Source organism: Acomys minous (assembly GCF_964271855.1).
Source record: "Acomys minous genome assembly, chromosome: 5".
In the NCBI taxonomy this organism is placed as follows: domain Eukaryota; kingdom Metazoa; phylum Chordata; class Mammalia; order Rodentia; family Muridae; genus Acomys; species Acomys minous.
This window is the reverse complement of record NC_140494.1, coordinates 63,872,068-64,016,246: the sequence shown is the minus strand read 5'-3', so window position 1 is coordinate 64,016,246 and position 144,179 is coordinate 63,872,068. Positions and strand designations below refer to the sequence as shown.

The 144,179-nt window shown below is 39.4% G+C and overlaps 1 protein-coding gene across 4 annotated transcripts; it reads left to right on the top strand.

Annotated features, from left to right (window-relative positions):
- Nucleotides 1–26,033: 26,033 nt before the first annotated feature.
- On the top strand, nt 26,034–103,898 carry C6 (complement C6). Of its 4 annotated transcripts, XM_084783547.1 has the most exons (19): nt 26,034–26,202; nt 28,023–28,119; nt 35,472–35,634; nt 36,846–37,002; nt 38,041–38,185; nt 42,945–43,086; nt 52,256–52,394; nt 56,760–56,960; nt 65,005–65,245; nt 70,209–70,331; nt 78,351–78,517; nt 79,825–80,050; nt 81,673–81,844; nt 82,118–82,229; nt 85,991–86,123; nt 87,247–87,435; nt 94,364–94,454; nt 97,155–97,396; nt 103,269–103,898. In XM_084783547.1, the coding sequence occupies exons 3-19, from the start codon at nt 35,492–35,494 to the stop codon at nt 103,448–103,450; spliced, it is 2,805 nt and encodes a 934-aa protein (XP_084639673.1). In that variant the 5' UTR covers nt 26,034–26,202; nt 28,023–28,119; nt 35,472–35,491; the 3' UTR covers nt 103,451–103,898. The 4 variants fall into 4 exon arrangements, with proteins under 4 accessions (XP_084639673.1, XP_084639672.1, XP_084639674.1 ...); XM_084783546.1 differs by lacking the exon at nt 28,023–28,119; XM_084783548.1 differs by lacking the exons at nt 28,023–28,119; nt 36,846–37,002 and having other exon boundaries at nt 35,472–35,638.
- The last annotated feature ends 40,281 nt before the right edge of the window (nt 103,899–144,179 follow it).

Genomic DNA, 144,179 nt, shown 5'->3' with positions numbered 1-144,179 from the left:
AAGAAGAAGTAGAGGAGGAGGAAGAGCAGAAGGAGAAAGAGGAGAATGGGGAGGAGGAGGAGAAAGGAGGAGAAGGAAGAGGAGGAGGAAGAGAAGAAGAAGAGGAGGAGGAGGAAGAGCAGAAGGAGAAAGAGGAGAATGGGGAGGAGGAGGAGAAAAGAGGAGAAGGAAGAGGAGGAGGAAGAGGAGAAGAAGAAGAAGAAGAACAAGAAGAACAAGAAGAAGAAGAACAAGAACAAGAACAAGAAGAACAAGAAGAACAAGAAGAAGAAGAAGAAGAAGAAGAAGAAGAAGAAGAAGAAGAAGAAGAAGAAGAAAGAGTTCAGCAACCAAGAAACACAAAGATGGAAAAATCTGTTGCAGTAAGACAAAATATCTGTCATTTTCCTTTTTAAAAGCATTCTGTGCCCTTTAGCCTGTGTTAGCATGGAGACCTCACATCACAGGAAACAACAGGCCCAGGCTTATGCAATGGCACGAAGACCAGAATAAAGAAGAGCCTCTGAGGACTGGAAGAAGACACAGAAAAGGAATAGCAGTGTGCCCAAACTCCACACCACTCTTTCTTTTTAGAGGTTTCCTCCAAGGTTTTAATGTTATGTGTTAAAGAAATTAAACAATGAAGGGTCTTTGGGATTTTTATAGTTCTGCTTATAGAAAATAACACATGACAAGGGCAATCATGAGGCTCATATCCTTGCAATGAAAATTAACTTTAAAACTATTCTTGGTGCGTGTTTGTATAAAATAACGGTTTAGGGACAAAGGTCATGGTAGAGCACTCATGCATACATGGAGTCCTGCATTCAGTTCCCAATACAAAAATGAATAAAGAAGACAAGACATATTTTAGCAAAATACCAGAATCTATGAACAAATTCAAAACAGGAAAATAACAGTGGCAATAGATTAGTTGATATATACATACTGATTATATAAAATAACATTTTCTATCTCAGCTCTTTTTTTTTTTTAACTAAATATCATTTGGAAATTTAGACCCAACAAGACAGGAAAATCACCTACTTCAAACAAGACAAATGCAGATGGCCAAGGCACTATGAATGTAACAAGTATAGAATTCATTATTCTCATGATTGTCACATGGTTCTCCCTGCTGAATGTAGTTTGTCTTATACATGTGTAATAAAAATAAAAGGTTTTAATTTAATGATAAAAAAAAACATTTTCACAATGTCTTAGATTCTTTTCCCACTGCTATCATAAGATTGGTTGACAAAAATTAACCTAAGAGAGAAAGCATAGTATCCCAGAGAGATATAGCTCTGCCTAGTGGGCAGGGCTCCCCTCCTTGATTAATATATTTGGGAGGCATGCCCAAAGCCCTCCTCCCAGGTGATCCTAGACTCTGACAGGTTAACAGTTAACACAATCACAAGGTGCAAAACAAAAATAAGGAGATTTTGTACCACTGAAATTGGGCTGTAAACCGTTTAAAAGCACCTGATACAACTGTAATGACTGGAGCCAACTCAGTATTGGGAGTGAAAAAAAATCTCAAAATGCACTGAATTAATTAAAGAATCAAACCAATCAAACAAAATTCAAGGTGCTCTAAACCTCAAGAAGAAAACACCAATAGACAGAATAAACTATTAAAAGGCACTTTGCCTCCAAAGAAAGAGCAACAACAACAAAAGCAGCATTTTCAACTGAGGCTATAGAAGCTAGAAATAATGACCTGATAATTTAGATGCCAAAGGGGATGTACTGCTAAGCAAGGATTTTATAAAGAGCTAAAATAGACTTAAAAATATTTTTGAAGAAATAGAAATGGAATTCCAGGCTATGGATTATCATTAATTAAGTCACTAAAATATTTATTTAGACACAAGGAAAGTGATTCTGTATAGACGCTCAAAAAGACAAGATTGGATTGAAATGGTCCATGTGGGCTATATTTGAGTAGATACTGACTGGTTAAATCAGTAATAATAATAGTGTATTCTCAAACTCAAAATATATATAAAAGTAAAATAAAATACAACTCTGTACACATGCTAATTTCTGTTAGATTAGGAAAAGCAAGAGGGTGGTGTATGGTGACCATTAAAAGAATAACAAAAAAATAATTACAAACCTAATAGAACAGTAAACTTATTTGATTTGTTCAAACTGTTTTTCTAAAAGAAGATTTATGGAAGCTGAAATTACTGTGTTAGATGTTAGTTATATGCAAATGTCCACGTGAATAAAAGTAAACAACTTTATGCTACTTTCAAGAAATGTATTATAAAAATCTCAATAAATAAGATATGAAGAAAATAGGTGGGAGAAGACACAAGTTATTAAAGAATGAGCAAAGGATTCCTGGACACTATCACTTCATTGTGATATGACTATAAGTTTCTCCATAACAGACTTGAAATGTGCAAACACTGCAGGAGCCCAAACAACAGAAGTGAAAGGATGAAGGAGCCAGGTGTAAACACTATGGAAGGTTGTGAAGCACTTCACACAGACCTGATCCAGCAAGCAGCTGACTTCATACAGATGCCAACACTGTGCACAAATTTGAGGGAAATTTAAATCAGTATGAAACTATAGCCTGAGTTCCCCATGTATGCTGGGAGTGGATGTTGTGTCATTATTTCACTCCACAGTGCATGCATATACACATGTTCTGAAATGTCAGGGAGATTTCCCATATGTATTTGTCTCCAAATGTGTGAAAACTTAACTTCAAAATATTGATGAATCTATGAAAGGTTAGAAATGAAAATTAGAACATAATTGAATAACAAACCAACACTTCAGATCTTAGAATAGAGGTAAACTGGTGCTTAGAGGAAGTTTAAAACCTAATGTTTATGCTAGTGAAAAAGAAAACTAAGAACAAATAACATGAGTATATAATTTTTTTAAAAATTAATTTTAACATAAATTAAAAGGAAATAAAAGTCAGAGGGGAAATTTAAAAAGCAGAATAATGCTGAAATGAAAAAATTCAACAAAATTGAAGGGTGGAGATTTAAAAAATATCAATGACATTGAGAATAAGAGAACAGTTAGTAAGAATCTAAAATCAAAAAATTATATTAGTATATTTTAACAGTTTTGCACAAAATAGAATGAAAAGATAAATTCTTTATAATAAAACAAAAATAAATTACTGAAAATGACACAAGAAACAGATTAACTGTGTGGTACTGTTTTTGTTAGGTAGTACCTACATCTGACTAAGTCTTGATACTCTTCTAGAAAGAGAAACTTAAAAACTTTCTTTATAAAATAAGGCCACCATAATCTTATATTAAATGTTGACAAATATAACTCAATAGTAGAACATTATAGAAGAAGGATACAAAGTTCCTAACTATATACTGGGATATTAAAGACAAATAGTGCCAAAATATGCTCATCCCCAAAATGTAATGATTGTTTGAAATTCAGGATCTCTGATACCCCCTATTTGACCACTTCCCCTTGGTAGGAGGCCTGGTAGTACTCAGAGGAAGGGGAAGCTGGCTATCCAAATGAGACCTGATAGGCTATGACCATATGGTGGGGGAGGAGGTCCCCTTCTGTCATAGGTCAAGGGAAGGGTAATAGGATGGAAGAGGGTGGGAGAGAGGAATGGGAAGATACAAATGAGAGGATAACAATAACGATGTAGTCTGAATAAATTATTTAAATAAAAAAAAGAAATTCAAAATTCAGTTGATGTGATACTCTCAGACAAAGCCAAAGGGAAGGGCTAATCTGAAAATATTTGACCTTTATTCTTTGAAAATGTCAGAGATTTGAATGAAAGCAAAAATTTAGCATACCTCTACACATGCTGAAAATCATAGAGCAACTTTTTAAGGAAACAAGACATGAGACCTTGAGCTAACCCTGCACAGGACAGGGAAAAGGTCACATTAGTAAATAATAACAAAAGATGTTATTCTAATCATTGGTTCTAATAAAATATGAATTATATACTAAGTGAATGTTTGTTTATAAGTTTGTTCACTGTAGTTACAGGGCTAAAAGCATTCTTGTAAATTGTGGTGTTCCTAGAGTAGAACTTAGCTTTGCTGGCTTTGATAAATCTATTAATGGAAAGTTTGCAAATTTAATTGTGGGTCTAATGGGCTTTTCTTAGCTTCTGGAATGGAAACAGCCTCAATGTTTAGAGCTAAGTGAGTTCTGCATAGGTGACAGCAGAACAAGGAGAAGGTACGAGGAGAAAGAAGTGAAAACCTTGATGCTCACTCACTCCAGGTTACTTTTCCATAAGGGCTCAAGCCAAAAATGACTTCCTTGTCCCCTGAATTGGGGAAAACAAATTCTGTTTTCAAGAAAAGGGACAGTAGTGAATGACTTGTTTTTTTTAATCTACCTGCTTCCTTAATACTTCAGTTTGATTATTTGACATTTAACAAGAACGAGTTACTTTTGTGTGTTGTCTGTTGAGGCGTTGGACAGCTCATTCCAAAACAAGAGCCACTGAGAGTGTTTGCATATGACTTGCAATACTAAGAGAACCCAATGACTACATTAAACTATTCAGAGCTACCTTCAACTTGCCAATCGGAAAACTGAGAGCCAATCCAATCACATGCAAGTCCACGTTAAACATATCTTATGCTGCCAAGAAAATGAGTGTCCAGACCTTCCTTACTATGTGACAGGATTATGAGCATACTATGTCCAAACCATTTTGTGAATTTTGCAGCATGAAATGGCTCAGGAACTTTTCCACCCACCCAGTCTATTGTTTAGTGGTTTTTTCCCAGTTGCTTTTCTCTTTAAATACTCCCAAGATGAAAAAGGCATTTTTTTGTTCAGGGACATTTTCATTCAACCATCTAGTCCTTGTAGAATAATGAAATCACAGTTCTGTGACTCTGATTCTCTTGTGCTTCCTTCGCTTTCCTGCCTCCTTTGACATATACATCCCCAGTGCCCAATGTGGCAACAGAACCTGCTAATCGCTAAATGTCAGCTAGAGAAGAAACCATAGAAACCAAAGCATTTGTTTATTACAGTAGTGCCTGAGGCAAGTTCAGCTTCCCTCACAGTAGCATAAATTGTATTTTTATATCATTGATCAAAACAGATTAGAAGGCTTATTTTACACTAGAGTGTGAAAATAATCTGGGCACATGAAAGTGGCAAAGGATCAAAGAGGTAAATAGGGGTTGTATCTGCTTAAGTGGACATAGTTAAGAGATTAAATTCATTCCCATGTAAAGGCTTTATGAATTTCTGCTTGATGTGGTAGCTAAACAAATGGGCTCATGTCCATCAACATCCCTTTAACAATAGAACAGCAAAAAGTGCTACCACAAACCCAAAGTACGATAGGATAGAAGAAATCTCAGTTTACATATTCTTAAACTTTCAGAGTGAAAAAAAAACTCTCAGAGTGTAGAAAGCAAGAGAATGATGCTATCTGTTACCTCAGGTATGAGAAGGTTTATGTTAAAAGCTGAGACTAAGAAAGGGTCAGTTTTACCTGCACCAGGCTACCCAGCTCAAACAGGCAATCATCTTTCCATTATCCTCCAAAAGCAAATGCCAGACTTGGAAAGTCAGGTCTCAGCTAAGTTGTGAAGAATGCCAGAAACAATTTTAAAATAATCTATAAGAACAAATGGTTGCTCTTGATAATTTTTACCAAATACACTAAATAAATAAAGTCAGCTTTCAACCCTCATTATTTCCTGAGGAGTCTTTGCAAATATCTGTTTTTCCTGTTAACTATCTTTCCATTGGACAGCGACAGGAATGGCTGGAGAAAGAGGCTGACTGTCCACAGAAGAGGCCATCCTATCTACTTGATTATTGCGCTCCTCCTCAGCTGAAGTCACTTTTGATGAGCATTTACATGGAACGCAAGTATCTTCACATGCCTGGCCCATTTAGAAAGATCTAGAAATACACTTTTCCCCCAATTTTCAAATCATGTTCTTTCCAAGTCCCTGACCATCCAGGAAGTCCATTAGCTACAGCCCATGAATTGATGAACAATCACATATCTTGTCATTGCTCCTTCCAAATAAAATATACAGCTGTGTGTACTGCCCGAAGTTTTGACCATTGTGAACATTTCCCTTTCCAGTGTCTTCCAAGGCTGTGCCAAAAAAGAGTGTTATAATGCTGAAACTGTCCACTTCTGGGTCATGCCTGAGTGACATGCAAATCATCAGTAAACCAGGCCCTATTTTTCTCTTCCTCAGTTGACCAGTCATAGGTGATAGGTGCTTGGGAGCAGACAGTATTTTAATGGGAGAAGAAATTAGAGGCATTTGGGAAACTTTCTTACTTGCTTGTGCATTCTGGACTTGTTTTGGCCTGATCACAAATATACCACTTCATTTGATAGTAGATTCCTATTGTACATATCCTACTTTATAACTTAGTGGGGAAGATAGCATCCCACCAAGATGGGCAGCTCAGATCTCAGGATAGTTGGTACCCACTGTCAAGTATTCAGTTTCCACTAAGGCCCAGTAGCAGGCAAAGTGTTGTCTCTTAAAGGGAAATGGGATTTTCTGTAGATATTATAGAGCCTTGCTCCAATATCCCAAAAGTGCATTCTGTGATTCACCCATAGGGTCCTCCTAAAGTCTCCAAAAAGCCTCCCCATCTGCCACAGGCATCTTAAGTACCATCAGGTCTGATCGATCATATGGTCCAAGTAGTAGAGCAACCTTCACAGTAGCCTGGACCTGTTGAAGAGTCTTCTCCTATTTCAGGCTTCACTCAAATCTAGCACATTTCAGAGTTACTTGGTATAAGTGACAAATATCCTGTCTCCAAAATCTAAATCTAAATCTAAAAAGGCCCAGTAAATATTGTGCTTCTTTCATGGTGGTGTAACAGGAAATGCTAAATAACATAGTCTTCATCTTAGAAGGAATATCTCTGCATACCTCATACCACTGGACTCCTAAGAATTTCACTGAGGTAGAAGGTCCTTGAATTTTGGTTGGATTTCCATCCTCTGATGTGTATATGTTTTACCAACAAGTTCAGAGTGGTGGCTGCCTCCAGCTCACTTGATCCAATCACTGTAATACCATCAATAAATGATCTGAGCCTGCAAACAGGGGCAGTTAGAAGCCAGCTTGGACTGCTCCCACAGGCCCAGCAGGATCTCCCACACTATCGGGAGATGTGGGTCGTGCCTGCAGTGTCTAATTGCTGACCTAGAGGGATCTCTGAGTGTCCCGGCTCACAGGGTCACGGAAAGTACAGGCACCTTGGATCCCACCAGTGGCTCGAAACTATATTGTGTCAGGCCCACTGCACACTGATGCTCCACTCTCCAACAGACAGAACCTAGCTGGTTCAGCTCCCACAGGCCCAGAAGGATCTTCCATGTTCCTGGGAGAGGCTGGACACTTCTGCAGGGTATAGAGGCAGAGCTAAAAGACAGCTACAGCCCAGAAGATCTGATCCAGCTGGGATCTTGGCTACAAAGTGACAGGAAGGACAGGCAGCTGGGACCAACCTACCCAACCAGAGTACTTGTGTGCTGACCTTGTTCTAGGTCCCAAAACTGCTGATCTGAATTACAGCAGTAAGGTGAAAGGGTCCAAACAGAAACCTACTTTGCCTGACTCAGTCTGGAGCCTAAGGTGTAGGAAAAAATCTCCAAGGGTGGAAACCAGATCACCTGCCTGTTCCAGGGAAATACTCCCTGTTCCCCACAGGCAAGGGTACCTGACCTATAATCAGTCATCAAGTATCCACTCTCAACCAGTGAAGGTCATTAGAAGCTACCTCCCAACATCTGAGACACCAAAATGACAAGAGGTTAGTGAAAGAATGCTATCAAAAAACAAAACAGTGGGAGACCTTGTGGCACTCAGAGGAAGGACAGCAGGTTACCAAGAAGAGAATTGACACCCTATGAGCATATACAGGGGGAGGTAATCCCCCTCAGGAACAGTCATAGGGGAGGGGAATAAGGGGAAAATGGGAGGGAGGGAAGAATGGGACGATACAAAGGATGAGATAACCATTGAGATGTAACAAGAATAAACTAATTTAAAAAAAACAGTTTGGCATCTCCAGATACCAGTAATCCCAATGAAAACAATCCGGAGAATGCAAAAACAATCGAAATACAAGAAAATGACCTCAAGTCCTTAGTAAGGAAGATGATAATGGAAGAAACAAATAAAATCTGTAAACAAATGCAGGAGTAAGCAAGAAGAGGGCTGAAGATTTAAAAGAGTCATACAAAGAGGCACTAGAAGAATTTCAGAAAAATACAAATAACCAGATGAAGGAAATCATTGAAACAGTTCAAGACCTGAAGATAAAAATGGAAGCTATGATAAAGGAAAACACAAAAGAAAAACGTGATCGGAAGGCATCAGAGAAGAAAGCAAACATCTCAGAGGTGACCTTATCTAACAGAATGCAAGAAATGGAGGAACGAATATTAGGACTTGAAGATACATTCATAGAACTTGAAACAACCATCAAAGAAAATGCTAAATCTGAAAAGTTCCTGACACAGAACATCCAAGAAATCAAGGACACCATGAAAAGACGAAACTTGAGAATAACAGGTATTGAGGAGAGGACACCCGACTCCACAGCCCAGAAAATATCTTTAACAGAATAATAGAAGAAAATTCCCCAATTTGAAGAAGGAGCTGCATATGAGCATACAAGAGGCCTACAGAACACCAAATAGAATAAACCAGAAGAGAAAATCTTCCTGCCACATAATAATAAAAACACAAAATATGCAGAACAAGGAAAAAATTATTAAAAGTGGCAAGAGAAAAAGGCTGAGTAACATGCAATGGCAAACCTATCAGAATTATTCCTGACTTCTCAGCAGAAACCATGAAAGCTAGAAGGTCCTGGACAGAAGTCTTGTAAACCCTAAGAGAACACAGATGCCAGGCAAGATTACTACTATATCCAGCGAAACTATCAATAACCATTAATGGAGAAAATAAGATATTCCATGACAAAAACAAATTCAAACAGCATCTGGCCACAAATCTGGCTTTACAGAAGTTACTAGAAGGAAAATTCCACCCCAAAGGGTCAAATTACAACCAAAACTACATATGAAATAGATAACTACACCATGCCAAAATCACAAACTCTCACAATCTCAACTGTAACAAACAGCAAAAATGAAGGGACTTAGCAGTCACTGGTCATTAATATCTCTCAACATCAATGGTCTCAACTCTCCAATAAAAAGACACAGACTAGAGGAGATCCAATATGGCATCCAGCAGTGTGGACCATGTTTGAAAGCTCCAGTGAACAATTCAGGGAATTGCACAGATTTCTGAGCCAAGAACATCAAGGTCCCCACACCACGGCAGCAGAAGTGCTCCACGGTTCGGAGGGACCAGGATGCGGAAGACCTGCTTGTCCTGGCACATGGGAGGAGTGCAGATTTTCTCAGATCAGAGCAGCAGCGGCAGAGACAGCAGTGCCACCAGCGGCTCCAGCGGCACCAGCGGCACCAGCGGCAGTGGCTGAGGTTTGCAGCTCAGAGCCTTCTAGTGGAGGCAATTGGTGTGGTGGACGGTGGGAGTTGCTGCGGGAGAGGGGACTCTAGACAGGATTTGGGTCGTGTGGTGCCTTGAGACCCAAACTGGACTCAGCAGACAGTTCAGCCCCAGAGTCCTGGGTTTGCTCAGAGAGCTGTGCCGTGGAGGAGCTGGCTCAGCTCAGCAAGCAATTCTGCCTGAGGCACAGCTCCCCTGCTGTGACACAGGCTGGGCCGAGTGCTCACTTCCAGCCTAGGCTCCAGCTCAGCGCAGCCGCAGTTTTCCTGCTGTGACGCAAGCTGGGCAGAGCGCTCACTTCCACCCTAGGTGCTTGCTCAGCGCAGTCATAGTTTCCCTGCTGTGATGCAAGCTGGGCGGAGCGCTCACTTCCACCCTAGGTGCTTGGTCAGCGCAGTCGCAGTTTCCCGGCTGTGACGCAAGCTGGGCGAAGTGCTCACTTCCACCCTAGGTGCTTGCTCAGCACAGTCACAGTTTCCCGGCTGTGATGCAGGCTGGGTGGAGCGCTCACTTCCACCCTAGGTGCTTGCTCAGTGCAGTCACAGTTCTCCTGCTGTGGCAGACGGTTCAGGCCCTGAGAAACTAGCTGAGCTCGACGCGTGGCTCGGGCCCAGTATCCCTGGCTGCACTTGGCAGGGGACCCAAAAGGTTGTGGATACCTTGCCCTGATCCAATGCTCATTCAGAGACCCAGAACGATTGCAGGACCCACAGCAAAGGGGAGCTGAGGATCACTGGCTGTGAAAGCCCAAAACTACAGGGCTAACCTCCTGCCATCCACACCAGTGAAGTATCAGGGCTTCCAGCCTACGGAAATCGTGAGAAAACAAGTGAATCTATCATCAGACTCCCTCCACCCAACTCTGAAAGTTACCCAACAAAAACAGAGACAGCAAGATGTCTAAAGGACACCGTAAAAGCATATGCAAAAACCCCCAAAACAACATGGCGTCTCCAGTTCCCAGCTATCCCAAAGAAAACAACCCAGAGAACTCAAATACAACGGAAACACAAGAAAATGACCTCAAATCCTTGGTAATGAGGATGATAACAGAGGAAACAAATAAAATTCGAAATCAGATGCAGGAAGACGCAGAGAAGCAGGTGCGAGACATAAAAGAAGCACATAGAGTGGAAATGGAAAATTTTCAGGAAAATGTAAACAACCAGATGAAAGAAATAAAAAAATCTGTTCAAGATATGAAGATGAAAATGGATTCAATGATAAACACACAGACAGAAGAAAAACGAGAACGTGAGGCCTCAGAGAAGAAGGCGAATGACACAGTCCTGAGCTTTTCTAACAGAATCCAAGAGATGGAAGAACGGATCTCAAGTCTAGAAGATACAATCATAGATCTTGAAGCAACCATTAAAGAAAATGCCAAATCTGGAAAACTCCTGACACAAAACATCCACGAAATTAAGGACACCATGAAAAGAAGAAATCTGTGGATAATAGGCATTGAAGAAAGAGAAGATATCAGACTCCAAGGCCCAGAAACTATTCTCAACAAAATCATAGAAGAAAATTTCCCCAATCTAAAGAAAAAGATGCCTATAAACATACAAGAGGCATACAGGACACCAAATAGAATTGACCAGAAAAGAAAAACTGCCCGTCACATAATAATCAAAACACAAAACATACAGAACAAAGAAAAAATATTAAAAGCTGCAAGGGAAAAGGGCCAAATAACATTTAATGGCAAACCTATCAGAATTACACCCGACTTCTCAGCAGAGATCATGAAAGCCAGAAGGGCCTGGACAGAGATCCTGCAAACCCTAAGAGACCACAGATGCCAGGCCAGACTACTTTACCCAGCAAAACTATCAATAACCATTGATGGAGAAAACAAAATATTCCATGACAAAACCAAATTCAAACAGTACCTATCCACAAATCCAGCTTTACAGAAGGTACTAGAAGGAAAACTCCATCCCAAAGGGTCAAGCTACAACCAAAACTACTCAGGAAATAGATAACTATACCATGGCAAAAACACAACTACACAAACGCTCGACTGGAACCAACATCAAAATTAAGAATCTTAATAGTAACTGGTCATTATTATCTCTCAACATCAATGGTCTCAATTCTCCAATAAAAAGACACAGACTAACTGAATAGGTGCATAAACAGGATCCAACATTCTTCTGCATTCAAGAAACACATCTCACCCATAATGATAGGCATTACCTCAGGATAAAAGGTTGGAAAAAATATTCCAAGCAAATAGACTTTCAACCAAAATTAATCAAAAGGGATGAGGATGGACACTTCATACTCATCAAAGGTAAAGTCAATCAAGATGACATCACAATTCTGAATATCTATGCTCCCAATACAAGGGCACCCACTTTTGTAAAAGATCTGCTAAAAAGGCTTAAACCACACATCAATCCCCACACAATAATACTGGGAGACTTCAACACCCCACTCTCTCTGAAGGACAAGTCATCGAAACAGAAACTAAGCCGAGAAATAACATCATTAACCAATGCCATGGGTCAAATGGATCGAATAGATATCTATAGAACCTTTCACTCAAACAAGAAAGAATATACCTTCTTCTCTGCACCCCACGGAACCTTCTCCAAAATTGATCACATCGTAGTTCACAAAGAAAGCCTCAACAGATACAAGAGGATTGAAATAATACCTTGTATCCTATCAGATCATCATGGGCTTAGGCTGCAATTCAACAACAACAGAAATAACAAAAAGCCTACACATATGTGGAAACTAAACAACTCTCTGCTAAATGACACCTGGGTCAGGGAAGAAATAAAGAAAGATATCAAGGAGTTTCTGAAAATCAATGAAAATGAAGGAACAACATACCCAAATTTGTGGGATACATTGAAAACAGTGCTAAGAGGAAAAGTCATAGCACTAAGTGCCCTTAAAAAGAAATTGGAAGCATCGCACATAAACACCTTAACAACACAACCGGAAGCCCTAGAAAAAAAAGAAGCAGAAACACCCAAAAGGAGTAGACGTCTGGAAATAATCAAACTCAGGGGTGAAATTAACAAATTAGAAACTAAGAAAACGGTCCAAAGAATCAACTGAACCAAGAGCTGGTTCTTTGAGAAAGTCAACAAAATAGACAGACCATTAGCCAAACTAACTAAAAGGCAGAGAGACAGTATTGAAATCAACAAAATCAGAAATGAAAAGGGAGACATAACAACAGACACTGAAGAAATACAAAGAATCATAAGATCCTACTTTGAAGGCATATATGCCACAAAATTTGAAAATCTAAAGGAAATGGACGATTTTCTTGATCAATTTCACTTGCCAAAGTTGAGTGAAGAGCAGATAAACAAGCTAAATAGTCCCATTTCCCCTACAGAAATTGAAGTAATCATTGATAGTCTCCCAACGAAAAAAAAGCCCAGGGCCAGATGGCTTCAGTGCAGAATTCTACCAGACCTTCAAGGGCGAGCTAATACCGATACTCTTCAAGCTATTCCAAAAGATAGAAAGGGATGGAACATTACCAAATTCATTCTATGAGGCCATCGTCTCATTGATACCTAAACCTCACAAAGATTCAACAAAGAAAGAGAATTTCAGACCAATTTCTCTGATGAACATCGATGCAAAAATACTAAATAAAATACTTGCAAAACGAATACAAGAGCACATCAAAGATATCATTCATCATGACCAAGTAGGCTTCATTCCAGGCATGCAGGGATGGTTTAATATACGGAAATCCATCAATGTAATCCACCACATAAATAAACTGAAAATAAAAAACCACATGATCATCTCTTTGGATGCAGAGAAAGCATTTGATAAAATCCAACACCCATTCATGTTTAAAGTTTTAGAGAGATCGGGAATACAAGGCACTTTCCTCAACATAATAAAGGCTATATATAAAAAGCCAATAGCCAAAATCAAAGTAAATGGTGAGATACTTAAGGAAATTCCTCTAAAATCAGGAACAAGGCAAGGCTGCCCACTCTCTCCATATCTCTTCAATATAGTACTCGAAGTTCTAGCCAGAGCAATAAGACAACAAAAGGAGATCAAGGGTATTCAAATGGGGAAGGAGGAAGTCAAATTATCCCTATTTGCAAATGATATGATAGTCTACATAAGTGACCCTCAAAATTCCACCAGAGAACTCCTACAGCTGATAAACACCTTCAGCAAATTGGCTGGATACAAAATTAACTCAAAAAAGTCTGTAGCCTTCCTATACACAAATGACAAGCTTGCAGACGAAGAAATTAGGAAAACTACACCCTTCACATTAGCCACAAGCAATATAAAGTACTTAGGAGTTACTCTAACTAAGCAAGTGAAGGACTTGTTTGAAAAAAATTTCAAAACTCTAAAGAAAGAGATTGAAGATGACATGAGAAGATGGAAGGATCTTCCCTGCTCATGGATCGGGAGAATTAACATAATAAAAATGGCCATCCTACCAAAAGCAATCTACAGATTCAATGCAATCCCTATCAAAATACCTACACAATTTTTTAAAGACATTGAAAGTTCAATTCTGAACTTCATATGGAAAAACAAAAAACCCAGAATAGCTAAAACAATCTTGTAGAATAGAAGGTGTGCTGGAGGAGTCTCCATACCTGATCTCAAAATGTACTATAAAGCAATAGTAATTAAAACAGCATGGTACTGGCACAGCAACAGGCTGGTTGATCAGAGGAATCTAATCGAAGTCCCAGATATGAAGCCACACACATATGGTCACTTGATTTTCGACACAGAAGCCAAATCCATTCAATGGAAAACGACAGCATCTTCAACAAATGGTGCTGGTCTAACTGGATGTCTATGTGTAAAAAAATATGCAACTGGACCCATATTTGTCACCTTGTACAAAACTCAAATCCAAGTTGATTAAAGACCTCAACATAAAACCAGAGACACTAAGTCACTTAGAAAAAAAAATGGGAAAGAGCCTGGAACATATTGGCACAGGGGACAACTTCCTGAACAGAACACCAACAGCCCAGGCATTAATGTCAACAATTAATAAACGGGACCTCATGAGGCTGAGAAGCTTCTGTAAGGCAGAAGACACTGTCAAGAGAAAAAAGCGACAGTCTACAGACTGGGAAAAGATCTTCACCAACCCTACATCTGACAAAGGTCTAATATCCAAAATATATAAAGAACTCAAGAAATTAAACACCACCAAACCAAATAATGCAATTGAGAAATGGGGCATGGAACTAAACAGAGAATTCTCAACAGAGGAATATCAAATGGCTGAGAAACACTTAAAGAAATGCTCAACCTCCTTAATCATCAGGGAAATGCAAATCAAAACAACGCTGAGATTCCATCTTACACCCATCAAAATGGCTAAGATCAAAAATTCAAGCGACACCACATGCTGGCGAGGATGTGGGGAGAGAGGAACACTCCTTCGTTGCTGGTGAGAATGCAAACTAGTACAACCACTTTGGAAATCTATCTGGTGCTATCTCAGAAAAATGGGAATAGGGCTTCCTCAAGACCCAGCTTCTTGGAATATACCCAGAAGATGCTCCAGCACACAACAAGAAAATTTGCTCAACCATGTTCATAGCAGCCTTATTCATAATAGCCAGAACATGGAAACAGCCTAAGTGCCCCTCAGTAGAAGAATGGATAAAGAAACTGTGGTACATATACACTATGGAATACTACTCAGCTATTAAAAACAAGGAATTCCCGAAATTTGTGGATAAATGGATTGAGCTAGAAATGATCATAATGAGTGAGTTAACCCAGAAGCAGAAAGACTCAAATGGTATATACTCACTTATATCTGCATATTAGCCCAAGGGGCATATCCCACGAAAGCCTTCACTTACCAGGAAACTGAGACAGAGGGGAGGACATTCTAGTTGGACTCTAGATGAGAGAAGCATGGGAGAATGGCAAAGTAGAAGGATCCAGAGGGTCCTAGACGCCTACAAGTAGAACATTATGATAGGCAGATTTGGGCACAGGGGTCCCACTCAAACTAAGGCACCAGCCAAGGACAATACAGGCGGTAAACCTTAAACCCCTACCCAGATATAGACAATGGACAGAACACTCTCCACAGTAGAGTGGAGAGTGGGATATTACTTTCTCACATACTCTGGTGCCTCACCTTTGACCATGTCCCCTGGAGGGGGAGACCTGGTGGCACTCAGAGGAAGGACAGCAGGTTACCAAGAAGAGACTTGATACCCTATGAGCATATACAGGGGGAGGAAATCCCCGTCAGGAACAGTCATAGGGGAGGGGAATAAGGGGAAAATGGGTGGGAGGGAAGAATGGGAGGATACAAGGGATGGGATAACCATTGAGATGTAACAAGAATAAATTAATAAAGAAAAAATGCAAAAAAAATAAAAATAAAAAAATTTTTTTTAATTAAAAAAAAAGAAATGCTTCTAAAAGTCATAATTTCCTTTTTGTGTTCATTTTTTTCTCTCCATACTCTAACAGATTGCAATTTCTAGGAAGGCAGGATTTTTCACTGATGTACATTTTTTACTGCTCAAGGGGATAAAACATGTCCAGAGGTGATTTTTTGCAAGATAAGTTAATAAAACCATTGAGAAATTGATAGTGTCGATAAATATAGTTTTCCTAAGGACAAAAGAATAAGTGGCTGCATATACAGATGATACAGTGTATTTTGTGACAAAATATTTTATGACTTTTAAATATTCCTTGTGTCTGTTTATTTTACTATCTAACTATTAGTAGAAAATTACGTTTTTGAGAGAAGCAAGCAAAATTATTCACTTCTGAATATTTAGCCCCAGTGTATACCTGGAACATAATGGACACATATAAATGCATTGAGTGAAATAAGCAAATCAAGATAAAATACAGCAAGTTGAAAGTCATAGGGTACTATATAAATGTTAGATGGAATATTCATGGAAGTGGGCTTCTGGGATATGGCCTTGATAATAGTTGTCAAGAAATTTGAGACACTGGAGGCCAAAACTCAAACCTGAAAGCTCACCCAAGAGTTTACAAAAAACTATCTCCTCAGTCAGTATTTTCTTCCCACAAAGTTCTGAGTTAGTATCTAGTCCATGTTTTTCTAATATCCTAGAGGAAATAAAGCTGCAGAACTTTAACTTGTTTTATGTCAATTTAGATTTCTATCACTGTATTAGTTTCTTTTCCTGGCTGTGATAAAATACTATAATCAAAAGTGACTTAAGAAGAGTTTATTTAGAGTTACAACTCCTGAGGGAGAGTCTGCAGTGGTGAGGAAGACAGGGCAGCAGAGGGAAAGGAGGAAGCTGAAAGAGTATTTCTTCAGCCACATGCAGAAAGCAAAGAGTCGATTGGAAGAAAGAGGATTCTTTAAACTCTCAAAGCCTCCCCCTCCTGTGATGCACTTCCTCCAGCAAGTTTCTATGTCCTAAAAGTCTCATAACCTCTCCAAACAGTAACCTCAACTTCAGACCAACTATTCAAATACTTACCTACAGAAGACATTCTCATTCAAACAACCATGCCATCTATATGAGATCAGTTTTAGATTACAAGCTTGTACCATTTGATGAATAACATTTCCTAAGAGTCTGTGTGTTAGGTGCTTGGTTCTAGGCTGGCATTACTAGGAAAGATGGGGCTTTATAGAAACTATATTTTTCTTTCTCTCTTTCTCTCATGCTATTTCCCTTCTGCTCCCACACTCTTTCATGCTACCTGTCTCTCATGTTATCCTTCTCTCATGCTATCTCTCCTATGCCATCTCTCTCATTCTCCTCTTTCTCATGCTACTTCTCTCTCTCTCTCTCTCTCTCTCTCTCTCTCTCTCTCTCTCTCTCTCTCCTCTCTGTCTCTCTCTGTGTGTCTCTCTTTCTCTCTCTCTTCTCCCTCTCTGTCTCTCTCTCTCTGTCTGTCTCTCTCTGTCTCTTTCTCTCTCTCTCTCCTCCCTCCTTGCCCATGTAACAGCAGTAATTTTATTTCACTGTACATGCTCCTGCTGAGATGTATTTCCTCATATTTCCTCACCAGATGCCTGAGATTAGAGGAATAACTGGTCATGAATACAGTTAAAACAGGCTTCCTCTTATTATTATTATTATCTGATACAGGTATGGAAGGTTACATAACACAGAAAAAGCTATATGATAATATTTTCTTTTTATTCTAAAGAATGGTGAAAGTATCCAAAAATTCCAATATTATATTATTCATTGTTCAAATTTCAACAACCATGTGAATAAAATAATTCTTATATTATTTTTCTATAGGAAAAATTGTTGCATCATATGACAAATTTAGGGAAACAACTTGGTGGAATCTAGATGAGAGCATGTGTTTATACGTATAATGAAAAACTGAGAGGATCCAAGATGGCGGCGAGCAGTGTGGACCGTGTTTGAAAGCTCCAGCAAACAATTCAGGGAATTGCACAGATTTCTGAGCCAGGAACACCAAGGTCCCCATACCACAGCAGCAGAAGTGCTCCATGGTTCGGAGGGACCAGGGTGCGGAGGACCTGCCTGCCCCTGCACACGGGAGGAGCGAGGACTTTCTTGGATCAGAGCGGCGGTGGTGAGGACAGCAGTGCCATCAGCGGCTCCGGCAGCGCCAGCGGCTCCAGCGGCGGTGGCTGAGGTTTGCAGCTCAGAGCCTTCCAGTGGAGGCGATTAGTGTGGTGGACAGTGGGAGTTGCTGCGGGAGAGGGGACTCTGGACAGGATTTGGGTCGCGTGGTGCCTTGAGACCCAGGCTGGACTCAGCGGACGGTTCGGCCCAGAGTCCTGGGTTTGCTCAGTGAGCTGTGCTGTGGAGAGGGTGGCTCGGCTCGGCGGGCTATTCTGCCCGAGACGCAGCTCCCCTGCTGTGACGCAGGCTAGGCGGAGTGCCCGCTTCCACCCTGGACTCTGGCTCAGCGCAGACGCAGTTTTCCTGCTGTGACTCGAGCAGGGCGGAGCGCTCAGTTATACTCCGGGTGCTCGCCCAGCGCAGACGCAGTTTTCCTGCTGTGACTCGAGCAGGGCGGAGCGCTCAGTTATACTCCGGGTGCTCACCCAGAGCAGACGCAGTTTTCCTGCTGTGACTCGAGCGGGGCGGAGCACTCAGTTATACTCTGGGTGCTCGCCCAGCGCAGACGCAGTTTTCCTGCTGTGACTCGAGCAGGGCGGAGCGCTCAGTTATACTCCGGGTGCTCGCCCAGCGCAGACGCAGTTTTCCTGCTGTGACTCGAGCAGGGCGGAGCGCTCAGTTATACTCCAGGTGCTCGCCCAGCGCAGACACAGTTTTCCTGCTGTGACTTCAGCGGGGCGGAGCGCTCAGTTATACTCCGGGTGCTTGCCCAGAGCAGCCTTGGTTTGCCTGCTGCGACGAAAGTTGGGCGGAACGCTCGCTTCTACCCTGGGTGCTTCCTCAGTGCGGTCTCAGTTTCCCTGCTGTGACGCAAGCCTGGCGAAGTGCTCACTTCTACCCTAGGTGCTTGCTCAGCGCTGCCGCAATTTTCCTGCTGTGACGCAAGCTGGGCGGAGCGCTCAGTTATACCTTGGGTGCTTGCTCAGTGCAGCCTTTGTATTCCTGCGGTGACACAAGCTGGGCAGAGCGCTCACTTCCACCAGGTGCTTGCTCAGTGCAGTCGCAGCTCTCCTGCTGTGGCAGACGGTTCAGGCCCTGAGAAACTAGCTGAGCTCGACGCGTGGCTCGGGCCCAGTATCCCTGGCTGGACTTGGCAGGGGACCCAAAAGGTTGTGGATACCTTGGCCTGACCCCACGATCATTGAGAGACCCAGAACGATTGCAGGACCCACAGCAAAGGAGAGCTGAGGATCACTGGTGGTGAGAGCCCAAAACTACAGGGCTAACCTCCTGCCATCCACACCAGTGAAGTATCAGGGCTTCCAGCCTACGGAAATCGTGAGAAAACAAGTGAATCTATCATCAGACTCCCTCCACTCAACTCTGGAAGTTACCCAACAAAAACAGAGATGGCAAGATGCCTAAGGGACAGCATAAAAGCATTCGCAAAAACCCCCAAAACAATATGACGTCTCCAGTTCCCAGCTATCCCAAAGAAAACAACGCGGAGAATTCACATACAACGGAAGCACAAGAAAATGACCTCAGATCCTTGGTAATGAGGATGTTAACGGAGGAAACAAATAAAATTCGAAATCAGATGCAGGAAGACACAGAGAAGCAGGTGCGAGACATAAAAGAAGCACATAGAGTGGAAATGGAAAATTTTCAGGAAAATATAAACAACCAGATGAAAGAAATTAAAAAATCTGTTCAAGATATGAAAATGAAAATGGATTCAATGATGAACACACAGACAGAAGAAAAACGAGAACGTGAGGCCTCAGAGAAGAAGGCGAATGACACAGTGCTGAGCTTTTCTAACAGAATCCAAGAGATGGAAGAACGAATCTCAAGTCTAGAAGATACAATCACAGATCTTGAAGCAACCATTAAAGAAAATGCCAAATCTGGAAAATTCCTGACACAAAACATCCAAGAAATTAAGGACACCATGAAAAGAAGAAATCTGAGGATAATAGGCATTGAAGAAAGAGAAGATATCAGACTCCAAGACCCAGAAACTCTTCTCAGCAAAATCATAGAAGAAAATTTCCCCAATCTAAAGAAAGAGATGCCTATAAACATACAAGAGGCATACAGAACACCAAATAGAATTGACCAGAAAAGAAAAACTGCCCGTCACATTATAATCAAAACACAAAACATACAGAACAAAGAAAAAATATTAAAAGCTGCAAGGGAAAAGGGCCAAATAACATTTAATGGCAAACCTATCAGAATTACACCCGACTTCTCAGCAGAGACCATGAAAGCCAGAAGGGCCTGGACAGAGATCCTGCAAACCCTAAGAGACCACAGATGCCAGGCCAGACTACTTTACCCAGCAAAACTATCAATAACCATTGATGGAGAAAACAAAATATTCCATGACAAAACTAAATTCAAACAGTACCTATCCACAAATCCAGCTTTACAGAAGGTACTAGAAGGAAAACTCCATCCCAAAGGGTCAAGCTACAATCAAAACTACTCAGGAAATAGATAACTATACCATGGCAAAAACACAACTACACAAACGCTCAACTGGAACCAACATCAAAATTAGGACTCTTAATAGTAACTGGTCGTTAATATCTCTCAACATCAATGGTCTCAATTCTCCAATAAAAAGACACAAACTAACTGAATGGGTGCATAAACAGGATCCAACATTCTTCTGCATTCAAGAAACACATCTCACCCATAATGATAGGCATTACCTCAGGATAAAAGGTTGGAAAAAAATATTCCAAGCAAATGGACACAAGAAGCTAGCAGGCGTAGCCATTTTAATATCAAACAAAATAGATTTTCAACCAAGATTAATCAAAAGGGATGAGGATGGACACTTCTTACTCATCAAAGGTAAAGTCAACCAAGATGACATCACAATTCTGAACATCTATGCTCCCAATACAAGGGCACCCACATTTGTAAAAGATCTGCTAAAAAGGCTTAAACCACACATCGATCCCCACACAATAATAGTGGGAGACTTCAACACCCCACTCTCACTGAAGGACAAGTCATCGAAACAGAAACTAAGCCGAGAAATAACATCAGTAAACAATGCCATGGGTCAAATGGATCTAACAGATATCTATAGAACCTTTCACCCAAACAAGAAAGAATATACCTTCTTCTCTGCACCCCATGGAACCTTCTCCAAAATTGATCACATTGTAGTTCACAAAGAAAGCCTCAACAGATACAAGAGGATTGAAATAATACCTTGTATCCTATCAGATCATCATGGGCTTAGGCTGCAATTCAACAACAACAGAAATAACAAAAAGCCTACACGTACGTGGAAACTAAACAACTCTCTACTAAATGACACCTGGGTCAGGGAAGAAATAAAGAAAGAAATCAAGGAGTTTCTGAAATTCAATGAAAATGAAGGAACAACATACCCAAATTTGTGGGATACATTGAAAACAGTGCTAAGAGGAAAAGTCATAGCACTAAGTGCCGTTAAAAAGAAATTGGAAGCAGCGCACATAAACACCTTAACAACACAACTGGAAGCCCTAGAAAAAAAAGAAGCAGAAACACCCAAAAGGAGTAGACGTCTGGAAATAATCAAACTCAGGGGTGAAATTAGCAAATTAGAAACTAAGAAAACAGTCCAAAGAATCAACAAAACCAAGAGCTGGTTCTTTGAGAAAGTCAACAAAATAGACAGACCATTAGCCAAACTAACTAAAAGGCAGAGAGACAGTATTGAAATCAACAAAATCAGAAATGAAAAGGGAGACATAACAACAGACACTGAAGAAATACAAAGAATCATAAGATCCTACTTTGAAGGCATATATGCCACAAAATTTGACAATCTAAGGGAAATGGACGATTTTCTTGATCAATTTCACTTGCCAAAGTTGAGTGAAGAGCAGATAAACAAGCTAAATAGTCCCATTTCCCCTACAGAAATTGAAGTAATCATTGATAGTCTCCCAACCAAAAAAAGCCCAGGGCCAGATGGCTTCAGTGCAGAATTCTACCAGACCTTCAAGGGCGAGCTAATACCGATACTCTTCAAGCTATTCCAAAAGATAGAAAGGGATGAAACATTACCAAACTCATTCTATGAGGCCATAGTCTCATTGATACCTAAACCTCACAAAGACTCAACAAAGAAAGAGAATTTCAGACCAATTTCTCTGATGAACATCGATGCAAAAATACTAAATAAAATACTTGCAAAACGAATACAAGAGCACATCAAAGATATCATTCATCATGACCAAGTACATATACAGAAATCCATCAATGTAATCCACCACATAAACAAACTGAAAATAAAAAACCACATGATCATCTCTTTGGATGCAGAGAAAGCATTTGATAAAATCCAACACCCATTCATGTTTAAAGTTTTAGAGAGATCGGGAATACAAGGCACTTTCCTCAACATAATAAAGGCTATATATAGGAAGCCAATAGCCAAAATCAAAGTAAATGGTGAGATACTTAAGGAAATTCCTCTAAAATCAGGAACAAGGCAGGGCTGCCCACTCTCTCCATATCTCTTCAATATAGTACTCGAAGTTCTAGCCAGAGCAATAAGACAACAAAAGGAGATCAAGGGTATTCAAATGGGGAAGGAGGAAGTCAAATTATCCCTATTTGCAGATGATATGATAGTCTACATAAGCGACCCTCAAAATTCCACCAGAGAACTCCTACAGCTGATAAACACCTTCAGCAAATTGGCTGGATACAAAATTAACTCAAAAAAGTCTGTAGCCTTCCTATACACAAATGATAAGCTTGCAGAGGAAGAAATTAGGAAAACTACACCCTTCACATTAGCCACAAGCAATATAAAGTACTTAGGAGTTACTCTTACTAAGCAAGTGAAGGACCTGTTTGAAAAAAAATTCACAACCCTAAAGAAAGAGATTGAAGATGACATGAGAAGATGGAAGGATCTACCTTACTCATGGATAGGGAGAATTAACATAATAAAAATGGCCATCCTACCAAAAGCAATCTACAGATTCAATGCAATCCCTATCAAAATACCTACACAATTTTTTAAAGACATTGAAAGTTCAATTCTTAACTTCATATGGAAAAAAAAACCCAGAATAGCTAAAACAATCTTGTACAATAAAAGGTGCTCTGGAGGAGTCTCCATACCTTATCTCAAACTGTACTATAAAGCAATAGTAATTAAAACAGCATGGTACTGGCACAGCAACAGGCCGGTTGATCAGTGGAATCGAATCGAAGACCCAGATATGAATCCACACACATATGGGCATTTGATTTTTGACAAAGAAGCCAAATCCATTCGATGGAAAAGGGATAGCATCTTCAACAAATTGTGCTGGTCTAACTGGATGTCTATGTGTAAAAAAATGCAACTGGACCCATATTTGTCACCTGGCACAAAACTCAAATCCAAGTGGATTAAAGACCTCAACATAAAACCAGAGACACTAAATCACTTAGAAGAAAAAGTGGGGAAGAGCCTGGAACATATTGGCACAGGAGACAACTTCCTGAACAGAACACCAACAGCCCAGGCATTAATGTCAACAATTAATAAATGGGACCTCATGAGGCTGAGAAGCTTCTGTAAGGCAGGTGACATGGTAGAGAGAACAAAGCAACAGCCTACAGACTGGGAAAAGATCTTCACCAACCCCACATCTGACAAAGGTCTAATATCCAAAATATATAAAGAACTCAAGAAATTAAATACCACCAAACCAAATAACCCAATCGAGAAATGGGGCATGGAACTAAACAGAGAATTCTCAACAGAGGAATATCAAATGGCTGAGAAACACTTAAAGAAATGCTCAACCTCCTTAATCATCAGGGAAATGCAAATCAAAACAACGCTGAGATTCCATTTTACACCCATCAGAATGGCTATGATCAAAAATTCAAGCGACACCACATGCTGGCAAGGATGTGGGGAGAGAGGAACACTCCTTCATTGCTGGTGGGAATGCAAACTAGTACAACCACTTTGGAAATCTATCTGGTGCTATCTCAGAAAAATGGGAATAGGGCTTCCTCAAGACCCAGCTATTCCACTCCTTGGAATATACCCAGAAGATGCTCCAGCACACAGCAAGAAAATTTGCTCAACCATGTTCATAGCAGCCTTATTCATAATAGCCAGAACATGGAAACAGCCTAAGTGTCCCTCAATAGAAGAATGGATAAAGAAACTGTGGTACATATACACTATGGAATACTATTCAACTATTAAAAACAAGGAATTCCCGAAATTTGTGGATAAATGGATTGAGATAGAAATGATCATAATGAGTGAGTTAACCCAGAAGCAGAAAGACTCAAATGGTATATACTCACTTATATCTGCATATTAGCCCAAGGGGCATGTCCCACGAAAGCCTTCACTTACCAGGAAACTGAGACAGAGGAGAGGACATTCTAGTGGGACTCTAGATGAGAGGATCATGGGAGAAAGGCAAAGTAAAAGGACCCAGAGGGTCCTAGAAGCCTACAAGTAGAACATTATGATAGGCAGATTTGGGCACAGGGGTCCCGCTCAAACTAAGGCACCAGCCAAGGACAATACAGGCGGTAAACCTTAAACCCCTACCCAGATATAGACAATGGACAGAACACTCTCCACAGTAGAGTGGAGAGTGGGATATTACTTTCTCACATACTCTGGTGCCTCACCTTTGACCATGTCCCCTGGAGGGGGAGACCTGGTGGCACTCAGAGGAAGGACAGCAGGTTACCAAGAAGAGACTTGATACCCTATGAACATATACAGGGGGAGGTAATCCCCCTCAGGAACAGTCATAGGAGAGGGGAATAAGGGGAAAATGGGAGGGAGGGAAGAATGGGAGGATACAAGGGATGGGATAACCATTGAGATGTAACAAGAATAAATTAATAAAGGAGAAAAAAAATTATGCCTCCAGAAGCAAAAAAAAAAAAAGGAGAGGGTGCTGCGGCTGGCAATCTAGATAGTGGAGGCTATTGAAAAAATGGCATTCAAGCTAATTGTGTCAATAATCTAGAGCAAAGTGTGTGAGTGAGAGGTTAAGCACAATTAATTTACACTCATTATTTTTAGTAATTTTAAAAGTTACACAGAAAAGGAAAAGACCAAAATAGCCCAAGACATTTCTATTTCTTCTGTGCATAAGATTTTTGATCTGTGATTTCCTAAGGAAAATTGTTCAGTTTGTCACCCCACTTTATCTACTCCCATATTGACCAAGAAAGCACATTCACTGGGCTTGTGCAATAGAGTGATTAGTATTTTCTCTAATGAGAACCAACACTTTGTCTGCAGTAATGATCAGTTGGCATGTGGATACACAACCTGTGAAGGGCCTAGTGGGTAGATTCAGAGTTTACACTGTTGTCTTTTATTTGCAGTTTTCTGTGCATAAAGAATCACTAATACTAATTATACTGCAGATGCTAATCTATTATCATTAGGAGAGAAAAAATAACTGTTTCATTTCAATTCTTAGCCTTCTTCACTACCATTTTCTACATTTACACTTACAAGTTTTCTTACTAATCAATTGCCAACAACTTTACACCATTATAGCTTGTGTGTGATCTGGATTCGCGGGCCCCTGCCAACACATTTGAAGCCAAATAGTTGCTGAAACAGCTCAGCAAGTTAGCTTCCTAGTTTGTTTCTCAGTAACAAACATCCAAACATGCCTTACAGAATAACATATTCATTGTACACCCAAAAGCATATGTAAGCAGAACTCCATACAAGCCCTTGATCCTTATCTCTACAATAATCATTTACCCCACAGGACAAGTAGAACCACCCCTACTTTCCAAAGAATTCTCTGCATCAACAAGAGCTGTTGCAACAACCCTGAATGTGGAAATCACTGAAAAAATCCAAGACCTTGTAAAAAAAAAAAAAGCTGTGCTTGGTTTCAGGGTTTGTGCTTATCAGAGTAATTATTTCCAAAGTCAGCATTTCAACACAACCTTTATTCTGTCAACATTTTAGGTCACTGTTAGGGCTTTAGGACTGTACCACCTTGCGTTATGCAGCAGTATAAAGAAGGCTTTTCTGGATCATCACACAAAGCTCATCTCATTGTGTACTCCTTGTGTTTCCACGGCTATTCACGACTCAGGGTCCTAAATACAAGATCGCTTTAAAGGTAAGTGATCTAGTAATTTCTATTTTTATTTTAATACTTCAAAATTGTAGACCATGTTCCAAGAAACTCCCCATGTCAAGAGTGAAAGAATATCCCTCAGGCTACCAGCGGTTTTTTTGTTTGTTTGTTTGTTTGTTTGTTTTTGTCTTTCTTCTGAACTAAGAAATAACTACTTTGCTTAATTCTAAAAAGAGCCAATGGTTCATAGACTTTGAGGCGCTCTATGAGTTAAACCAAAGAGCAAAGAAACTCTTTGGCCAAGGTCAACTGTGAGTCTGGACTCCTGGCCTACAATTAGCAGTGATAAGTGTTGCTTTCAGAACCTCTGGGGCACACATAGGAAAAAGTGCAAGAAATAAAAGGTTCAAGAAGTCTGCAAGCAGATGAAAAAGGAAGGACAAACAGTTGAAGATAAACTATAGCATTTTCTGGGATCTGTCAGGTCAGATGCACTGAACTGCCCTGCAGATATGTTGCTCATGTGAGTAAAGTGTAGCCAAAGGTGACAGAGGTACTGTGAACTTCCTTCTTAACCAGAACTCTCTAATGATTGCAAAGCCATCTTCAATGGTTCAGCAACACTGTTGACTTTTGGAGAGGTCAAGAGAGAACAACAATTACCAGAAAACTGCAGAAGAACTGCTCTTCTGCCTTGACCCTGAAGTAGAAGACGTTTCCCAATGATTCTCAACAATTCTCTCTCTGTCTCTCTCTCTGTCTCTCTCTGTCTCTCTCTGTCTCTCTCTGTCTCTGTCTCTCTCTCTCTCTCTCTCTCTCTCTCTCTCTCTCTCTCTCTCTCTCTCTCTCTTTCTCTCCTGCTGAATAATAATTGTTAATTGATATTTTCATACAAAATATGTACCACTGAGCCAAATATTTGCATTGACTATTAGCTCCCCTTAAATTATTTAAAGAAACTGAGAAGCAGCGAACAAAGAACTACATGATAATATATGTTGAGCTGTGACAACAGTAAACTAAAGAAATGGTTCTTTGATTAAATGAGAATTGCTCTTTTAGCATAAAATCCTTTTTTTCTAATTCATCTATCTTATTGCTTGAGGAGCACACCCAGGGATTTGTACATAAGTGCCAGGCAAGCAGTCAAATGTCAGGCCACTGATCAACACCTCAAACCCAAGAGTTCTTCATCAAAACAAAAATGTGTTAACTGCCAGACAGTTCTGTTATTATAATCTCATCAAGTAAGTTTCGGTGTCCCCATCTTTTTTGCATTGTTGTCCAAATTTCCCATAGATGAATTATGACAAAATAGCACATCAGAGTATTTTTTATAAGCCTTGTCCTGGAAGTTTTGATAATTGTCAATAAATCAAATTATGTTTTAAAACATCTATAAATCAAAGAAGACAGGATTTCCTAAGACCGAGACCTGGTAATGTCATGCATTTCTTTTTATTGAAATCATTTTCATGCTACTCACACAGATTTAAGAATTTAGGTGTTTTTCTAATATATATATATGGAAATTCTAGGAGGTTTATTTCTCTGCCAAGACTGGTTATTTAAGACTTGTAGCATTTACTCTAATATCCAGCCAGATTCTCCCTGGTCCCTCTCATACCTGCTCTTTTAGGATGCTGAGGGAAAAAGAGCAGGAAATATGAATTACTTACCAGGGAACAAGAGTGAGCAGGCAAACTGAGTGGTCTGTAATGAAGACCCATTTTTACTATTGAAATAAGGTGGGGCTACAGAAGCTTATGAGTGGTCTTTAAAAAGACTGGATAAAAGCATGAACAGGATCTTCAACATCTGCCAGCTCTCTGCAGAGAGTGACAATGGCTTCTATTTCTCAGCAGCATCAGATAACCAAATGCAGGAAGGACCTGTCCAACATGTGCCAGTGGATCTTGTGCTTTTATCGCATCCCTTTCCTCTGATCTGGCAGATAAGGTAAAAGAGGTAATAAGAAAGTCCTCATGCCTAAGTGCACTGGGGAAATAATTTTGGCACCCACTCTTGGCTTAAAATAAGATTGATTAAATAACTAGTCCCATTGTATTGTTGACAGCATATGCTTTTATCACAAATAAGAAATGTAGACTCATTACATACAATATAATCGAAAATAACCCTCTGAAACACTTTAAAAGAACTCTAATTCAATGGGATAATTAGGCAATATTAAAAATTGTATATTTACTAGGAACATTCTTGTTATACCCACAGGTATACATCTAAAGGGTACTCACACCATATGAATAAATTAATAAAAAATTTGATTTTCTTGAAAAAAAGATTACTCACACCTAATTACAGTTCCTCAATTGCCTCTACTGAATTTCCACAATGATGATAATGGTTCAGTGCAAATTGTGCATAAAACTATGCAGCCAACAACAACAAAAAGAAATAGCCAGCATGGTGGCTCAAGCCTATAATTCTAACTATAGGAAGTCTGAGATCAGAGGATTGTAAGTTCAAGTCCAATCTGAGCTACAGGGTTAAGTGGGTTCAAGGCTAGAATGGGTGTGACCATAGTAAGACCCTATCTCTAAATAACAAGTAAGAGGATATCTGGAGACACAGGGCAGTGATGGAATGTTTGCTTAACATTTGTGAAGCCCTTGGTTCAATTTACTGTACCAGAATACAAAACAAAACTTTGGACAAATATCTCCCTATTAATAGGGAAGATCTTCAAAGTGTATTATGTCTTGAAAAGGCTGAGCAGCATCATATGTCTTCGCTGCTGTACATATTTAGAGTGTGTGCTTACATACACATATGTAAGCTGGCATATGGCAGAATTTCCCCAATATAAAAGAAAGGATTGGGGAGAGGGGAGGCATGGTCCTCTGGAGACAGATAGAAAATAACCAAGTTTAACCAATTGCTTTTTTTATTGACACTAAGTTTTTCTACCTGGTTATAAATTTTTTTGGAAATTTCTATGTTTTATCTGTAAGGTCTTTCTGTCCAATCCTGGTGGGCAACAAAGATCAATGGAAATACCCTGCTGCACGCAGATGAGAATCCAGCAGGATATATGTTGATATTTACAGATATGATATCTGTAAATACGGATACTTTGACTTCTTACTTTTATAGTTAAAAGTCATTTATTTATTTCTCTTGTCATATCACAATTGCTAAGAGATCAACCATTATATTGAGTAGGAGAGATAAGAACAGTCACCTTTGCCTTGCTTCTGGTATCAGAAAGCTTTTATTTTCCATCTTTTTGACATAATGATGGCTATAGGCTTGCAACATATAGTCTTAATAAGGTGAGATATGTTCCTCCATCCCTAGTCTCTCCAGCACTTTTATCATAGAACAATATTAAATTTTGTCATGGATTATTCTGTCTATAGAGGTTGTTATATGATTTATGTCTTTGAGCCCATTTATTCAATGAATTACATTTATTGAGATAATGCCAACTTGATTGTGATGGAAGATCATTTTGATGTGCTTTTCAATTTGGTTTATATGTATTTTTTAATAACACATTTTTATTGAAAATTAAAAATAATTCCTATTACATCTCATTTTCTATCCCATCCCATGCATTCTCCCATTCCTCCCTCCCTCCCACTTTCACCCCAATCCCCCTTCCCTATGACTGTGGCTGTGGGGGACCTCCTCCCCCTGAATATGGTGCTAGGTTATCAAGTCTTTTCTTGGTAGTCCGCTATCCTTCCTCCCAGTGCCATTGGGCCTCCCCAACAAAGGGACATGGCCAAATATGGGGCACCCAAGATCCTGTGAAAGTCAGTCTCCAGTCTCCACTTAGCTGTGGAGAATGTTCTGTCCCTTGGCTAGGTCTGGGTAGGGGTTTGATGATGACTGCCCGTTTTGTCCATGATTGGTGCCTTAGATCAAGCAGAACCCCTGCTTGATGATCGAGCCATCATAATGTTCTTCTTGTAGGTTTCTAGGACCCTCTGGGTCCCCCTACTTACCTATCCTCTATATTTTCCTCATCTAGAGTCTCAATAAGATGTCCTCACCTCTATCCCCATTTCCTGGTAGGTGCAGACTTTCATGGGACCTGTCCCTTGGGCTAGTGTCCAGTAATAAGTGAGTATATACCATTTGAGTCTTTCTGCTTCTGGGTTAGCTCACTCATTATGATCATTTCTAGTTCAATCCATTTGTCCACAAATTTTGGAAAATCATTGTTTTTAATAGCTGAGTAGTATTCCATAGTGTATATGTACCACAGTTTCTTTATCCATTCTTCTATTGAGGGACACTTAGGCTGTTTCCATGTTCTGGCTATTATGAATAAGGCTGCTATGAACATGGTTGAGCAAATTTTCTTGTTGTGTGCTGGAGCATCTTCTGGGTATACTCCTAGGAGTGGAATAGCTGGGTCTTGAGGAAGACCTATTCCCACTTTTCTGAGATAGCACCAGAAAGATTTCCAAAGTGGCTGTACTATTTTGCATTCCCACCAGCAATGAAGGAGTGTTCCTCTCTCTCCACATCCTCACCAGCATGTGTTGTCACTTGAATGTTTGATTTTAGCCATTCTGATGGGTATAAAATGGAATCTCAGAGTTGTTTTGATTTGCATTTCTCTGATGACTAGAGATGTTGAGCATTTCTTTAAGTGTGTCTCAGCCATTTGATATTCCTCTGTTGAGAATTCTCTGTTTAATTCTGAGCCCCATTTCTCAATTGGGTTATTTGGTTTGGTGGCATTTAATTTCTTGAGTTCTTTATAAAGTTTGGATATTAGACCTTTGTCAGATGCAGGGTTGGTGAAGATCTTTTCTCAGTTTGTAGGCTGTCGCTTTGTTCTTTTGACAGTGTCTCCTGCCTTACAGAAGCTTCTCAGCCTCATGAGGTCCCATTTATTAATTGTTGACCTTAAGGCCTGGGCTGTTGGTGTTCTGTTCAGGAAGTTGTCTCCTGTGCCGATGTGTTCCAGGCTCTTCCCCACTTTTTCTTCTAACTGATTTAGTGTCTCTGGTTTTATATTGAGGTCTTTAATCCATTTGGACTTGAGTTTTGTGCATGGTGACAAGTATGGGTCCAATTGCATTTTTCTACATGTAGAAATCCAGTTAGACCAGCACCATTTGTTGAAAGAATCAACAAAACCAGGAGCTGGTTTTTTGAAAAAATCAACAAAATAGACAAACTGTTAGCCAAACTAACTAAAAGGCAGAGGGACAGTATCCAAGTCAACAAAATCAGAAATGAAAAGGGAGACATAACAACAGACACTGAAGAATTACAAAGAATCATAAGATCCTACTTTAAAGGCATATATGCCACAAAATTTGAAAATCTAAGGGAAATGGACATTTTTCTTGATAGATTCCACTTGCCAAAATTGAATCAAGAGCAGATAAACAACTTAAATAGGCCTATTTCTCCTATAGAAATAGAAGCAATAATTGATAGTCTCCCAACCAAAAAAAGCCCAGGGCCAGATGGATTCAGTGCAGAATTCTACCAGACCTTCAAAGAGGAGCTAATACCGATACTCTTCAAGCTACTCCAAAAGATAGAATTGGATGGAACATTACCAAATTCTTTCTATGAGGCCACAGTCACGTTGATACCTAAACCTCACAAAGACGCAACAAAAAAGGAGAACTTCAGACCAATTTCTCTAATGAACATAGACGCAAAGATACTCAATAAAATACTCACAAAACGAATACAAGAACATATCAAAGATATCATTCATCATGAACAGGTAGGCTTCATTCCAGGAATGCAGGGATGGTTTAATGTACGGAAATCCATCAATGTAATCCACCAAATAAACAAACTAAAGAAAAAAAACCACATGATCATCTCCTTAGATGCAGAAAAAGCATTTGACAAAATCCAGCACCCATTCATGTTTAAAGTATTGGAGAGATCGGGGATACAAGGTACATTCCTAAACATAATAAAGGCGATATACAGCAAGCCAATAGCCAGAATCAAATTAAATGGAGAGATACTCAAGGAAATTCCTCTAAAATCAGGGACCAGACAAAGCTGCCCACTTTCTCCATATCTCTTCAATATAGTTCTTGAAGTCCTAGCCAGAGCAATAAGACAACACAAGGAGATCAAGGGCGTCCAAATGGGAAAGGAAGAAGTCAAACTATCCCTATTTGCAGATGATATGATAGTGTACATAAGTGACCCCCAAAATTCCACCAGAGAACTCCTTCAGTTGATAAGCACGTTCAGCAAACTAGCTGGGTACAAAATTAACCCAAAAAATCAGTAGCCTTCCTATATACAAATGACAATCATACAGAGGAAGAAATTAGGAAATCTACACCCTTCACATTAGCCACAAGCAAGTTAAAATATCTAGGAGTAACTCTAACCAAACAAGTGAAAGACTTGTTTGAAAAAAAACTTTAAGTCCCTAAAGAAAGAGATTGAAAGTGACTTGAGAAGATGGAGGGATCTCCCCTGTTCGTGGATCGGGAGAATCAACATAGTAAAAATGGCCATTTTACCAAAAGCAATTTATAGATTCAATGCAATCCCTATCAAAATACCTACACAATTTTTTAAAGACATTGAAAGGTCAATTCTCAACTTTATATGGAAAAACAAAAAACCCAGAATAGCTAAAGCAATCTTATACAATAAAAGATCCTCAGGAGGAATCTCCATACCTGATCTCAAGCTGTACTATAGAGCAATAGTACTTAAAACAGCATGGTACTGGCACAGCAATAGGCTGGTTGATCAATGGAATCGAATTGAAGACCCAGATATGAATCCACACACATATAGTCACCTGATTTTTGACAAAGGTTTATATGTATTTTATTGAGATTCTCCATCTATATTAATTTGGCAGACTCATCTGTAATCTTAGGTTTCGGTGGTGGTGGTGGTGGTGGTGGTGGAGGCGGTGGTGGTGGAGGTGGTGGTGGAGGTGGAGGTGGTGGTGGAGGTGGTGGTGGAGGTGGTGGTGGTGGTGGCAGTGGTGGTGGCAGTGGTGGTGGTGGAGGTGGTGGTGGCAGTGGTGGTGGAGGTGGTGGTGGTGGTATTGGTATCTTTGGACCTAGAGTCAGGATAGAAAGAAGCTTGTATGTACTTCTTCATTTTCTATCTTGTGGAATAATTTGAGAAGTATTGGTCTTAGTTCTTCTTTGAAGGTCCACTATAACTCAGTGCTCAATCCATGGACCTGAGCTTTTTATAGTGCGGATTTTAGTTGGATTCAATCTCATTACTTGTTATAGAATTACTTAAATCATTTATCTCATCTTGATTTACAGATTAACAGATCATATGCATCTAAACTTTTATCCATTTCTTTCAGATTTTCCAGTCTGATGAAATATAAAATTTTAGGTTATGTGCTCATGATTTTCTGAATTTCTTTACTATTTATTATGTCTGTCTTTTAATCTCCAATTTTATCAATTTGTATCTTCTTTCTTGTTTGTTTGTCTAATTTGGTTAAGAATTTGTCAACCTTATTTATTCTTTCAGGAACTATTTTAAGTTTGGTTTCTTCTTGTTTTTCCAGTGTCATGAATTGCATCATGTGGTTGTTTATTTGAGATCTTTCTAAATTTTTTTAATGTAGGCACTTAAAACTACAAACTTCCCTCTTAGAAATGCTTATATTACATTAAAAATTGGGGTAAAAGAATAAATAAGTGCCTTAAAATTTTTTTCAAATTTATTTTAAAAATAACGTACATCTTTTCAGCATCTACAGAAACAGACTCTAGTAAAGAAAACTATAGTGCCAGTAAAAGGGTCAGAAGTCACTAAATGAGAATTACAAATTCAAATATGATGAACAGAAATCTTATTTTTTTATAAATAAAGTTCTTCATATCATAATTCTAATGGTTTGCCACAAATAGCTCTATTTAATATCAGAAAATATTTCCAGCCTTTACATTCTATAATTTGGAGAGGCCCTAATTTTGGAAGATATGAGTGACTGGTAGTTACAAAGTCTGCAACAGTCTTCAAGTTATTGATTTGAGAATATTTGTTAGCTGATGACAATATTCTATTCGTGTTCCAAGTACTTTAAATAAGATTTTATTCACATAAAACAACATTTTAATTATTCTTATATTACAGATAAATAAAATTGGGATCCAGAGAAGCTAAGTGAATGTCATTTTTTGTTTTAGACAAAAGTTACTGTATTAATTGCAGCAGCATTATATACATGTCGTGTGTATTATTAGAGCTGTCGCCATCAAATTATGAATCCCAGGGAGTAGTGATGACTTTATAAATAACCCTCAGAAAGAACTCCCAGATATGCAAGGCCCCAGAAGAACATGCTCCTCCCAGTTTTTATCCAAGCATTATTCATGTAAATCCTTCTTGTGCCCAGGGTAGAAGAACCCTGGAAATCTCAGTGCTCCAACATCTGATATTAGTGTTGCTAGAAAGTCAGCAAAAAGATGTACTTCATCCAAGAATCAAAAGTTGTGACTGAGCTATGTCCTACTGACTCAGTTGTACCTCCTTGAACTTCGCTGTCAACAATGCAAAGAAGTATGACATGGGGCTTTCTTTCTCTTTTTAATTTTTTCTTTTATTAAAAAGATTGTTTTCTTGGTTGCCTGTTATCCTTCCTCTGAGTGCCACCAGGTCTCCCCATTCAGGGGGCTTGGTCAAATATGAGGCACCAGAGTATGTGTGAAAGTCAGACCCCACTCTCCACTCAACTGTGGAGAATGTCTACTCAACTAGATATAACCTATTACAGGTATTGAAGGTTTCATTCGGTGGTGAGAGATGACCACTTGGGCCTCTGTCTGCCCTTCTGCTGCTATTTGGAGATTTTATTTAGATCACTTTCACATTGTGTATATTTTAGGAAGCTTCCTAGCTTTCTATGAACTGTCTACAGTTTTATGAACCCTTCAGAACTTCCTGAAAAGTAGCCTAGACTGGCCCCCATCTTCAGAAAGTATTAAAAAATGAATTTACCCAATGTACCACAGCATAAAGTAAGTGGTTATTCTGAGAACTATATTATAAATTTTTCAATATTTTGATGAATTAAATATCTTGCAAATATATACTACATAATTTGTCTTGTGTATTATCACATTATAGTATAGTTACTACACTATAATGGAGGTTATCTCTATTAACCTTCATCCTAAAACTCTTTCAATATCACATTTATATGAATTCATATATGAATTTATGTGTTAATTTGCCCCCATAAGAAGTAGAGGAATGGAAGTGTTTTCTAATCATATGAGTCTATAACTTAACATTACTTCTAATGTCTTATCTCCCTGAAAGCACTGGATGTCTATGATGTCATTGCATTTCAGGGCCTAGGAGTTGTCGAAGTATGGCCAGCCATCTCACCTTGTGTTTCACCTTGCTAATCATACTGATCAACAAGAATGAAGCCTGTTTCTGTGACCACTACCCATGGACTCACTGGTCCAGCTGTTCTAAATCCTGCAACTCTGGAACCCAGAGCAGACAGAGGTTGGTATGTGCTTTGAGTGCTTTGTGTTCTGAGGGATCTCAAGGATGGGGTAAGAAATATCAGATAAATCACACTATGCAACAAAGGATACGCTATATCTCAGCCAAGAATTTGGGACTTAAACAGAATTTGAGTTCCATTCCGCATGAATTTGAAATGATTTTGTTCTTTCTGTAAATGTGAAGGGTTTTAAAGAAACTTGATTAAGAATCTGTGCAGTGTTTTCAGCTTTTTTTTTTCAATCATCATGTAAGTCGGCTTGCCTACAGTTAGTGAGTTGATTATACAGAACTTTAGAGTCATTAAACAGAGCCGAACTGGCTCTCAACTGAACAGCACTGGTAGATATTTGCTTGATTGTTGGCATAGTTGAGATGGCAAGGAAACTGTGCTTACTTGCTAATATTTAATAATTCAGTCTTTCCACCATTCAGACTCCTCGCCTACACATCTTGCTTGCATCTGTTCGATTTTTTTTTTTTTGTACCATGGAATTGCTCACATGACTTAAGGAAGAAAATCATATTTCACATATTTTACTATTATATCTCATTTAGAGAATTATTCTAGAAAAGTGATTTTCTGTATCTCATTAAATTTATCAATTAACTTCCAATAAACCATTCATGAAGTATGTGAAGAGACTCTGCTGTTAACGAGTCCTTCTGTAGTTCTCAGCAGCCTACCCGAAAGAGCATGCTGTAGCCCTTCCCTCTCAGCCGTGTACTGTCAAGCCATCCATGGACACTCAAGCTCTCTTTAGCCTCTAATTCTCACTGTTCCTTCTATAGGTCCTTCTATATGTCCTTCTATATGTCCCTCTCATGAATTTTGTGAATTTACTTCCCTGATGTCCATACCTAATCCAACTCAATCATTGTACTTACGTGTCAGTGTCTTTCACACATAGGGTAATTCAATGAGCAACCTGTATAGCCACATGGGCCAATACATGTAGAAAGGTTTCCTGCAAAGTTTAATGATCTGCCATCACTGTCTCAAAGCTCTCCACTTTGGGCTCCCATTTTCATTATGGACCTGAGCTTTGCTAAGTTGTACAGACTAACTATAAACCAGCCATCCTGGTTTCTCTGTGAAGACATTATTTCCTTTACTATTGGTAGTTAATGCCATGTGGTATTTTTTTTTAATTGATGTGAAGGTACTGTGAAAACACTGACCCTGAGTAGCTTTTCCTCACTGTTAACAGACAAATAACAATGAATGGATACTATTGGGAGAATCACTGTGATCAGCTTTGTACCAAGCAGGAGACCAGAGAGTGCAATGTTCAGACATGTCCCATCAACTGCATCCTAGGAGACTATGGGCCATGGTCAGATTGTGACCCTTGTATTGAAAAACAGGTAGGTATGTGAGCCATATCACACTTATCCACATCTGAATTCCACTGCCTATGCCCCCAGAGATTTCTGAAAGCAAAAGTAAATGATAAAAGCTACTGCTCCTCCATTGCTTAAAACTAAACAGAAATAGGGAAATAAATCAAAATCCTGGCTCTTTGCTTTTCCACTAAACTCTGGCTACCCATGACAAAGTCCCTCAATTTGTTTATTTTTTTCCCAGCTGCAATGTTTACCCAACTCCTAGTCACATCATGTGACCAATATCAAGTTCAGTCAGAGTCCTGTGTTCCCAAAAGCTGCACATTAGAGAGGAAAAAGAAACTCATTTGTGGAGAACAAACACTGAGAACTGTGCTGGGCCCTTATGTAAACCGTAGAACCCATGCCCTAGTGTCTTTCTACATGGTTACAGGAAGATATGTCCCAGGTACTTAGAGGATAAGTATTTTGACAAAGAATATACCACTAATTAATAATGGAGCCATATTTTGAACTCAAGTTTTCCTAAAACTTAAGTCAGCATGGGCTAATCCTGTCATTTTTCTATTCTCACTCTCCATCTCACTCCTCACAAAAATGTTTCTGATGTTGAGACTATGTCAATCCAATCTCTATAGTGACTTTCTTATGCAAAAGAATCTCAAAATCCTTTCCCATTCACCACTTTGCACTGTCTGAGATACAAGAAGGCCATTTTATTGACTTTACACAGAGGACTCTCAGTAAACACTTCTGCATTTGCAGTTGACGTAACTTAGAATAATATGATTTCAGAATGAAGAAAAGCCTTGGAAGCAGTCTTTTTTCACCCAGTTTCCCTTTTTGCAGGTTAAGGAAACTGAGGCATGCCAAGTGCTGATTTACTAAATACATGCAATGTAATGAAATGGGGGGAACATGACAGTACAATCTAAGAACTGTCACCAGGAGAAAGATCACAACCCTGACCAGGAAGGCCATCTTCGGATGGATTTTTTTTTTTGCTTTGACCTTTGACCGTACTTTGGAGTGATTCACCTGCCTCTACTTTTCTTTCAGGTTAAAGTCAGATCTATGCTGCGCCCGAGTCAGTTTGGAGGACAAGAATGCACGGAGCCCCTGGTAACTTTTCAACCATGCATCCCATCCAAGCTCTGCAAAATCGAAGAGGCTGACTGCAAAGATAAATTCCTTTGTGACAGTGGTAATATTCGCGGCTAAAATGTTCAATGTCCGCCACAAGTACTGAGTCCCAGCAAAGGCTATACAAGCCCCTTCCCGCTGTAAGCATGGTGGGTGCTGCTGTGTTACACCAAAGCGCTCGGGTATGAGCTTAGAGTTTTCGAGGCATGATCATCTTGACCAGTTACCTGGTTTATTTGCTCAAGTAACTGTTCAAATCCCACTTTGTTATAGGAGTGGGAAGGGAAAGAGGAGGACAAAAGAAAAAACACAGCAGACTATTTCTAACAAATGAATCTGAATAAACACAAACCTATAATGTAGATAGCTGAAAAGAAGTGAAGGGCTGGGAACCAGAAAGACGGCGCAGTGTATAAAAGTATGGCATGTGGATGTGCAAGCACACACACACACACACACACACACACACACACACACACACACTGAATTAATAAATAAATGTAGCCAGGAACAATGGCTCGCACCTGTAATTCCACCACTCAGGGCTGCAGAAGCAGGCGAATTTTTGTAATTTCGAGGCCATCCTGGTCTAAAAATCGAGTCAAGAACAGCCAAGGCTACACAGAAAAACCAAGTCTCAGACAACAACAACAACAACAACAACAACAATAATAATAATAACAACAACAACAACAACAATAATAATAATAATAACAACAACAAATGTAGAAACCACTTAAATAAGAAGTGACAGACTAAGATATATTTTTAATTGTTAGGACAAGACTGCTGTGATATCATTATGTCAGGTGAATTCCAAATAAGATAAAATTTCGTGATTGGTCCCAAAGGCTGTCCCAAACAGATAATAATAAGATATTATATGGTTTAAGTGTTAGCAACATTCAAGGATAATGAATGTTGAAATTTGTAAGAGCTGATATTTAAGTTATATTAAAATTTAGTCAAATCTGGGATACTTTAATCACAGGTACTAGTCTGTTAATTACTATCCCATTATCTCCCACTTTTTGAACAGTTAAGATGCAATTTTTACAAATGTTTCAGGAAACATCCAAATGGCCAATATATGCTTTATGGTCCATGTGGTCCATCTTGATATCACTCAGTTTACTTGTATCACCAACCTTCGTATATCAACATATGAACAAGGATTTGTTCCAGTAAAATTGAATTTAAGAAAATGAGTGCAGGTCATTTTTAGCACATGAACCATAGTTCAGTGAACTCTCACATAAATATCTAATCTATAGTTATAAACATGAAAGAAATTTCAGGTGTATAAATCCTACACCACTTCTGTGTATTTCGGGCGTACAGAAAAATAACTAGCAAATTTTAACTTTCAGAGATGATTGGCTTAAGACCTTAGAACTAAAATCTTCCTTTCCTACACACTGCTTTTGACCATCATCTTTTCCAACTTCTTCTAAATAAAGATGATAATGCTAATGTCACAGTTTTCCTGACCTAGAAAATGAGGGTAGGTGTTGAGTAGGAACCTCTGTGATGAGGTCACGAATTACATCATGAATTGACATAAGAGGGAAGGTAATAAAAATCTTGATGGAGTGGGTGAAATAATCCAGACATTACATCCAAAATTCTAAAATCAAAAATTACAGTTGAAGTGCAACTATTATAGGCTTACGTGCAGTTACTACAGTGAACAACTGAGAAAGTATTCAGCATACGATAAACTTACCAATTTAATTATAGAAGAGATGAGTGTAGATAGAACATTCATGAGGCTGCAAACACCTTAGATTCACACACTGATTGTTAAGACACTATGGTTAATGTCAGGCCAGTCTGCAGCTGCAGCTGCTGGTTTCTAGTCCAACAGAGTTACGGCCATAGCCACTGTTTGAAAACTGGAATGGCAAGATGGTTCAGAATCCTGACGACCAGAGTTCAACCCCTGAGAACCACATGGTAGAAAGAGCTAACCAAATCCTCCAAATTGTCTTCTGGCTTCATGGGCCCACTGCGGCTCGTGTGCCGTCTGATCTCCAATAAAAACTAATTAAATATAAAATGCAATAAAATTAATAATTAAAGCATCCAAATTATTACAGTGTCTGTAACTGTGGTAAGCTGCTGTGACACTGAGCTCTGTGCTGTTCAAACCACTTCACCCTGAGCCCTCAATAGCATCCTAATAAAGCTACCAACTGATAAACCCCTGGCAACTATACGATTGGCATCTTTTTCGACTAGGTGATTTGATGCCCTTTTTGGTTATTGAATGCTCCACTGCAAATGATATGCTACTGTACACCTCAAAACCCACCTACTGTGAATGGAAATGTGAGAGGCTGAATGGAGATTGTTTGCCTGATTTGAGATGACGCATAGCCTGTTCCTTAACAAAGCCATCATCCTGTCCCAAGCAGACTCATTCTTTTATTCCCTCTTTCATAATTCCCATTCAGTCCTTGAAGAATCCCCAAGGCTGCATATCACACTAACGCCTGTATGGAATGATCAGCCTTATCATGAGATTAGTTGCAGTGCACTCTGCCAACATAATTCCCAGGGCTCCAATTTTAAGCGCTGAATAAAAAATTAACTAGCAACCTGGTGAAGTGGCACACTCCTGCAACCCTAGCGCTCTGGGAGGCAGATGCAGATGGTTTTCTATGAGTTTGGGGCCTGCCTCTTCTACCAAGAGACTAGGACAGACAAGGCTACACAGAGAAGCCCTGTCTTAGAAAAATTAACTATCCTTTCTGGAGTTTATAAAAATAATATGCAATCACAGTAACACTGTTAGTCCAAGTAGAAAAAGAAAAAGTAACCAGTGTCTAAATGACTGCATGGCTCCGGTTAAAATCCCTCTTTATACACAGTTTCACTTTGGGGACTGCAGTCACTCATGGCCAACTATATGATATATTACATGAAATTTTCCAGAAGAAAACAATTTTAACTTTTAAATTCCATGTCAGAGTAGAATAGGAAAACCATGTGTCATCCCCACCCTGTCCCTCCCAGGATATTGATCACCTCTTTCTACAGCATACTCACAACATATACTTCCTGCCCATTGTCCCAGTTATCAGATCAGTGCAGCAGTCAGCTGTGGCAGTACACCTGTTTACTTACAAATAGCCCCAAAGTGCAAGGGTGCAGTGATGGCAACTCACGTGAGCCAAAGAGAAGCAGGAAGTGCCAAGGTTAAAGTTGGTGACATAAGCAACTTAGGACAATAATATGCTGAGGGTGCTAAGACCTAGGGTAAGAAGGAAACTATTATGCATGAACTTGTAAAGAAGGGAAAATAAACTAGCACCACAGTAGATGTCATTTCTGAAACTGCAGGAGTGTGGGACAAAGTGTGTAACAGGTGCTTCAGATCGATGAGATGTGAATTACAGGGCTTGGTGCTCCCTGGAGTCTTAGGCGTGAGAGGGTCTCACACTTGTTCCACACAGATAAAGGGGAGTGCTGCATATGCATGCGCTGAGAACAATAAATTCTACAGCATTCACACTGCTCTTCAGCTTGCCAACCGTGACCTGGTATAGGCTATACCAGCGGCTTATGTGACATCATTTCTTCTTTTTGTTCCGTTGAGTTTGTGCTGCCCACAGTCATTCTTAGCCACGTCCCACCTCGCCTACATAATCCCTGATCCTGATTACTGAACACTACTCAAAAGGTATCTCTCTTCTCTCATCTCAGCACTTGCTGGCAGGTCTCTTCAAATAAGTAGAAGTGTCAAAGCCTGGCCAATAAGAACTGTGTGCTCCATGAGTATCCATAGCTAAGAAAATAGAATGTCCCTCTAAAATGAAACCTTACCCAAAACTCAATTTTTTCTTCAGTGTGTTAGTACGGAGAATGGAATTTTTAAAATGCAGCAGAGTCAAAATGACACCCTTCTCTGTTTCAAATTAAATAACCTATCCCGTAATCCCCTTTATCAAAAACAAGATTGAAAGTACACAAAAACGAAACCCCTGGAGATACAGTTTTCTAAAAGCAGCTTCTTCCAGCATATATCTTAAAATCAACAGAAATCCAATCCCGTCTTTTAGTTTTGTTTGATTATGGTGCTCATAGGCGTGATTATAGTAGCTGTCTGAACATAAGACAAGATTGTAAATAATGTAAAGAAGATAATTATTTTGTATATACCCGCCCTTCTAAATAGAAGTTATTAACCAAAAGATGTGAAACTAAGTGTTTTCAGGAGTCTGTTTTAGTAATAAAAAAATTTAGTTCAGTAGCTACTCAAGTCCCCCAGCAAGCATTTATTTAGTCTGTTTAGTGATACAGACTGTAAGAGCCTGATCACAGCTTGTCAGGCTGCTCATCTTGAGTAAAAAGTATATGAGCTTCTTCCACCCAACATAAACTTTTAGAAATTTGGAGATGTATCATTTGCACAAGGAAATTGCTGGTGTGCACATAATTATAGGGTTTATGTAAAACAAAAATAATCTAGACTCTGCCATAGAAATCAAAACAAAATTCTAAACCTACAACTAGCTTTCTTCAGACCAGTATCTCTACAGAAATCTCACTATAATGTAATCTTAAAATTATTCTTCTTTTAAATGGAAGAAAAGGAAAAATCTCTTCTTGAACATAGCCCAAAAGCAACTAAATAATCCTATGTGACTTTTAGACTCTCAGGCCCTAAAAGGTGACATCAGTTTATCACTTCATTTTGTATGTTTCTGTACCTTACCCTCAACTTTCTCTTGACACTTAGAACATTTTTGTTTCTCCTTAACAAATGCTTTCCTGGCTGATAACCTAGCAATGCTGTGGTGTGCTTTCTTGATCAGGGCGCTGCATTCCCAGCAAGTTAGAATGCAATGGAGAAAATGACTGTGGAGACAATTCAGATGAAAGAGACTGTGGGATAACAAAGCCAGTATGCTCGCGGACATACATTCCCATCCCTGGTGCGCAGCTGATGGGCACTGGGTATGTAACATCTTTTTATAATTTGGGAAAGATGAGGTAACTTTTAAATAATAAGAGGCATATCAACAACAAAAACTAGAGAAAGCACATAAACTAATGGAAGGTAAACAACACACTGTTGAATGATGTTTGGGTCACTGAAGAAACTGATCAGGAAAAAGAGAACGTTGTTTATGATTGTATTATAAGTCAACCCCAGCAGGAAAATCCTGTGGGAGAGTAGGACAGGGTAAAAAAAATGTAGATGCAGAGATGCAGGAGGAAGGGAGGGAAGGAGGGAGAGAGACAGAAAGGGAGGGACAGAAGGAGGGAGGGAAGGAGATGGGGAGAGAGAGAGAAAGAGAGAGAGAGAGAGAGAGAGAGAGAGAGAGAGAGAGAGAGGGAGAGGAATCAGCACCGGTCTTCTCCACTGTCACCTCTTCCTCATCAGCACCCAGGCCTAGCTGGATCATATGGCAAAGAGCCTGAGTTCCTACTGGGAAGCCTGTGCCCCCTGATTCTCAGCAGCTTTGAGGCTCTCTCTCTCTCTCTCTCTCTCTCTCTCTCTCTCTCTCTCTCTCTCTCTCTCTCTCTCTCTCTCTCTCCCTCCCTCCCTTCCTGTCCCTCTCCTGTTCTCTACTCACTAATGTCTTATGATTTTTTTCCTTCTCTACTTTTCCTGTCTAAGGCAAAAAAACAAAAAACAAAACAAAATCCTTCTCTCATGGGGGAGGTGAGGAGGGATAGGGCTATGATCAGGATATAAAGTGAATTTTTAAAAAAGATTTGGGAAGCTATCAAAACAAAACAAACAAAACAAGTAAACGAACAAGCAAAAAGAACAGAGTGGTTATAGCAGAGTGAAAAAGTAGAGAAAAATGTGTGTTGGTGTGGCTAAGGATCATTCCCGAAAGACAGTGTGATTTCTGGGTAGGTCAGTGGTTTTCAGGCAAAAGGATAGCCTTGTGGTATTATCTGGCCTCACCTTAATAATGAGAAATGGAACCTCAGAAGGTCTAATTAAGTCTTTGAAGCCATGAATGGCATCACCAGAAATCAAGGACAGATTTCAAAACCAAATTTGTTTCTGTAACTCCACAGCAGCATCCCTTAGAGAAAATACTGAAAGAAACCAAAACCTTGCAGCCCTTGTTGACTTGGACTCAAAAATCCTGATGTTGCTATTTGTGGAGGTCACTGGCAATTTATCAGGAGGATCTAAATGCATTATGCTGTGCCTTTGCTTTCAAATAGTTTAAAGACTATAAAAGGAGTCAAGAATAGGCACTGAGGCTGGGCACGGTTGCACATGCCTTTTTAATCCCAGCACTCAGAAGGGAGAGGCAGGCAGATCTCTGTGAGTTGGAAGCCAGACTGGTCTCCAAAGTGAGTCCAGGACAGCCAGGGCTGTTACACAGAGAAAACCTGTCTTGAAAAACAAAAAAAAACAAAAAACAAAAAACAAAAAAAAAAAAAAAAAAGAAAGAAAGAAAAGAAAAGGAATATAGGAACTGAACCTCAGTTTGAAACATCAGAGAAAACTGATGAAGATAACCTCTTGTGTCCTCTATTCCACAATGAACCCTTCCTTTAATTTAGGGTCGGAGAGAAGCCAATTGGCTGTCCAGTTCTATTGCTTCATACTGGAATTTTAAAACATTCAACTCTTAGGCTAGAGAGATGCCTGAGGAGTAGGTAAAAGCAATTGCTGCCCAAGCCTGGCCACCTGCATTTGCATCCCCAAAACACACATAAGAAGCCTGGTGTGGGAGTGGGTATCTGTAATCCAGACCCTCTCCTGGTATAAATGGTGGAGGCAGGAAGCTTGGCTGGATGCTTACAGACCAAATATTTTGGGGTTTGCAATGCAGAATAAGCAACAAGAAAGATCCTGTCTCAAAAAAAAAAGTGGAAGGACTGAATGAACTCTTAAAAAGTTTCATCTGACTTCCACGCATGTGCCTTAGCATGCATCTGTGCATAAGTGCAAAATGCTATTTTGAATGTTTTAATTTTAATTTAAAAAACAAGTTCTTCACTGTTGTTTTCATCATTACTTTATTGCCACAACTGGCATAATACGGAGTCTTGAAGTCTGAAAAACAAACAACTCAAATATAGTCTCATTTAATTTATAATAAAAGCAAGTAGCCATTGGAACAAACTCAAGAACACTTGTAAGACAGAGAAAACTTTAGCCTGAAGTAAGAGGAATTGAGGTCCACACATTTCTGCTTTACATATCACAACCAAGTTATTTAATATCGTGGGCCACAGTTTCCCCACATGTACCCTGCCCTAAGACTTCCTAATTTCTTCTCATTCCCATGAAAATGCTTTGGCATCTTATTTTTCATCAACATGTAAAATGTCTTTCCTGTGTTCCTTTTCCTGCAAAAAAAATCACAGCCTCCGATCGCCCACTGATGATCACAATGTTGCTAATGTTCCCAATGTTCTGATTTTCAAGGGTTTGTTATGTTCCAATGGATGAAGGGGAACATTATAACTCATCTCTTACTCTGTGGATCTCAGCACCAGAGCTACAGATAAGGAAGACCACATGCTATGTGTTCTTGGCAGGCAAACTGTGTGGCCTTGTGACAACCAGAGATGTTGTCCCAAGACTTCTTAGAAATGAGCAAGAGCTTCTGACTCAAGGACAGACAGTTCTGTTTTGTCCTGAGGGAGACTGTCTTGAGATCTACTCGAATTTTTTTTCTAGTCAGCTGGCGTCAGCATCTCAGAGTCCTCTCTCTGCCTTCCAATATTTTTTCTGCCCAGAAAAGATATCTTCTAGGCACCTGGATGTTTTTTTTAATTAAATCTTTCCAAGAAAAAAATTAACAGTACTTATATTCCCAACATCAATCACTAAGTCCCATACCTAAAGCAAGAATCAGACAATATGAACACGTCATTTGTTTCCTTATCAGGCGCAGCCAAGGTATGTGTGAATACACTTGGCCACATGTCTGTATGCAGATACACACATATGCATCTCTATTCATTTGCATGCTTTAACTAATACCAGTTCCTCCAGCACAGAAAGAAAAACGATGAAATATAAAGCATATTTGACCATGTCCCCTGGAGGGGGAGACCTGGTGGCACTCAGAGGAAGGAAAGCGGGCTACCAAGAAGAGACTTGATACCCTATGAGCATACACAGGGGGAGGAAGTCCCCCTCTGGCACAAGTCATAGGGGAGGGGAGTAAGGGGAAAATGGGATGGAGGGAAGAATGGGAGGATACAAGGGATGGGATAACCATTGAGATGTAACAAGAATAAATTAATAAAAAAATGAAAAAAAGCAAATGCAATGAAAACAATTTAAAAAGGTAAATTATTTAATGTCAGTATGTATTTGAAACCTAAAAATAGGGGGTCAATATAAACATCTCAGAGGAGACTCAAAGTACAAGAGCTAGAACCTTCTGCATAAATGGTTTAGCCCTGACCAAAAAGCAACTTTAAGAAGAAAGGGTTTAACTTAGTTTGTTGGTTGTAGTCCATAACTGAGGGAATTCAGGACAGGAGCTAAAGGCAAAAACCTGGAGGCAGGAACTGAAGCAGAAATCACAGAGCCGTGCTACTTACTGCCTTGTACCCTCCAGCTCACTCAGCTACAGCCCAGGCTCCCTGCCTAGGCATGGCACTGCCCACAGCGACTGGCCCTCTTCTATCAGTTACTAATTAAGAAGATGCCTCACAGACAGGGACACAAGCTAGTTTGATCTTGGAAATTCTTTAGTTGAAATTTCCTCTTTCCAGGGGACGCTAGGTCTGTGTCAAGCCAACAGCTGAAGCTGATCTTGACAAGCTCCAAAAGAGTCCTCACATCTGCTCTGATGGAGTGGCCTTCATAAAAATCCTGTCTTTAGATTCTGCAGGCAGCTTCATGGCTTCCTTGTCACCAGAGAGGTGGTTTTCTTTCCTGAAGCCCCTTTTCCATTGTTACAAACATAGGCACATCGTGTGAGGCAGTTCTATGAGAGCCACTGTTTCCTCTTCACTCATCCCTCTTAACTTAGAATAGGCAAATACATGAGTTGCCAACACTGGTGCTTGTCCTGTGGAGTGCTTTATAAAGCTCTTCCCAGATCACCTTTCCCTCCTTCTTTATTCAGATTCCCACTGATAGAAATTCAAATGTGAATGAATGCAAATCTCAGGTTGTACTTGGAGCTGTTTGAGTGTGCAGTGCATCTTAGAGAACCCTTTGAAACCATTTCTTCCCAAAACAACCTCAGTGAACTACAATTCCCAGCCACCAGACAATTCAGCGACTCGAAGCAAGCATACTGGAGGATGAGCAAAGGATCAAGGTTTGCAGGTCAGACTGTGCTACACAACGTGCACGGTTCTATTTAAAACAGGGTGTAGAGCTATAGTTTCTTAGTATATTCACATATTTATATAACCACCACCCGAACATAATTTTAAAGCATTTATACAAACTTTGAGCAGCAGCTGCAACATTCTGTGTTTTCAATGTTATATTTGATTGAAAAGTCAGCTTGCCCACAGATTTTTTGATGGAGCAAACTTTTAATTACTGCTGAGTGCTAGAAACATGTTACTGATAAAAAATTCATATTTTAAATACAATTCTCATTTATTTGAAATTATTAGTGCTACTTTCTGGCTTCTAACATTTGTGTGTGTGTGTGTGTGTGTGTGTGTGTGTGTGTGTGTGTGTGTGTGTGTGTAATAGACAGACAGACAGACAGACAGACACAGAAACAGAGACAGAGACTGACTCCCAGGTATCTGGTCCTCAAGCTTTGGACTAGTTCCTCCATCTCCACCTCCTATTTAACTTAAGAGCAATGGAATTACAAGATGTGCACCACCTCATGTGGCTTCTTCACATGAGTTGCAGGGATCAAACTCCGGTCACCAGGTCATGAGGCTTGCTCAGCAAATACTTTTAACTACTGACCATCTCCCTGTTTTCCAACAGTTGTTTCAGATATCCCTGTCATTAAACCTATCTATCCAAGTGAGTGTAAAATGAAAGCTGGTTGTAGTTTTGATTTTAATTTCCTGAATGGGCCAGAATGTTGAACAATTCTTTGTGTGTTTATTAGTTGCTTCCATCTGTTCTTTAAAGAAATATCTATTCAGATACTTTGATCACTTGAACACTATGGGCTAATATAAAGATATTATTGGTTTATAAGTATTCATTGTATATTCTTCAGCAGACAGGTAGTTTATTTGTAAATATTTTCTTTCATTGGGTTTCTTTCAATATTTTGATTGGGCACCTTAAGGTGTAAATATTTTTAAAGACTTTTGGGGGGGTTGTTTTTTTGTCCTTTTGGTGTGTGTGTGTGTGTGTGTGTGTGTGTGTGTGTGTGTGTGTGTGTGTTATGTGCACTATATGCATATAGGAGCCCACAGAGACCCAAGATAGTATCACATCTCATAGGATAGGAGTTCACAGGTGGTTGCAGTGTGCCATGTGGGTGCTGGGAATCAAATCTGTGTTCTCTAAAAGATTAGTAAGTGCTCTTAAAGAGTAAACTCTGTGTCCTACTGAGTATAAACTCTTAATTCTGATAAACTCTAACATATATCCTTCTTCTCTTGTGTATGCTTTCAGCATCTCATCTAAGAAGATGGTGTACATAAGATCTCAAAGATTTAAAGCTATAGTACTACACTGTCCTCATCACTCAGGCTTTCTCCGTCCTTTACAACAGAAACTGTGACTCCTCTGGTTTTGTTCTTGTGTCTCAGGATTCTTTCAGCTATTTCCAGATGACTCTGGGGATCAGCTTGCCAATTTTTTTAAGGAAAGAGTCAGCTTAGATTCTCTGTTACACTTTTCATTGTTGTAACAAAATATCTGACAGAAACAAGTAAAGGAAGGTTTATTTTCAGAGATTTCCCAAAGTTTCAGAAAGTTCTGTCTATAGTCATTGGCTGCTTATCTCAAGCCAATGATGAGACATAACACCAGTGTTCTGAGCATGTGACAGAGGCTATTTACCTCACAGCTGGAAGGCAAAGATATTGATGGACATGGGACAAGATGCAGCTACAAGGACAAGTTCAAATAGCATTCCTTCTGCCAGTCTCTTTCTCCTAATTTTTCTAGAATCTTCTAAGGTTGCATTACGTATGGGTACCAACCCTTCAACCCATGAACCTTCTGGAGGGACACTTCACATCCAAACCATTTTGATTGAGTTGTTCCACACCCACATGTCAGTTTGGGAAGTTCTTCTATCTTAATACAAAAAAATACCTTCGAGTCCATGAATGTGGGATGTCTTTCCATTTATTGGCACTTTATATACTCTTCCAACAATTTTTATACTTTTCTGGATACAGGTCTTAGCCTCCTTGTGTGTGTGTGTGTGTGTCTGTGTGTGTGTTTCTGAGACATTTCTTTTTAAATGCCATTATAAATGGAATTGTTTTCTTTTTTATTAATTTATTCTTAATGTTGTTTGGAGTATGAAACATTTTATTTGCAATGTCCAACATTTGAAATATATGTTAACCAGTAAGCAGTAGGCATAAAACTATGAATTACAGTGTAACATTTGAATACATATGTACAATGTGTAATTATCAAATCAGAGAAATTGACATATCTGTCATCCACACACTTCATTTCTTTGTGTTGGGAATGCTCAGAAATATTTTCTACTATATTTTTTGAAATATTCAATTAATTCAGTTAAATGTAGCCATGTTTACTAACCCTGGTGTGCTATAAACATAGAAGTTGTTCCTTCTTTGTGACTTTACCTGTGTACCTATTAATCATTCTTTTTCCATCCAGACAGTGATCGCCGTAATTTTATATGTCTCTGAAATCAATTTATGTTTCACATCTAAGTGAGAACAAGCGGCATTTGTCTTTCTGTGTCTGCTTATTTCACTTACTATCATATCATCCACTGTGTGTAGGTAATCTATTTTCTATGAGTACTCATCTGTAACTGTAAATATTGGAAAATTCCAAAACTTTATTATTATGAATAAATCTAAAGTAAAGTGAGTAGAGATGTTTCTTTGGCAGACACTGTGCCTACTCCTTTGAATACATATCCAATAGTAGGGATGCTATATTGTGGACAGTCCTCGTGTGTTTCAGCATTTTTCTCTGTGCTGCTTTCCATAGTGACTGTGCTGACTAGCATTCCCATTTTCCTCTTTCTTTCTTTCTTGTCTCTTTTTTATTTCTTTTTGTTTCTCTCCCCCACTTTCTTATGTCTTTTGAGTAATTGCTGTTCTAACTGGAGTAAGATTATTTTTATTGTGTTTTTGGTTTACATTACATGCATAGTTGGCTTTTGTTCAATGGTCTTGAATACTATAAGCAATAACCCTTGAATTCAATGTGCAACTCATTTAATGAAATTAAAATACATTTTCTCCACTAGAAAACTAGGAAAATTAAAAAGTACTACTTCATTGTGTAGGGCAGGCTAATAAGCTAATCTTGTGCTAACCATTATTAACTCCCCAAACTAGCCAAGGGCAGTAATTGTTACCTCCATTCTTTAAAGGGAGAAAACAATTGCAAATAGTTTCAAATTGTTTGTTCTACATTCATGTTGATAGAAAAATAACAACTATTTTATATTAACAAGTATGTTTTAATGTTCTAACTTTATTTTATAATGTATTAATTTTTCTTGTTCCTTTCGTACTTTTCTTAGTCATTTTTATTATGACATTTCCATGTTCATGCAGCTGTATTATTATACTGTGTTTATGTTTACTTCCTCAGACTCCATCCTACTCCATTTTCCCTCTCTTTTTCCTCCTCCTATTCAGCACCTTCCTCTAAGGACACTGTGCCAACTAGTTACGGTTAAATGCCTGATATTAATTCTGTAATCAAAAACCAAATGTCTAATAGCAGAGTACTCAAATTCACATATTTAACTTCTTGACACCTCTTCAGAGAAATGAATCTATTAATTTTTCTTGCATTAGCCAAAGGTTAATAATGCAGACAACACAAAATGTAAAGCCATTTAGACACGAGTTGTGTTTTCACTTAACACTATACAGGTGTAATGGAAGCACATGTAAGTGACACATGATCTTCTTAAGGATGCTCCTGTCCACTTGAGCACCCACCACCATCAGAACTGATAAGTGTACTTGTGGGACAGGGTGGGAGAGCACTTCCTTCTACTACATAGAATTTCTGAATGATGTCCTCAAGAACTGAATTATCTGTGTTATGGAAGACAGGGTTACCTAATCAAGCATATATAGAAACTGACTGTATTTTTAAAGAGTCTATCATGATCTTTTAAAGACAATTTTTATCATCTACATAAATGCAGCATTACCAAACTTTTATCAAAACATCTACTTTTCTCAGATAATTTGTAGCACAGTCTCTAGGAAACCAGAAGACTGTGAGCTGAGTGAAAATTTGCCTCAAGCTGCTAATAATTTATTCAACACGTTAATTTAACCAAGCTAATCTCCATGTGCCTCAATTTCTTCATTTGTAAAGTAGATGTAAACAGTTCTATGTATAAAATATAGCTATTGCTCAGGCAGAGTGGCACATGCCTTTAATCCCAGCACTTGGGAGGCAGAGGCAGGTGGATTGCTGTGAGTTTGAGGCCAGCGTGGTCTACAAAGTAAGTCCAGGATAGCCAAGACTAACACAGAGAAACTCTGTCTTGAAAACCCAAAAATATATATGTATATATAGCTATTAAATGTTAAATCACTTAATATTTGTAAATTACTTACTATTGCTTGATGTATAGGAGGTTAACAAATGATATAAAATCACTTGATAAATAAAATACATTTAAATGTAATTATATGACCATATAGCACTATCATTATTACAACACTTCTAAAATGTTCCTACTGTTGTTTGGTAATTTGCATTTTACCATATAGTATTATTCTTCCAATGTCTGTATCAACTTTAAATGATAAAAATTATAAGCTCAAATTTTATTTCATGTTGAAATTCCAGACCTTCTTGAGTCAATGGGGCTGAGTTTAAGAGATCCAGTCCTTTATGAATGCCTCATCATAAAGAAGAAGAAAAAAAATAAGTTTTCCCTTGGAGTCATTTGTCAAAAGTCAAGAATGTCTAGCAAAAGGAATTTATTTCACATAAGTAAGGTAAATTTTAAGGATTGCTCTATATCTATTGAATTCTTGAAAATTGCTTTGTTTCCAGGTTTCATTTTCTGGCAGGGGAGCGCAGAGGGGAAGTCCTTGATAACTCTTTCACTGGAGGAATATGTAAAACTGTCAGAAGCAGCCGAGCAAATAATCCATACCGTGTTCCAGCCAACCTGGACAACGTCAACTTCGAGGTATGACAGTGCCGCGTGGTGGCCACTCCAACACCGGTGGTGATTGTAAGCCAAGTTTCTATCGGAGATTTTGACACATAATGGGACAGAATAGAAGGATAATGAACAGTAAACATGTACTATATGTTTCTATTTAATCCTTCCAAAACCCAGTGAGGTGAGGATTGTTTTTATTGATTTACTGGAGGAGTGGGGGTAACTAATTTGCCCAACATTAAACAAGCTAGCAAGTAGTAGTAAATTAGAGACTTAAGACATTTTTCTAACTGTTTTTCATTTTTCTCCATGAACATGTAACTTTAAAGCATACCTATACCCCCCAAAGTTTATTCAATATGTTCTCTTACCATAGCTTTTTCATTCACATAATCATGAGACAGATGTAAAATAATCTTAATTTCCTTAAAAAAATTGATGAGTCTGAATATAAAATAGCTTGGCTTACCTCCCTTAAAAAAATAAATTTTTAGTGCTTTTCTTGTTCCTTTATAGTAATGAGCAGCACAGTACAGTGCTGGATAACAATCTAGTATCTGAAAAATGAATTTTCCATTCTTATTACGCTAAAGTCAGTGTTGTCTGAATAAGAATGGCTCCCATAAGCTCATACACACAACAGTTTAGTCACCAGAAGTGGAGCTGTTTGGAAGCACTCGAGGGATTGAAGGTGTGGCCTGACTGGAGGAAATGGACCAACGGAAGTCAGCTTTAAGGTGTCCAAAGCCAAGGCAAGATCTAGTGTCCTGCAGATCAGGATGTAGCTCTCAGCTACTTCTTCATCGCCTCACTGGCATGGTGACAGTGGTTTAAGCCTTTGAAACTGTAAGAAAGTCCCCAGTTAATTCCTTTCTTTTCTAAGAATTGCCTTGGTCATGGTATCTCTTTGTAGCAATAGAACAGTGACTAAAGCAGTAAGCAGTCCCCTTCCTTTAATTTTTTTAATGGAAATGCATGGTCTTAGTAGTTACATTCTTGCACAAAGATTTGACTGCTATAGAGAATTTCAGAACTTAGAGTTTGTGAGTTTCTCTTTATGCTAGTAGATGCTCAGCAAGAAACCATTCAACACTTCTTTACAGTGCCCAAGGATAAATGTGCTTGTTGTCAAGTCCACTCCACAAAATTTACACTGTGGAAAAGGAAAACAGACTCCTGTAAGCAGTCCTCTGACATCTTTCTAAATGTGCACTGTGTCATGACTCTGTCCACAAATATAAACATAGAATAAATGAATGAATATGTGTGTGTAAATGTAATGTTTCAAAATTAAAATGGCATCTCTATACATGTAAATACAGGCATTTGCAATCTAATGAACACCATTATATACATATATACATAAATAATATACACTTCAGTGTCTTGAAAGTGACTTGTGGATTCATTGCAACATTGTAAAATCTCTAGAAGACAAATGTTAATAATATTCTTAGGATATAAAATATTGAATGGACTTTGAAGGAGGAAATGCGTGTGATATTCTACTGGAGGGTGTTTTCTAGCTTCCAAACAAGCAGTCTACAGGCTTATGTTCAAAAATAACCATTTTCAACAACAGTGACAGGCCCAGCACTCTCAGCAGGAGTCTACTTTGCACAATTTACTGAGTAGCATTCCCATGATCATCCATTCCTTCCCACCTTCTTGGGTTCTCCACATTTATTTTTATAGTGAGGGTTGATTTACCTCCTAAATGTCCTTACAACACAAGCTTCACAAGACACAAATGTGATTAACATTAAACTTTTATTCATACACCTGATGCTTATTAATAATGTATTTATAAATAAAATATTGCCTTATGAATGAATAACTTAGGCAAAATATGTTACCACACACCTGATTCCCACTTCCCAGTCTAATATAACTTTTTGCCTCTGCTCACTTATGAAACTGTCTCCTTCCTCACTAATAATATATTTGGCAAAAATATCTTCCCTGAGCTTCTGTCCAAGATACAAAAACCCTCCTTGTTTGCTAGCATCTGACTCTGTCTTTAGAGTATTTGTGTGTGTGTGTGTGTGTGTGTGTGTTTGTTTTTGTCTTTTTGAGACAAGGTTTCTTGGTGTAGCCTTTACTGTCCTGGCTTTGTAAGCCAGACTGGCCTCAAACTAGAATATTTTTATTACCTACTTTTAATTCACGTGTGTGTGTGTGTGTGTGTGTGTGTGTGTGTGTGTGTGTGTGTCACAGAAAAAGAAAGAAAGAAAGAAAGAAAGAAAGAAAGAAAGAAAGAAAGAAAGAAAGAAAGTATGTACATGCTACAGGTGGTGATCAGAGGACTGCTTTCATGGTTCCACCTTGTGGGTCTTTGGAATAAACCCTGTCTTAGTCAGTGACCTGTTGCTGGGAAGAGACACCATGACTAGGGCAGCTCTTAAAAAGGGAAACATTTCATTTGGGCTGGCTCATAATTCAGAAGTTTAGTTTATTGTCATCATGGTGGCATGCAGGCAGACATAGTGCCAGAGAGGTAGCTGAGAGTTCTACATCTGGATCGGCAGTCAGTAGGAAGAAAGAAACACTGGGCCTGGCTTGAGCATTTGAAACCTAAAGCCCACTCCAGTGACAGTAGCCTACTCCCTGTCAAGTAACTCTACTTCCTAATGACCAAGCATTCAAATATATGAGCCTATGGGGGCCATGCTTATTCAAACAACCAAACTCTATTGAGCCATATTTCTGTCCACTAATATCTTATGTCTAAGCTCATACAAAGAGCATAGCTGGGGTTTTTTAAAAAGCTGTGAATAAATCTACACAACTATGCTTATATGCATATATTCTTTAACAGCATGACCTTATATCATCTTGTTGTTGACTGGGAGGTTCATTTTGTGAGCATTTTTGATGCTAACTAGTGCTTACTGCAGCATATGTAAGCAACACCAAGATATTGATTATATTACTAGCATTGAACAGTAATCTTTCCCAGCAGGGTTGGGCTTCCCTCTTTTCTTGGATAATTTTGCAATTAGTTTAATGCAACATCGCTCTTGGTGAATTTTAGTAATAAGTGCTTAAAATAAGTCTTCACTTACCTGGAGATTGGGATAGATGCCAGGACTTCCTATTGGGACTCTAGATGAGGGAACTATGAGAGAATGGAGAAATAGAAGGATTCAGAGGGTCTTAGAAACCCACAAGAAGATCATCATGATGAGCAGATCTGGACCTGGGGGGTCTTCTCAACCTACCGCACCAACCAAAGACAATATATGCAGTAAACATTGAATCCACATTCAGTTCTAGCTAATGGTCAGGACATTCTCCACAGTTGAGTGGAGAGTGGGGACTGACTCAGACATTAACTCTGGTACTCCATATTTGACCACCTACCCTGGGTGGGGAGGCCTGGCCTGGTGGCACTCAGAGAAAGGATAAGCAGGCTACCAGGATGAGACTTGATAGGTTGTGATCATATCATGGGGGAGGAGAAAACCTTCTGTCACAGACTTATGGGAGGGGAATAGGGTGAAAGAGGAAGGGAGGGGAGGGGAGGGAGGGAGGGAGGGAGGGAAAGGAGGATACAAGTGAGGGGAAAACAATTGAGATATAAACTAAATAAATTAATTTAAAAAAGAAAGATTTTCTATTTCTGGTCAAACAAGGTAGTTCTCATCCATTTTGAGTGATTTTAATAATCTGTTGTCCTTACTGTCATAATATAGCAGAGACATAACTCTGAGACATAACCCTGTTTTACCCTTAGCTCAAATGGGTTTCAGAACTGCCCTCCATCTCAGCAGTGTGGCCAACAGATAAGACAAAGAGCGGAGCGAGGGCCATACAGAATCTCTCCCACTCTTTTGTCTCAGTAATTGATCTCTGAAATACAATTTAAATGAAATCCCACAACATACTAAAGTCGCAATCAGTCTTAAAACTCAACCTCATCATTGGCAATATCATAAATAAATGCTTTACTTTGTATAATTAAAGGTGAAAGAAGAGGTCCCCTTGGGGCATGGCTAGTTTCTGCAGGTACCAGGCACACAAGCTCAGACACAAAATGTTATGAAGGTAGCTCTCACTGTTTATCATCATTCAAGTCTCTGGCTCTGTGTTCTCTCCTTAATCAAGCTACTCAAAACATGGTCTCTCCAGACCTGTGTTTATTTGTGGCATCCCATTAGCATTGCACTTACCACACTGTGTTCTCTCCTTAAGTAAACTATTAACTCCCTGGGTGTAAGGATTAACCGATTGCCTTGTTCTCCAGGAATATGGGATGGGTATGGACTATTTGTTCAGTGTTGAGTGAATTGATGAATAAATGAGTGATCATTGTGGGAGGTGATGGCAAGTCACTCTGTTGTGTATTCCCCAAGTTACGTTTTCCTTCATGTACACTTTGTTGGCCAGGTACAAACTGTAGAAGATGACTTGAAAACAGACTTCTACAAAGATTTAATCACTCTTGGAAATAATAAAAATCAAGCCACTTTGTCATCGGGTGAACAGAAACAGTCTTTTCATGTGCCGATTTTTTATTCCTCAAAGAAAACAGAGAGATTCCAACATTACTCGGCCTTCAAAAAAGCCGTTCAAGCCTCCCACAAAAAGGTAAGGAAAATAGCTTCCCACAGTTAATTCTTTCTTCAAAATTAACACCTATCAAAGCAATCAAACAACAAGAAGCCTAACATTTCTGTATCTGTAGGAATTCTAAGAGATGCTTAAATAGACTTTTTTGTAACTCTCACTTTAGAACTTAAAGAACTTCATTTGTTTTATTTTCGGTTTTCTGTCCTACGTTGTGGTCAATATGGATTATTTTCAATACATTTTAAGGCTCGTTTTTATTTTTATTTTTATTTACATGAATGTATGGGTGAGTAAGCGTATGCCACATATGTGTGGGCACCCACAAAGACCAGAAAAGAGGGTAGAATCCCTTCAAACTGGAATTGCAGACAACTTGGAGCTGCAGGATGTGGGTGCAGGGACCAAACTCAGGTCCTCTGAGAGAAAAGCCAGGTCTCTTAACTGCTGAGTCATCTCTCTAGGACCCAAGAGAGCTATTTTAAGCATTTGTAAATTATACAGATGGAAAAGGTTTCACTATGATATTGCCAATGATGAGGCTAGTTTTTAGACTGTGACGCTAATGTAACCCAGCACTTGGGAGGCAGAGGCAGGTGTATCTGTGTGAATTCGATGTCAGCATGGTCTACAAAGCAAGTCCAGGGCAGTCAAGGCAACACAGAGAAACATTGTCTCAGAAAAAAAATCTTTTGAGACTTTCATATATAAACGTATTTATGACATTTCCTTCACCTGCTCTAGCTCCTCTCTAGTCCCTCACTCCCTCTCAAATCCAAGATCTTTTCTTCCTTATTATTCTCTTTCTCATCATGCATTTAGTGTTGTTCACATGTTCACGTGTTTATAGCTAACACCTTGAAATATTATAACCTATTGGGTGATTCGGCCCTGAAGAAAACTAATTCTTCTCCCTTTCACAGTACCCATTGATTGATTGCCTGTATGGATTTATCAAAGGGGTTGGGCCTTGTGAAATTTACTCGATTCACTGGCACATTGATTGGTGTCATCATTATGCAAGTCTTGTTTAGGAAACTATATGTTTTGATACTCCATGGGTTTCAATTTCTTTGACATGCTTAAAAAACATTTTTAAAAATATGCATTCACTTACTGTGTGTGTATGTGCATGGGTGGGTGCTCATGTGTGTAGAGATCAGAGCATAACTCTTTAAAGTCTATCCTCTCTTTCTATCACATGATTTTCCAGGATCAGACACAGATCATCAGGGCTGCCTTATCTAAATTAACATGTTTCCTATAAATCATGTGTCATAGCTTTGGTTTTTTTTCTTTTTTTATTAATTTATTCTTGTTACATCTCAATGGTTATCCCATCCCTTGTATCCTCCCATTCTTCCCTCCCTCCTATTTTTCCCTTATTCACCTCCCCTATGACTGTTCCTGAAGGAGATTACCTCTCCCTGTGTATGCTCATAGGGTATCAAGTCTCTTCTTGGTAACCTGCTGTCCTTCCTCTGAGTGCCACCAGGTCTCCCCCTCCAGGGGACATGGGCTTTTTTTGGTTTGGAGACTATCAATGATTGCTTCTATTTCTGTAGGGGAAATGAGGCTATTTAGCCTGTTTATCTGTTCTTCACTCAACTTTGGCAAGTGAAATTGATCAAGAAAATCGTCCATTTCCCTTAGATTTTCAAATTTTGTGGCATATATGCCTTCAAAGTAGGATCTTATGATTCTTTGTATTTCTTCAGTGTCTGCTGTTATGTCTCCCTTTTCATTTCTGATTTTGTTGATTTCAATACTGTCTCTCTGCCTTTTAGTTAGTTTGGCTAATGGTCTGTCTATCTTGTTGACTTTCTCAAAGAACCAGCTCTTGGTTTTGTTGATTCTTTGGACTGTTTTCTTAGTTTCTAATTTGTTAATTTCACCCCTGAGTTTGATTATTTTCTGACGTCTACTCCTTTTGGGTGTTTCTGCTTCTTTTTTTTCTAGGGCTTCCAGTTGTGTCGTTAAGGTGCTTATGTGCAATGTTTTCAATTTCTTTTTAAAGGCACTTAATGCTATGATTTTTCCTCTTAGCACTGCTTTCAATGTATCCCACAAATTTGGGTATGTTGTTCCTTCATTTTCATTGAATTTCAGAAAGTCCTTGATTTCTTCCCTGACTGAGGGGTCATTTAGCAGAGAGTTGTTTAGTTTCCACGTACGTGTAGGCTTTTTGTTAGTTCTGTTTTTGTTTAATAACAACTTTAGAGCATGGTGATCTGATAGGGTACAAGGTATTATTTCAATCCTCTTGTATCTGTTGAGGCTTTCTTTGTGAACTACGATGTGATCAATTTTGGAGAAGGTTCCATGGGGTGCATAGAAGAAGGTCTATTCTTTCTTGTTTGGGTGAAAGGTTCGATAGATATCTGTTAGATCCTTTGACCCATGGCATTGGTTAATGATGTTATTTTTCAGCTTATTTTCTGTTTCAATGACTTATCCTTCAGTGAGAGTGGGGTATTGAAGTCTCCCACTATTATGTGGGGGGATCGATGTGTTGTTTAAGCTTTTTTAGCAGATCTCTTACAAATGTGGGTGCCCTTGTATTTGGAGCATAGATGTTCAGAATTGTGATGTCATCTTGGTTGACTTTACCTTTGATGAGTATGAAGTGTCCTTCCTCATCACTTTTCATTAATTTTGGCTGAAAGTCTATTTTGTTTGATATTAAAATGGCTACGCCTGCTTGCTTCTTGTGACCATTTGCTTGGAATATTTTTCCAACCTTTTATCCTGAGGTAATGCCTATCGTTATGGGTGAGACATGTTTCTTGAATGCAGAAGAATGTTGGATCTTGTTTATACACTCATTCAGTTAGTCTGTGTCTTTTTATTGGAGAATTGAGACCATTGATGTTGAGAGATATTAACGACCAGTGACTGTTAAGAGTCTTAATTTTGATGTCGTTTCCAGTCGAGCGTTGTGTAGTTGTGTTTTTGCCATGGTATAGTTATATATTTCCTGAGTAGTTTTGGTTGTAGCTTGACCCTTTGGGATGGAGTTTTCCTTCTAGTACCTTCTGTAAAGCTGGATTTGTGGATAGGTACTGTTTGAATTTGGTTTTGTCATGGAATATTTTGTTTTCTCCATCAATGGTTATTGATAGTTTTGCTGGGTAAAGTAGTCTGGCCTGACATCTGTGGTCTCTTAGGGTTTGCAGGATCTCTGTCCAGGCCTTTCTGGCTTTCATGGTCTCTGCTGAGAAGTCGGGTGTAATTCTGTTAGGGTTGCCATTAAATGTTATGTGGCCCTTTTCCCTTGCAGCTTTTAATATTTTTTCTTTGTTCTGTATGTTTTGTGTTTTGATTATTATGTGACGGGCAGTTTTTCTTTTCTGGTCAATTCTATTTGGTGTCATGTATGCCTCTTGTATGTTTATAGGCATCTCTTTCTTTAGATTGGGGAATTTTTCTTCTATGATTTTGTTGAGAATAGTTTCTGGGCTTTGGAGTCTGATATCTTCTCTTTCTTCAGTGCCTATTATCCTCAGACTTCCTCTTTTCATGGTGTCCTTAATTTCGTGGATGTTTTGTGTCAGGAGTTTTCCAGATTTGGCATTTTCTTTAATGGTTGCTTCAAGATCTGTGATTGTATCATCTAGACCTGAGATTCGTTCTTCCATCTCTTGGATTCTGTTAGAAAAGCTAACCTCTGTGTTGCTCGCCTTCTTCTCTGAGGTCTCATGTTCTCGTTTTTCTTCTGTCTGTGTGTTTATCATTGAATCCATTTTCATCTTCATATCTTGAACAGATTTTTTGATTTCTTTCATCTGATTGTTTGTATATTCCTGGGTTTCTTCCATTGCCTCTTTATAGGTCTTCATAGCTTGAACCGTTTTATTGATTTCTTTCATCTGGTTGTTTGCATTTTCCTGAAAGTTTTCCAGTTCCACTCTATGTTCTTCTTTTATGTCTCTCACCTGCTTGGCTGCGTCTTCCCGCATTTGATTACGACTTTTATTTGTTTCCTCCATTATCATCCTCATTACTAAGGATTTGATGTCACTTTCTTGTATTTCTGTTGTTGAGTTCTCTGGGTTGTTTTTTGGGGGGATAGCTGGAAACTGGAGATGCCATGTTGTTTTGGGTTGTTTTTTTGTTTTTGTTTTTGTTTTTGTTTTTTGCGTATGCTTTTACGCTGTCCTTTAGACATCTTGCCATCTTTGTTTTTGTTGGGTAACTTCCAGAGTTGGATGGAGGGAGTCTGATGATAGATTCACTTGTTTTCTGATGATTTCCATAGGCTGGAAGCTCTGATGCTTCACTGGTGTGGATGGCAGGAGTTTAGCCTTGTCGTTTCGGACTCTTACAACCAGTGATCCTCAGCTCCCCTGTGCTGTGGGTCCTGCAATCGTTCTGGGTCTCTGAATGAGCGTTGGGTCAGGCCAAGTTATCCACAGCCTTCTGGGTCCCCTGCCAAGTCCAGTCAGGGACACTGGGCCCGAACCACGCGCCAAGCTCAGCTAGATTCTCAGAGCCTGAACCATCTGCCGAGCTCAGCTAGCAATTCTGGGCTCAAAATGCACACAGGGTCCAGCCAGAATTTTTGGGCTGGGACTGCACACCAAGCTCAGCTAGGGGCTTTTGGCCCAAAGTGCGTGCTGTGGTCAGTTATAGACTTAGGGCCCGAACCATCTGCCTAGCTCAGCCAGGAATTCTGGATTCAAACTGTACACTGTGTCCAACCAGAGTCTTAGAGCCGGGGTTGTGCCAAAAGCTCAGCTAGAGTCTCTGGACCCAATCTGTCTGCCAAGCACAGTTAGGGACTCTGGCCCCAAACCGCACACCGAGCTCCACCTGAGTCTCCGGGGCGGAATTGTGCACAGAGGTCAGCCAGGAACTCTGGACTCACACTGTGCACTGAGTTCAGCCCGGGACTCTGGGCCTAAACTGCGTGAATAGTCCAGCCAGAGTCTTAGGGCCGCTGAGCCTGTGTGCACAGCTCAGCTAGAGTCTCTGGGCCCAAACTTCCCAGCAAGTCCTGCTAGGGCCTCTGGGCTGAATCTGCATGCTGACCTCAGGCTGCGTCAGTGCCCCAGAACTGCCCGCTGAGCTGAGCTAGTGCCTCCAGTGGAACTGAGCTCTCCACCCAGCCTACATCACAGCAGGGGAACTGTGGCTGCACTGAGCTAGTGCTTCAGGTGGAACTGAGTGCTCTGCCATGCCTGCATCACAGCAGGAAAACTGCGGCTGTGCTGAGCTAGCACCTTCGGTGGAACTGATCGCTCTGCCCTGCTTGCGTCACAGCAAGGGAGCTGCCGCTGAGCTGAGCTGGTGCCTAGGGTGGAACTGAGTGCTCTGCCCAGCCTGCATCACAGCAGGAGAACTGGGGCTGTGCTGAGCTAGTGCCTAGGGTGGAACTGAGCACTCTGCCCAGCCTGCATCATAGCAGGGGAACTGCCACTGAGCTGAGCTGTGCCTAGGGTGAAACTGAGTGCTCTGCCCAGCCTCTGTCACAGCAGGAGAACTGGGGCTGCACTGAGCTAGTGCCTCAGGCAGAATTGCTTGCTGAGCTGAGCCAGCGTTTCCATGGCACTGTGCACTGAACTGAACCTGGGACTCTGGGGCTGAAATGTCCGCCGAGTCCAGTTTGGGTCTCAAGGCACCACACAACCCAAATCCTGTCCAGAGTCCCCTCTCCCACAGCAACTCCACTGGAAGGCTCTGAGCTGCAAACCTCAGCCACCACTGCTGCTGATGCTGGTGCCACTGGTGCCGCTGGTGCTGCTGCTGCTGCCGCCTCTGCTGCTACTGCTCCGATCCGAGAAAATCCGTGCTCCTCCCATGTGCAGGGGCATGCAGGTCCTCCGCACCCTGGTCCCTCCAAACCGTGGAGCACTCCTGCTGCCGTGGTGTGGGGACCTTGGTGTTCCTGGCTCAGAAATCTCTGCAATTCCCTGAATTGTTTACTGGAGCTTCCAAACACGGTCCACATTGCTCGCCACCATCTTGGATCTGCCAGCTTTGTCTTTTTATGCAATCCATTTCAGGCTTTCTGTAGACACACACACTCCCATCTTTCGATCTAATTCAGGTGTCCTAGGGATCTGGTCTTTGGTCGAATCCCCTGCTCACCCTGACAGAGAATCTGTGGCTCTACATAATTGCCTGAAAGTATAGCGTAGAGTGGGAAGGAGATGGAGATACTGAAGAAATGTAGGTGACCTGCAGATTTCACAGAGTTAGATATAACCGCTTTAAACATACTAGACAGCACACATAAAAACCTTTTTCTCTGTGTAAAGAGCTAGTTTTTATCTTAATAGTCTTTCCCAATGTCAAAACATTTGGGGCTATTTTCTGGTTAAAGTATATGAAATTGCTACTTTTCAGCCATTCTGCCTTTAAATTGTCATACTTATATGGCTCAAGACAATATCATGATGGACGTAGAAGACGTAGTCCATCTGAATACAGGATATTCTTATTCTAGTCCATCTAGGGAGAAAATGCTAGTGTGACCTTTCTTAGTCTGCAAATACTGAGACACACCAGAGATTTGTGAACGATCTAGGCACTTCAATTTAGCCCAATATGTGTTGTACTGTTTTGTCAATCCCAGATCCAAATAAGCATTCATTTGGCAGAGAATCTCTTCAAGAATGAATAATAATCAATTCTGTAAGGCTTGGTGATTACCTCATTTACTTTACAAAACTGAACCCATGAAAATACAATTCAATAACAACACAATCTCACGAATTGGTGAAATGTGTTAATATTGCTTAATGCCCTGGTATAATGTAACTTCTTGCTCTAAAATTGCCAGTTCCAGCCCTTATACCATGGCCTGTGCATCTGCTATGTCGAGCTATCAAACTTGAGTGTATATTCCCCCTGATTTATTCTTTAAAAAAATATAAATATTGAACCTCCAAAAACTTGCCTTAAAGATACCTGTTTCTTAATAAAAGCACAGAGATTCCCCAAGATTGGGGGCTGTTTAACAAAATTCAAGTATTAAAGTTCAAAAATAGAGTTAATGGATGCACACTAAAACATAAACTCTACAAATGAACAATCTTTGTCTGCCTTGTTCACATCTATAACAAGCGCATCTGACAAAACTGAACAGAAAATTAAATTGAAGACAAAAATGTAGGAAGGGATGAGAGTAGAGAGAAGAAAGAGAATAAACAGTAGCTCCTTTTTATCTTTCCAATGTATTTGGCTTTTACATTAGCAGGGTTCTTTTTTTTAACTTTGTAATTATAGCATATAGGAAAATGATTCTTTTATAGTTAACAACTACAAAAAATCCTTTTCTACAACATGATAGTTATAACACAATTTGTTAGAATCAAGAGATACAGAAAAATACATAATTTGTAAACACAGTAAACCTGAATGTGCTTATAAATTCCAGTGGTTATGTGGGGGAATGTAAAGAAACAAAAACATAACACAGTACCAATTGTTTAGCCTCAAGTTAACCTACATAATAAGAGATGAAAGAACAAGCAAATGAGTTTGCAAAAAACAAGGGTAAAAAACGTTCACACTTCTGCATATGCATGTCAGAGATAGAATATGAAAAATGTGTTTAATTTCATTACTCAGTGATGGAAAATGTGGTGTTCTTTGGCACTAAGAGTGTGAAATGTCATCTGGTACATGTTTCCTTAATCCAGCAACAGACAGCTAAAGACTTTCTGGTTAGTATCACCTTAAAACTTTGAGTTGAAACTTTATGTAAAAACTCGTTGGTGGTGCAACTATGCACGGACAATCAGAAACACTAATGTTTCTGATCACTCATCTCCTCCTTGCTAAAATAGGCACACCCAAGCCACGCAACGTACGTGTTGAGATAGTCTCATCTGTTTAGTACTTTGAACACTGAAGTAAAGGACACTGGAATGCAGCATGAAGATCGCAGTTGGTGTGTGAAAACGTGAAGTGGAATTGAGTTGTTTCCATCCTGTGGTAGGAATTGGGGCTAGTGAGAAGCCGAAGACATTTAAAGAGTAGATGTCTCACGTTTTCGTTACCTCTGTCTACATTTGCTTTTAAATGTTTTTCTTATGCCTCCCCCCCCCCCTTTATGCAGGATTCTAGCTTTGTTAGGATCCATAAAGTGATAAAAGTCCTAAACTTCACAATGAAAACGACAGACCTGCAGCTTTCAGATGTTTTTCTGAAAGCCCTTAACCATCTGCCTTTAGAATACAACTATGCTTTGTACAGCCGAATATTTGATGACTTCGGGACCCACTACTTCACCTCTGGCTCTCTGGGGGGCAAGTATGACCTTCTCTACCAGTTCAGCCGCCAAGAGCTACAGAACTCAGGTGTGTGGACTTTGGCTTGTTTGGCCTGACGATGGCATAGAACACACCTTTCTCTTACCCATCATTCTCCTATCTAATGACTACTATAATGACTCTAATTTGAATTCATTAGATCTTTTCTTGTTGCTGTTGCCACATTTGAGATGAAGAAGAACCAAATGCAAACACTTAAATAAAATAAAATAAAAATAGTAAATAAGGAGGGCCAAAAGAGAAGAAAATATGTTTAACCTCTGTGGCCCAATGTCAGTCATTGTCATTTAAGAAGCGAGATACTTGCCAGTACCAAAACAAGAACGAAAAAGGTTCCTCAAAATTTTATATAATATACTTATAACATTTTATAGCAAATAACTTATACCATAACAATGTACAGAAAATTGAATATCAATTATTGTTTTTTAATGGTTTTTATGTAGAGACAAGTGGTATAAGATGAAAGAATAATTAGAGATTTGACAAGAGACTAAGTTAATGTGGCCCAAATATTCATTACTCTTGAAACTTGCAAACAAGTGCAAAGTATCTTACTTTCAGAAAGTTTTCAATGTAATTCCCTAAGAAACCCAACAAATGTTTTATATATACCAAGCACCTTGTTTTCTTGAGTCTTACCTAAAATTTCAATACTAATTATCACTATTATTATATGTATGCAATCTTTGGATTACTTTATTTTCAGATACCCATGTGAAGTAAAACAGTGCCCTCATGATGGTCTGTCATGTGTTCCTTGAGATAAAAATTGAGAATTAATAGTAACCAGCCAACAATTTATAAATTTGACTAAATAGGTATAAAAATTAATCATCACTAAGTCTAAGTCCTAGTCCTCTGTCCTTATGTCTCCTTATAGAAGATGTTGATGTGTGAATTGGCCTTTGCTGAGTCCTTCTGAACCAGGAGATCCCTCTTAGTGTGCTTCCTAATAAAGGGAATGAAACAAACACCATTCCAGGTTTTCAGTAAAAGAACTTTTTAAAAAATGATCTTGTACATTTACCAAAATCTGAAAGGATTACACCATTATGTGCTATTCATAGTACTTGTCTGTTGTGTTGTATCTCATTCTTTCTATTGAAACAAGGCTTGTATGATGTATTGGGTATAGCATGCCACTTCAAATGTCACCAACACCATCACGGTGCACAAATGGTTAGAAAAAACCCTTAGCCCTTGACTTTACCTCATCTGACCTGCAGATGAAGTCACTGTGGTCACTGCTGCTGGACCCTAGACATGGTGTCCCATTTGATGAGTGTTCTTATTGTGCATTCAGTACAAAGCCCCTCGGTGCTTAGAGACTAGGTCAAACAACTGTGAGAATCTTTAACCAGTCACCCAATGTTTCAGTAATTGAAGGCCTTTAACCAAAATAGAGGAGTGACAGGCTCGGTATTTCCTGCTAAAACCTTCTCACTTTCATTCTCTTTCTCTTATAAACAGAGGTAGAGAGTGACAATGAAACATGGGCTGAAACCAAGAAAACTTGAAATGTGGCAGGAAACTAAAATTAACCTCCATACATATTCATATACATATACACACTGTATATACACACAGACATCATATATACTAGATTAAATACAGAGATATTATATAAATATATATCTGCTATGTGTATATTTACAGTATATGCATGCATGTGGATATATCTCACGTATCCAGTAATGTGGTGTTCAATGTTTTTATAAGTTGAATATTTTTGTCCAGATAATTTTGAGCTACATTAATATTTGTTCATAATCATAATTATGACGAAGCTGAAGCACACTGGTACAGAACAAAGTTTAATAGACTGGAATTCTCCAAAGTGTGGGTTTTCCTGCTTTTATACCCTCTCTAAATGAACTTTCTCTTTTTCTCAGTTTTTTTTTTTCTTCCTTTATCTAGAAACAAGGTTAGAACTAGACTGTAGATTTAAGGTATTGCTTGGCTTTACTTAATAGCAATTATACCTCTTCTGTTCAATAGTAGTTTCTCTCCCCCAAGAAGAGTACAATTAAACCAAACTCTTTTCCTTGCATCCCTTCACTGCTTCATCCCCCTGCTGTTCAGTGCCCCATCAGCAAGGTGAGATCTTGAATAAGAGTTGATGATACTTCAGTATACAAGGTGAAAGAATTTCAGAGATACATAGTAAACTGTAAACAGTGGCGATATTCTAAACAAGAAGGTAATTTTAAAAGTCCTTTTGTAAAGACTCTGAATTTGAGGAAAAAAAATAATCACACCACTCTTTCTCAACTCCACATTTTTCCCCTAAGCCTTTATTGTATATTAATAAAACATAGTCGAGCATAGTGGTGACTAGTGCTGCTTATTCCTCATTTAGAACAGGCTAAAATGCTACAGAAACACTCATCCCTCTGTCACATGTGACAGCTCAGGTACACAGCACCAGGGAGACCCTCGCCCCAGTTAAAATGTACAGAAGCCACTCAATGTACTCTGTATGGGGGATAAAAAGGACTGCACAGAGAGTCACTGGTGAGACCTTGATTCTTTAATCACTGCCATGAACCAGAATCATCTTTCATTTCTCTAAAGAATCATACATGGTCCTCAAATATATGAAGTTAACTTTACCCTTAGGTAAAGCATTGTATTATAATTAGTTAGCCACATAAAATTTAATTATAATTTATAAACTTTAAAATTCCAATGAAAGAATAAGAAAGAGAATTTCACCCTTTGATTGCAATAATGAACTACGGTTGCTTCTCATTTTGACAGTGGTACCAGATCTACATACTTACTCTGCAAGACTGAATAAAATAACCATCCTTGCCGGGTGGTGGTAGCACATGCCTTTAATCCCAGCACTTGGGAGGCAGAGGCAGACAGATGGCTGTGAGTTCAATGCTAGCCTGATCTACAAAGTGAGTCCAGGACAGTCAAGGATACACAGAGAAACCATGTCGTGAAAAAACAAAAACAAACAAACAAAGAAACAAAAAACATCCTTGTTGCTATTGTTGTTTTTAAAGTTAAAAAGGCACATACAAGAGCTTCAAAACTGTTTTTTTACTCCTAATGAATATTATGTACCTTCAAATTCATCGGACTCAAACCATAAAAAGTAAAAGAAAGAAAGAAAGAAAGAAAGAAAGAAAGAAAGAAAGAAAGAAAAAGAAACACAAGCTGACTGATTCACATCTAGCTATATCTCCTCTGAGAAATCTGTGCCTTCATGCCTAGACTTTGGCATCAGACCTGATCTGATGAATGCCTAAAGCTCTCACATTATTTCTCCCTGTAATCCTAAGTGCTATAATTTGATAAGGTTTTGGTTTTAAGGTGGTTAAGAGCTGGTATTACAGCTCACCTCCCATGCATAGTCACATGTCTTGGAGCACTGTGAAGAAAATAGGAGACATCAATTTCCTTCGCCTTATCTCAGATAAGTAGTACAAACTCTACCCTTAAGTATGCTATCTCACCTCTCTGTGCTGGACCAGATTCATAGACTCTGAGATCAGTGAGCGTAATTACTGGCACTGTGTTAGAGGTGATTCAAGTATTAGGGTGTCAAAGCTTTAACGACTGATGGTAGGAAATCAGTGAATGGTGGGGCTTGGTAGAGGTCTTCTAATGGAATGGTTCTGGCCTCCAAGCATCAGAGATTTTACACGATAGATGAGATAGTAGAGAGCCACCCAGTGAAAGCAGTACTGAGGATCTGAGAAGATGCTGATTACAATTCCCAACCTTAGGAGATGGAAATTAGGTAGTGCTGTGCCCCTCCCCTTGAGACAACAGGGAAATGGTGGCAATATAGATTTGAATTCAGATAAAGAGATGAAACAGCCATCAAAGAGTCCCAAGATCTGGGTAGGGGTTCTATGTTTACTGCACATACTGTTCTTGGCTGGTGCCATAGTTTGAGCAGGACCCCTAGGCCCAGATCTGCCCATCATAATGTTCTTCTTGTAGGTTTCCAGGACCTTCTGGATCCTTCTATCTCCCCATTCTCCCATGCTTCTCTCACCTAGAATCTCAATAGGATATCCTCCCCGAACTCCTACCCAGATCTAGCCAATGATATGAGCATATACAAGGGGAAGAGGTCCCCTTCAGTCACAGTCATATGAAGGGGAGTAAGGGGAAAATGGGAGGGAGGGAAGAATGGGAGGATACAAGGGATGGGATAACGATTTAGATATAATATGAATAAATTAATAAAATATATTTTTAAAAAGGGTCCCAAGAGTTGATCAGCCAAGACTTTAGAATTTCTATTATAATAAAAAGGGTTGGGGAGCTGGAGAGATGGCTCAGTGGTTAAGAGCACCACCTGCTCTTCCAGAGGTCCTGAGTTCGATTCCCAGAAACTACATGGTGGCTCACAACCATCTATAATGTGATCTGATGCCTTCTTTGGCAGATAAATCACTGATATACAATAAATGAAATAAATAAATCTTTTTTAAAAAGGTTTGGGAAATAGGGATGGAATGACTAACCAAGTCATGGAAAGGAAGCCCAAATAAATATGAAAATGAGTGGTGAGTGATGGACAGGTGGCCACAAGTCACACTTGAGATGATGCACAAGTGAAAGTGTCTCTCATCTCACAAAACCAGATTCATGTCATAGTGAGAAAAAGACCAGATGAGCAGGCTACACAGAGGCAGCTCACAGCACAGCAGACAATCCTTGTGGCCCATTGTGTGCTATGGCAACAAGGACAGCTGGAAGAGACAAACGCCCATGGGATGGGGTACAGCAGTCTCACAGGCGTTTCCTGGAACCAGTGTCAAAGTGAAGATGGTGAGATCTCACAGAATCTCCTCCATTTGGGATGTCCCCAGACCTGTGTGGGGGTGAATCTCAGAGCAAAACTGTCTATTAGAGCTGAGCAGGACAGAAGCTACCAATAGCTCCAGCCCCAACAGTAATCAGAGCAACACTTCCCTCCTCCTCTATTTCTCAGGGAGTTTGCTTGTATTTCATTTTCCAGGTTTAACGGAAGAAGAAACCCGACATTGTGTCCAGTATGAAACAAAAAAACGCTACTTCATTTTCACAAAAACATACAAGGAGAACCGATGCACCATGAATAAGCTGTCTGAAAAATATGAAGGTAACAGTGCTATCTTGGTAGTTGGTCCTGGGTGTCCTAAAACTGCCCATCACTTAACCATACTGCACATGACTGATATATCTTCATTTTTATTATTTGTCTGCTTCAAAAAACCGTGTGCTGTGAGGGAGGGAATAAGTAAAATATCATTAGCATTACTTAAAATGTAAAAATGGCCAGGTGAGATGGCATATGCCTCTAATCCCAGCAGTCAGGCAACAGAGGTAGATGGATCTCTATGAATCCAAGGCCAGCTTGTACTACAAAGCAAGTCCAGGACAGCCAGAGCTACACAGAGAGACTCTGGATTGTAAAAAAAAAAAAAAGTAGAATTGGCTAAGGTGTTCTTTTTCTTATTCCTAGGCTGTACAATTCAATGAACAGTATATTGATTTTTCCATAGGTGGAACTCCTTATTAGGCATTGAAAAGTAAACATGACATGAGTATAAACCATATACCACCATTAAGAAACTTAGAAAGCAAAGATATGTAGGTAATCAACCATTAGAAACATAGAGACATCAAAATGCTGGAACTCATGTGACCAGTCACCACAAAGACACATGTACAGAGGCAGGAATTAAACCTTTAAGTTCAACTTTATTCAGGTCTGTGATCTGAGAAGGCAAAGACTGGCATGGTTTTGGAAGCTGTGTTCTGCCTCTGGCCAGCAAAGTTTATAAGAACCAGGGAAATGGATACAGCAGCTACAAAAGCAGTCAATCATGCTATAGCTCAGTCCTGCCCCTCTGGTTGCATGAACCTCCACACTTTGGCGACTAGTGGTGGATGTCGGCTGTTATCATTCCTTGCACTGTTCCCTCATTCTCTGAATGTCTGGACTCTGGCACTTCTTGGGACACTGAGTTTAGTTAGTGTTTGCCTGATTCCAGCATGGATTCCAGCTGGAGCATCTGGACTGTAAGGTAGGATGGGGAGCATAAACTCAGAACACATCAATCATTAACAATATGATATTAAACACAAGTGTGGGCTGATTCTCTTTTATGATATGCCGTCTTACAGAAGCATCTTTGCAAAGCAGCATACGAAAGTGAACCCGAGGTCTTCTCCCTTGCTAACTCCCATTATCTCATATTTATAAGGTTTGTAACATACAATGGATGGCATCCTGACACTACTAAACTGGCTGATTGTCACAATAGCTTCTTATCAGTAAGGCAATTCTCTGGCATAATTGATTGTGCAAGTGAGAGCACACACATGCACTTATAACTTAATGTGAACATTTTTAAACACCTATATGTTAGAAACAAATATCATAAGCAGAATAGAAATAGGAGGCAAAATTAGAAGGCATTTAGTTAGTGTAACCATGTGTGACAAACACTTTTCCAGACCCTCTTGGCTTTAGTTTGTTTTTAAAAGAATGACACAGAAGATTCAGTCTTGGCTTTGGCTTTTAGAAAGGGCCTCACTATGCACCTCAGGCTGTCATGTAACTCATTATCTTCCTGTTTTAACTTCTAACTTTTACTGGTGCTAACATGCATAGTGCAAACATTTTGATTCTGTTAATTTCTACTCTCATCTCTGAATAACTTTCTTTGAAGTCATTATTGATCTGTTGTTTGAGCCTAATTGTCCCTCATTGCCAAGGTGAAATAAGTCCCAGTTTAATCGATTTAATCCTATGTTACAATATCTAAATTACATTCATGACATAATGCAGCAGGTTAAATCACCATATATTGTTCAACTATAAAGTTCTGTTTTGCTTTTATTTAATTTTTCCCTTTTTTAGACTTTCATATATAAGTACTTTATTTGCAATATTTCTACCCTTTCATATTTTCCCTCCAACTCCTCCCATGTCCCTCTTCCACTCTCTCTCTCTCTCAAACTCATGACCCCTCTTCTTCTATAGTTATTACATACTTATACATATATATGTTTATATGTACACATTTATATATGCATATATACATAAAACCTACTGAGTCTATATAGTGTTGCTCATATAGCCATGTCTTTAGTGCTAGCTACTTGGGATTGTATATCATAGGAGGACACTTGTCCTTAAAGAAAACTGATTCTCCCCCTCTCAGGAGCATTTGCCTCTAGTTCTTCATCTACAGACAGAGCTTAGTGAACCCCCTCCCATCCTCCTGGCATATTGACTGCTGTCACCATTATAAGGTCTCGTTTCCTCAACCATACTGAGATTTTATGGGTTCAACTTCCCTGACATGGCTAGGAGACATTACCCAGCAGCAGGCATTATGGTTCTCTGGTTTTCATAACTTTTCCGGACTCTCTCCCTATGCATTCCTTCAGCCCTAGTATAGGATTACATGAGATGTACTAGTTGGGGCTGGGCACTCGACAGCCACTTATTCTCTTTTTGGCCAATTGTGGATCTATGTAACAGCCTCTATCCATTGGAAAAGGAAGCTTGTCTGATGAGGAATGAGAGACAATTTCCTCTGTGGAATAAGGATAACTAATTAGAGGAGCTCTCTTAGTTATACACTATAAAGTTTTTGTTTGTCCTAGGATGTAGGCAGGCTTTATTGCTACTAGGTTTTTAAGGGTTCTTACATATTAGTTTCCTTGCCTCACAAGAGACTGAGTTATGCATAATAACATATTCTGATGAGAGTTGTCCAAGACAACAGAGACTTCAGTGGCTTTGAACAGTAAGCCATCTTGACTGAGGAAAAAGTTAGATGGAGAGAAAATATAGAGAAAGCCACAATTCTTTATATATTAACCTTAATTGGGATCTAGGATACAAGGGCATCTGTTCTCTGTAGAACTGAGGGAGAAAGCAAATGGCTACTTTTTATTTTCCAGAAAAGCATAAGGATAACTAGACCAATTTTTCAGAATGTTATTCCAAGAGGCTGTCACAAAGAATGAAGCCTGTGCTACCCGTTCCACCAGCCACAGCTCCGAAATAAGTCAAACTGAATAGACTGAACAGAAATGAAACATGTCCTTTAGAAGTCACAGAGGGCTTAACCCAAAAAAGAGAACAAAATAAGACTGAAAATTTCTTTAAACCCGAGACAAGAATGTCGTGGTCCCAGATGGACTTGAGGCTAAGACCTTGCCCCCTTTTTCTGCAGAGCTAAACTTTTCCAGTCATCTAAACCACTCATGTTCTCTCTTATGCCTTGAAACTATAACTAACTTCTATTTTATATAAAAGTCTTCTCTTACTTTACCTCTCTCATTGGTTGCTACTCCTTCTGGTCTCAACACAGAGAAGTAAAAATCACAGAAATTCACAAATTTGAAATTTTCATTCTTATGAGAAATATAGACGAAAAACAACTACAAGTACTTTGTCATAATAATTAATAGACAATTTGAAATATAATACTTGCACATATCTGTTGAGAGAGAGAGAGAGAGTGTGTGTGTGTGTGTGTGTGTGTGTGTGTGTGTGTGTTAAGCAAAATGAGAATAATAAACTTGGTGACCACATTTACAGCATAGACCATCTACAAAAAAAAAAAAAAAGAAGGGGAAAAGTACAGAAAACAGACAAGTAATTTCATAATATAACTTTTTAAATGGATAGTGTGCTGAGTATTTTTATGTCAACTTGACACAAGCTAGAGTTGTTTTGTAACAGGAATCTCTAACTGAGAAAATGCCCCCTAAGACTGGCCTGTGGGCAAGCCTGGAAATGATTTCCCTCAATTGGATCTACTGAACAAGTTCCCACACATGCTCAGAAACTGACTCTAATATGAACTTACTGCGCCACACACACATGGAAATAGGATGGCAACACATTGATAAGAACAGTGCCGGTGTCCAGAGAAGGAAATGAAGGAAAGGAATGGGTAATCTGAATAAATTATAATAAGAAAAGAAATAGAGGAATGGGAGATGAATGACTAAAATGAACTATGCAATTGTATAAAGCAGTCAACCATTTTTAATTCAAGAAAAAAAGGAATAATTCACAAATTCATAGATAAGATTTTATGTTTCCTAAACAGAACCCAACATATCTTTCAAATTCCCATACATTCTAATTTGTCGAAAACTATAATATTGCCAATGGACTATAAATCTATCACTCTGGGTTTTTATTATTAATTTTTAGTCAGTTATAGGACCCTCACTGGCCCCTTTTGGTGATTCCCAGGGCTAATTTTAGCATGTACTTGTCTGTGCACGTGAGCACATGCACACTTGTTGAGGGAGCATTAGAGAGCAAATTGAATCTTGGTTGGCAGGCGGCCTCTTCATGTCTTCTCATGCCCCATCTACTTGCTGTCGTCCTCGTTGCCAGGCACAGTCACCCTGTCTCCTGCTGATGATCTCTGACAGGCCTGTTATTACAGACAGCCTGTGTCTAGGTAGCTTCTCAGGCTTCCTCACTTTCCTCTATGATTAGTGAAGTCCTGACTATTTTATATGCACATAACAGATAACTACAAGTGTCTTTTTAAAAGAAATCAACACTAAGTTGCATGCCATGTTATATATATGTATCCACTCATATCCTATGACTAGAGAAAAATCAGATACAAATCAGTTTCTATCAGATTTCTCTTGTGCTTCCAAGCCTTCCAAAACTCAACTCAAAGTAATAGAACTGTGGAATTTATCACGTCTAAATCTCCATTCATCCTACTGCTCAAAATCTTTTTCTCCTCTTGAAAGAGAAAATGGCCCAAGTCATTTTATATTTTTACCATTCTAGAGTTAATATTTTAATTTCCTGTTCTGAGTCATAGAAGGATTGGTTTCCATTTTTAAATTCAAAGGTTAAGAGCTGTACAATTACTCTTTTTTCTCAGGAGACTGGTTCTACATAGTGAAAAGTATAGCCTTCCAATCTATGATTCCCAGCAGAGCTACAAAAGTGTATTTGAGTGTTCAAAAGACAATGTTTGTCTCTGTTTCCTGTCTTCTCTAACCCAGGGCTGTTCATATGTAACGCCCATGAAAAAGGAGAAGAATGGGGAAAATGAAGCTTAGGAACACAAGCCAAATAATATCAAGAGTTTAACACAGCAAGTAAGTATAGAACTCAGGGGTTAAGACAGTGGGCCCAAGGAGGCAGTGAGAACAGAATCATTCAGTATGTAAAAACACTGAACACAGGGAGTGAGGAATATCGCTAAATTGCTTAAATGTTTACTATGCTAACCATGTGATTTCTACTTTTAGATCCAAATTTTGAAATTATAATTTCTAGCAGGCCGACTAGGAAGCTTTTCACAACTACCACCACAATTGTTATAATGTGTCAGGTTCCTTCCTACTGGTTCACACTGCAAATGGTAGTCATGACATCTCATGAATACTGCACTCATCGTACTGCATTGTGTTTACTTCTTATTTTCTTTACTAACTTTTAAGATAATCTAGGACACTGCCCTGGTCTCTAAGTTCTCTACACTTAGGGCATTACACATGTTTAATAGAGCACTTAAGTAAAAACATGACAGGCAGAAAGAAAGAGAGAATGAGGGAGGAAGGGGGGGGAGGAAGAAGGGCGGAGGAAATCAAGCTTATGTTAATCAAGTTCTTACTGTATCCCAGGCACTAGTGTGTGTGTGTGTGTGTGTGTGTGTGTGTGAGAGAGAGAGAGAGAGAGAGAGAGAGAGAGAGAGAGAGAGAGAGAGAGAGAGAGAGAGGCAGAGACAGAGAGAGACAGACAGAGACAGACAGAGACAGAGACAGAGACAGAGAGAGACAGAGAGAGACAGAGAGAGACAGAGAGAGAGAACTGGCTTGTTCTCGTGGTTTAACCCCCATGGCAGCCTTGTGAGATAGGTGTAATTACGGCTGCCAGTCCATTGATCAGGAAATAAAAGCAGACAGATGAAGAATGAAAATACACACACTAATAACAAGAATGTCAACTTGACTTAAACATAAATTGGTCAAATAAAGCTGACTCTGGAAAACAGCTTTGCTGGAAGTTAAACAGTCCTGCTAAAATACTTGGAGCTAATCCTAGCAAAGATTCACATTATCCCACTTACAATCAAGCTGCTAATAGGCAATGAGAGTCTGCATGCTCCGTCTTTAAAGGTGAAAACTGCGACAGGTTTAAAGAATTTCTTTCTGAGTTCATAAAATTGTAAAGAGACTCTGACTTTTCTGGCAAGCTGATGTGCTGTTCAGAGCATCCCTCACTCTAAACAAGCAAAGAAAAACATTACCAAGAAATGCACAGGCTTAGTACTGGCCAGCACATTCTACAGGAAAACAGAATCCAGGGAGGTTAAAAGTAAAACCAGAGAAGCCAAAATTGCAGTTGGGATGAAAAGTTAACTAACTAACTAATAACTAATCAATTAATTATCTAAAAGAAACATGAAAAAGTGATGTTTTTCGTAGTTAGACATACTAAGCACATCACCCTTGCAGGGCCAGCTGCCTCAATTTCAACTTTTTCTCCAATGTTGATTCACTATGTGACCAACATTAAGGATTTAATCTTTCCTTGTCTAGGGCTTCTATACACAAAATGAAAATAATAATAGTATTTACTTTGTGTGTGTATTCTTGGGAATCCTCATTACGTGAGAGGAACAAACCTGCCCTGTATTAAACACTGAGCATCTATCAGCTAGTTTATTGGTAGGTGTTCATGTGACACATAATAAAAGCCTGCTAGAGGTCTCACTTTGTGGTAGAATGCTTGCCTTGCAAGCAGAGGGCCCTGGATATATGGAAGCTGAATTCTATTAAAACCAGTTAATATAGTCTATGAATAATTTTCTCTTCTTAAGACCCCCATGCCTGGCATATATAACTTTTCCTGGGCTCAATCTGTTTTTGAAATATATGATATCCATCCAAATATTAGCTGCACAGCAATCACTGCCATGCCAGTCACTTGAACAGCATCAACATAAGGTCAGATACTAATTTATCATCCTCTACCCTGCTGGTCTACAAAAATAAATACAAAAGCACCTAAAAAGCTTTTTGTACCTTCCCTTTGAAAGGCATGGTGACACACACCTTTAATGCCAGCACTAAGAAGGAAGAGGCAGGTGGATCTCTGTGAGTTCGCGGCCAGCCTGGTCTACAAAGTGAGTGCAGGAGAGCCAGTGTGACACAGAGAAACCCTGTCTCAAAAACAAAAAACAAAAAAAGAAAAGACACAAAAATGATGAGAGTTCTTGTACAGAAACTATAGAGCAGTGATTCTCAGCCTTCTAATGCTGCAGCCCTTTCAAACAGATCATGTTGTGGTGACCGCCCCCAATCATAAAATTATTTTTGTTGCTACTTCATAACTGTTATTTTACTACTGTTATAAATTTTAGTGTAAATATTTCTGCTTTCCAATGATCTTAGGTGACCCTTATGAAAGGGTCATTTGATGCCCCCAGCGGGGTTGCGACCTATGGGTTGAAAATCACTAGTGTGGAGTAAGTACCAAAGTGACGGTAGCCCCAGCCGTACTGCTGGGTGTCGTTTCCTTCGGTCTTATTTTTCTATATTCACTCATACCCATGTTTAAAGTTTTAAGTTTAAAAACCAGGTATCACCTTTTTTTTTTTTTTTTTTTTTTTTTTTTTTTTTTTTTTTTTACTGAAATTGGGAGTTTCTAACATAGCAGTCAGAAAAGAACCTGGGTTTTTTTTTAAAATTCCATGGACCCCAAACTTGGGGGAGCATAGACCCAAAGCAAAGCAGTCACAGAATAGATGCATTTGCATTCCACTGCTGCCTGTTGCTAACTCTGTTTCAAAAACAAGTTGCTCTCAGCTTCAGTATGATCAGTGACAGTGATACCTACTTAGTATTGTCATGAGGATTACATAAGATAATGTGCATGAAGATCGCGGTGCGCACCCTGTGCTGGCTAAATGGCACTGTTACTGTAATTTGTATTACTAATCCTCCTGTTGGGATAAAGAATTTTCCTGCACTTTTTCCTCCGAGCTTACTTATTGGTACTACCTGACTCTGCTGTCTCTATTGCTCTCCTAAGAAAACCGACTTGTCTTTGAAGTACTAATTTTCAGTAAAATTAAACAGATCGTTTTCTTGAATCATCTTGCAGGTTCCTTCTTGCAGGGAGCAGAGACATCCGTCTCGCTGGTCCAGGGCGGGAGGAGTGAGTACGCAGCAGCCTTGGCATGGGAGAAGGGGACCGCAGGTCCAGAGCAGCGAGTCTTTTCTGAGTGGTTAGAGTCCGTGAAGGAGAACCCGGAGGTGATTGACTTTGAGGTGAGACTGGGCAGTACTGAAGGTCACAGGGACATGACGGTTCTCCACCAGCCCAGCCCACACGACACAGCATTCCCTTTCCATTTCTTTTTCAGATGATAAACAAAATGTCTGTTTTTAGTACACACTCATGATGCACTTTAAAAATATATATATTAAGTTGTGCATCAATTGCTTTTACAATTTAAGTGAGTGCTCTAGAATAGAATTTAGAATTGTTACCATGCAGGAAATATTGAGAAGGGGGGGTTAGTGAATAAAATTGCTCACATTTGCCTGAGAACTGTGGGATGGTAACGTCCAGTTTTGTGCTTTTCCTGAAACTCCAGCTTGTCAGTGCTTTAAGAAAGCTTTAGATCCATTTGATTTCCAGCTTCTATCACCGTCAATTCAGTCTTCCAGTTTTGTATTTTTTTGTAATTAGACAAAAAGATGAGTTTTGTTATTCACAGGGTACTTTGTATAATATTATGTAATGTAAAGTTAGGTTTGCCTATGACATAACTACATTTTTAAAGTGACCTCAAAGCTATTGTGTTGTTCATATAGAGATAGAACAGTTGAATAATTTTGAATCTGGAATCATTTACATGCAGCAGAAAACCTCCACACATTACAGTATGAACAAAGCCACTTCCCAGCACACTCTACCCTCGATGATTGCTTCTTTGGGGTTGTAAAAAAGGTTAGCGTGAACACGCTTTTCCTTTGGCTGCTGTTACCTGTGTCACTTGTTCCAGTCCTCCCATTGGTACAAACAGCAGGTTCACCTCTCCGTTTCCTCCCACTGTGCACTTTCTCATCTGACTCCAGCAAAAGCCAATGGGAGTCCTAACACAGAGGGCAAGGAAACCTCTCCTTGTCCTCTCCAGATCTCCCTGCCTGAATCAAACTTAATGAGCTAACAGCAGAGAACTAATGAGCATTAGGAATTCTTGGTGACCTACCTCCACACTTCAGCTGCTTACGTTTGATGCTTAATAAATAACATGCTACAAGTCTAAATAAGCAACGTGTGGCTTCCTTCACCGCAGACCTGCAGGGCAGGTTAACTGTATACAGTTCACTCCTGCCCTCAGGCATGAGGCTTTCCTCTCCCACCTCAGCAGCCAACTGTCTGTACTGGATTCTCTAATGATTCCCTGAAAGTGTGACCTTTTTCTGGTAAATACTGATTCGATGAGAACTAGGTCATGGTGGCAAGTATACTGACTGCCCCAGTGGAAGTGACCAGAGCGCTCTCTCTCTCTCTCTCTCTCTCTCTCTCTCTCTCTCTCTCTCTCTCTCTCTCTGTTGCCTGCTCTCAGCTTGCCCCGATCATGGACTTGGTCAGAAACATCCCGTGTGCAGTAACAAAACGGAATAACCTCAGGAAAGCATTTCAAGAGTATGCAGCCAAGTTTGACCCTTGCCAGTGTGCTCCATGTCCTAACAATGGCCGCCCCAGGCTCGCGGGCATGGAATGTTTGTGTGTGTGCCAGAGTGGTACCTACGGGAAAAACTGTGAGAGGCGGTCTCCGGATTACAAGTCTGGTAAGTGTCAGGGGTTGCTTGTGAAGTTGGTACCTTTTCCACTTAAAATATATAGTATAGGTTGATTAATTTAAACAAAATAAGACTTCCTAGCAAGGTCCACAATGTAAACAAGCCTTCAAATACTAGATTCCAAACACAACAATGCCAGGTTCTGCTGTAACCTATGAGCTTCATACACTGGAAAGATTATCCAACCTCTCTAAGTTACAAAACCCTGATCCAGGGCAATGGTGGCACGTGGCTGTAATCCCAGCACTCGGGAGGCAGAAGTAGGCCGACCTCCGTGGACTGACACCAGCCTCGTCTACAGAGTGAGTTCCAGGAAAGCCAGGGCTAGCTACAGAGTGAAACCCCATCGTTTAAAAAAAATCCTCATCCATAAGACAAGGGTAATTCTATATATATTATAGTGTAATGCCTATAACATAAGACATTATCAATTTAATACACGATACTCTGTCTTAGTTACTCTTTTACTGCTATGATAAAACACCATAAACAAGGCAACTGATAGAAGGAAGGGTTTCTCAGGGGCTTACAGTTCAGGAGGGATGGAATGTTACAGAAGCAGGAAGTGGAGAGAGAACTCTGGAAGCAGCCCACAGCTTTTGAAACTTCCAAGTCCATCGCTAGTAACACACTTCCTCCAGCAAGGCTACGCCTCGTCAGCCTCCTCAAAACAAGGACACCCACTAGTGATCAAATATTCAAATTCCAGAAAGCATGGGACACATTTATCTCTAAACCGCCATGTACTGTCACCAGAGACCTATATTATTATGTGTCAGTATAATGTATAAGCAGGATGGTTTATGATAAGGGATACATTAAGCCACAAGCAAAGTTTTTACACATGTCTAAATACATTAACTCAGATTTTCTTTAGACAAGGGATGATGCCTATGAATGAGGATATGTCCCAGTACCTATAAAAGTGTAATTTGACACACATGTCTGCCTTAGTCCATGTTTTATTGCTGTGAAGATGCACCCAGACCATGACAACTCTTAAAAAGGAAGTACTGAATTGGAGCCGGCTTACAGTTTCAGAAGTTTAATCCATTTTCAACATGGCAGGGGGCATGCATGGCAGACATGATAGATGAGAGTTCTACATCGGATCCAAATGCAGAAGAAAGAGACACTGGGCCTAGCTTGGGCTTCTGAAACCTCAGGGCCCACTCCCAGTGACACACTTCTTCAATAAGGTCACATTCCTAGTCCCTCTTAGGTAGTCCACTCCCTGGTGACCAAGCATTCAAATATAAGACTATGATGGCCATTCTTATACAAACCACCACAATTTTGTTCAAAAGATTTTTATATTTGTACATATATGTTTATATATGCACATACATGTTTTGTGCATGCAGTAATATATTACTGATATAATTACTAATGACTGAAGTGATTCAAAGCTGTTGCCATTTTATTCTCGCCTGTGAGAACGGGAAAGGGAATCAGACCCCTTCCATAAGTAACTTCTTGCAATCCTCCCCGTAAATCTGTAGCAGCCTGCAAAGCATATCACAGAGCAAATGTGAGGAAATCAGGTTGTCCTACTCTCCAAGGCCAAGTTTTCTTGCACCAGGATGGTGATGTGTCTTCCTCTGTTCCAGATGCAGTGGATGGAAACTGGGGCTGCTGGTCCTCCTGGAGCACGTGTAATGCTGCTTATAGGAGATCAAGAACCCGGAAGTGCAATAACCCTGCCCCCCAGCGAGGAGGGCAGCGCTGTGAGGGCAAGCATCAGCAAGAAGAAGATTGTACATTCTCAATAATGGAAAACGAGTAAGGCCGGGTGCACAGAAACAAAGGATTACTGGTTCGCATTTACAACTGTTAATTGAAAAACACTTAGGACCTTAGTCGTGTCTATGCAATATACTGGTAACTCACGGAATCTGCTGCTACCTCAGCTCAGTAAGCAGCAGCTTCTCTCTATTTAACCAGCATCTGTACATTATAAATATGTAAACACATTGGGCATATTACTTTAATATATGCATGCATGAACATATGTATATGTGGGTGCACATGAACATATTAACTTTTCCCTTTTAGTGGACAGCCATGTATCAGTGACAATGAGGAAATAAAAGAAACAGACCTTGCTGAGACAGAAGCAGACTCAGGGTGCCCTCTGCCAGATCTCCCAGAAAATGGATTTATCTGGGTAAGTATTTATTTTAAGTAAAGTACTCAAACTTTTGGTTTGAAGTTCAAGAAGAGGACATGAAACACATGGGTTTTATTTTCATTAGAATTATTATTTTCCTACTTTAGTAATATGCTCACTCAAAAGTACAAAGGAATATCCATAAACGCTGGAGAACCCTTTTATCCTAAGTTCCCCGGGGGTAACTTCATGCCTGCTCGTTAGTAAAGGCAGAGTCAGGAGCCGTTTTCCTTTACCATTCAGGGCATCAGAAGGTGGTACAGTGTGTAAGTACAGGCTGGAGCTTCAGCACAGGGTAGGTCTGCATCTGAGGCCTGGATGCTCCCTCCTGGGTCTAAGGCATGCTCTCCAAAAGATAAAGGAGACTTAGATATGAGCAGTGGAGGTATTGAGCTTGCATTGTCTTTTTAGGTTAGAAATCTGTAGGTACTCTGGTGCCTCATATTTGACCAAGTCCCCTGAATGGGGAGACCTGGTGGCACTCAGAGGAAGGATAGCAGGCTACCAAGAAGAGACTTGATACAGGGGGAGGAGGTCCCCCTCAGTCACAGTCATAGGGGAGGGGAATAAGGGGAAAATGGGAGGGAGGGAGGAATGGGAGGATACAAGGGAGGGGATAACCATTGAGATGTAATATGAATAAATTAATAAAATTAAAAAAAGAAATCTGTAGAACCCTTGAGCAGTTAATACTATTCTAATATTTAACTTCATCTTTTTTATTAAGCTACAACATGTTTCTAGGCTTTTTGTGAGATATAAACACTCACTGTCACATGCATCTGGGATTAGATTGAATCTTTTAGGAGATATGTACTGTTAAAATTGGCATCACAAAAGGCATGCTCTATAGTCATTTTTAAAGTGAGTAAATCTTTTAAATTAATCTTTTTCTGATAGCATATTTATTATCAAAACTCAATAACATACAAATCTCCGAAACTGTCCTCATAGATATCCATAGCTGGTGTGTTCTAATGCACCGTGACCAGTGGTCTTAAAAGGAGGCATTTTGGAAGGAGGCAAATTCAATCAGTCTTCAATTCAGAGCAGAGGTCTCCACTTCATCAGTGCAAAGGAGGGCATATGAAAACACAGAGCAGCACGTCCACTCCCACAGTTTCTGGTTCACCAACTCTCAGTCTCCCAAAAGCCAATATCGGTGAGCTCCCAGACATTGCTAATGCTGCTTGGTTGGGAGTCACAGAGAGGAGACCAGTCCTTTAGATGAGGCATCAGCAAACTACAGCCTACAGGCTCAGCCTAGTTTGTTGCTTTAAAAAAATAAATTTTACCCCAGGGGTCCTGCTCAAACTAGGGCACCAGCCAAAGACAATACGTGCAATAAACTTTGATGCCCTACCCAGATCTAGCCAATGAACAGGACACTCTTCACAGTTGAGTGGAGAGTGAAGACTGACTTTCACACGAACTCTGATACCCCATATTTGACCACGTTCCATGGATGGGGAGGCCTGGTGGCACTCAGAGGAAGGATAGCAGGCTACCAAGAAGAGACTTGATACCCTATGAGCATATACAGGGGGAAGAGGTCCTCCTCAGTCACAGCCATAGGGGAGTAAGGGGAAAATGGGAGGGAGGGAGGAATGTGAGGATACAAGGGATGGGATAACCATTGAGATGTAATATGAATAAATTAATAAAATATATTTTAAAAATAAATAAATTTTACAACACAGCCATATTAATTTATTCCCATATTACCTGTGGCTGCTTCCGTGAAGTACTAAAAAACATGAATAACTCTGGCAGATTCTCTTATGACCAACAGCTGACTACTGCAGCCCTTTTATGAAACAACGTTTTCTAGTTCCTGCTTTAGAACATCCACATCAAAATTATATATTGCCAGGTCCAGCTGTCTAAATAACATTTAACATGTTTGCACCAGCTGCATGCAAGAACTGTTTTTTTTTTAATGTTGTTTAACTTTAAAAGCCCATTGAGGTTTTAAAGAGAAATTCATTATGCTTATGGATTCTTTTGTAAAATTAGATTGTCTCTTACTCCACTCCCTGCTGTTGTAACCAAGCCCCACAGACTAGATGAGTTTATGTACTGGAAAAAGAATTATTTAAACCTGGTATGGTAGAGCACATCTTTCATTCCAATGCATGGGAGGCAGAGGTAAGCGGATCTATGTGGGTTTGAGGCCAGCCTGTGTACATAGTGAGTTACAGGCTACCCAGAGCAAATAAACAAAGCAGTTATTTAGCAGACAGTTGTGGGATTTGGGGAGTAAGAGTGTGTTAGAATGACTCTGCCACCTAAGCACAGTGATTATAACATATTCTGATAAGTTATTGCTTCACTTGAGAAATGGAGATGGGAGTTCAAAGCAGTGAATTATTTCAGGAAAAATGCACAAATAAAAAGTAAGCAGCCACTAGCTTGTGAGATGGCTCAAGCAGACAAGCGGGCTTACTGCACAGCCTAGCCAAGTACAGTCCCTGAAACTAGTGGTAGAAGGATGAAGCCAACTTGCAAATGTGCTCCCTTGACTTTGACACATATATTGTGGCACGCACACACACATGATCATGCACACACACACACATACACACACACACACACACAAAGTAAAATCATTTTTAAGGTATACAATCAATCAAAAAAAATCCAAATCATTAATACTTCGTAACAGTTCACTTCCCTTGGGAACCAAGATGTATAACTTTTTTTTTCCAAGAAAGTAAGACTCTTCTAGGATGTAGTGTGAACAAGTCACTAAAAGGTTAATTGCTGAGTTTACACCTTCCAGCAAATTCTCAAGTTTAGATCTGAGAAGAACTTTCTGGTCAAAACTTAGCACGCTCTTCCCCATCCTGGTAAAGGACTAGAGTGATCTTTGCTAGATCCCCTGGGAAAGACAAAGCTTCATGTGGTTTCCAAGAGACATTAAGGCTTCTGTGTGTGTGTGTGTGTGTGTGTGTGTGTGTGTGTGTGTGTGTGTGTGTGTGTGTGTGTAAGGGTGAAGGCCAGAAATCAAATCTCACTGACCTCCTCTATTGCTTTCCACTGTATTATTTTTGAGATAAGGTCACACTCAATCTTCAGCTTATCAGTGGGTGAGACTGGGTGGCCAGCAAGCTCCAGAGAACCTCCTGTCTCTACCACCACTGATGCTAGAGTTACAGATGTATGCCACCACATCTGGATTTCACATTGGTGCGTAAGATTTAAACTCAGTTCCACATGCTTCACATAGCAAGCACTTTCGTGACTAAGCCCCAAGGAGCATGGGTTTTTTTTCATCTATTTGTTTGTTTTTTTCCACAGTAGCAACAGCACAAGGAGGCTTGCTCACATCTCCACAGACCCGAGAAGCACACAAAGCTCAGGTAGAAAGGGCAACCTGTCTATTACCTACCAGGCCTGCACCCAGCCCCATTTTATATTCCTGGCTGGACTTAAACTCATCTGCCTCCCAAGTTCTGGGATTAAAGGCATGTACCATCATGCTCAAAAGGAGCAAGACTTTTAAGTGCAAAAATTATAATTAGTTTAAGACAAAAAAAATGAATTCAGAGAATGAAAAGCTGAAAAGTTATTAATGAACAAAAGTTATTTTAAGGAGAAATGAAGAGAAAGACCTTTGGCCTGAATTTAGGAGCAGACCATTGAGGAGACTGTTGAGTGAGTGGATTCCAGGGGTCTGCAATGTGCAGAGTACATTAAGGGATTCAGAGATGAGGGTACATCACATTCATACTTTCTGCTTTCTGTTTTCTTTCTAGAATCAAAAGAAACTGTACTCTGTTGGGGAGGATGTTGAAATTTCATGTCTTACTGGATTCAAAGCTGTGGGATACCAGTACTTCAGATGCTTACCAGACAGAACCTGGAGGCGAGGAGATATCGAATGTCAACGTGAGGACCGGGCAAGCATCAGCATACCTCCCCTGCAGAATGAATGTGCCCAATACAAATAGAACAAAATAAGTTCAGTCTATTTTACTATCCTTAGCAACTGTAGTGAAAACGACTTAGTGAAGCAGTAAATAGGGCTCGTTTGGTAAAGTTGTGTTCCATATTACCAGATTGAGCTCTCCTGCCCTTGAATATTAGACTCATACACACGGTGCTATGAATTATGCCTCTAAAACTAAATGTATGGAACCAGGAAACGTACTTAACCATAGGCTGCCCTGGGTGATGTAAATTTTGAAACAAGTGGATAAATCAAATTTTTAAAAGCACTCAGATTTGGGATTCTGTATGAAGATGCCATTATCTCCAAAGCACTATTCATTTGGCGGGTACATTCACATCTTTTGCTGGAAAAGACTGAATAAAATGAATGCTTCCTGTGACTACCTGTGCTATAGGAAGACAAAAGCTGAGAATCAGGCAAGACTCAAAAGGAACCTCAAAGACCTTCTGGGACCACTTATGTGGAGTTGAGAGCAGTGCCAATTAAAATGTCCTACATCTGTCACGGTGTTATAACTTGCTTTAAGAAAAATAGAAAAAGAAGATGGAGGAATAATTCAGTACTTAAGTGCACTTGTTACTCATTCCATATTTGATTCCAAGAAGTCCCATGGCCACTCAGGACCATATATATATATATACAGTTCCAGGAAACGGGCACCCTCTTCTGACTCTTTAGGCATTGCACCAGGCACACATATATAGATAAAATAAAAATAAATAAATTCTTAGAAAGAAAGAAACCACTCAAGAGGTAGGGAATAATAAATTATTTCTTAAAAGGAAAACTATCCAAAGATGTGATAAAAGTTGGATGTGCCTGGGACTAATTCTCAGCAAGCAAACCTCAGCTATCAGGAGTATAGGATTTTTTTTTAGTGGAGTTTCTGAGGAGAAGGTCGGAGACTTTAATTACAAACGCCACAGTTTAAAAGGAGGTGCCACTGCTGAACAGACACAGTAAATCTCACTAGCATTACCTCTTGGTCACATATCATCTGCCTGCATTTTTGACTACTCTGCTCCACTGAGCACATCTGAGATATTGCTATCCCTACAGGGACCGAGTGCCTCAAGCCTGTTGTTCAGGATGTCCTGACCATCTCCCCGTTTCAGAGAGTGTATAAGATTGGTGAATCCATTGAGCTGGCCTGCCCCAGAGGCTTTGTTGTTGCTGGGCCAACAAGATACACCTGCGAGGGAGACTCCTGGACACCTCCTATTTCAAGTTCCTTGACCTGTGAAAAAGGTGAGCCGTGACTCAAGATTTGGGATTCCATAATGTTTGGCTCCACAGGGTCGATAATGCAACATCCACAACATTGCTACCACTCAAATAGATTTTTGAATGAAAGGAAAAGTACACTTCACCCTGTGCAGATAATGAGGTAATACCTTACTGGCCAAGCAGGGGTCTTTATATGTTGGGGGTGAGTGAGTTTAATTAATAATTAATAAACATTGACAGAGAGTCTAAGATCTCTCATGTAACAAGATCAGAACTGATAATTAATTGAAATTTTTGGTTCTAGTAAAGAACAATAAAAAGTGGGAAGCATGTAATTAGGCATCATATTAATTACCTATATCTGAAATTTTCTATGTCTTTGAGTCCATCATCTGTCTCTCCCTGTATCAGCTTCCCTAAATGATATCTTTCAGTTCTGGGTGGCATCCTTTTAAAATCTGCCCAAGCCCCGTCTTCCTAATGTTGATGTTACTGAACCAGAAAGAAAACAGTACCTGATATTTGGTTAAAACACGTCCAGCTAGAAAGGATTTTGATGTTTATCACAAAAATATAAGATTATCCTGTATTATGAGGCTAATATCTGCTTATAAGTGAGTATATACCCTGCGTGTCTTTCTGGGTCTAAGTTACCTCACTGAGGATAATCTTTTCTAGTTCCATCCACTTGCCTGCAAATTTCAACCACAATATAATACACAGACCTAAAGAAGCTAAATAACAAGGAGGACCCTAGAGAGGATGCTTAATTCTCTTTAAGAAGGGCAAATCGAATAGACACCAGAAGTGACTGCAAGAAGGAACAGGAAGGAAACCTACCATAGAGGTTCTCTGAAGGACTCCACCCAGAAGGGGATTGAAGCAGATGCTGAGACCCACAGCTGAACTCTGGGATGGAGCCCAGAGAGTCTTATGGAAGACTTGATTGAAGGACAAGGAGGGGTCAGGTGCTCCACAAGGAGACCAATGAAGCCAAGAAATCTGGGCCCAGGGTTGGGGTGAGGGTACTGTGGAGACTGATGCACCAACCAAGGACCATGCATGCTGAGGACCTAGAACCCCTGCTCAGATGTAGTCTGTAGTCAATAGGCAGCACAGTCTGCTTGTGGGTCCCACAATATGGGGAGTAGGAGCTACCTCTGACATGGACTCTATTGCCCACTAGTTTATCACTTCCTCCTGATAGGGTGGCTTGCCAGGCCACAGAGGAAGAGGATACATGGAGTGCAGATGAGACTTGAGGGCTGGAGGGATGGCTCAGCAGCTAAAGACTAGGCTCACAACCAAAAATATAAGAGACTTGGTAGGCTGAGGTCAGATGATAGGAGAGGAGGGCTCCCCCTTTCTGAGGACTAGGGGAATTGGGAGGGAAAATGGGACCAGGAAGAGACAGGGGAAGAAGCTACAATCAGGAAGTAAAGTGAATAAAATAAAATAAAAATATGATAACAAAAAAGAAATAAGAAATAGATCTTTTAACCTTGATTAGAATGCGAATTTGTGCATGTACCAAAACATCACATGGAACACAAAAAATCTGAACACATTTTATGTACAAAAATATGAGTACATAATATGTACCAAATTTAAAGGGTTCAGTCAATATAAAGTTTTAAGAAACCTCCCCTGATGAATCTTATATCCTTGGAAATGAGAACAATTATTTTGAAGAGAAGAAAAATATGTACCTATCTTTGAAACAATTGACTAGAGGACACAATTGAATTTTCATATTTTCCTAAATCTTTTTAATGGTCTCACCCACAAGTAATATAAAAACGGATTTTGAAAATCACTTTTATTTGACTATGTAAAACCTTTGCCTGAAAGATAAGATCATTTTTTTCTTTACTTTGACATATATTGAATCAGTTTATATAATAACAAGGGTAGCTTGTTTTGTCAAATAATGTCCAATTACTTGAGAGAGAGAGAGAGAGAGAGAGAGAGAGAGAGAGAGAGAGAGAGAGAGAGAGACTGAGTGAAAGAGAGGGGAGGAGAGCCCGCATTGTATTGTGGAATATTTTTGTACATGCACATATGTGAGTGGGGGCACATGCACATGCATGCCTACATATATAGAGGCCAGAGGTCACTGTCCTGCTTGCTTTTTGTTTTTTTCGGAAGGTCCTCTCACTAAACATGTAGCTCATCCATTTGGTTAGGCTTACTGACCAGAGAGTGCCAGAAACCTGCCTGTCATCTCCAGTGCCCAGCCTAGAAGTGCTGGGACCCAAACTCAGATCCTTGTGCTTGTGTGTCTAGTGCTCTACCAGCTTTGCACGACCCCAGCCTTGAGTGTTTACGCTTTCCTTAAATTTACTTTTTCAGTTTTTGTCCAAAATAGTGGCTTTCATTGTGATAACTTCATTAATGTGCACCTTGTTTCTGGCTCACATGAGTCCTCACTTCCCTATCCGTGCTCTCTCTCCCCCTTTCCTCTGATTAGTAACCTTTCTCCCCCCATTTATTCCTCCTTCTGATTTCATGTCATATATGTAATATATATTCATCAGTGTAGATAAATCTAGATCCTGCATATGAGAGAAAACACATTATTATTTATCTTTCATCAGGTCATTATCCTCTCTTGTATCCAGTCCCTTCCACTTAGATCTCCTCCTATGAGAGAAAGCATGTGGTATTTGTTCTTTTGAGTAATGTCTCACTTTTAATAAGAATCTTTAAAGATGCATTGAAATAAGCTATTAGGCTAATTTCACTTTTTAAAAGAAGAGAGGCACACAATGGGAAAATTAGGCCAAGCTTATTCATCAGTGCTGCTAACTCCCTATGTGCCTTGCTGCCCTGCTCCTTTGTTTTCTTCTGAGCTCCCATAATATTTGAAGGAAAAGGAGAGAGTTAACCTTTCAACTAACCTCACATGGATCCTGTGGGAACTGGTGAGGACGTCAGGTGAATGTTGTATCTTGGATCACAGGCTCCTAATCATAATAATGATAAGTAAATAATATGAATGTCAGAAAAAAAAGAGATGTGCTTGAATATTACAGGATTCCAAAGTTAAGATGTTCTGAGTAGTATTTTGTTTGTAAGAGTAGGTGTACACACATACATACATACATACATACATACATACATACATAAAGGCATACACACATACATAATACATACCACCTGCATACCCAACTCTGTCTTTGGAAATTTAAATTGTAAGCAAATAAAGAGATGTCTTACATCTAGATAAAGAAAATAAAATATCTTATATACTCTATCTTCCAAGGCAGTAATAGAAAGACTCTAGTCAAAGAAAGGAAAGGATTAAAAATAATAGCCTAAGTAAGGTAAAGACACTTTTAGGCTGTCACTTGGTCAAAGACAGACTCTTTGGTCTTCCCATATGAAAAGGTGTTTTTTTCAGATACTTAGCATTACTGTCCTGCACATTCGCTTTCTTCCTTCCTCTGAGGACCAGCCTGGTAAACAGCCCCTCAGAAAATTCTCCTGCTCTTAGAATTGCAAAGATTAAAAGTATTCGCCTTTACGTTGCTCCTGAGTTTGGTCTTCTGGCCTGCTCCATACCAGCAGCAGCTTCCTCCTAAAGAACCAGAGAAGAATAAAAGCTGTAGGCTCTGTTTCTTAACAATTAAACTTTATTATACAACCCAACTAGCTTACACAAAAAGGAAAAAAGGTTAAAGGGAAAAAAGAGTGAACTTTCCGGTATCCGTTCCACGGGACAGGTCCTTAGGTGTCTCGCTGGCCTGCGTGCTGGTCCAGCCTGTTCGCTGACCCACATGAGCTCAAGCCGGGTCTGAACCTGTTGCTGCTCTCTCCTCCCCATCTGCCTGTGTTACATGGGAAGGGAGGTCTCCTTCTCCCATTGAGGGTCGATTAGAAAGACAATAGTCCAGGTGGAGTCCCCAGGTCTGCTTCCTGAATTCCAGGCCCAGGATGGCTCCACTCAGTCTGTCACAAAGTATTCATGGGGTGCACAAGGGTAAAGCCTGCCAAGACTGCTTTTACCTGTGACAAAGCTTATAGTCTTTCCCACAGAAAGCTCATGTGTGGTTCACAGAGCACTTCAAACTGACAGTGACTAGACAGTGGTCCTCAGCACTTGAAGGTTGATCTCTCCCTGCAAGCAGTGCATGACTCTGAGCCGCCTCTATGCTGTGTGAGAAGAGAACAGACCAATTGTGTAAGAAACAATGGGGAACCTCTTCCACGTCTGTGTAAATCTGCATAGCTGCAACACATCGCACTCATCTCTCCTGACATTCATATTACTTATCATATTAGAGTTACAATCCTCCAAATTTATCTAGGTTCATGGCAACATTTTGCCAGGTGAAATGGGGATTCCAAAATAAGATGGTGGTAGGAAATGGAAACAGCAGCAGGGAAGGAACCCCACAAGTGTTTTCAGTATCCAGTTGTGTCTCCAACAAAAACCTCGTCCCATCCAATCTTGTGCATAATAGGCTAAGTGAGAAACTGTGAGCCATATCTCCTGTTCTGCCATGTGATTTAATGGATATCTACATATGGTTTTTCATCTTCTGTCTTGACAATTAACTTGTTCACAAAGGCATTCTGGTCCTGTGCGTGGTGATGCATCATATCTAGCTCCGGGAAGCTTGGCTCATCCAATGCAGCTACTCTAAATATCTTGGGGCTATCCTTTACTGAAAACAAAGAGATCAAAGGTTTTTCCTTACAGATAGTATACCTCAAGTGTCTTGTGCCCACTTTAGTCCCCTTCATCCATGCAGACACTATTCAGTTCTTCATCTTAGCTCAAACATACTTCTTTGGGAATCTTGCCTTATGTTTCCCAGTTGAGGTCAGTATGGTATACAGTTTCTTTGATCCATGTTGCCTTTTTAAAAGACAGCCCATACTTTCAATTGTAAACCCGTTGTTATAGTAGTTTATACACTCTTGAGATAAATGAATCTACTTCTTCAGTTCTATTGGGAACCTTGGTCCAAATTACTCTCCCCTTTCTCATGAATTACTATCAAACTGAACCCCTTTAGACCCACCAAAGAACCGCTGTTTTTTCCTTCCTCTGTTTTCACTGAGAGCTCTCCTTTCCCTACCCTGACTCCTCCTCTTCTTTTGTGCCTTTTTTGTTAACCATAAAATGATAGTACACAGACTATATACATGGGTCAATAGCTACATTCATCTTATATAAAAATCAGACTTTAAAGCAATTACCCACACACATACACATACATCGCTACCAAATTACAAGATCCTCTTAGTTAGTGCCAAAATGCTAGATTTCACAGATGTTGTGTTTGTTCTTGTATTCTCTGACCTCCCAGCAAGTTTCAACTATGTTGAATTTCTGTATGTATGTTCCAACACACATCATTTTTTGTTGGTGGTAGAGCTTTTGATTTGGTTTGGGTGGGTTTTGTTTTGTTTTGTTTTTATGCCTGAGACAGGATGTCCTGGAACAGGTTGGCCTCAAACTCAGAGATCCACGTGCCTCTGCCTTTTGAGTGCTGGGATTAAAGGTGGGCACCAGTGCCAGCAACAAGCCTTTTTTTTTTTTCAGTTCCATCCTCCCGAGATGTTTCTTTGTTTTTCACAGTCTCTGCCTATGCAAGACCATTAAATGCAGGAATTTCCTTAGCCTCAGATCTGCCCCACCTCACTCTGCACTCTTGTGCTGGGGAATCCTACTCACATCTACAGCCTTAATACATTTAATAAATTTAAGCCTTAGCACAGGTTTCTCTGCTGTGCTCTAAACTCAAATTCCTCTAAGTGTCCTTTATTTGGATATTCTAAGGATACCACAACCTCAACGTGAATAGAAAGAGGTCTTGATCCACCATCTTTCCCTGCCTGAAATGAACCATCCTCTGATATTTTCTTTCAGGAAAGGTCCCACTGTCTCTTCTCTTTATGTAAGCTAGACACTTAGGATGAAGCTTGGCTGCTATCAGAACTCACAACAGCATTAACAGAATTTATTTTAACACTCATCCACATATACTTCATCCTTGCTTGCCACATACATACATATAATGTATCTACTTTTCTCTTCCTTCACTTCTGGTGCCTTGTTCTAAATTATCATCCCTTTGTACCTGAATCACTATGGTTGCACTATAGATTATGTACCATAGCCCTCTTCTCTAAACCTCTCCACAGAACACAGAGCCCATCTAGATTTCAAAACCCAGGCCTGGTGTTGTCACACATGCTTCCTCACTTAAAAACCGTCAGAGATTCTGCTTGGAAAAAAAGAGGGAACAACCTTACTATGGTCTTTAACTCCCATCATGGACCATTGCTGGGGCTACATCTTGTTGCATGCTTCTGTTTTTCTGGGCTCAGCCACACTGGCCTCCTCCCAGTTCCAGGAAAGTCGCATGCTGTCTCCGTTTTGAACATTTTCATAAGTGATGTTCCCTCTGCTTCCAACAGTCTCCCGACTCTCTCCCTGCTACACACATGTCACTGTTCCTAACCTTCCTAGGAACATCAATTTCTCTAATTGCATGCTTTCCCTTTAATAACACTGACATCGTTAGCAATTCTCAGTGTATTATCACTCTTGTTTGGTCAACATCTATCTGCCCCTGCAAGGTACAGAACATGCGACACAGTTCACTCAGTCCAGTCTCCAGAACCCATCAGAGTACCCAGAGCATCACAAACGATCCATAAATATCTGAAAGACAAATCCCACCGTTTCTGGTTTTCATCATAGTTTTCTAAGCTCAACAGCAAATATAGGTTGGAAAGTAACAACAGGGGTGAGCTGAAAGGACCGTTCAGATGAGATACCTCACAGCAGCTTACTTAGAAGAGACCACGATGATCGAGCTAATCCCGCAGATAAACAAGAACCCTTCACTACAGCCTGTTCTCCTAAGTCCAAGCTTATCACTTGCAATTCTTAAGGACACTGAGCTTTTTCCTCTCTTTTCTTTTGTTTCAGATATTCTAACAAAATCAAAAGGTTTTTGTCAACCAGGACAAAAGCAATCAGGATCCGAGTGCATTTGTATGTCTCCAGAAGAAGACTGTAGGTATGTATGAAACACTCCAAAGTGTGTTTGCAAAACAAGGAAATCAACCTCGTATAGCCAATTTAATGGAGAAGCTGACCGTGACACACAAACATGAGACATTAATTTGCACACAACTGAAACCCCTATGTTCAGTTGAATATGCATTTTCCTATTGGGATGGCATGCTCTTTTTAATTATTTATTTTATTTTTGAAATTATAATATAATTAGGCCATTTCCCTTCCACTTTTCTCCCTTCAAACTTTCTCATATATCCCTCCTGGGAGTCAGGTTTTTTTAAATTATGTCTCAGCCTGACTCCCTAAGTTGATGCTGCTTTTGTCTATTTAAACAGTCTAATTTTGTATTAAAAATTATTCTTGGCCATTTAAAACTTTCAAACTCAACCGTGTCAAAGTCTTCCCTTTCTTACTGAGTATAGTTGAAGGTAGTAAGTCCAATAAGTTATAGTAGAAAGTATCATTAGTGTGGAGTACACACACACACCACATACACACATACAAACATATATACTCATTATATACAAACGTACACTCACATACCACACACATACATATATACATATGCCACACACATACACAACACACACACCATACAAACATACACACACACCACACACAAACATGTACACATCCCACAGACACATACACACATGCATACACCACACACACACACACACACACACACACATTATTTCTTTCACTTTGAAGCAGAAAGCATAGAGAAGAAAAATAGGTGTTCCCAGGTGATGTCCATATTGCTTCTTAATTTTAAGGACTCATCTCAGCTGAATATAAAAGAAATCCCAAGTAGCATTCCTTGATAAAACTTTATTTGCTCACAAAAATGGTGAGCAAAGCATGGTAGTCGTGGTGGTTTGATTGAGAATGCCCTCAACAGCTCAGATATTTGAATACTTGGGCCCCAGTTTGTGGAACTGTTCAGGAAAGATTAAGAGATTTGATCTTATTGAAGAAGGTTTGTCACTGGGGGCAGGCTTTGGGGTTCCAAAAGCCCACACCATTTCCAGTTAGCTCTCTCTGTTTCACTCTTCTGGATCAAGATGTGAGCTCTCGGCTACTGCTCCAGGACCATGCCTGCCTGCATGCTGCCTATCATGGTGGCCATGACTCTAACCTTCTTGAACAGTTAGTCCCAAATTAAACTCTTTTTAAAAATAAGCTTTATTGGTCTTGGTGTTTTATCACAGCAGTAGAAAAGTAACTAATGTATCTGTCTCTCATTTCAAGTAAGACAGAAACTCCTGCCTTTTATATGTTTTGCCACCTTAAAATTATCTCATGGTCTGAGATTGATTACTCTGCTAGAGCAAGAAGGAAGACTACAAGTGAAAACATTTTTGTTTTGTTTAGTTCTGTCTTACTGGAAAATCCACCACTTCTTTCATCTTATTAACTTTCTCTGAATAAAATTAGACTCAGTTCCTGAGATAGTAACAGGAAGAATATTGTAAGATAAACTTGTAACAGACTACACACTATTGTATCACTTTTAACACTCATTAGATCTCAGGCTCCTCCGAACAAATCTGAGTTCACATTTATAAGTGCTAGGTCTCCATCACTTGAGGGTGAGCATTGTGGGTCTTCTTCTCTATAATCCCACCAACACCTATCAGCCCAAAGATGGCTCTACTTAAGCTCCTTAGATTTTTTCCACAAATGGCTTTTTCCTTTTGGAGTTCTGTTCCTGGCGATTGCTGGAAAGAACTCACAGTAGCCACAGTGTCCTTTCAATAGGGAAAGCTTCCTTCTGTGCCTGTGCAGTACCAAATCTTACGCACATACACTACCTCCTGAGAGCCCATCACAGCTGCACTGAATCCTCCAGTCCTTCCCATCCCAATCAATTCCCTTTATTAGGAGTGAAGGTGTTGAGAGTGGCTATCCCACGCCTTATTTCCTCTGAACAGAGAAAGTAGCCTTTTGTTCCAGGAGATAAGCTCTACTTTCTGAAAAGATGGTACACACTGGTGCCCTGACTGTTACATCTGAGGAAGAATTCAGATTTGCAGTAAGCAAAGAAGTTTGTCCTCTCAGTGAAGAGAAAAACCAATCTTGCATTACGTTCATAGTAGCAGGGTTCGTCCTCATCTCTGGAGATGAAGCCAAGGAATGATTCACAGCCTCGTGCTGCACAGCACAGCACAAACACATTTAAAATGATATAGTGATAGAGATACTGAGCGGCTTGTGCAAAACTAGTGCAGCAGTTAATTAGTATTTTAGAATTGCAATGAGATCCTGGGCTACGTTGACAAGGATAAGCCAAAACCACACTTGATATCGGTAGAAAACAGAAAGAATATAACTCTGATGGAAGTTGGCTAGAAAACAATCTTAAGAGTGTAGGAATTCAACTGATATAGTTGGCAGGCAATAAAAAGTTACTTAGGGACATGGGATAATAAAACATGGAAGTTGGTTGGAGTTAATCACAGACGATCTTGGTTACTCAGTTGATCGGACTTGAGTCAGTTGCAAGCACTAACAAGATTGAGATGGAAGTTAAAAAAGATGAGTTTTAGAAACAAGACAAGATTGGGAGGGGGCTTGGAAGGAGAGACACTGACAGTGGGAAGAAACTGGTGAAGAAAACTTGAGTAGCGAGTCATCTATACATGTCCTCTGTAGTATCCTGCCCTCAGTCATAGCACTTGCTTCTTCCCTTGCACAGCGATTACTCAGAAGATCTCTGTATATTTGATGTGGGATCCAGCCAGTACTCCACTTCATCTGCTTGCAAATTTTTGGCTGAAAAATGTTTGAACAACAACCAGTTCCACTTTGTACATACTGGTTCCTGCCAAGAAGGCCCACAGTTAGAATGGGGTCTCGAGAGGCTGAAGCTTGCATTGAACAGCACACAGAGGGTGGCCTGTGGCTATAACACCTGCTATGACTGGGAAAAATGTTCAGGTAAGCTACTGTGGTGAATATATAGACAAATGCTCTCGCTCAGTTCTCCTCAGACGACATGATGTGTTTCCTGCACATCTGTACCACATGTTTATATGTATATTACTTTATGTAACCTGACTTTAATCAAAAGTTATTTGTTTTTTCCTAAAACTTTAATGACCTAAACAAAAAAAAGTTAAAAGATAACCAACCACAATTTTAAAGTAACCGCCTTAATAATTCAGGTGTATATCTTTCCAGTCTTGCCCTACTCTCGTGGACAGTGTTATCCTTAGATCCCAGTAAGATAGTGGTTCTGAACATGTGGGTCATGGTCCTCTTGTGGGTCAAACAACCTTTTCACAGGGGTTGTCTAAGACTGTCAGAAAGCCCAGATATTTCATCACGATTCATAAGAGCAAAAATACAGTTATGAAGCAGTAGTATAGTTGGGGGTCACCACAACATTGAGGAACAGTATGGAAAGGCCACAGCAATAAGAAGGTTGGGGGCCAGTGCATCAAGAGAACACTGCTCTGCTCTCCAGCTTCCAGCAGCCCCTTCCATAGCCCAGCTGAAGAGTCTTCATGTGAATTATCTCATTGTTCTCTGTTCGTTGGTACTCAGCTGAGCCAATGGTGCTATCTAATAAGATGGGTTTAAATATGGATATCAACTGCTGAAATTTTTTCCTCAGATTTCTTTAATTCCTCTACTAGTAAACTGGCAGGCACTATGCAGGACTGGTAGTATTATTCAGACATCCTGAGCCCACGTTCAGGGTTCCACTGGACTTGAGCACGGTTTTCCCCTATGGAACAATTTTTGATCTTCTACTGCTCTTTCTCTTTCTCACTGTGAGGTCAACTAGACGTCCACAAAAAAAAAAAAAAATCTGTGACCCATCAGATAGTGTCCTTTCTCACCCAGAGGTAGATATTCATTCTCAGAGCACAGCTTAGGGAGTAAATGATTCCTATTGGCCAGAAAGGACTATTTGCTCAAAATTGCTTGAAATTGAACTACCAATATTGTACTGACATTCTCACTCATTTGAGTCACTATAAAGAGAGCCAGTTCCACAAAAAAAAATTGTCCCTTGTGCCTCACACATCTCAGGTGTTGCAGTGCATATAATACCCATTCACAAAAGATAAGAGGGGAACACATTTTATATAATACTTTATAAACTGTGTTCATTTATATAGCATGATATAAATATAACTTTCTATTCCTGATATTATTCTCATATAATTTTTAATGTCTACAAATGTCCATGTGCAAATATTAAACATGATTTACTTATCCAGTGTTTAATTAGATTAATTTTTCCATGGTATGTTGGTATTATACACAGTATTAATTTATTTATGACAGATAAATTTATCAGAAAGGATTTTATTAATCTTAAATTATTTTTTTAACATATGCCTTAGAAAATGAAACTTAAAGGTGAGTAATATTTGATGATGTTTTTATTTATACATTGACAATTCCTTACAGTATGCTTTTATCATATTCTTCCTCTTCCCCAAACTCCTCCCAAATCCGCTTCATAAATAATATTTTTAAAACACAAAATGGTAGCTGACACAATGCATTAACCTGCTTTCCAGAAGTGTTTTTGTGCTGATATGTTCCACTTTATCACAAGTGCTACTCACCCACTGACACTGTCACCAAGCCTTGTAGTTGTCACTTCTCTATTACCTGTCAATTTAGTCTTAAGATGTGGCATTGCCTTCAAGTTCTCCTTAAGTGCATTGCTGTTGGCATCACACATGTGAACTGAAAGGACGCAGAGTCCTTGTGACACTGCATTCACTCCAGAAAACCATCTGCCCCTGAAGTGGACCATTTCACACAATTTATAAAAAAAACAGTTAGAGATTAGGATTTAACAGAATCAAATAGGCATCCAGATTCCCCTTATGGCACATTTTCAAGAAATGTACCTGAAATTTGGAAATAAAGCACACAGTGGGAACCTGTGGCATTGTTCCAACTAAAACTACCTTCTAAGTATCTCCTTTCAGTTCCCAGACCAAGGTTCTCCATCTCTGAGAGAAGGGGAAACATCTTACCCAAGTCCACACTCCTGCTGATCAGTTTAAAACTGATGACCAAAGTCATCATCTTTGGTAGGCGACAGGCTGTGCGCATGGCAGGGAAGATGGGGTCGTTTGATGGAGCCCTCACTCAGGAGAATAGAATACCTCCATTCCCCACCTGAACAGGGCAGTCCCACACAAGACACACAAAACAGGGCCCCATTTTATGCATCGCCCAGCTCTGGTCATAGGAAATCTCATATAGATAAAGCCTATAATAGCCATAGTTTAGCTGTTTGGCCACTGACATAAACCATCTGACATCTCTCTCAGAAACCATATGAGGTAGAAAAGAGCTGCAAGTATTACACAGAATCCTATCTATATTTAAATACCAACATTTTCACTGAGAAATGTAATACAAGGATATTATTGTCAGAAATAGAGAGAGAGCTTGTCATGGACGCTCAACATGCAATCCCAGGGCTTGAAATACTGATGCAGGGGGATTTGATGAATTCAAGACCAACCAGGGCTTAATGGTGGTTCCCAAACCAAACTAGGCTACGGTGTGAGACTCAGTCTCAAAATTCCTCCTACCAAAAGAAAAATAAGTAAAATGGATTTGGACAACCAGATGATCTTTTAAATGACCTCTGACCTTTTTAAACGGATAAGACAGGATTTAGAGAGATGTTTAAGGTCATCTCGCTTTCTTCCTTCTAAAGAAGGAAGGTCTTTATGGAATTTTTCCTTTAAAAAGATTTTGTTTTATTAATTTTCCATGAATTATTCTTTTCGAATTACATGACTTGAAAATAATTGCTGCAATACAACTTCGTCAATACATTTTTTTTACTAGTATCCTGTCACTGATTGTCCACAGACTGTATGAACAGAAGTTCTTTTTTAAAAAAGAAATAGTAAAAAGTTTGGATATTTAATCAGTATTGCTCAAATTAATGGAGTGTTTACAGGTAATCAAGCTAATTCTTGAGCATTTCTTAATAAAAAAATTTACTTATATAATTAAAAGAATAATTTTGGTTCTATACATAGTCAAGTAACTAAAAGCACTTCAGAATAACTTTCTATTTTTATTTATTCTTTGGTAACCTTGTACATGTGTACGATGTATCTTCACCATATGCAAGTCACACTCCCCCCTCACTCTCCTTAGCCATCCTCCCAGTGTCGCCCCTCATACTCCCGTGTCTCATCATCATCATTGTTGTCGTCATCCACAGCCCCCTGACTAGCTCCTGCTTCCTGCATTGTTGTGGGACCATCCACCTGCACGGGGCAGCCTACCAACAGCTACACACAACAGAAAAAAGGAGTCTCCTTCGCCCAGCAGGCCAACACTTTCCAATAGCTCCTTATCTCAGGAGCCGCTCTCCCTTTTGACTGGCTTGTTTCATGTCTGTCTTAATGCGGCACCTAGAGCTGCCCTGAGCTTATGAGTGCAATGGCCACAGCGTTTTCAGAAGACAGAATCTCACAGCACTCCTCTCCACTCTTACGTTCTTTCCATCCTCTCTTCTTTGATAGTCCCTGAGCCTTCTGGGTGGGATGATATAAATGTCGTATTTAGGAGTGAGAATTCAAAGTGTCCAATACTCAGCACTTTTATCTACTATTATTCTCTATATTGACTGTGCATGGCAAAAAGAGGCTTCCTGGTCGAAGGTTAAGAGCAGCACTAACCTATGGGTGTAAAAATAAATATTTAGAAGTCAGTTTGACAATCTGTGCACTTAACAAAACAACACCAGGGATAAAATACACACACACACACACACACACACACACACACACACACACACACACACATACACACACACACTGCTCCTTAAAGCTATGACCTTCCCAGCTATAGGCTTTTAACCACATTTAGAATAGGAGGCATGAAATAACTCCTGTGGATTAGGCCTCATATCCAATCAGAACGAAGCCAATTACTTCTCTGCCAGTATTTTTTGTGTGGTTTTTGGAGATGTGGTTTCTCTGTATAATAGCCTTGGCTGTCCTAGATTAACTTTATAGACTAGGCTGGCCTCAAACTCACAACAATCTGCCTGCATCTGCCTCCCAAGTGCTGTGATTAAAGGCATGCGCTGCTGCCACCACCACCCAGCTCTCTTCCAGTCTCTAACTGTTCAAAAGTCAGTATCACAGCAAATTACACTGGGAGTGGCACTATCAAATAGCACAAACTAGTGCACTTAGAAAGAAAGAGAATTTTAGAAATATATTTTATACCCAACCTACTCACTGCAAGTTATGGTCCTGGTAATACTAAGTTGAATTGAGTGCCATCTTGCTTAAACTATATTAGTGCTTTCAGTGTGCTCTTTGCTACTCCTTTCCTTCCCTATCTAAAATTACTTCTTAAAAAAAGAGTCTAAAGTGAAATATCAACATGGTAAGATGTTCTCTTTTGAAAACTTCAAAAAGAAATGGCTCCCTTAGGGAGTCTTTTTTTATGGATATAAAATCTTCTGTCTGAATTTCAAAAATATCCACTACCAACCAACCAACAGGAAGGGAAGTTCATTCAGCAAAAAACCATTTGGCATCCCAGTTGTGGAGATTTCTGAACAGTCTAGCGAAGAGGCAGAACATAAAGGACTGTTTCCCCCGGATTTTGCAGAGTCCTTGGAGAACTTACATTAAACTATTCCTGCATGACTCACCTTAGTGCAAAGCAGTATGATGAGAACTGTGAGACAGAGGGGAGTCTTCTGACCTGGATTTTCTGAGAGCACAAATGTGAGAACTGAGTGCTAAAGGATTCTCTGCTAGACAGGGAGGGAATGGCTCTTAGGTGCTGAAAAGAAACAGACTTGGTGCACGTAAGTCATAATGACACAGAGAGTGGTGATGGTGCCTTCCGAAAACCTGAGAAGTGTTTTTTATGCAAGGTGGAACAATCTCTTGGCCTTCTCCAACTCCATTCCTTCTGACAGTGAACGAGATTTTCTCAGTATTATCACCTTTTCCAGTTGGCTACAAACTAGCTATAATATGCAAGTTCCAAGTTCAAGAAGTCACTCTCCCTGTAATCCCAGGGAGAGTGTAATCCCTCTGTAGAGAGCAATTCAGAAAGACACCTGATGGCAACCTCTGTCCTACACACACACACACACACACACACACACACACACACACACACGAACAAAATAAAAAAGAAGACCATTTCCTGAACACAATATTTGTATGAATTATGCAATGCTTAAATGTCCCAAAACCAGCTCTCATAGGAGACTCACCCAAATTCACTATTTATTAAAAATAAAGACCACAGGTCCAACCAAGTAATATTCAAGTATGAAAAGAGTAAATATGACATAAGGTAATAGCAACATGCTGAGGCTTGTGGGTCACTTATAATATCTGCCCCTACCAGATACTAGGGATTCAATAAAGTACGTAAAATGCTTGGCATAATGTATTGTTTCAGAGCTCATGTCCAATAAATAATAACTATGATGTTAATAAGAAGTGCTCAGAGAAAAGGACAGGACAGATCACAGACTTTGTATAATGGTTTAACAGAGCAAGTAAGAGAAGTAGCTCAAATCCTGTTTGGATGTGGACCATGAGGCAGAGAAGAGGTCAGACGGCCCAGTTCTGGAATCATGCTAGCTTAGGAGAACATTCTGTTGTCTTAAATTCTTATTTCCCATCCTGCAACTGTTGGGTACTTTCAGACGTCACTCTAGTTTCAGCTTTCTCTTCATTGCCATCAAAGAACTCAGTACTATGGAGAAGGGTTAAGTGAAACCAAGCCCCCAAAGGATTGTCTGCGATGACTCACACTGTCTCTTTCATTGCAGCCCACACTTCCAACTGTGTCTGCCTGTTGCCCACACAGTGCTCCAAGGATGAAAATCAACTCTACTGTGTCAAAATGGGATCTTCAACACGTGGGAAAACAGTAAACATCTGCACAGTGGGAGCCGTAAGGTGTGCAAACAGAAAGGTGGAAATACTGAACCCTGGGAGGTGTTTGGATTAGCATAGTTACTGAAAAATGAATTTACTATTTAAAAGCAATGCCTTCAAAAGCAGGAAGGGGCAGAAAGACAGGAGGTGAGGAAAGGGAATGGATAGAAACGCATCTGTTCGTGGATGCCAAGACATACTTTGTATGATAACCTAAGAAATAATTTTTTAAAGTCATTATGTAAAGAGTAAACTGTCATAACCATAAACTGTTGGACAAAATTCTTTTGTGTTGTCTTCATATTATTACCCTCCCAATAATTCCGCCATTTGATCACCCCCATGTAATGCTACCATAAGTTGTCTTGTGTCATAGTTCTGAGCCAAAATGTTTGTATCAATCTGGTAAATTGTCCTACATTACACGAAGTACACTGGGACTTAAGAGGCCCTTTGAAGCCTATGACAAACATTATCCTCACAATTAAAAATAATAAAAATCCTTAACATGTTTTGAGTAGATAGATAAGCAGAATGCTGCAGAGTCCATGATACACATTACAAAGAGCCAAACTTCACATATTCATTTCACAAATAATCCATCAGTTTCCTCAATGGGGCTCCCACTTCAGCGAAGGAGGCTGTGAGCCCCAGCCACCTGATAGAAATCCTCCTACACTTTGCATATTAAATGCAGCCCAACCTCCTTTCATTAATCGTAAAATGTTGACAACATCTAAAAATCTCATAATATGAAATGAGAAAAATGAGGAAGAAAGAACCCTTGAGAAAATGTATTTTCCTAGTGCAATTAAGTTGAGTGGGACGTCTCCCATAGCACGCCCCGCTTCCTCCCACTCACGCCACCCACTCGCTTCCGGCAGTGAGAGAGGGAAAGGCTTGTATGTCTCCTGCCTTCAGCATTCTTGACACAACTGAAGAATGGGGCGCATTAAATAGGACTGCATCCTAAAGAGAGCCAGCTGCAAGAGTCAAGAAACTTCTTCAAAGCTTACTCCGGTCAGCCATTATCGGTTTTCCTCTGCATCCCATAACTCTCCACTAGGAAAAGATCTCAGAGAGAAAAGGAACCCAGTCGCGGAGGGAGGATGGCCTTTTAGCATATGTATGCAGTATCCACAGTGGGTGTGCTAGTCCCCTCCTCTCTTCTGGATGAAAGAGGAAGAATGTAAAAAAATATCTACCCCCAGCCGTATGACCAAAGCCACCAGGGCCAGGGGCCATCTTAAATCATTTTCCGTGGATAGAAAGAATCACTTTAACAAAAAGAAAACTGTCAGCCAGGCATGGTGGTGCATGCCTTTAATCCCAGCACTTGGGAGGCAGAGGCAGGTGGATCTCTGTGAGTTCAAGGCCAGCCTGGTCTAAAAAGCAAGCCTAGGACAGCCAAGGCTACACAGAGAAACCCTGTCTTGAAAAACCAAGAGAAAGAAAGAAAGAAAGAGAGAGAGAGAGAGAGAGAGAGAGAGAAAGAAAGAAAGAAAGAAAAAACTGTTTGCCTGCCTTGGACAGTAGAGAGCAGACAGCCGGCTGCAATCACTTACTGGGTCACATAGGGGCATGGGGTGGTATAAGGCAGCTCAGACAGTGGGGGTACCACAGTTGTGGTCGGAAGTGATCCAGTGCTGACAGACAGCAGCGGTCAGGAGCATTTAGCTAAGCCATTAAGGCCTTCTGAAAAGGACTTTCGGCTTCTGTTTCCTAGAACAAGCAAGCCCGGGTGGGGTTGAGTCATTGCCGTCAGGACCGCCACTTTGGGAGCCCTGGTGCAAGCCATGGAAGATCAGCACTGCTGCTGGGGATGAGGTTTCTAAGAGGGTCTTGAAGGTGCTGGTCCATGCTGCAGCACATCCCACTTCTGTGGCAGTGGTCACAGGTGACGTTAGGTTATGAAATGAACATCAGCTGTAAGACAGAAGACCAAAACAGAGCCAATTTTTAAAAATAGAAAGTGACTGGATATCTATGTGATCTGTCCCAGACTTAAGTAATGGGAACAGAAATAAATTTGACAGAAGACAGTGAAAGCTGGGGCTGTCAAAAGCAAGGGCTACAAACTTATTGGCTAAAACAACAAGCATCTGTTCTCTGACAGTTCTGCAGGTTAGAAATCAGAAGGACGATGTCTTAAGGACCAGTTCACTCCGAAACCTAAGATCCTTCCTTACCTCTGCCAGCTTCCAATAATTGCCAGCCACCCTTGACGTTCTTTGGTTGAAGGATGCACTGACTCGATCACCACACAGCCCTACCCAACCCTTCTTACTGCACGTGCCTGGATCCAACTCACCCTCTTCTGGGACTCCTTTGGGCACCTGCAATTCACATGTACAAACTTGCACAGAGACGCACATGCATAAGGATAAATCTTTTTAAAGTACTTGCTCTTTGTCGTCCATAGCTAATCAAAGATCGCACCAGCAATAACCTTTTTTTGATTGAAAACCAGTCACACTTGCTTTAAAGTACTGCTCTGTTCCTTGTAGCAATCTTCCCTTTTAATTACGAGTTGGTTTTTTACCTCTCCAGTTACTTTTGTCTCCACGAACCTTTTTAGTGCACTAACCCATTAAAGTCTGCATTAATCTAATTTGCATACCATTTACCAGTTGAATTCTTCACACTCTGATATTAATATTAATACAGCAATTTAGTACAATAGGTGTTAAGAGGTAGTAATAAAATTACCGTCAGGAAGCAGAAAGCAGCACCAGAGTGTATTAAATACCTCGAATTTAGATTGGCCATCTCCAACTCTGTCCTAGAAGATTCAATAAAAACTTGATCAAAGATAAGAGGCTGATCTTCCAAGGCTAATAGCAATGGGTACTTCTGTGTGCCTGAAATTGAAGCAGGCCTCTTCAAATATAGATTTTAAGTTTGTTGATTCTGGAATATGTTTACAAAATAAGTGAACTCCCCCACTTTAAAGGACTGTATGAACTTGTCAAGGTTCCTGTAGGAACGTGGTCTAACAATTCCAGTACTCTAGAGGCAGGAAGTTTCAACTTAGCTAAAGGGTTTCTCTTTCAATCTTCAGTAAAGATCTCAGTATTTTAGGTGGTTTGTTCTTCCTCCTTTCCACAAAAGACTTCCACTGCACTCAGTGCTGCTAACTTCGAAGGTTGAGTCTCTGTTGTTTCCAAGAGATCAACCACAAGCTACGCCTCATCCATGTCCTTGTGTAAATCCTAACCCTCAGTGAGAATCTGAAGGATTGTGATGACTCTAGTTGCTTTTGAATGCCAAAGTGCCTGAAGCTTGATTAACTGGGTTCCAGGTGGCCGGCTTCCTCTCGGGTGACCTTTGTTGTTTTGGAACACACTGCAAGTGGAATCAATGAGGCATCCTACTTCTAACCAAACAAACAGCCTGCAAAATCAGAGTCCTACCCAGTCTCTCTATGCATGTGAGACAGGCCACTGCTTGCCTATTTGTCTTCTTGACAAGTCCTGGCTGCACGGTTTTAGCTCCACATGTCCACTGTCAATTAGTGGAGGGAGAAGTCACCAATCAAGGGGCTCCAGGGAACAGATGGTACACAGAAAGTCATACAGAGATTTATATCAACGATGTTTGTCATGACATTATTTATAATAGCAAGCAACGACAGATCTTAAATATCCAATAATAAACGATGGTCATGCCAGATGACAGCAAAGTATGAGGTCACTGATATCTTTTTAAAATCGCTTTAATAAGCATGATAAGAACTTAAAAAGCAGACTATGAAACTTCTGTGTATATAAATGGCTTTTAACCAGGCACATACTTGTAATCTCATCACTTAGGGGATAGAGGCAGGGGAAATGGAGGTTCAAGGTCATTCTCAGCTATATAGTAAGTTTAAGACCAAACTGAACCCCCTAAGACCTTTTCTCAAACAAAACAAAAATAAAATGAAATAAAACCATGCCTAGAAAAATAATGACTAGGAAAACAAGTATTGTTAAAATGTAGTGTAAGTTTTATTGGCCTCTATTCTAGTGCAGTCTATTTTTTTTTCTTCTAGATTTTATCCAAATGGCATGAATTTTTTTAGCTGGATGTGAAAATTCATTTTTACCTTCTTTTTTTGTGAGAACAGATAGTTAATTCTTCTGTGTACCCAGACTGATAGCTTGGAGAGTACAAGCTTCCCTCATCTGAATTTACTCAGCATGAGACATGTTTTGCAGTTTTTAGCCAAACTTGTGAGCCTCACTTTCATTCATTCATTCATTGATTTCCAAGCATATTCTAAATTCCTGCTAAGTCACAAGAGTTAACTTTATAATCATGCAGATATTAGAGATGAACCTAAAGGTTAATGTAGAGATTCTGAGGGCACATTTAAACCACTATTGTATACAGTAGGAAGCAGTGAGTGACTATTATGTATTATAAATACGAATAATGTCATATAGAAGTTAAAAATTTTATACTAACCAGTTGAGTTTAATGATCAAGCCTAGGAGCTGGGAGGATTGCCTGGCCATTAAGGTTCTTGCCACTCAAACATGAGTTCAGAATTTGGATCCTTAGCACTCACATAAAAAAACAGAGTATATATACTCTATCTATAATCCAGACAAAAGGATTTCTGGACCTTGCTAGCTAATCAGTCTGGCTGAATCAGTGACCTCGGGATTCAATGAGAGACCCCAGTGGAGAGTGATAAAGGAAGACATCCATTGTCCACCTCCAGTTTTCACACAGATGCACATGCACCCATGTATACATGAACACACATATAAACGTACACACAAACTCCAGGCCTAAACCTCAACATTGATAACAAATCATGAGTGGCTGTTTGCTTAAATAAACCTATCCTATGACCAGTTTCTTCAGGCAAAAGTAATAAAAATAAGACAGAACAGCAGCCCACTTCTCCTTCTGGAATGTGGCTGTGGAGAGAGAGACAGAGACAGAGACAGAGACAGAGAGACAAAGAGGGAGGGAGGGAGGGAGGGAGGGAGGGAGAGAGAGAGAGAGAGAGAGAGAGAGAGAGAGAGAGAGAGAGAGAGAGAGAGAGAGAGAGAGAGAGAAGAGGAATCGAGCTTCTGGACAGAGTTGGCAAGGAGACTCTCCCATAGTCATCCACCCTGTTTCATGCTGAGATGGCAGGTGTTCCATCATTCTATGACCCTTGGTCACTAATGTGAACTAAGCCCCGACCTCTGTGGAATTTCTGTGGATATGTGGAATGGGCAAAAGGAAAAACAAAAACAAAACAAACAAAACAAAAAGAATTGCAGTGACCAACAACAGTTTCTTGTTTTCAGCTGCTGAAATGTAATGCTTTGTTATGTCTTCACCTAGCCTACCTGTGTGATATTAGCTATGTGTTCAGCAAATGCCATGATGCCATAAAAAGATGATCTCTTCACTCCTCAGATTGTGTTCTGGAATACTGTGTCTTCTCTTGGCCTTGCTGAGAACGGGAACTGATGCTCCTTAACATGGCCTGTAATCAGGGAAAAATAGAAAAATGAATTCAAAATTGAATAAAGGCATAATGATATTTCATTTTAAGTATATGTTGAATTTCATCCATCAACTCATAGTGAAATTGATTAGAAGAATTAAAATACAATGGTGAAATAAAGCCTTGTATTGAGAATTTACCAGATAAGACAGAAAGGAAAAGAAAGACACAAATTGTTGAACACTTTTCTTGGAAACTATCAGATTTAAATATTATTATGAAATCTTGGAAATGTTTATTGTTTTTACAAGCATTGTAGAGTTAATTAAATTTGTTTAATATATTTTGATTACCAAATTATTGTCTAAGCATGTTTTATGCTGAATGCTTACCAAACTGAATTCTAAAGAACTCTGGAATTCGTTTACTATAATGTAGAAGAGGAGTTTTTATTCTAATTTCCAATGGTGTGGTAGAGCTTACAATCTAATATATCTGCAATAGCTAGTAGTATTTAGATTCCTGTCTTCTCCAACTCCATTCACCACCACCCCCATTGAATGACCATCATTAAGGAGAGAGTATTGCCAATCTCTGCCCTAGACCCAGTGAGTGAATATAAACTGATTCCAGGCAGTCAACAAGGCCCCATCTCCCTGCCCATATGGCTTAGACAAGTGTGTATGCTGACATTGACTCAGATGAGGGGCTTCATCTGGAGGACATCTAAGAAGCATTTTCTCATTCGGTTTTTTTTTTAATTGGCAAAATTTACTCTTTACTTTATCGATTGAATTTACTTATACTCAAAGATACCTTAGTTCAGAAGTAACTGTTTTTAACAGCACATACCTTGTTTTTAAACTGACTATACACATTACATATGACAAGTTATATTAATACTTCAGAGGCTGCGGATTTAAAAAAAGAGACTGAAGTTTTTGCTTATTCACAGAAAACTTGGTACCCTGAATGGCACAGTAAACATCCAATGACACTGAGGCTTCTATAACATGAAGAATGCAAAGACACACAGAGAAGTTCATATGTGTTAACAAAAAGACATGAGTTATCAACTATTTTAACAAAGAAGTCTCCAAATACTCACAGATTCCAAGACTGTGAAACACCTGATGTTGCATCTTTCTTTCAACAGCATGAAGCAGAAAGAAGCAACCTATTTCAATGTTCTCACTCCAAATTCCTGATTCACAGAACCCACAAGAAGGGCAAAGTAGCTGTTGCTTTATACTAGTGAGTTTAAATTGGCAAGTTATATAGCAATAGATAACTGAAAGTAGTTCTGTAGTGAGTATTTGTTCTTAGGATACATATAATGCAGTTAATATGTGTAAGTCAAAGGAATAGCATACCCATCTCATACTCGAATGGCTCAGAGAAAAATATATTATGTAAATAAACACAAAAAGTATGTGTGTGTGTGCATGCATCTACATTCACACACACATACACACAAACAAAACAAACAGACAGAGAGAAGTTGTGAAATATGAATCCATCCACCATGATTTTTAAAAATGTTTTGTAAGTTAAAAAGTATCGAGTAATAAGTTAAAACGAGAGCCCATGGCTTTTCCATCATAATGTGGATAGAATGCCATATCCATGGAAAAAAGCACAACTAACAACCTGAACCAATATCCAATTTCTGCTAAGCCAGGTGGTATAAACTACATAATTCCATCTCTATACACCACTCTTCTTCTAAAAAGAATATAATCAGAGTAACATAAGGTTTGTTTTTTATCTTATGTAACTGACCAGAATCATAAAAACTCTGTGATTTTATACAGAATATACGATATGTTTTAATAAGTACTTACTTTTTCTTGGAGTGGGGGGGAGAAATGGCTTTGCAGCTGCAAGACACAATCACAGCTATAGATTACAATATTTGTTTATTTAATTGGTTAGAGACTGATAGGCACCCAATAAACTGGGTAAAGTTAGACCTGGAACACCCAGCCCTAAATCGGGTGTCTCCACCAAATCCTTCCCATCAGGAATCAGGGAACCCTGAGGAAGAGGAGGCAGAAAGAGTGTAAAAGCCAGAGAGGATGGAGGGCACCATACCTCTGAATCAATGGGGCCAGCACACATACAAACTTTCAGAGACTGCAGCAGCATCCATAGGGACTGCATGGGTCCAGATGGGGGTCCTAGAACTGAAAGGAGAAATGGACACAAAGCCCCATCCCTAACCCAGGATCATCTGCCATTGAAAACCACTTACAAATGAAAATGTAATGTTCTTCAGAGTAGCCTAAATGTCTGGCTGCAGATGATCAACAGAAAATAAACTCAACATCTCTGGAGGTTCCTAATACCAGGGAAGTATATTGCTCCAGGACCCCAAAGACCAAGTTCTCAGCACAAAGGATATTTATTTACCCCAGAGGGACAAGGGGCAGAGAATAAGAGGCAAAGTCCAGAGACAGAGGAAGGAGGAGAAGAGGAAGGAAACAAGGGAGAGGAAGTAGGGGTATTTGTCCCCAGGGGACAAAGAACTGCCTTTTGATAGACATGGCACACAAGGCACAATTATGAACTTGTAACTTATTTATAAAGTTATGAGAGGAAAGCCAGTGTTAGGATGAGGTGTTTTGTTTTAATTGGACATGTTAATTAGGTGAATCAAAGGAGGACTTTTGATTGGTGGACTTTAATACTTTGATAGCTGAACTTTGGTAGTGAACCTCAAGAGGAGAAAGTAACCAAAATAAAGGAATAGATCTTTGTGGCTAGCTTCAGGAATGTAATCTAATGAGTTTTGTTTGTTTGTTTGTTTGTTTGGGTTTTTTTGCTTTGTTTTGTTTCTTTTTACAAACAGAATAAAAATTTCATTTTATAAATATAGGAAAATATTAAGAAAACAAAGATTTCTCTGTGTTATGGGGGAAATTTCTTTCTTTTTTTTTTTTCATATACTATTTCAGTCATTTTGTTCATTTTGGAAGCTGCTAACCTGCACTAATGGTTCGCTCAGGAATCTAAGTTTTGTTCCTTCTCAAGTCTCTGAGGGGTGTTGAAGACCAGATAGTTTAGTTTTACAATCAAGTTTAGTTGGCTAGGGGATAAGATCTTTTTAGATCAAGATAAGGGAGTTAAGTTAATAGAGATGAGATATGATAGATATTGAATTTCATCCAGAAATTTAGACCCAAGAAGACAGAAAAGATGTTTACTTCAAGTTTGACAAATACAAATAGCCAGATTTAATGGTTTTTAACAAGGCTGAGGGAATGGGGGAAAAGGGCAAGGCTGACCAGAGTCCCTTCACCTAATCTCATGTTGTGTCAGTGCTCCTTTTTTATCTTTTATGTATTTATATATTTTTATATAATTTTTCCATTCTTTTCACCATACAAGTCCTTTGTGTATGCGTTGTGGTTTTCAATTTAGTATTTTTATAGAATTCCTGAGTGTATGAATGAGGAGGTCGCTGCATCTGTCTGTTTCTTGTTCCTTTCCTTAGGCTCTTTTGACTCTGTTTTGTCCTATTCCAATGTGTCAGGTTTTGTTCTATCTTATTATATTATATTTTATTATCATCTCTTAGAAACCTGTTTGTTTTCTAATGAGAAACAGAAAGGGGTGGATCCAGAGGGGAGGGAAGGTGGGAGCAATTAGGAGGAATAAAGAGATGGGAAATTCCTTCTATATAATCAGGTTATATTATATGAAAAAGAGCCTAAATTCAATAAAAGGGGAAAACCTTTTGTTTTCTTTGGCTGTACTTAGGGCTGCTGGTTCTACACTGAGCATTGACGATCACAACCCACTTGTGTGCAAGCCTGTAGATCGGGATTTTGAGCAAACATGTTGACTTTAAAGCTTTGAGGTTGAGTTTCCTGCATGAAGTTGATGACTTATGATCCACATACCATTTTACATACAACTAGCAGTTTCACTTTTCCATATTGCTGTGACACTTTGCTACTTGTTCCAAAGAATGTCTGTGGCTTTTGAAGGATTATACTGTTTGCTTTCTTTTTCAAAAAGAATAATTGAAGAGGAACAAAACAGGGCTGAGTCTGAACTGGGGATCATCTGTCAATATGAGGTCAACAAAAATCAATGATCATCAGAAATGCTTTCACAGACCAAGGGCAACTGAAATGGGGGGGCAAGAAAGGAAAGTGATCTTCCGGGCCTCCATTGTTGAAGAACAGCCTTTTAGCACCCCAGGATGTACAAGACACTATCACCTAGAAATTTCACATTGTTCCTCTATTTTCACCTGACAATACTGGATTTCTATTGCTGCTGTAACAAAGTAGCTCAAAACAACTCCCCCCTCCTTTATTATTTTTGGTTTGGTAGGGAAGAGTAAAAAATGGATCTCGTTGGGCTAAAGGCAAGCTGTCAACAAAACTGCACTCCTTTTGGAGTCTGTAGAAGGCCAGCTCCATTTCCCATTTGGCTCATGGGTCTCTTTCTTTGTCCAACCTCTGCATTTGTGACTCATCTGTCCGCTCTAACACTGTTTTCTTACTTTGTCTCACCAGAGCCTGTGTGGTTGTACTAGCTCTATCTTGGGGATCCAGGATAATTTTCCAAGATTTAAATCATCTCTTCAGTCTCTTTTGCCATCAAATGCAATGTACTCACAGGTTCTGGAGACAGGAGAGATACGTTTGGGGTAGTGTAGCCTGTCTATGCCACCTGTTTTAACTGAAAAGTCCTCCATTGTGATAGATTTGGGATGTTTAAGGTTTTTATAATTAATTATGAACCATTTCAGAAGCAGAAAACCAAAATCATGGCCAATACAACTGAAGATATCCTGATAGCTTGGCCCCACTCATCCCATGAAGTGAGCTGAGAGCAGAGTTCCAAGAATCCTCAAAATAATACCAGAAGGACTACCCTGCTCTCATGTATCAGTTTTATTATGCATTTGTCTTGATTCTCACTCCATAGAGGAAAGCACAGCAGTGAGATGTTAAAGCAGAAAAGAGTTAAAGATAAATCATTGCTCGAAGCCTCAGGTTAAAATATCAGAGTACGCTCATCAGTCCTGCTTCCAATACAGGGCTTCACCCTCCTCAGCCAAAGGGCAAGGTCATGTGAGAAAGAATCAGCCTGGGTACCAACTGACTACAGTCAGGGCATGGAAAACACGAGCGAGGGTATGTTTGATCGCCTTATCCTGAGTACCACAGAGCAACTGGCACAGCCAAGCCTCAAACTTCCCACCACCCTCTCAGGAAATAAACGGGCTTGAATTAAGATTACGATTTTAAAAGAGGCGGGGCCTATGCGGTAAAGAGAATAAAGATCAGGCAATGATTCTTATGTTAAAAGCTTTTGGCAAGTGCCAAGCATACTGGCACATGCCTTTAATTCCAGCACTCAGGAAGCAGAGGCAGGTGGATCCCTGTGAGCTTGAAGCCAGCCTGGTCTACAGAGTGAGTGCAGGACAGCCAGGACAGCCAGGATGCACAGAGAAACCCTATCTTTAAGGGAAAAAAAAAAGATTTTGGTAGAGTAGGACCAGGAGGATAGGAGGGAATGAGCAAGGGAGGGGTGTGACCAGAAAAAATTTTTAAAAAAAAATGTGCAAACAAAAAGAAAGAAAGAAACTTTCCATCACTCTCGCAAATAATTGAAATAATGAATGCAGAGAGAATTTTTATTTTTGCTTTCCTAGAATTATATTCCATATTTGGCTGGCTGGTTGTTTTGGAGCTTGTGAAAAGCAATGTATGGAGATTGAAAAACAAGACTAGTATGAAGGAATGGAGTGCACGATATGCAATATATTTTATTTAAAAAGAAAAAAAATGTGTGCTCACTCCACAGCTAAGAACTAAACAAAAAAGGGACAAAGCCACAGTCCTCCTTGGAGACATCTTCCTAAGAACCTGAAGCCCATGATTTTAAAAGTTTCCACTGCCTCCCAATCACACTTAAAGTAGGGTCAAGCCTTTAACCCAGGGACTTTGAGAGACAGTGACTCAAACCACTACAGCTCCCAAGTCTGGTGATCACGTAAACCATTTGTAAGTCTTTATAAGTGCATCGCTTCCTAAGTCCCACCCCAGACCTACTAAAATAGCATATTAAAATTCTGAAAAAAACGACCTAGTAAAATCCCAATCAAGAAAACTAAGACAAGCAACTTATGCCAGAACGTGTGCTGTCTGCCTTCCTGTTCTGAATCCTTCAACACTAGCCCTAGTCCAAACTCTTATCTGTCTCTTTCCCTGCATATTAAAGCCTCTATGCCCTTCCCTAGTTTGTGCAAATACAGTCAGATAACAAGCTGTCACACCTTTTTTCCTAAAACTTTACTGCTTTAAATTTCATGTCTGGGCTGGAGCAGTGATGGCTCAGTGGTTAAGAGCTATGCCCTGCTCTTTCAGAAGTTTAGTTCCCCCATCAAACATGCCTCAAAACACCTGTAAGTCCAGCCCAGTGGAATCTAATGCCTCTGGCATCCACAGCTCCTATACATGCATGCACATTATACACATAATTTAAAACAATAAAATTAATCTTAACATTTTCACGCCCTCTTCTTCTAGTCCTGTTAATTGTATTGGCCAGCTCTACTTTCAGCTTTAGATTCAGGAATTGCAGAAATCCACACCCGTGCATTAAAAGAAATGTTTTATCCCTGACCCAATATCACCACAATGTTTATTATTTAAGATACTAAAGAACAGAGGAAATATAGAAAAGGAAATGATAGGCAATGAAGATAACGAGATGGCTATAGCAAACATGTCAAGTTAAAGGGTGTGCAATTCATAATTCAAGTTAGAATTTCTCCAAAGGTGGAAGCAAGTCATCTGTACCAAATTAATCTTAATTAGTCCTGTGCCACATGAACTCTACATGTTTCTCTATGGTCCCCAAAAGATAATGAGGTAGCATCTCTTAACCAAAACTATTTAAATCAACAAACTATAGCTTTTGTCCTTAACAACAAAAAGCCAAACCAAGCATTCTAATTAGTGATAGTTTATATGCATTCTGACACAGCGACCTTGACCCATGAAAACGCACAAATATGTGTTCCTCACAGGCATTCTGACCTGAAGTGTTATTTAAAAAGTAGTAACAATAATATATTTGCCATTGACTATACGATAGGCATATAGAGAATCTCATAAGGATTATTACATATAAGTCGGGCTACAACACTCTCAGATAAATATTTCCCACATTTTCAAACTTGTGAAAACTAAACACAAATAACCCGAGTATAAGAACATATACTTTGCTCCTATTGGAAGTCTAATGAATCCAAATCTCTTAAGATGGAACCCAGGAATTTTTATTTTAACTAGATCTCCAGACTATCAACTCTGTGAAAGCAATCCTCAAATATGTTACAACAGGAAATACGATAATTGCAATTTTCAATTAGACAGTTAACTCTTTGCCTGAGAGGCATCTAGCTTGAGGCAGGAAAAATCAGAGATTCTAAGACTGACTAGAGGACCATCTTAGAATAAGTCCATGAAAATAAAGAAGGTCTCACCAAGGCAGAAGAAAGCAAAACAAAGGAGATATATCAATATATGCTAAAGACCAAATTTAGCAAAATCACTCATTAAGCATTTCAGTCACAGCATGCATTTTTATGTATAATGATCTTGACAACAAGTAGATTCACTTTTTAATTTAAATAAATTAAAAGACTTTTTAAAATTATTTATTTATTAAGTATACAGCGTTTTGCTTGCATGGATGCCTGCATACCAGAAGAGGGCACCAGATCTCATTATACATACATACAACAAGCCACCATGTGGTTGCTGGGAATTGAACTCAGGACCATTGAAAGAGCAGGCAGTGCTCTCAACTTCTAAGCCATCTCTCCAGGCCCCTCAGAGAGATTCTATATGGACAATTTGTTGTTATCTTAGGCACACCTGAAGCTGGAAACTGTGCATCATCACGTCTCAAGAGGATATCATGAAGTAAAACAGATTTCACAAAAGTCTTTACAGAACAGCAGATATTATACCTGAGTCCATATAGTCTAGGAATGCTGAAAGACAATCCTACATTCTTCCAAAACAGTCACAGCTGCTTCTCTCACATGCCACAGTCATTGTCCCCATTTCAGGTCCTCTTACAACTGTGTTCTGGCACTTCTCTGCCTGTCATGGATGCAAAGCAAACACCTACCAGCTTCCAACAGACTCTAAGTGAGGACAATATTTTTATCCCCCAAGTCCATTTTTCTGAACAACAGACATTAATGTACTTCTTTCTTGGGCACAGTGTGGCTCCAAGTTGTTTCACCTAAGCTTTGGAATTTATTTTTCATACCTCAGGACTGATCCACACTAGACATTCCACAACATGGGAAGGCTACAGGTGTTCATGCTTGGCCTCAGACTACCAGTTGAGCCCCATTCTGACATTTCAGTAAAAGCTAGAAGTGCCATTAAAACTATACTTGATTTCTGTCCTAAATTGCATTGTGAAAAACAACAAGCAAGACTGTCTACTTAATGACTACAGGGGCGCTCTCTCTCTCTCTCTCTCTCTCTCTCTCTCTCTCTCTCTCTCTCTCTCTCTCTCTCTCTCTCTGGTAATGCACTGATTCAAGACAGGGCCTCCTCCCGTGGGACCCTCATTTTACTTCACCCAAGGGTGACAGATAGGAGCAGCTGACGTTCTCGGATCTGAACCACTGGAGCACCTGAGCATCTGCATTCATGACTGTTCTATAGAAGGACAGAAAGAAGGTGTGGGAGAGTGAAGGGAGGTACAGGGCGACATTCCTCCTACAACACAGCCCACTAGCTGAATGCTTCTTCTACTGAATGTTGCCTCGGAAAATTGCCAATAAAATACGTACCTTAATGCAATCATGTAATATATAGGTGGTTGCACTTATTAGCATGCCATGATAAGAAAAATATTTTTCTCATCTGTTCCACATTTTGAGCCATATGTTAAATATGAAGAGAACTTTAACATCTCCACTTTTCTAAGTAAAGGTCTGAGATAATTTTTCTAAGAACAATGGTGGCCTATGTAGAATTCTAAAATAGGTAATCTATAAAATAGAAGAAGTCTTTGTCGACTTTTTGACAAAGGGTTGATATCTAGAATATGATCTCAAAAAGTCAAACAAGAAATTCAGCAATTCAATAAATAAATAAACTAATGAATAATAAGTACTCAGAAGAGGAATATTCACAAAGAGTAAAGATAAGAAAAAATGCTCAACTTCACTTGCCATCAGAGAAATGAGATCAAAACTACAAGAGTCTGTCTCAGCCAGACAGAATGGCAAACATGTAGAAAACAAATAGTAACACATCTTCACGTCACTGTAGACAAAAAGAGCCCTTATAAACCACTGATAAGAACGTAAGCTAACCCAGCCAGTATGGAAATCTGTAGGGCAGTATGGAGAGCACTGAAAGCAGATCTGCTGTATGACCCAGTTACACCACTTGGTTATTTCTCCAAAAGACTCCACGCCTATATATCACAAAGATACTGGCACAACAATGTTTCTTCCAGACCTGCTCACAACACATGACTGATGGAATTAACCTAGGTGTCCAAAGACTAAGGAATGGACAAAGTGTATGTGGCTTATAGACTGCAGAACTGTTTTCAGCCAAAACCAAGAACAAACTTAGGTTGTTTGCAAGAAGATAGATGGAACTGGGGTTATTTCCCTTGTGATTTCTAGGTTTTATATAGCTATATTAATGGACAGGGAAAGGCTGGATGAGGCACAGGACAGAGAAAATATGACAAGCATATAACATATGCTTGTGTGAAATGTTCTAAAGTAACACAGAACCCCACACTGAATACACACACAGTGGAAAGAAAAATAAAACAGGTCTCTTAGACTTTGGAGAATGAGGAGTGCTAAGAAAAACTTTGAACTGTCAAGTACCTAGAACACCAATGGTTTGGGTCTATCAACATGACAGGATAAAATATTTATGATTTAAAAAATAAATTTATTTTTGGAAATATTAAGCATCATTTATAAAGAGACACTGAAAGCTTTGCTAAGAGAAACATCTCTTATAAGAGAAAATGGCTGTAGGAAAAGTGGTCATGATAAAAACTGTTCTTGAAGCATGGGAGAATGGAGAAATAGAAGGATCCAGATGGTCCTAGAAACCTACAAGAAGAACATTATGACAGCTGGATCTGGGCCCAGGGGTGTTTGCTCAAACTATGGCACCATCCAAGGACAATACGTGCAGTAAACTTCAAACCCCTACCCAGATCTAGCCAAAGGACAGAACATTCTGCACAGTTGAGTGGAGAGTGGGGACTGACTTTCACACGAACTCTGGTATATCTCAAAATTTTTTTTAAAACAGAGTTTTACATGGTAAGTGCTAAAAGCATATTTAAGTAGACTGGGATTAAAACAAAGAAATGCTAAATTAGAAGATAATTTGGATCATCCACCAATAAATCAAAAGCTACATAAATTATTGAAGCTCTGTTTACTACTAATTCATTTGTTCACTATTAATTCTTTTCAGCATCTATTAGTTGATGGAAATTTTACTAAAAGCATTCTTAAGAACATGTAGGTTTCATTATCAAAGACAGTAAGCTTATCTTTATTGTTGTAGGAGATTAAAAAGTAAATTATGAATAGTGTATTACAAGCTACAAACAGTGTTATAAAGGAAAGAATGCTGGGTTGTATAGAGAATGGTGACAAGACTGGAAAACCTACTTTAAAGAGGAGTCAGAGACTTCCTAAAAAGGAGACATTCAAGCTGAGAAATGAAGTTTTGGACGAGGCCAGGTACGGAAGCCTTACAAAGACAGCAATGAAAGAACACATAGGAGAACATTGGGTGAGAAAAAGTCTGAGGTTTTTCCAAGAAATGAATCTAATTTGGTTTCTGCTGTCACATATGTGAGAGACCAATATGCTGCTAAGAATTGCACGAAAATGCAGACAACTTTTTTAAAACGTATATTTAAGCTACAAGACTTCTCTAGAAGCAACAAGGAATGAAGAGCTAACAGCCCAAAGAACCATCAAGGGAGGTACTGGGCATCTGCCTCAGAACCCTGAGACAAATAAGGAAGTTGGGCATAGCCTAAAAGTTATGAATCAAGATAGGCACAGACAGTGGCCCCTTCTGGTGAACAGAAGAACCATAATGAGTCCTTGATTGTAAAGATCTGCAGTGACAAAACTGGAAAAGAAAATGGTCTCAGGGTTGTGGAGATTCCCCCCCCCTCAAAAAACTGACAGAATTCAATGTTGCCAAGCAGAAGCCTGAAGTATACATGCATGTATTCATGCATACATATACATACATATATACATTGTGTGCACCTGTGCATGTGCAACAATAATAGCTAAAGAAAAAGAGGACATGATTTTAAGGTGAGCAATGGGAGAGGTATGGAAAGAAATGATATAATTATACTTTAATTTAAAAAAAAGTATTGAGCTATCCTTGCAGTTTGAAAACAAAGAACATCTAAACATTAATAGGCTTGGAGATAGTCTGCCGCAGACCTAAGGAAAAAGACAGCCCCAGGAGGCAGTTGTTGAGAGCAAAAGGCCAAACAAGCTAACAAATGCAGATTACAGGGTTTGGCTCAGGCAATGAAGTGTCCAACTCCCAATGCTCTGGAGTGGATCTCATCAACTGAGTTTGGAAGTTGGCTGGTCCTGAGCCTAAGGTCTGTAGATGGGTAGATCACCCTATCAGCTCTTCGCTGCTGTTGAGCCAGAGAACTCAGAAGTGCATGTCTCCAGCAGGAGGATTAATACTTAATGGATCTTAGGGTTGAAGAGATGGCTCAGAGGTTCACATCACTTGCTACTTTTCCAAAGGTCCTGGGTTTGTCTCACAGCACCCACACTGGGCAGCTCACAACTACCTGTACTCCAGTTTCAGGATCCAATGCCCTCTTCTGACTTTTGCTGGCACTGTACATATGTACGGATACAAACAAGTGGTCACACACACACACACGTATACACAATAATCAAGAAAACTTGTAAAAGTAGTTACTAACTCTTAAATATCTGAACAAGTCCTCTGTGGCTTGGTTGCCTCTCACATTTCCAATGTACTTAGGTAGAAGAAATGCCCAACTCACAGAATGCAATGATTCCAATAAAGGCCCCTGGAGACAATAAATGGCAGTCAAGAAACAAGGGACTGCTCTGGTGGACACCTGACAGTGTTCCAGCAGAGGCTCAATACCAGCATAGATGACAGGAAAGAAAGTATCCCACAGATACCTCAAACCTAAGTCATCAGCCCTAAACACGTGCAAATAAGGGCAACACTAATTGAACTTAATAGTCAATCTCCGAATCTATCTATCTATCTATCTATCTATCTATCTATCTATGGATCGATCAATCTATCTACTTATCTATCATCTCTATCTTTGTGTGCACATAATATATGTACATCACTATATATAATATATATTAATTATCATAGAATGGTTCATAAATTCGGGGGGGAAATGGGAAGAATTACAAGAGGAAGAAAGAGGGTTGTTAATGATACAAATACATTTGTACTCATATACAAACTCTTCAAATAATATATTTTTAAAATAGTCCATAAACTCAACTTTCTGCAATTTTTCCTGCATTTGACTGGCAGTCTTTCAGTTTAAAGGATCTGAAAAGAAGCTAATCCAACATTGTTACTTCCCTCTTTTTCCCCATCCTCTTCTCTTCCTCCTCCTTCTCCTTCTCCCTTATAATGCAACATTTTAGCAGTGTTTTCAGTTTGTTGAATTTTGCATTTTTCTCCACACATTTATCTGATGTTGCTTACATATTTTTCTCTTTTTTCTTTTATCTCCTTTTTCTTTGTTCCCCCTTTTTCCTCTCCACTGCAGTTCTAGTGATATTTTAATGAGGTATTTTTAGAAACACATGTCTTTATTTTTTATTATATATCCCATGTTTCCTTAATTTTGCCACAATGATACTTTAGCTCTCCAAGTCTTAACATCTATTTTTCAGACCTTCTGTCTCAAAAACATTCAGTAATTCTCTAAAGTATAAATCATCCAGGTAAATGGCCATGGGTTCCTTCAGGGAAGAACTAAAGATGTACTTACAGAAGGTACTTGGTAGGATATTTTAAGGCAGTAAAGGGGAAGAGCAAGAGATAATATGTCATTGTAGTGTTATCCTTTTGTCTTGGTCACCCCTAGATTCACTGAATTTCATCTGACAGTTTGTTCAGAGAAAAAAGCATGTACTATGCCATGTTTAATGGACATTCACCACAGCCTCTATTCCTTCTATCTTGCCTTCTTAAAATAAATACAACTAGTCTTTTGCATGGCCCCATGAGCCACATTCATGATGGAGTGTCTTCTAGATCATCTTGGGTCCTTGTGAGAGTGTTAAATCCCATGTTTGAATAAGTTCCCCTTAAGCCAATAGGTGTTTCTTTTCTTCCCATCTAGGCAAAATGTCCTAAGAAAAAACATTTCAGAATTTGTGGGGAAAAAAACAGGTGCAAATTAATTGCAGATGAAATATATGTCTGAAATTCTGTTCCATTTAAATGATTCCTTGTTAACAAAAAGGTACCTACTATGTGAGTTTCTGAGAGTGCTAGATAAAATTAGAACACAGAAATATTGGTAAATTGGAGCTGGTTGATAGACATATGGAATTGAGTGTTCACTGTCACTTGTGTTTCTGTGTGCATTTAAATTTCTCTGTGATAAAATGACATTAGAGAGGTTTGTGTCTTTTATTTCTAGTGGAGTGTTGTTTCTTGTTTAATGGAACACAGGAAAGAAATTTTAAATATAATAAAGTGTAGCAACACGAAAGAAAAGGAACAAGCAAGGAAGAAAGAAAGCAAAATAAAATGGCTGAGAGAGACAAAGGAAAGAAACAAAGGGGGAAGCCTTAAGAATAATGGGGGTTGGTGGCGATCAGAAACTTAGATGTCACCTGTCAGACATTTCTTGCCTTTCTACATTCTAATTGACAGAACTTGTTCCCACATCTTCAAGTTCCATACACAAAATCCAAGAGAAAGATCATTTTATTCACATCACTCCTTGAAATACAGTAGTCAGTTCTTTGAATTATTCTCTACATAAACTGAACTCTATGACCGAGAGAGAAAAGGTAGCAAGTGGCTTTTATAGATTTTTTTTTTAAAAAGGAGGCAAGTGTCACAAAGCACCTTGTCTAAGAGTGAAGATAGTTTAAGACAACTAGCACTTGATCCTTCAATATTTCCTTAGTGAACATTTTTGGTTTCTTTGGTGGTTGAAAAGTTGTACCAGGAATGTAACATTTTCAGTATAAGAGATTTTAATATGAAAAATGTTTAAAATTTTATTCTTCATTTCCATATACCATCTGCCTTCCCTTAGGTGATTTGGAAAATGGAGCTTAAACAGCATCTGCATAGATATAAGCACACACAGAGAATAAAATGATGTAGATACATAGATCGCATAACTACAAAATGATACTTTTGCATGCACATTGGGTCATGTTTTCATATCAGCCTCTTCTTTCTCCATGAACAATAAATCTTAAGGATCTTACCTAATTAGCACATGCATGGCTACTTGCTTATCCTTTTTGAAGTGTATGAATGTCATGAACTGAATTGTGCTCCCTCAAGAAGGTATGTTAAGTTATATCTCTCGTGATCTTTATTGGAGATGGAGTCCTTGAAGATATGACAAAGCCAGTATTAGATCACACTGAATTAGCAGATGATAAAGCTAGCGTCCTCAGAGTCACAGAGATGTAGACATGAAAAGAAGGACACTATGATCATAGAGATGAACATCTAGATGCAACTACAAGCCAAGAGCACCAGCAATAGCTGGTAAGGTGCCAGAAGTCTAGAACCATTCAGAACTATGAGAGAGAGAATTATTGTTTTAATCCTCCCATTTAGTGGGACATTTTTATAGCAGCAGCTGGGAAGACCCAAGATAGATGTTCTTCTTAGCTGTCTACCTCATGCATGCCCTATATGCCCAGGGAATGTTTCTCTTTAACTCATGACCAAAACCAAATTAACAACACTTCCATAGCATCTTACCAATAAAGGAAAAGACTTACTCACTGATGACTGCTGCCTCTGGGATTTCAGACACAGCTGGGGCTTGGGAAATGGTGCACAGAGGGCATGTGACAGACCTCACTGCTGCTGAAGATGCTCCCACAGCCTCATTATATAAAAATGGAATGATGCCAAATGTCAAACTTGAATAATGTATATGTTGATGTTTGAAGGAATTCAGTCTCAGATGTTAAAGACATTTATTTAAATTATTTTCAATAAAATCTTTGGGACAGTTGCTTTCATTGCAATTTACTTGCCTTAGTATAAATTGTGTCATCCTGTGATATGTTGTTTTGTACCTTTTTTTCACTTAGCATGTTATCTATATTTTTCATTAAGAAAGAAATACATTGGCCATATTTCTTCCTCTAAAAATTGCTATATCATTAGAATTTAGGGGGCAACCAGTTTTTGGCCATTACAAATGACTTAATTTGAGTATTCCTGAAGATAAAGTTTTCACAACTCTTAGTTCCTTGTGATGGTTAATATGGATTGTCAGTTTGATGGGGTCAAGAATCATTAAAAAGAACACACTTCTGGGCATGCCTATGAGGAACTGATTATCTGGAGTAAGTTAAATGAGGTAAGAAGATTCATACAAGACATGGCCATTACCATCCCCTGGGTGGGATCCTAGACTGAATGGAAGTAAGCTGAGCACAAACGCCACTCTCTGATCTCCAAGAGGGGATGCAATATAGCCAGCACCTGCGGCCAGACCATCCATGGCAGACTGTAGGCCCTCAAACTGTAAGCCAGCTTAAGCCCTTCCTTCCTCAAATTGTTTCTCAGCAGGTATTTTCTCACAGAAATGAGACAAGTAACAAAAACATATATTTAAGCATTAAGTTCCTATAATTGGGGCTTTAGACCCAACTGTATGTGTAGAATAGTACATAAATGGTAAATGAGCATAGAAAGCAGCTCATTGTCATCAACCACTAGAGAACTTCAAATGAAAACAGAGATACTACTAACCACTCATTAGGACAGCTGAAAAGCGAAACACTGAATCATCAAGTTCTCATGGGGACCTGAAGCAGCAGTAACTCTCATTCATTACTGGTGGGAATGCAAAACAATGTAGGCTTTCTGAAAGACAGAATGGCAGTTTCTTATAAGCATTGTGACTCAGAGTCCTAATCTTCCCATATAATTCAGGATTCTTGGCAATTTAGCCAAAGAGGGGACAATCTTACATCGAGTAAAAATAAAATAAAATAAACTTACACAAATGTCAAATAAACTTACACCATTGTCAAATTTTGTAAGTAATTAAGGTGCTTTCAATAGGTAAACTGTTCAACAAAATGTAATATATCTGTCCACTGAATACCAGTAAAGACAAATGACCTCAATCCATGACATGGAAAATCCTTAAATGCATACTACTAAGCGTATTAGGCCTTTCTGGAAAAAGGCTACAGCAGTGTATAATTGCAAATATGACATTTTGGGGAATATGAAGCTATGTAGACAGTAAACAATAGAATATTGCTATCAGATTGAGAGCAGGCAGGGATAGATGGATGAGTAAATGGAGCAGAAGGGAAATTTAAGACAATTAAACTCTCTTTAAGAACTCCACAACACAAATGTGAACTTTCACTTAAGTTTTGTGCTTTAGTCAGCAATGCCATAGCATCAATGGTTCTCCAAATGTAGCCAAGGAAGCACATGAAAGGAGAAGTTAGTAGCACTGGAAGCCACAAAGAAAGATGTGCAAGGCCTCTTACTTCAAACATCAATCTAAAACTTCTCTTAAAAACTGTGTCCACATCTTTTAATTGGTGATAATACCACACGCCCTCTATGTAAACGGTTCTGATTTATAGTCAAATGCCCAGCTTTCTCCTCCACACTAATCTGCACTGAAATCTTTTTCAATGTTGTTCCAACTCAAGAGAACAAAGATATGAAGTACTGAAGGCCAATGATTGGTTGTATTCTCTTTTTTTTTTCCCAAAAAAAGAGCACTTAATGTTCAGAAGCAATAATTATACATTGTGATCACATATTAATTTTTTCTAATTATGTAGTAATAGAGATAAAAATATAATTTATGTTGCTTTCATAGAACAGTGACTAAAAAGAAACTTCAGTTATCTATCTCCATCAATGCTAACCAAAGCTGCAATCAATAAATGATAGCCTAAAACTCCAAAAGTATTAAAGGATTGGGATTGGTTTTCATTACAGTTACAGAAAGCATTAGGAATTATCCAAGGGTGGCAAATGCTTTGTAAACATAAAATTAATGAAGAGACATAAAGAGAATGATGCTTTGTAAAATTGCTGCTTCTCAAAAGAAAATAAAATCACAAAAATAAATGGGCAAGAAAGAACCACCCAAAGTACACATTTGATGGTGTCTACTGCCTGCAGCTCCTTACTTTTCTTGTTATTAAACTCAAAATATATTGTCAGAAAATTTGCTTGTCTCCTCGGGAGATGAAAACTCACAACATAAAATGGAGATTTCATGAGCACAACTGTCTTGCCATAAAAATGGAAGAATATATCATTAAAAATAAAATCAAGATTATTAGAACAAAGAGCCCAAACAGTTTATAGGAAGTATGACACATATGTAAGTGTAAATAAATAAATTCAGAATACAAAATATTAATTCATAATTTTAAAATAAATAATTAAAGATAAAATTAGAAGTATTGGATTTAAAAGCTAATTTAAATTGATAAAAACACAAGACATAAATATTTGGATATATCTAAAAAGAAAACTAGTGAATTCTAAAAATGATAGAGTTTGTTCTGATTATACAGGAAGAGATAACACACAACTGTAAGAAGACAAACAGATAAAAACAATTATCAGAAGTGATACAGAGGTAGTACAAGTTAATGATAGAAATTTCAAAAGCAGGAGGAAAAATAATGAGATATTTAGGAAATAATCTTTGTGGTTTCTCTGGAGTTCAATGAATGACTTTCCTACTGAAATAACACATAGCATACCCTGTGGGCAGAAATAAAGAAGAAAACATAATGTCATTCTCACTAGCTTCTCTATGTATAAATATAATTTAGTGGGATAGCATTACATTTACAGTTTTGTATCCTGTCATTTTGAGTTCACATACAGGCTATGTTCTGCCAGAAGGCACAATAAACCATTTCAGTTAATAAAATATTGAAATGTGAAGACTTTTTCCATGCTGTTTGAAAACAATGGCTGTGCAGTCTTCCTGTTAGCCCCTAGCAAATTTGCCTTGGCTCTAGCACCTGGACAACTAGAGCCCTGTGTCTGAACTACTAGAAAGTTCCAGAATTCTGCTCCAGCATCATTAACCAGCATCCAGTCTGATAGCTGAGCACCTGTGCTGCACGAGATGATAAATATTTACACTCGTGTCACTCTTATCTTAAATGACCATGACGGCCACGCTGTGGCTATGGCATGCTTTATTCAATTATCCATGTGTTATTTAAAAGACACTTTTACTTTCTTCTTCTTTACATTTTTATTGAAAGTGATCTTTTCTCATACAATACATTCTGACCACAGTTTCCCTCCCCCCACTCCTCCCACCCGTCAAGGTCTGCTCACCCTCTTTTTCCTCTTCAGAAAATAACAGGCCTCCAAGAGACAACAACCAAATCCAACAAAACAAGATACAATAAGACGAGGCAAGAGCCCTCATATAGAGGCTGGACAAGGCAAGCCAATAGGAGAAAATGAGTCCCTAGAGCAGGCAAGAGTCAGAGACATACCTGCTCTCACTCTTAGGTTGCCCACAAAACCACTAAGCTAACAGGACCTAACATGTACGAAGGGGACTTGGTGCTGCCCCATGCTTACTGTTTCTGTTGACTGGCAAAAAAAATCAATCAAATGATTCCTAAAGATGTTCTGCTATAATCATAGATAGGTATCTTGTCATCAGAGAGGGAATCCTTCGGCAGCAGATGCAAACCAATGCAGAGACTCACAGCTGGACCTTATGCAATGCAAAGAGAGTGTCTAAATTGAAGGTCTCCATCAAGGCCCTCCTCTGAGAAATCAAGGAACTCATGAAAAGAGAGGGAGGAAAGATTGCAGGGGTCAAAGGGGATAGAGGACATCAGCATTCACTTCCTACATGCTACTCCAATGTGCATCTTTGTCTCACTGCTAATCTCTGAAATCGCTATTAGGTCACAAAAGGTAGATTCTTAAAAAACAAAACAGAAAACAACCAAGCAAACAAAGAAACTATTTTATTATCTATAATTATAGTTATAAATAGCACTATTAAAAAATAGAATGTGATATAAATAACTTTTTCATGATATTCATATTTCATTTGTTATACAAAGGAATTTCAGAAAACTGATATGATAAGTATTGTCATCAATAGCCTGGGCAAGTCCAATTGGGAACTTTTTGGGCTACGATTGAAACAAACCTCACCTGAAGCATTCTATCCCAGGCTTTTAAGTGTTTATAATGTTGCTTGCACGTGATCAACACTAGCCCTACTCTCTTTGTTTGCATCAATTGCACATTTTTCATTTTAAGATTGCATACAAGGCATTGGGCATCATTACGTTATTTTGAACTGCATGCATTAGTACACTCTTCTCCCCGTACTCCTCCCTCATCTCCCTGACCTATCTGACCTCCCACTTACAATCCTCCCCAGTTTACACCCTGCCTTATATCACATGAGCCTTTTTGTCCTCCCCATTTTCCCTAGAATCTTTTTAACCCTCTCTTCATGTCCTTTCTCGTTTTGTAGGCTTTATACATACCCACTTATAAGCACATATGTATACATTACAGGATCTAATCTATATATGAAAACAAACATAAGGTTTGTTTTTCTGAATTTGGGTAACTTTACTTAATATTATACTTTACAGATCCATCAATTTTCCTGAAATTTTCATAATTTCATCTCTCTATTCAGCTAACTAGAATTCTACTGTGTACCATCTTTTCAGTGTCTCTTGATCTGTCTGTGGCCATCTAGGCTGATTCTGATTCCTTGCTATTGGGAACTGGGCAGCACTAAACATGGATTGTGAGCATTTCTGTGGTGTGATATAGAATCCTCTGGGAATGTGCCCAGAAGTAAAACAGCTGAAAACTAGCTCTTTTCAAATGAGTCTTGTTGAAGTCTTATTCTCATTCTTCTCCTTAACTTTTACATAGAAACATCCATTCAGACTTTAAAGTTGTTTCGGTGGATTAGAGTGTTTGCTGTGCAAGCATGGTGACCTGAGCTTGTATACGAGCAGCCACGTAAGACAGGATAACCATATTACGGTCCACAGACCTAAAGACCCTAAGTAACAAGGAGGACACTAAGGAGCATGCTTAATTCTTATTCATAAGGGAAAATAGAACAGACACTGCGAGTGATTAAAGAAAGGGAACAGGACAGGACTTTACCACAGAGGTTCTCTGAAAGACTCCACCAGCAGGGGATTGAAGCAGAAGTTGAGCTCACAGCCAAACTTTGGGCAGAGTGCAGGGAGTCTTACGAAAGAATCCGGGGTAGAAGACACCGGAAGGGACAGGCGCTCCACAAGAAGACCAACAGAGGCACCAAATCTTGGCCCAGGGGCCTGGCAGAGACTGATGCACCAAACAAGGACCATGCACGGAGGGGACCAGGCCCCCCACTCAGATGTAGCTGATAGGCAGCTCAGTCTCCATATGGGTCCTCTATATAAGGGGAGCAGGGGCTGTGCCTGCCATCCACTCTGTTGCCTGCTCTTTGATCACTTCCCCCTGGCGGGGTGCCTTACAATGCCACAGAGGAAGAGGATGCAGGCAGTCCTGATGAGAGTTGATGGGCTGGGGTCAGTTGGTAGGGGAGAAGGGTTCCCTTTCTGTAAGGACTATGGGAGAGGCATAAGGGGAAAGAGGGTGGGAGGGTGGGACCGGGAGGAGCCAAGGAAAGGGGCTACAATTGGGATGGAAAGTGAATATTTTTTTAAATAATAAATAAATAAACAAAACTTTTAAAGGAAAAAATAAAAGGCTGAATGTGGTGAAACATACTGGTAACCCCAGGCCTGGGAGACTCCAGAATCGGGAGAGAATTGCTGGAGCTTGCTGGCCCCCAGCCTAGAGCCATGTTCAAAGAGAACCTGTCTCAAAGGAATAGGTAAACAGATAGAGCTGGAGGGGGTCCCCAGTTTGTTATTTTTTCACCTTAAAAAGAACATTATTTTGGCATCACTATTCCACTCTGAATAACTTACAAAATAACATCTTTTCATAATCAAATGCCTAAGTTCTTCAGTATTTCAAGCATTCCTTCTAAAAAGGGGTGTTTTTAATTTGGCAATTCTGCCGTGACAACAGATTTGTTTCCATCTAGTTCCATAATGTCAATTTGGCTTCCAACACATCAAGCACTGCCAGCGTGAAGCATCTCTGGTCCTTTAGAATTCAGTCTTCGGAGACTCAGGGATCACTGCGGTGTGTCTGTAATTCATGTTTATTTTTAGTTATGCGACTTTCATTAGAAATCCACAAATCTATCTTAACCCAGTTTAGACTCCTGTTCTGTCAGAAATGTTCGCGTGAGGAGTTTCAGTGAATATGTTTTGAAAATAATTGAAGGCGTCACTCCTGGGGAGGTATGATAGCAGCAGCACTTTTCATTTGCTTCTCTTTTGTAGACTTGAAAGAGTCCCTGTAGCTATGTGATTCATGTCAAGAAACAATAACAGATAAGAGGTTCTTTAAAGATGGAGATTATGAGCATGATAAACAAGAGCCTCGGGAAGCAAGATGAGAATATATGTGAAGAAAAAATAGTTCACAAAGAAAGAGGTCTAGCACCCATTAGGCCCCTGCCAGGTCCTGAGGATTTTATGCAATCTTAAATACGTACTACCACTTTCCCCATATGTGGTGTGAGCCTTACTAATGAGACAGCACACATGTGTTTACTCACCACAAGCATAGAACCCATGGTAGACCAGAGTAATGAATCTACCAGAGCTCTAGGTGACAAACGGAAGTTTGGGGAGTTACAACTGTTGTGGGTCTGTGGTCATTCAAGGAGTCACCAATCTGACTCAGCTTTTGGTTTTCGAAAACTAGAGGCTTTTTATTTAAAAAGTAACTGTCCAGGACCAAACCAGAGACAGTTCTCTAGGTAAGGCTATAGCTATTATTAACCTAAGGATTTCCAAAACCATAAAGTAGTAATTTTGGGGGAGCCAAATTCACTTACATCCTGTCCGGGTGCAGGCAAGGCTTGATTTTGTAACAGATGCCCAGCAGGTTCCCCCGCCATCCCAGCAGGCATTCATACAAAAGCAAAACTGAAGAGTCAGCCTGCTTAGTCTTGAACCCATTACCTTGTACGAATAGCTGAGACAGTGAAATATTTTCCAACAATCAGTAGTTTGTTATTAAGAATAACTCAGTTGTGGCTGCCTTGTCTGGCCTCAGGGAAAGAGGATGTGTATAGTCCTGCAGAGACTTAATATGACAGGGCAGGTTGGTACCCATGGGGGACCTCTCCTTCTCTGAAGAGAAAGAGAGGGGAGAGTGGGGGGGGGGATAGGTGAGTGAGGTGGTAGGAGAGTGGAAGGAGAGGAGTAGGGGCTGTGATCAGGATATAAAGTGAATAAATTAATTAATTGAGAAATAAAAATAGCCTAATTGCACCAGGTGGACTGGGTGCAGGTGGGGACCAGAACACATGGGATCAGGTATAGAGGGTATGGAGGAAGAGAGTACCGGGAGAGTGCTCCATGCCTTGCCCGCATGATGTTCTGGAGTAAAGATGGCATAGAGATTGTGGGAGTGGCTAACCAATGACTGGTCCAGTTTGAGACCCATGCTTTGAGTAACAGCCCACCCTTGACACTACTAGAAGGACCACAAACCAGAAGCTGGATGGCCCAGTGACCTAGGATAGAACCAAACACAACTGGCAAAAAAAAAAAAAAGTAAAGAAATCGTTCCTGATGATATTCTGCTATACTTACAGGCAGGAGCCTAACATAATCACCATCCGAGAGGCTTAATCCCGCAACTGATAGAAACAGTTGCCAAAACTGAGGTAGAACTTGATGAATCCTGAGTAAGAAGTGAGGCATGGGGGCCAGGACTTGTAAGAGCCAGAAGGGTGATGAACACCACAAGAAAACCCACAGAATCAACAAACCTGGACTCATAGGGGCTCACTGAGACGTAAGCAACAATTAGGGAGCCTGCATCCGTCTCACGGAGGCCCTCTGCATATGTGTTATAGTTGTGTAGCCTGGTGATCTTGTGGGACTCCTAAGAGAGGGCAGGGGCTGTTTCTGATGCTTCTGTTTGCTTTTGGGACTTTTGTCCTCTTACTAGATTGCCTCTTCCACCATTGATATTAGGGAAGGTGCCTAGTTTAATTGTAACTTGATATGCTGTGTTTGGTTGATATCCCTAGGAGGCTGCCCTTTTCTGGAGGAGTGGATGGGGAGGGAGAAGGGACTAGGAAGAGATAGAAGAGGCTATGATTGGAATTTAATGTATAAAAGACTAAATTAATAAAAGAAAAGAATAGCCCAACTGCTCTAGGAAGTCATCCATCTTGGGCCAGCTGACAGAGTACATTCAAGGTAGAAGCATCTTCCCTGTGGCTTATATAAGCCAAAAACAATTTTATGTTTTACAAGACTAGCATTGTAAATTCATCCTCTAAACATAATGTTCACCACCACACAGGAACAGGAGTGACTCATGTGCAAGCGCATCACCAAAAAGCCCCACTCAACATGGTGACTAAAGAGAGCTACATCCCTGGAGCTCATTGCTTAGCTTACAGACAGCTCAACAAGTCTCAGGATCTCCTTCTAGACATTTGGCAGGCCTGTCTCCATCGCCTGTGACTGATTATTGCTTCGTTAACCTTGGGGAAGGGCAAGTGGGAATCTTGGTAAAGCCCAGCTTTCCCAGACACCCCAAGTTTGTTTACTTGCCAAGTCTCTGGAGCCTCCCGGACTCCTTCCTGGAAGGGATGCTTGAAATGGAGGAACCTGCTATACAACACCATCTAAGCACTGACAAAAGGGAGCAAATGAATGGCAGATAGCAGCTTGAATTCCCAAACCAACTAGCTCTTCTGTCTCGTGTGCTATCACGTATGCCCTCAATGAGAGTGTGACCTAACTCCTGGGGGTAGGTTGTCGTCTTCACTTCTTCCTGTGCCTGCACCATTTACCACATAATTTATAAGGCCTCTACTGTGAAAAGAGGGTAAGCTTTTATCTCAGCTCTAGTCTTGGCCAGATAACTTGATTTGGCCAATGGCATTTTGATGAATAATCAGGATGCGAAGACGTGAGCACTATCCGTATGAGTGGTGTCAACATTTTACACCTCCACAAATGCTATGACAAAGATTCTCCAGTGCACAGAAGGAAGTGAGAGGCAAATCCACTCAACCTGGATCAGATGAAGCTGCAGGATAAAAGGTCTGCGCCCACTTCTGCGTGAAAAAAAATCTTACAAAATCCACCCATCGCTGAGCACGAAAACCCACCTCATTTATTAGAACACTGCAATTTGACTTCTCAAATTAATATATGGAGGGAATTAAAGCTTGTGTTCTAAAGTATTCCCTTCATTGTTTGTGTAAATAAAAGTATAGGACAAGAAACAGAAAATACTGTTCTTAAAATTATAATAATGACAGCATGGTTATTTGCTATTTGTGATATATTTTTAAGATTTGTTTATTTATTTTTATACAGTATTCTTCTCCCATATGCACCTATATGCCAGAAGAAGGCATCAGATCTCATTATAGATGGTTATGAGCCACCATATGGTTGCTGGGAATTGAACTCAGAACCTTAGGGAGAACAGACGGTGCTCTTAACCTCTGAACCATCTCTCCAGCCCTTATGATATCTTTTGACCTCTTAACTTTTAGTGGTTTCTAAAATATCTGTGAATGAACTTGTATGAAGTCAAGAATGTGCTTTAAAATGACTCATTGATAAGATATGTAGAGGAATGTCAAAATGAAAGAAGTCAATGGTTTAATTAAGGAAACATGATGAAAAATACATTTGCATTCACCATATGATTATTTCCACCTTGTATATTATTGATACTTTCCATACTTAAAGATAAAATCAGATTCCAATTAGTCATTCCTCTTCCTTTCTTCAACCACCAGCTATCAAAAGTCTCCATTAAAAAAAAAATTATGCTTAGTGTCTAGTGCCAGGTATTTGCTTTTCATTCCAAACATCTGTCTAATCAGCCAAGCTAAGTTTGGTTCTGCTTGTGGATCATTACCCCAGAATCTTCTTAAATGAAGAAAATTAATTATCATAAATTTTATTCCAGCATCAAGAGTGATGTGTATACACATATGCATATTTGTATTTGTCTGTCTAACTGTGTGATCAGATGGCACAAAATCTCAAGTGAATGTTAAAATGAATTAAATAATCAACTACTCAAGATTAAATAACAAGTTAGGGGAATGATCAGAAACAAAGTTTATGGTCTTTATAAATATCCCCCACTGGTCCATTAAAGACCATTACTGAAGAAGTCATCACACTTTGAGACACAGCCTTGTAGGAAGAAGCTAGGCCACAAACACATGCCTTTGAGGAGGATATGGTACCTCTGGCCCTTCCTCTTAGTCTCTTTCTTTCTGACACTTAATAAGGTGAGCAGTCTTACAGCCAGGTTCCTTTGCTATGATAAATGTATTGCCACAGGCCAAGCTGTAAAGGTGAAAGGATAATAGACCAAGACCTTTTAAACCATAAGCCAAGTAAAGGTTATCATGGGTTTTGCCACAGGAACAGAAAATTAGCTAACACAGCAAAATAATGTTTGGATTTGTAATTTCTGTTTAATGTTATACTTGAATTTTAAATGATGTAATAACCCAAGTGGGAAAATGTATCTGTTTTAAAGGAAAAAGTAGAAATACAGGTATTTGCCAACTGGACTGGCAAGATGGTTCAATGGGTAAAGGCAATTACTGCCAAGTCTGATAGCCCAAATTCACAGAATCATCATGGAGCAAGGAAAGAACCAACTCCCACAAATTGTCCTCTGATCTCTACACACATGCTGTGGGATGGGTGTACATACACACACACACACACACACACACACACACACACACACATAAATAAATAAATAAATAAATAGTAAAATTATTAGCTAAGTTTGGCATTGTGGCACATGCCTATACCTTCAGGACTCAGGAGAGTGAGGCAGGAGGAAGACCAGCCTGTCCTTCATGTTTAAGCTATACAGTGAGAGCCTGTATCAAAAAAAAAAAAAAAAAAAAAAAAAAAAAAAAAACTAAAACAATTTCAGTGAATAAGTTTCAAAATCAAGATAAATATTTTAAAACAGTATTTACTACTTCTGTAAACTACCAGTGAACAATTTAAAATGAAATTTTTAAGATATTCTTTAAGATAACTTTAAAAAGTCTGATGCAATTTTGATTTAAACCTAAACTTTCTTTCAAAAACAAAAAAGCTATGTAATTCCTTGGATTAAAGCCTACAAAACACTAATGTGAGGAAGAAAATCTACATAAAGACAGAATTGTATACTACTCATGGACTGGGAGAATCAGTTGTCAGATTAAGTTGTTCAAATTAAGATGCCAACTCTTTCTAAATTAATCTATAACCCAATGGAAACCAAATTCAAAGCTTTGCATTTGCTTATTCCTTTTGGTATAATAGCCAGCTGATTCTAGGTGATGTGTAAATGCAAAGAAATACTCAACTCAAGGAAACTTTAAGAAAAAAGAGCTAAGCTAGAGGATTTTAATCACCACAGTGATCAAGGCAGATGGTATCTACTCAAGGATAGAAAGAGATCACAGTTTGGTTGACATTCAAGTACCACTTCTGGGAGCCTTGCCTGGTTACAGGAGATGCCAAGGTTCAGTTCTGAACCCCTCGTTACTAGGAGACTTCACTAGAGTCACTCTCAGATTCCAGGGAGTTTCTGTTGCACTAGGCTTCTACATTGCCTTCCAAATATCCCTCAATTACAGTCATTTCTCCCTCTCCCTTGCCCCCCACATACATACATACCTAATGCCTCCTGTTCCAATCCTCACCTGCTCTCAGGCCACCTTCAAAATCTATTTTATTTCCTCTTCCCAGAAATATCCATGCATCCCCCTTTGAACCTTCCTTGCCACTTAGCCTCTCTGGTATGTGGATTGTAGGATAATTATCCTTTACTTCACAGTTAAGTCCACTTATACATGAGTAAACCACAACACCTTTCACCTACAATCTGTCCTGCCCTTACTTAAAAAACCTGTACTGCACAAAATTGGAAATTCTTTTTAAAAAATGGATAAATTTCTTGATGGATACCACTTATCAGAGTTAAATCAAGACCAGGTAAACAATTTAAAAGGACTTACAATCCCTAAGAAAAGAAGAAGTAGCCATTAAAAGTCTCCCAACCAAATAAAAGCCCAGAGCCAGATGGTTTTACCTCAGAATTCTACCAGATGTTCAAAGACATCACTGATACTCCTCAGATTATCTCACAAAACAGACACAGAAGGAAATTTTCCAAATTCATTTAATAAGGTCACAGTCACCTTGATACCCAAACCCCACAAAGACTGAACTAAGAAAGAGAATTACACACCAATATCCTTCATGCGCATTGGTGCAAATTTACCCAATAAAATATTTTCAAACCAAATCCAAGAACACATCAAAAGCATCGTCCACTATGGTCAAATAGGCATCATCCCAGAAATTCAGGGATGGTTCAACATATGAAAACCTATCAGTGTAATCCACCATATAAACAAACTGGGGAGAAAATGGATATCTCATTAGATACTCAAAAAAACTTTAACAAAATCCAACAACCCTTCATGAATTCTTGAAGAGATCATGGAAACAAGGCCCATACCTAAACATAATAAGACTTTATACAGCAAGCCAATAGCCAACATCAAATTAAATGGAGAGAAACTCAAAGCAATTCCACTAAAATCAAGGACAAGACATGGCTTCCCCTCTCTCCCTATCTATTCAATATAGTACTTGAAGTTCTACCTAAAGCAATAAGACAACTAAAGGGGACCAATGGGGTTCAAATTGGAAAGGAAAAAGTCAAAGTATTTCTATTTGCAGATGATTTGATAGTATACATAAGTGAACCCAAAAATTCTACCAAGGAATTCCTATAGCTGATAAACAGCTTCAGTTGTTTGATACAAGATTAACTCAAGAAACATAACATAAAAACAACAAACAGGCTGAGAGAGAAATCATGGAAACCACACCCTCCACAATAGCCTCAAATAATATAAAGTATTTTGGAGTTACTCTACCCAAGCAAGTGAAATACTTGTATGACAAGAAGTTCAAATCTTTGAAGAAAGAAATTGGAGAAAATATGAGAATATGGAAATATAGACCATGCTCATGGACCAGTAAGATGAACATACTAAATATAGCCATCTTACCAGATGCAATCTACAGATTCAATACTGTTTTTTTATTTAATTTTTAAAAATTTATTCACTTTACATCCTCATCATTTCCCCTCCCTCAACTCCTCCTGGTCCCACCCTCCCTCCCTCTTCTCCTCTATGCCCCTCCCCTAGTCCTCAGAGAGGGGGAGCCCTTCTCCCCTACTAACTGACCCCAGCCTACCAAGTCTCATCAGGGCTTCCTGCATCCTCTTCTTCTGTAGCATGGTAAGACACCATGCCAGGGAGAAGTGATCAAAGTTCAGGCAACAAAGTCCATGGCAGAGATAGCCCCTGCTCTTCTTATGAGGGGACCCATATGGACACTGAGCTGCCTATAGACTACATCTGAGTAGGAGCCACAGGTCCTCTCCATGCATGGTCCTTGGTTGATGCATCAGTCTCCACTGTCCCCCTGGACCCAGATTTGTTGGTTCTGTTGGTCTTTTTGTGGAGCTCCTGTCCCGTCCTGCTCCTTCTTTCATTAGACTCCCTTCATTCTGCCCAAAGTTTGGCTGTGAGACTCAGCTTCTGCTTTGATACGATGAGGGCGGGTGCTGACTCTGACTCTGTTGCCTGCTTTTGGACCCTTTTCTCCTTCTGGCTTGCCTTGTCTAGCCTTAATATGAGGGGAGGTGCCTAGACTTACCGCAGCTGGATATGTCATGTTTGGTTGATACTGAAGAGAAAGGAAGAGGAGTGAATGGGGAGAGCTGAGGGGAGGTAGAACAGGGACTTGGAGGAGAGGAGGGAGGGAAAACTGAGGTTGGGATGTAGTACTCCTGCTGCTGCTACTACTACTACTGCTGCTACTACTACTAGAAGTTCTACCTAGAGCAATAAGACAGCTAAAGGGGACCAAGCGGGTTCAAATTGGAAAGGAAAAAGTAGCAGCAGCAGCAGCAGCAGCAGCAGCATTGTAGTAATTTTTAAAAATTAAAGGAGCAAAGCTTTTGGAGTCATAGATGTGCTTCTAGATTATAGTGGAAGTTTCATGAGTATATACTATGCTAAAATTTTTTCTGCTTTTTCTATATTCTCCTTTTTTATTTGCCTTTAGTAATTACACTTAAAGGTGATATCCTTTGTGTATAGCATGTACTTTAACCAAGCTCTCTCCTTTTTCTTTCTCGTCCCCCAAGTTCCCTTCCTTCCCTTAGTTTTTTCTGCTTTAATTTCATGTCATGTGTGAGTGGGGTGTGTGTGTGTGTGTGTGTGTGTGTGTGTGTGTGTGTGTGTGTGTGTGTGTATTTGCATAGTTTCTATAATGTATAAACAAGAAAAAACATGGTATTTGTGTTTCTGACTCTGGGTTATTTCACATAATTTGATTATCCAGAGTCAAATTCATTTTCCAATAAATCACATAATTTCATTTGTCTTGGTAGATTAATAAATTTTGTTCATACATCCCAAATGTTCTTTATCCATTTTTCCATTGATATTCACCTAGGCTGGAGAGTGCTATACAAACACGGGCTTGTAAGCATCTACGACGTGTGCTGACTCAGAGTCCTTCAAACATTAAACTGTAATACTTGTAATTTTTTTGTGATTGAATTATAACACACGTGCATACTTTGTGGAGAAAAGAAGAATATTTTCAGTGTGCTTACAATTTAAACAGACTCATCCCAAAGAAACTCACCTAACCTTTACACACACACACACACACACACACACACACACATACACACACACACACACACACACACACTTCATAGGTTTTGATTACTCACCTCTGAGGTCTTGCTGCTGTGAGATCTTTGAACAGTTTTCTCTAACTACAGATGCCTATGATATCAGAGATCACTTGCAGGTTATTTGGCCTGTGTCTTTCTATCCTTAGAGGATGGAATGTAATTTATGAAAACAATTCTCTTTATTAAAATATCTCAGGAAGATCCCTTGTTTAAAGTTAATTTCATATTTTAATTATGTACTTTCACTTGTAAAAAGCAAGGAATAAACTAGATATTTGTTTTTATAGAATTAAAATGATATCAAGAAACAATGATGGTTTTAAAAAACACTCTTTTACAAAACACAAAAGATAAATGTTTAATAGTTAATTAACAGTTGAGTAGCTTGCATACATCACAAGAATGATTATTTAGCAGAATTCTGAAAGAACAAAATCTCTTAGAACTTTGAGACCTTCAATCAACCATATGCTTCTGAGATGGTGTGGTCTCTTTAGTCTGGTTTTGTGTTGTTGTTGGATTGTTTTATTTTGTTTTGGGTTATAATAAAGACAACAGCAGCAACAATGGCAAATACCAGTAACTGACTACTAAACTGGTGCAACACGTTTTCCTTGGGTTGCTGCTGATGCTTCCTTATTTCCCTCCTTGTCCCAGGTTTTGTGGTCCCGATGGTCTCAGCAACGCCACTGGAGACCTGTTTAATTCTCACTAGTAGGCAACCTGCCCTCCTGCAGGAAGCACAATGCGATGTAGACTCCCGCCCTATTTTCTTGAACTTTTGTCTTTTTATGCACCGTGGAAGCAGACAAAAAACTACAGACATTAACAGAATGACCAGCCATAAAGTTTGTTGTGCTTTTCAATCCTGGATCCAATTTAAAGTTTATAACTTGGTTCTTCACCAGCAACATCCTTATGTATATTTGAATGCCCTTAGTAACCAGAAAATTTATCCTTTAAGGTTTTGTCTAAGTCTGCTCTCTCTTCTCCATAAAAACAATTTTAAACACTTTTACTTAAAAATTGGCTTTACGGGGCTGGAGAGATGGCTCAGTGGTTAAGAGCACTGCCTATTCTTCTAAAGGACCCCAGTTCAATTCCCAGCACCCACATGGCAGCTCACAACTGTCTTTAACTCCAAGATCTGACACTTTCACACCAATGCACATAGATTTAAAAACTAAATAAAATATTTAAAAAAATAAAATGTAAAAAAAGAATGGCTTTACTATAAGCTTTATTATTTTAAAAACTTACAAATAATAAAAACATCACACACTAAAAATGGTTATAATTGGGGTTTGAAACAAAAACTGTGAACATTCAAATCAAATTCTACACTTTCAATACTGAATATATTTTGTGCACTTATCCACCACGAAGAACAAAACCAAAAGTCCGTAACAGAATTAGAAGTAGACGATTAAGCCTCCTGTCTTCCCTCATCACTTGTGTCTACTCCCTGCACTCATTCTTTCCTTCCTCCTCTCCTAATATTTGGCCTTTATTGTTTCTTTTTCTTCTTCAGGGTATACTGTACCCACATTTGTTTACATATAAAGAGGATAGACTTAGAATGCATAACATTAAGCAAGGTCACAAAATTTCACAAATAAACCACATGCCTCTCTCATGGAGAATACAACAAAATGTGCTATATAAAACATGTCTTCATGACTTCGTTCTTGGCATGGAAACTATCAAAATCATGAAATAAAAGAATATTTTTAGTTCTTTACAGCAAATCAAAGGCTAAACACATAGCTCAGTGGGTAAAGAGAGTTAATTGCTGCCAAGCCTGGGGACATGAGTTTGGCCATCAGGACACACGTGGTAGAAAGAGAAAGCCACTTCCTTCATATCACCCTCTCCCCTACACACACACACACACACACACACACACACACACACACACACACACACTTCAATAATAAATTGGAATAATAATAAAAACTTTTTAAGTTATCAGCACAAGGACACTAGATGAGAATCGGTTAATATAAAAGGCTTCAGAAACTTCTGTTAACTCAAATTCCAAGACTAGGATGAGTTCTTCTCCCAAATCTGTCAGTGACAAAGATACATCCCTAGTATGAGGGACTCCGAGTAACAATTTTTCCAGTAGATTGCTTCTTTTATGGCAGGAGTTTGAATAGTCTACATCTTAGTTACGATTTCTACTGTTGCAACAACACACCATGGCCAAAAAGCAAGTTGTGGAGGAAAGGGTTTAATGCAGCTTACACTTCTACATTGTTGTTCATCTTCAAAGAAAGTTAGGACAGGAACTCAAGGCAGGAACCTGAAGGCAGAGGCCATGCAGGGGTAATCTGTAGTGGCTTGCTGCCCATGGCTTGTTCAGCTTTCTTTCTTAGAGAATCCATGGCCATCAGCCCAGGGATGGTACCACCCACAATGTGCTAGACTCTCCCCCATCAATCACTAATTAATAAAATGGTCTACAGACAGAATTATGAAGCCATTTTCTCAATTGAGGCTCCTTCCTCTCTGATTATTCTAGGTTGTGTCGAGTTGACATAAAACCAATCAATACAGTCTACTAACAGAGAATGAAGTTATTGTACTAAAAAAAAAAAAACCTAAGAGTCAGTCCTCAAGCTTTTCAAATTCCTAAATACATACCTTTAAAACTATGCTCCTCATTTTAAAGCGTAATTCTTTTCATGATAAGGTGGAGTGTAACTGCTGTTTGCACATGTTTCACATTATTAATTCATGGCTAACATCTCTTGAGGATTTTTAACCAAGGAACATTAATTGAAGTTCAGTCAAGGTAACAGGGTCTGACATATTTACTTCCCTTAGCTCAAGGTCTACAATGACACTGCCTTGGGATCAACCTGCTTGGATCTCCCTGCATCACCCATTTTTGCCAACACAAGGGGGACAGGGTTCTTTTGAAGAGGGGAGGTTGCCTACTTTGTTTATAGATGTAAGCATAAGAAATTCCCTACAAATCAAGGGTCTGATATGAATATGCATTTATAGTTATATTATTCTGGGATTACGGATACTATAAATGGTTTGGGAATAGCCATGAAAATGGAGGGGGGGCGGGGGGGAGGGAGACTTGGCAGAGGAGATGGTCATGAAGCCAAGTAAATGGCTTCCTTCGTGTTTTCATAGTTGAGAAATCAAATTTTGTCCAGGGCCTTGGTTCATTTTCCCACAGTCATACAGGGGATCTGAAGCAGACAGAGCACACTGGAAGCAGGGAGCTGCTGCTTATGCAAACAGGCAGCCTAGCTCTTAAGAAAGCTGGGTCCAGGCTCCCTCGTAAACAAACGCTGAGAAATAGTGCTGAATTCCTCAGCACACACAGTCTTATCAGCTCTGAGGACTGCTGTTTACCGTCCTTCTAGAGCCACAGAAAAATCAAACCTACATTGTGTTTGTCTAGTATAAAAAGAAGAGGAGTTGATGAAAATAGGCAAGAAGAAAGCCCCCCTCTCCAAAAGGAAAAATTAGAGCAAATTGGTTGTTCCGAGAATATGAGGTTTTCTAATCTGGCTAAGTGTGCTTATCTGAGGAGACATTAGTCAAGAAACTCTGTTTTGGTTACCCTGATGGATAAATGACTAAATTAATATAAGTCAATCATCTCCTAGCTCCTAAATTTCTATAAAATCAACAAAATCTTTATTCATGGAGATGTAAGAAAATAATTTGTTACCACTCACAGAAGAATAAGAAAATTATAACAATTTCCTACATAGGTAGAGTTCCAGTTACTAACTTTATTGCTCATTGTTTTTATCCAAACGAAAGCATATAATTTCTTATCTCTTTTTACATTTTTATAATTTTTTAGTTTCAGAGAATTATAATATAATTATACCATTTCCCCCTTTCCTTTCCTAACTCCAACCCCTCCTGGGTATCACACACACACACACACACACACACACACACTCTCTCTCTCTCTCTCTCTCTCTCTCTCTCTCTCTCTCTCTCACTAAAATTCATGCTTTTTTTTCTTCAATTGTTATGTGTGTGTGTACATATACATGTGTGTAGACACACACATATATTTCTAAATATGTATAAACTATACCTATATATGCATGTATTTATAAATCTATATATACATACAAACTTAATAATACATATATATTTAGGAATATATGTGGGGGTGTGGGTATTTGTATGTGTGTGTCTGTGTGTGTAAATACAACCTATTCAGTCTGAATGATGTTACTTATATGTATATGCTTTTAGAACACCATTAAATTTCAGGCTGCCACTTATCATCACAGTAACTCTCAGGCTCACCAGGCTGATAACAGTGCAAATGAGTCAGGGTGCTGGAGAATAGCTTGTTATCCTTTCAAATTGCAGTGAGCACCCTCAAAAATGGCAACTTTTTTGTTTATTTACTAGTGGGTTATTGAGCAAGGATTCTGCCAAGCGTTTCCTAGATTTTTATGATCCTTCCTCACTAAATATTGACCAGTACACATTCAAGCACACATTTCGGCTGCCTCATTCTAATTTATCAGGTCTGAGGTAGGCCCTGGAATCTGCATTTTAAGTAAGAGCCAGGCACATTCTTTGGACAAGGTGCTATGGACGACATGCTTAGGAAACAAGTGATGCTGACTTAGAACCCTGAGACAGACGTGTGTCTATGAGCTGGATGGTTAACAAAATCTATTCAAAAGGCATCAAAGACCTAAAGGTGAGGCTTGAAACTGAAACTGCTAGGGGAAGCCCCAGAGGAACCTCTTCAATAGGCAAAGGCAGGAACTTTCTGTAAAGGACTCTGCAGCTCAGTAAATACCACCAAGGGTTGACAAATAGGATTCTGTGACATTAAAAAGCTTCTGCACAGCAAAAGAAATAAAAGAATGAAGGGCAGCCTACGTAGAATGGAATAAAAAATCTTTGCTAACTGTCCATCTGACATGGACTGATATCTAGAACCCACTTTAAAACTAAAATCTAATTAAATATTGAGAAAGCAAAACAATCCAATCAGTAGCTGCCATACGATGGAAAGTGCTGGTAAGGATAAAATCCCCATACACTGCCGGGAGCTGAGCAGTTAGTGCAGCCAGTCATAGTGTGGAGAAAGGAGGGTCCTCACGAAACAGAAG

Bases quoted from the DNA above. Each gene is read 5' to 3' on its own strand.
- C6 (XM_084783546.1), top strand. From the start codon at position 35,492: ATGGCCAGCCATCTCACCTTGTGTTTCACCTTGCTAATCATACTGATC. The intron at 52,395-56,759 runs GTATGACAGTGC...TTTGTTGGCCAG, and splicing joins TGGACAACGTCAACTTCGAG to GTACAAACTGTAGAAGATGA. The intron at 80,051-81,672 runs GTAAGTGTCAGG...CCTCTGTTCCAG, and splicing joins GTCTCCGGATTACAAGTCTG to ATGCAGTGGATGGAAACTGG.